General features: G+C 45.8%; 4 protein-coding genes across 14 annotated transcripts; 2 read left to right on the top strand and 2 right to left on the bottom strand.

The window, feature by feature from the left end:
• Positions 1-9,943: 9,943 nt before the first annotated feature.
• On the bottom strand, positions 9,944-38,824 carry ATG9A (autophagy related 9A). Of its 8 annotated transcripts, none has more exons than XM_073545477.1 (17): positions 38,694-38,824; positions 29,514-29,595; positions 23,103-23,193; positions 22,617-22,768; positions 20,272-20,315; positions 19,863-19,927; positions 19,504-19,659; positions 19,184-19,325; positions 17,470-18,218; positions 16,559-16,712; positions 16,184-16,363; positions 15,420-15,665; positions 15,154-15,320; positions 14,805-14,922; positions 12,875-13,082; positions 12,616-12,758; positions 9,944-11,274 (listed from the first exon to the last, which is right to left on the bottom strand). In XM_073545477.1, exons 4-17 carry the CDS (start codon positions 22,717-22,719, stop codon positions 11,269-11,271), a joined length of 2,481 nt encoding a protein of 826 aa, XP_073401578.1. In that variant the 5' UTR covers positions 22,720-22,768; positions 23,103-23,193; positions 29,514-29,595; positions 38,694-38,824; the 3' UTR covers positions 9,944-11,268. The 8 variants fall into 8 exon arrangements, with proteins under 8 accessions (XP_073401578.1, XP_073401575.1, XP_073401576.1 ...); XM_073545474.1 differs by having other exon boundaries at positions 29,518-29,595; XM_073545475.1 differs by having other exon boundaries at positions 38,670-38,791.
• On the top strand, positions 38,780-53,773 carry ANKZF1 (ankyrin repeat and zinc finger peptidyl tRNA hydrolase 1). Of its 2 annotated transcripts, none has more exons than XM_073545482.1 (16): positions 38,780-38,811; positions 40,667-40,791; positions 41,097-41,197; positions 45,531-45,633; positions 45,792-45,979; positions 46,055-46,173; positions 46,317-46,470; positions 46,569-46,788; positions 48,242-48,337; positions 48,501-48,644; positions 48,878-48,991; positions 50,847-51,111; positions 51,206-51,317; positions 51,691-51,858; positions 52,291-52,364; positions 52,687-53,773. In XM_073545482.1, exons 1-16 carry the CDS (start codon positions 38,795-38,797, stop codon positions 52,811-52,813), a joined length of 2,127 nt encoding a protein of 708 aa, XP_073401583.1. In that variant the 5' UTR covers positions 38,780-38,794; the 3' UTR covers positions 52,814-53,773. The 2 variants fall into 2 exon arrangements, with proteins under 2 accessions (XP_073401583.1, XP_073401585.1); XM_073545484.1 differs by lacking the exon at positions 38,780-38,811 and adding an exon at positions 38,855-38,997.
• A 910-nt stretch (positions 53,774-54,683) lies between these two features.
• GLB1L (galactosidase beta 1 like) lies at positions 54,684-96,417 on the bottom strand. Its single transcript, XM_073545485.1, has 16 exons — positions 96,213-96,417; positions 95,194-95,363; positions 93,423-93,573; positions 92,197-92,257; positions 86,371-86,465; positions 79,259-79,439; positions 77,253-77,311; positions 64,955-65,076; positions 64,833-64,873; positions 63,529-63,647; positions 61,985-62,059; positions 61,818-61,907; positions 61,629-61,742; positions 60,339-60,470; positions 60,031-60,255; positions 54,684-55,189 (listed from the first exon to the last, which is right to left on the bottom strand). Exons 1-16 carry the CDS (start codon positions 96,264-96,266, stop codon positions 54,986-54,988), a joined length of 1,893 nt encoding a protein of 630 aa, XP_073401586.1. The 5' UTR covers positions 96,267-96,417; the 3' UTR covers positions 54,684-54,985.
• Positions 96,418-102,274: 5,857 nt separating this feature from the next.
• On the top strand, positions 102,275-113,844 carry STK16 (serine/threonine kinase 16). Of its 3 annotated transcripts, none has more exons than XM_073545495.1 (8): positions 102,275-102,479; positions 102,967-103,076; positions 107,750-107,963; positions 108,973-109,106; positions 112,397-112,517; positions 112,713-112,808; positions 112,883-113,004; positions 113,282-113,844. In XM_073545495.1, the coding sequence occupies exons 2-8, from the start codon at positions 102,991-102,993 to the stop codon at positions 113,418-113,420; spliced, it is 912 nt and encodes a 303-aa protein (XP_073401596.1). In that variant the 5' UTR covers positions 102,275-102,479; positions 102,967-102,990; the 3' UTR covers positions 113,421-113,844. The 3 variants fall into 3 exon arrangements, with proteins under 3 accessions (XP_073401596.1, XP_073401595.1, XP_073401594.1); XM_073545494.1 differs by having other exon boundaries at positions 102,277-102,479; positions 102,906-103,076; positions 107,750-107,969; XM_073545493.1 differs by having other exon boundaries at positions 102,278-102,479; positions 107,750-107,969.
• Positions 113,845-115,255: the final 1,411 nt, after the last annotated feature.

Raw genomic sequence — 115,255 nt, 5'->3', positions numbered from 1 at the left:
ACCAAATGTTACATTTATATTTTTAGATCTTATCACTGTTTTTGAAGAAGGGGAAACTGGGAACTATTATACATAACTTTAATATTTTTTTATTTTGTATGTATATATTTAAATGCTGCTATCACGACTGCCTGCGCTGTCTGAGCGGTGAAGCTGCAGTCAGGGCTCGCTCTGATCGCTGCAGGATGGGTGACAGCCGTACAGAACAGCTCCTGCAGGTCACATCTGCTGTAACTGTACAGTGGATGCTGCTAATAACCTACAGAATGGACCCCAGGTGCACCGAGACCCGCAGCTGTCCGAGTTCACCTAGTGATGGCAAAATAGGATAACAAAAGGTAGAGGGAAGATGGGGTGCAGCATCTATCTAAATGAGGCCCGCTGGTCGCATTTAATTTTCATTCTAAGTCTGAACCCCCCCCCCTCCCCCCAGAAATATAGAGGGCATTTTTATTTCTAGAGGACAATAATCTTAAGCAGTTGACAAATATCCCTGCCTCTGCTTATTCAAGTATAAAAGTAGCAATAAACCTTAGATTCCTCCTGGAACCATGAAATATACACACAATCACAGTTCAATGGAACATGAATTTATTCTCAAGTGGGAGAGTGGAAAAAGCTGCTGTCAAACAACTCTGACTTTTCTCCCATAATAGCAAAGGATTGGGCATATTATAATCTAACATGCTAATGTATTGTATCCTTAACATGTAAGGAAAGGCTATATTACTGGGAGAGGCACATGGAGCTCACATCCAGCCTATAATACTGGGAGAGACACACAGAGCTCACATCCAGCCTATATTACTGGGAGAGAGACACACACCTCACATCCAACCTATATTACTGCGAGAGACACCCAGACCTCACATCCAGCTTATATTACTGGGTGAGGCACACGGACCTCACATCCAGCCTACGTGACTGGGAGAGGCACAAGGAACTCACATCCAGCCTACGTGACTGGGAGAGGCACACGGACCTAACATCCAGCCTACGTGACTGAGAGAGGCACACGGACCTCACATCCAGCCTACGTGACTGGGAGAGGCACACGGACCTAACATCCAGCTTATATTACTGGGAGAGACACCCAGACCTCACATCCAGCTTATATTACTGGGTGAGGCACACGGACCTGACATCCAGCCTACGTGACTGGGAGAGGCACACGGACCTAACATCCAGCCTACGTTACTGGGAGAGACACCCAGACCTCACATCCAGCTTATATTACTGGGTGAGGCACACGGACCTCACATCCAGCCTACGTGACTGGGAGAGGCACACGGACCTCACATCCAGCCTACGTGACTGGGAGAGGCACACGGACCTCACATCCAGCCTACGTGACTGGGAGAGGCACACGGACCTCACATCTAGCCTACGTGACTGGGAGAGGCACACGGACCTAACATCTAGCCTACGTGACTGGGAGAGGCACACGGACCTAACATCCAGCCTACGTTACTGGGAGAGACACCCAGACCTCACATCCAGCCTACGTGACTGGGAGAGGCACACGGACCTCACATCCAGCCTACGTGACTGGGAGACACCCAGACCTCACATCCAGCCTACGTTACTGGGAGAGACACCCAGACCTCACATCCAGCCTACGTTACTGGGAGAGGCACACAGACCTCACATCCAGCCTATATTACATGGAGGGGAACTCCCATAAGATAACAAATCTAAAACTTGGATCAGACTGTAAATTGTATAACAGGGAATCTGAAAATGTATGAAGGAGCGAAGATTGCATTGTCACTTACGACAATGATATTCTACCTATAAAGTCTGTAGTTGAGGCCGTGTGTTGTGATATTACTGCTTTAGGTACATACAGAACATCCACTCATCTGCAGCTGGTGACAATAAGGCAGTTCTACATCTGGACATAATCCACCTAGCAAATTTTATTTCAATGCCAGAGTGTGAGTATCTTTGTTTTGGGTCATGTGCTCATTTGAGTGAAGAGACATGATCTTTTATTTTTCAGTTTTAGATTTAAACACCAAGGACAGCGGTGAAGTGCATATTTTACTTTTCTGTCTGGGATGGATCTGTGTCATGATGATCCTGTGCTGTAAAATGCAATGTGATCATGTGTATTGTTACTTAAAGTGCTGAAAAAGGAAGAAGTAAAAGCAGCACTTCACACAAAAGTAGCGTTTCAAAGTATAATGTGCCACTCCCATTTACACATGAAAGAGACCTGTCAATCACTTAGATCGGCGCAGGGAAGAGCCGGACTAGTCTCATCTCCGGCTGACTCTTCCCAGCGTCACTCTAGGTGATTGAGAGGTCTCTGTTTCATGTGTCCCTAGGGTTAGACCTGTAAATCACCTAAAGTGGCGCTGAAAAGATATTGAAACTATATTTTTTCTGAAACACAGGAACATTTATGAGAATAATGTATCTGGCTACAATTGTGCAGCCAGGCTCAGATTCATGAGGTCAGTGGTTAAGGCAGCATTAATCGCCTGACAGCTTCTCTTTAATACCTGGACATTGTACAGAGAATTAATGAAGGCCTTATTTCTCCATATTTTGCATCCTTTATTTTCTTAGACAGTTACAGCGCTGCCTAGATTTCATGTCCGAATAGTATTAAGTTACGTACTGGTAACGGTATTTTTCGGAAGCCCATGACAGCACCACGAGAGAGGGGATCCGCCCTTCGGGAACAGGAAACCTACAGATACAAAAGGGCGGCACCTCTCCCACGCATCAGTTGGATTACAGAGCTTGAGAGGCTACCATGGTTAGTACACTGCATATACACAATATATACAACCTATCTATCCTATTTACAATTCTTTAAAACCATCTCCCACATAAGGTGAACTCGCGAAAACAATCCTCTAAAGGGGTGCACCCTTATACGTGAACAAGGGAGGGAACTAAGGGTGCTGTCATGGGCTTCCAAAAAATACCGTTACCGGTACGTAACTTAATACTATATTCGGACTCCCATGACAGCACCACGAGAGAATTACAGAGATGTAAACTAATTTAGGGAGGGACTACAGCCTGCAGCACCCTTAGCCCGAAGGTGAGATCTGAGGAGGCACCCATGTCTAACCGATAGTGGTTAAAAAAGGTGGAAGGAGATGACCAGGTGGCCGCCTTACATATCTGGTCAATTGATACTCCCGAACTCTCTGCCCAGGATGATGCCATGGCACGAGTGGAATGCGCCCTCAGGTTCTGTGGAGCCAGACCGCCACCTGCTGTGTAGGCAAGAGAGATAGCCTCCCTAATCCACCTCGCTAACGTGCGCTTTGACACTCTATACCCTTTCCTGGGACCTTGGAAGGATAAAAATAATGCGTTCTCCTTCCTCCAAGGATCTGTGGCTGCTAAATATTTAAGTAGGCATCTCTTAACATCTAGAGCCTGAAGTTTTTGTTCTTTAGGATTGGTTGGATTAGGGAGGAAGGAAGGCAGAAAATGAGATGCTACCTTGGGAAGGTATGCTTGATCTGGCCTTAGGATTACTCTATCCTGTAAGAATTCTGTGTAAGGGGGCAATCTGGAAAGTGCCTGTATGTCGCCTATTCTACGTGTAGATGTTATTGCTACCAAAAAGGCTGTCTTAAGTGATATCATTTTTTAGTGAAGCAGAATCCAGAGTTTCAAACGGTTTTTCTGTCATGGCTGTCAGGACTAAATTTAAGTCCCAAGGTATACACCTATCTTTGAGTATGGGTCTCGATCTGGTAACTGCCTTAATGAATCTCGCCACCCAATGGTTACCGGCAATGTCGCATGCAAATAGGGCCCCTAAAGCTGAAACCTGTACTTTCAATGTACTAGTGGAGAGGCCCAACTCGAGACCCCTCTGGAGGAATTCTAGAATCTGTTTTACGGGTATTCCATCCCTGATATTAAACTCAAAGGTGGACAGGAATCGCCTCCAGGTTCTAGCATAGATACCTGTGGTGGTTTGTTTCCTACTTTTTAGGAGTGTATCGATTACCTTTTTTGAGAAATCTCTATCCCTCAATAGTGTCCTCTCAAACACCATGCTGTCAAACGGAGTCCCGCTACTTGTGGGTGGTTGACTGGCCCCTGGTAGAGGAGATCTGGAAGGTTCGGCAGTACCCAGGGATCGCTTACTGACATGGTCCTCAACCATGCAAACCAGGTCCTTCTGGGCCAGAAGGGGGCAATCAATATGACTCTTGCCCCGTCTTCCCTGATTTCCTCACTACCAGAGGTAGAAGGTTCAAAGGCGGAAAAGCATAAGCCAGCGAGAAGTCCCATTTTATTAGGAGGGCGTCCACGGCCAGTGGATTTTCCCTGGGATTTAGGGAACAGAAAGTTTTTTCCTTCCTGTTTTCTTTGGTGGCAAAGAGGTCCACCTCCGGTTGACCCCATTTGCGGACAATCTGGTTGTAGATGTCTGAGTTTAAAGCCCATTCTCCCTGCTTTAGGGCCCTGCGGCTTAGAAAGTCTGCCTTCATGTTGTCTTTTCCACTGATGTGGAGCGCGGTTAAAGATAGAAAATTTTTCTCTGCTATCTGAAAGAGACGTTCCGTTATCCGCATCAGGGCGTTGGAGCGGGTTCCACCTTGGTGGTTGACATAGGCTACCGCTACCTGGTTGTACGAGAGTATCCTCACATGATGGCCCTGTAGATACATAATGAGTTTTTTAATGGCCAATTCAATCGCCAGCAGCTCCCTCTGGTTAGATGAGGTCTCAGCATCGGAGTCCCACTGTCCCTGTACCACTATGTCCCCCATATGGGCCCCCAACCCCAAGGACTAGCGTCTGTGGTTATTACGCAGGTTATCTGTATCACCCAGGGCACCCCCGAGGCTAAATTTCCGACATCGAGCCACCACCTAAGAGATGTAATAGTTGAGGGGCTTAGCAATACTTGACCCTGCAAGAAGCCCTCTAAGGTTCTGCTATTAACCAGGACGTCTTTCTGAAGGGCCCTAGTGTGGAATTGTGCCCACTTGACCGCTGGGATACATGAGGTTAGGGAGCCTAACAGGGACATGGCCTGCCTGAGGGTCATGGAGGGTCTATCGATTGCCCGAAGAACCTGCTGCTGTAATTTATTTACGGGTAACAGACACTGCTGAGCTTCTGAATTTAACAGCAAGCCTAGAAACTTCTGGACCTTTAAGGGCTGAAATCGGGACTTCTCGTAACTTATTATCCATCCGAGGTTCTCTAATCTGGACTTAGCTTTTTTTTTTCTGAGATAGACAATGGTCCACTGAATTTCCCACAATCAAAAAATCATCTAAGTATGGGATAATTAAGATGTCAACTTCCCGTAAATGAGCCATAACTTCGGCCACTATTTTTGTAAATACCCGGGGCACTGCTGAGAGACCAAAGGGAAGGGCTCTATATTGATAATGACGGATTATACCATCTATTGATACCGCCACTCTCAGGAACTGCTGGAAATCTGCGTGGATGGGCACATGATAGTATGCGTCTTTCAAGTCCACGACCGCCATAAAACACCCTTCAAACAGCATCTTTATTGTAGAACTAATGGACTCCATTTTAAAGGTGCGTTTAACCAAAAATTAATTAAGGAAACGTAAATTAATAATCATTCTGAATGTTTTATCCGGCTTTTGGATTAGGAATAAGGGAGAGTAGAACCCTCTTCCTCTCTCAGACTCTGGAACCTCTATCAGAACGTTTTTCAGACACAGGTTCAAGACCTCTGCTTCTAAAGCCGCTTGCTCGAGGGGTGAAGACCTTAAGGGTGTTGGTTTAAAGGTATCCCTCGGGACTTGAGTGAACTCCAACCTGAGTCCGGTGGATATCACATTCCGCACCCAGTCACTATTGGTGACCTGTAGCCATGCTGGGAGGAAGGATGACAGTCTACCCCCCATGGGAATTGCTAGTCATTGGTTCTGTCTTTTTCTCTCTCTCGTCGAGCGTCTGAACATGAAGCCCGTACCTCTTCTCCTTCTATCCTCCCATCTGGGACGGTCTCTATTAGGTGAAGGGTTACGCCTTCTCCCTTGACCAAATCTCCTTCTTTTAAACGGACGTCGGTAAGATGCGGACCAAAGATTTGGGAATTTTTTCTTATCATCCCCGACCACCTCCAGCATTTCGTCCAGGACTGCTCCGAATAAATATTCCCCCTCACACGGGATAGTACAGAGTTTCGCCCTGGACTGAATATCTCCCGGCCAGCACTTTAGCCACAGGGCTCTCCGAGCCGCATTAGAGAGACCTGCTGCTCTGGAGGCCATTCTGACTGCATCAGCTGAGGCATCTGCTAGGAAGGCTGCGCCATCCTGGATTATTGGTAGGGCCCCAAGGATTGCCTGTCTAGATGTTCCTTGTTTTAAGTGCGACTCTAACTGGTCCAACCAGACCATCATGGACCTGGCCGTGCAAGTTGATGCTACTGCTGGTCTTAAGGAACCGGCTGCCATCTCCCAGGTATTTTTAAGGAAGGTATCTGCCTTCCTGTCCAGAGGATCTTTAAGGGACCCCATGTCCTCAAAGGGTAGTGAGGATCTTTTCGATGCTTTCGCAATAGCTGCATCTAATTTTGGGGCCTTGTCCCAACTATTCATTGCTGAATCATCAAAGGGATATCTCCGCTTGAGGGCTGGTGGTAGCGGCCCTCTTTTATCTTGCTTTTTCCACTCTCTGCTGATCAGATCCTAAATCTTTTCGTTTAGTGGGAAGACTCTACGCTTCCTCTGCTCCAGCCCCCCGAACATCACATCCTGCATGGATAATTGAGGCTTCGGCTCCTCCACCTCCATTGTCCCTCTGACTGCTTTTACCAATTTGTCTACTCGGTCGAGCGGCAGGCAAAACCGACCAGAGTCCTCTTCTTCTGAGGAGGACGAGGGAGATGAAATATGGGAGTCCTTACTTCTCCTCCACTCTGTCGAGGAATCCGACTCCACTGGGTCCTCACCCCTTAAACTCTCTGGTTGGGACAGGGATTTTAGGGTTTCCTTCATCTCTGCCCTTACTATATCCCTTAAACACGCCGCTACTGCGGGCGACTCCTCCGCCACTGTCTGCTGGATACAGGGGGGACACAACTTTTTGGGGCATGAGTCTGGTAACGGGCATGCACAGAGAGCGCATTCCCTGTGTTTGGTTTTACTCGTAGCTTTCTTCCCCTAGAATAAAACACAGAAGGAGGCCCCGTCACTGAGTGAACATTCACGAAGATCACTTACCAGTGCCACAATCAAGTACCGGAGAATGAGGGGGATTTTTCTCAGTCGATGCTCCTGTCCGCCTAGAGGAGCTTTTATGACTGGATTGGTCACTTCGTCCCGGACGCTCCTTACTGTCACGGGCCTCTTTCTTCTTCTGTTTGACCTGCCTAAGGTCATCCAGGGGCGGCAGTGAAGATTGTCGCTGTTGCCGCCGTTGCTGCTGCTGCTGCTCCTGATCGCTTCTCCATTACTGCTCGCAATAATGTGGCCAAGGCAAGGCACCCATCTAGGGTCCTGCCTATATACCCCTCCTCCGGACAGCAGATTTCCTCCTGCCGCGCCCTCCCCGCTAATAGGGCCCCCCCCCAGCTGGCGCCGCTTTGAGCAGGGGAACCGGCGTCCTCCCGATGGGCGCCGCCATCTTGGGTCCCCGCGCCTGTGCAGTGGCGCCGCCGACCCGGAAGCGCCCCCAGGCTCCGCCCCCTGACATCACATCCGACGTGAGCGGAAGTCACGCGGGACGCCCGGGCGCTCCACTATGGAGCGCTCCCCGGCCCCAGCGCCCTGCAGCTGCGCCGGCCCCCCCCAACCTCCGCGATCGCGCCGCCGGAGCTGGGAGCCCCCGGGGGGCATACTTACCGGCGGCGGCCCACATATGGAGACGGACCTCCTCCGGACACCGCTCCCTGCTGTATCCATCACCGCCGTGCCACCCATCCTGGGCCACCGTGGCGTCCTCCAGGAGCTCCGCACCAGGCCGAGGTAGGAGACCCCCTCGCTACCTATACCGGCCGACCGGCCTGGGATCCGGTCTGTAGGATCCCGTCCCCTCAGGAACAGGAAACCAACTGATGCGTGGGAGAGGTGCTGCCCTTTTGTATCTGTAGGTTTCCTGTTCCCGAAGGGCGGATCCCCTCTCTCGTGGTGCTGTCATGGGAGTCCGAATAAATATCGTTACAGAGCTGCGGTCATTATGCTCCAGTGTGACATGTAATAACGAAGATATTTTTGTAATGAAAGGTCTTCATAATCAGATGTAATAAAAAGTTCTGCAAGTTACTAACAGACTTTTGTGTTTCAATACCAAAACATTTTCAAGCTCTCGGTTTACGGTCGGTGACTTAGAGAACCGGTCATCAGGATCAGGCATTATAATCAGGTATAGAGGTGCGGTGCTGTGGATTTCATAGGTTCTTTCCCTGTAGAAATCCGCACCCTGGTTATTCTCTAATCACCATTAGAAGTCTTGGTGCAATAAGCTGTTCGTGCATCGGGCTGTGCCTGTGGGGTGGGCCTGTAGGTGGGGGGTCTTCATCTTGGCCTCTCGGTTGCCTCTGGCGTAAGTATCTTCATACTGTTTAAAATTCCTCGCTGGTTCTGTCCTAGCAGCGGGCAGCTTTGCCCAAGTCAATCTGCTTGCAGGCTTAAGTATAATGGCGCCAGTGTAGGCGCATGCACAGATTGAGATCTAGGCTCAATGACTAACGGATCTCAATCTGCGCATGTGCAGCCACCATGTTACCAAATATGAAGACACTGGCAAAGACAGATGGCCGTATTTCTAGAATCGCAATCCTCGCACTGACCGTCTGCTCTACTGACCTGAGCGTGACAGCGACATAGTAATACTTCACGCTGTCACACTCAGGTCAGGAGAGCCTACAGTCAGTCCGTGCACTGTGATGAGGTCCTTGCACGAGAAATATGTCCGTCTATCTGCACCCTATGTAATCCAACAGACTGTACCAGTCTTATGTTTTATTAAATGCTGTCAAACAGCAGCGATCAGAGCCAGCACCGATTGCTGCTGCTATTAGAGGGAGGCGCTGGATATGCTCCATACAGCTGAAACACATAATGGCACAAATGGAGCCAGAATTATTTTTTGTATTTAAAAGGGGGAATGCCATTTTAATTTAGTTGAGGACATAAAAGTTAGATATGCCTCACCTCTCTGATTCAGTGGTGGTCTGACCTTTAGTGGTAGTCTCACCTGAGAATGAGGTGACCACAGTAATGTTGTAGCTCCTGATCTTTTTCACCATTTTTCTTTGCACAGCTGCGTTCCCGACCACCAATGAGGAACTACAGCAAAACATTCACTACAGTTTTTTGCACAAAGTTGCAGTCACTTCTTTTTTAGTATCACTTCGAGTCCCAGATGTTGGACCCCTATGGATCATAAAGTGAGGTAGTACCCTAGAGGATGTGTACAGAAATGGAAATGCCCCTTTTACTTCTGACTGAACCAACCCGCTGCTATTTTTTTTGGGACACTATAGTTAGAAACATCATTAGCTCCTACTGCAAGACATCGATCATGGCCATGAAAATGACCCCAGGCGACTATCAGTATAGCACACGCCATGCTGCGTGATCAGTACTAGGCTATTTGTAGCTACAGTGACCTGAAGATATTTAAAGAGCTAAATCGAAAAAATTAAATGAGAATCCCTCTACTCTGCTGTGGAAATAGGACAAGTTTCTTTATGGGAATGTAACAGCTTGTCATATGTCCATCATTTATTACTTTCTGCTGCATAGGGGTCTTCCACAGCCTGGTTCAGACGCTCATATTGAAAAATCAGGGCAGTCACAATTGCAAATGCAGACATGACTGGCAACTTACTTAGGTAATATCCCCCCCAACATTAGACCTGATGAGGGGGCGATGAAAAGGAACCGAAAGATTGTTGCTGATTTCTTTTTTGCCGTTTTTCGCCTCCTGCTCTGGAATAAACATGATGGCACAAAAGACGTTTGACGTTACAGATAATCCTTTTTAATTAGAATTATACAATGGTACAAAAGATGCAATATGCATTTCTATACAAAACATTGCAGGCGTGTTAGTGGTGCACAATGAACCTATGTAAACACACTGATCCTGTCCTATGTAATATACTCAATGAGGTGACGTATAAGGGTATGTGCACACGTTGCAGATTAGTCTGCGGATTTTTCTGCAGAGAATCCGCATCTCTTGGCAGAAAACGCATGCTGGTTTCCAGTGGAACTGATGCGGATTCCTTGCGTTTTTCCAGCGGATTTAAGTGCGTTTTGGCTGGAGGATTTGTTGCAAACTTTCTCCCTTGTACATCTGGGAGAAGGAGAGAGATTTTTGAATGTGCCAAAATGGAAATTGCAGCTGCGGATCCGCAAAAAGAATTGACATGCTGCGGAAAATAAACCGCTGCGATTCCGCACGGAATTTTTCGCAGCATGTGCACAGCGTTTTTGCATTTCCCATTCATTCACATTGTGTGCACAACGCTCTGCGGATTTGAGGCAATTCCGCGCGTCCAAAAACGCTGCGGAAACGCATCAAAACCCGTAACGTGTACACATACCCTAAACCTCTGCAACCGATCTTATCACCCCACAGCATCCAACATAAAAAATGTAGTAACTTTGTAAATGTTCTGGATGTTAAAGATTGTACCATTTTGTGTATACAGATCCTGTGCAGACCTGTGTTTCTCCATGTTTCTCCATGGTTAAAGGGTACAAGCAAACCCTGTGTAGTTTGATCCTGCAGTCTTGCGTTTCTCCACAGCTTCTAGACTGGTAAGAAATGGAGACAGCAAGATGAGACTATACGCTTGATTTCTGAGATACATAGCTCTGTATAGAAGCTGCTTGAAAAAAAAAAAAAAAAACCCTTTACAATTTTTTTTATCATGACTGTTTGCAAAGTTGCTTGATTTTTTAATTGTTAATGTATTGGAGCAATAGAAAAAATGGTTGCAAAAGTCTACATACCCATTAAAGTCTTATCATACAGAAGATGGTAAAATAAAGTTTCTCCAGTGTCAAGATCCATTATATTCTCTGATGATAGATACGGAAGAGATGATTAACGATCCAGCCGATTCTTCATGGTGTGCCATCTGGACACATTGCTGCTTTCCAAGTCCTTGGCAACCCACAAAATATCTGATCGTCCAGTGCAAATCCAGGAGCGAGCAAAACCATAGTATAATATATACATCAGTATTTACAGACACTGAAGGGCATACGGAGCCAGACTCACTTACACGTGATCTATGGACGGATACACGACCCGCTTAGAGGAGAATAAAGCTTACACCTAAAAGGAAATGAAAAAGAATTTATAAAACACACAGATAAGAGTACGTCTCCTAATAATACATAAGAAAACCCCCCCCCAAAGATTATTCCCATTTAAACAGAAAGAAAAAACCGAGTCGTGATGTGAGAAAAAAGCAAGGATAGATGAATATGTGTATATAAAGAGCTTAATAAAAACCAAAATAAATAAAATATAAAATAAGCCTTTATTGTAAATTGTGGCCAGACAACAAACAACAATATCAATTAAGAAATATTATAAAAATATATAAGAAAATTTGGTAAAGAAACCGCACAATATCTTAATAATCTAGTATCATGCTAATGATAATATCACCACTGTACAAGAGATTGTGCAAATTAGATATATATATATATAATTAGCAGTCCCCAAGTGAAGCAACAAAAAACATAAATATATAAGTGCATAAAAAATAAGTGATCAAAAAATAAAAAATATATATAAAAAATATAATTATCAAATCCAAATCACTAACCAAAGAAATATAATATAACCAAATATGTATGTGTAACACAAGTGTATGTGAAGACCTCAATAAAAACCCACAGATTTCCTAATGACTGGTTAGTAGGGTTTACATTATTTTCATGCACCAGGTGGCCCTGGCAGAGCAATCCTACAAGTCATTTATTTGCTGCTGGTGTGCTTTGGATTTTGTGTGGGTCCAGGGGTATCATTAGGGGTTTGCACAGGCTTAAGGAAGAGTTAGATGGTTGTATAACTCGGGCGAGTATCGCAATGCAATGCCCGGACTGGCCTGCGGCTACCCCGACCTGGGCTTGACATCTACATAGAAATATGTGCAGTCACGCTCAGTTGGGTCTGGAGAGCTGCCGGCCAGTCCGAGTATTGCATTGTGTTCCGCGTTTGAGTGATATGGCTGTCTTCCTGCACCCCAAGAAAAACATGGGTGCTTTCTTCTAATATGAAGAGAGAAGGAAGATCCGGCACTGGAGACTTGATAAAATCCACGATAAGTTTTATTCACATAAAAAATGTTTGCAACACATGGTGGTCAGCCATTTGATCCCTAGGCACGACCGGCTTACAGGACTATTTTGGTGAGCACAAATTTCCCTTTCCCCTTCCTAATTTTCTAAATATGCTTTCTTCTAATACCAGTACCCCACCTGTGCACAGGTTGCAAGGCATATCACAGCCCAGTGCCATTCCCTTTCATACATACCAGACACCACCTCATGACAGGTGTGGCGCTTTGTGAAAGAAAGCAGCCACGTGTTTCCTATAGATGTGGTCGTTGTGAGAGGAGGTGACGAGATGACGCACAGAAGTCATGCGAGTGTAGGACGCACAAACCTTCTGCGTCTGCGGCGGGAGCTCGTCTTCAGAGCCTTCCTCCGGCACGGTCTCTGGATGACAGCTGCTTTGAGTATCTTCGCTCCATCCACCCATGGGCTGGCGTGCCACGTTAGATGGCGCTCTCTGCATTGATCCAAAGTCTGTAAAAAGTTTAGAAAAAAAAAAAAAAAGACAAATCAACAATGTAAAGTGCCAGTGTCCTGAAACACGTTAGCTGAAGATCCAATTGCAAGACTTGTTTCTACACAATCCATACCTGTGCTGGCACTGAACCTATGGGCACTGATAGGTGGCATCCTATCCTCCCGCAGCATTGCAGATGGTGAGGGGCAGCTGGCAGAGGTGGGCAAGTTTGATGTAGTGTTAATCGGTCCGTCCCCCGACACACTGTCTCCGCTCTCATCGCTCTCCTGCCTGTGCCAGATGTGTCGGCCCGGTGCCATACGAGTGTGCTGCTGGTGTAACTAGCAGACAGAACGAGAGACTTCAGGAGTCTTATTTGCACGGAGGGTATCATGCAGCAGTATGGGGGGGGTGCAGGATTATAGCAGTCATAGTATAGGACTATACAGGGCCAGACGGGGACCAACATTCAGCCCTCGCAGTGAACTCAAACAGGCCCACTTGTTGCAAGTTTTCATCTTTTTATTGCACAATTTTCCATTTTTATGCAGCCAGGCCCTTTAGTGTTGGTTGGTTGTACTGGGATGTCTGTCCTCGTGGGCTGCACTTATATAGTACTGGGCAGTTCCGCCTGATCTAATACTATGGGTGTCATCAATAGGCTTTAGACACTGTGCATCACACGTACCTGTGTGACCGGCATCCTATGCAAGCCTCATCTGGGTGCAATTACGGTAGGGGTGTGAGTGATTGCTTCATCAGTATTTTGCACCTTTGCTGCCCCTGCCTTTATCATGGGGGTCTGCTGCATGCTGCTAGTGCATTAGTAATCTGACCTGGTGCTGGTAAGGCTGTTTCTTTTTAGTATTATTCTTACCAGCCGCCATCTTCAGCCCTTTCCGATGCCGCTCTAACTGCAGCGCCATCTTGTGACCACAACTTCTAACTGACAGTCAAAGGAAACGGTCACAAGCGCTCAATGCACGTCAATGAGAGCCATGTAATTTTGCAGACAATCTTATAAATCAGACAAGAGCTATAGGCAGTTTTGACAACTAGCACTCATCCCCACATTATTCTATGGTGCTGTGCACATGCACGATTTGCCTCCGAAAATCCGATGGCACTCGCCCATTTAGGTCTATGGGTCCATGAAAAATAAAATAAATATCGGACAGATGACATCAGACTGCGGCACGATTTTCACAGACTGACATAATAGAGAATGTGGAAAATCGCATCCCACTCCGATAAGTGGGATTGGCATAATTGGATCGATTTTCACAGGTGGTGAGAAAAAGGAGATTTTTGTGTACTCACCGTAAAATCTCTTTCTCTTAGCCTCTGGCAAACCGGAGAGATCGAGGAGGACTGCGAAGGAGTGTACGAACTCCCAGCTATGGTTCTGTGTCCCCCAATGAGGCGACAGAATAATGGTGGTGTGACCCCGGCCTTACATTGAGAAGTGGCTTTAGGCTCACCTGGCAAACACTGGAGTAATCCGGCAAGTCACAAGTAGCAGAAGACCGACCAGAGAGGCAGTTAGCTAGTGAGTGTATTACTAGGGGTGATTAACTTACATTAGTGGCACCATTCCATAGGTAAAAAAACAAAACAAAACCGTATTTACCCAATGAATGAGCCAAAAGCACTATTGCAAACTCCGCTCTATTAACATTGCTTTCATGAAATCCTGCTGAACTCGTCTTGTCATTGGTTGTGAACACCAGAGGCGAGTTACCAGAGTGAGCGGCCCACCTGGAAAACTCCAGAATTGCCAAATGGCCAGTTAGGCCCTGGTAAGGTAGAATAGTAGTGTAGGTACACAATCATAGCAGTGCAATCAGTAATGCAGATAGAATTAGGTTAGTGGTAGCAGTGCAACAGTAACATAAGAAAATAATAGTGTAGAAACAGTAGTAATAGAAGTGCAATAGTAAGTTGTGCATTAATAATAATAGTCTACTAGTAGTAGTGTAGAAGTAGTGGAAATATGGTTGTGTAGCAGTAGCACTAATATTGCTAATACTGTACTAAATCTAATAAGTTATAAAACCACTTACTTCGTGCATGTACAGCGCGTGCAGACTCATCTCCATTGAGGCGTATTCAGACAGGGGCCCGCTGGTCATAGGGCCCTCCCATAAACTGCTTCCGAAGCTGCCATTCCTAAGATCAAGGCTACAAGGACATAACAATGGAACACAAAAACTTTCCGATCAGATAAATGACCCCTTTATGGCTAAATTATTTGCTGATTTTAGGACTAAGGCCAATTTAACAAGCCATATTTAAGTGACCCCAACGGGTGTGTATCATGCAAGTGCATAGATGGGTCCAACACAGTGTACTTATGGGGGTCACTATAACCCAACGTCACCAGCTTGAGACTTCTATACCCAGTTTGCTCACCCGCTCTGGTTTTGAGCCATGTGACAGGACTGCTGCGGTGACAAGGAAAGCAGAGCTGACGCCACCTCTGACACAGCAGAGACGTGTGGAGAGCAGAGGACATCTGTGTGTGGAGGTATCCCTGCTGGGGACATGCCGTGGAACATGTTCGCCTTCAGACTGTGGGGCTGCAACACAGATCAGAAGAGGAGTGGATGCAGTGACATAGGATTCACTCAGCTCCAAATACTGGCATTTGCCCTTATATAAAAAAGGGATCCCTGCACCTCAGACTCAGACTGCAGAGACACCCCGGAGCCGTGCAGGGGGTATCCAAGTCCGGGGGGGTTTTTTGGTGTCGCTCCTCCGCTGTCTTTCTGAACTCGCTCTCGCAGGTGTGTCAGGAACGCGGAACATTCCCGCGGAGGCTGCCAGCGAGGATTGGTGATGGCAAAGTGCATGAGGGACAGCTCGGTCTTCCCATCCTCCGCCTGCTGGTAAACTGAAGCCTCGGTCTTGCCAGCAGACATCCACTATAACACAGGACACACCCGCGGATTAGGTATACGTGGTTAGGTGACAGAACGAGGCTGACTTCACGAGTTGCTTCTGCTGTGCATTTTTGCTACAGTTTTGCGATCTTTCATTTATAACGTCACTATATTTTTCACAAAATATGAAGCAACTTTGCTATTAGTCATGATTCAAACTCTACAGTTTTGGGCATGCAGCACCCGCACAGACCTCTACATCAGGATTAGTGGTAAGTTTCCAAGAGCAAGTTGCTCTGCAAACCTCCTCCTACCTGCCAGCATCCCTTCTTCTAATCAGCAGGCCCAGTGCATGTCGTCATTGTGCTGCACTTGTCATGGACTTACTAATCAGAAGAAGCGTTGGGGAATCCATCAGGTAGGAGAAGGGATTCAGGGATCAGGTTTGACGGCCATGGATTACCAATGTGCATGCTGGACAAGTCTTTTTGTTCAGCTCTAGCAGTAATTTCTGTATATTAGCCGTTGACTTGCAAGAAGATATCCATCTGTGTACTTACCGCAGGATTGCCGTGCTGACGGACATCCATTTGTGCAAAAGAACATGTGTCTCCGACTCCCACGACTTCGACTGTGAAGTTTCGGAAAAAGTCGATGATTTCCAAGGACTTTGGACGCAGTCGAAATATCAGTACGAGAGGCGTCAGCAGCGGACTCAGGAGCTCCTCCAGAATAAAGACCTGCACATAGGAAGGAATAGAAGAATTGGGGTTCACTAGATATGACCGGAGTATAAGTTTAAGTAATTATGTGTGTGCAATATTCCCTTGGAGTCTAATATATGACCCTGGACGACCTTTGCGATCAGAATATGCAGGTATATAGGACACTCATGTAGATCTGTATTGGCAAAAGTCTGCCTATGTAAAACTCACCGCTTTGTACTGGAAAAGTTGTGCAAACTCTCCGCGAGTTTCCGCCCGGTGAGCGCTGCGCTGCCAGTGGTCGGGCATGTAATGGATATGAGCCAGAATAACTTTTAGAAGCTGCTCTGGACAGAAAACCAAGTGCTGATCAGGAATGAATGACCTGAGGAACAGAGAGGACAGCGCTGATGATTCATTATAGAGATTGCATCATTTACAGCTTGCACATCTGCCATGCACATGTAGAGGAGGATGCATTCCTTTCTAAAAACTGTCAGACCACGAATAAATGATTTTAACAAATCAATATTATGTACAGAAGTATGGAAAAGGAGTGCATGCTTTTGCAACCATGTACACTGCAATTTATACAAACCCTTTGCACAAATCTACCATTTTTGTGAATACAGCTCTTATGAAGACCTATGTGACACCCAGGTTACAGACTATAAACAAACCCTGATAGTGGTCCTCTCTGTCCACAATGTGTCACTCTCTTCCTCTTCTACTGTTTAAGAAAAAGAATGGAGACAGAGGGAATGGAGCAACACAAGACTGTAGGAACTGACCACACTCTGGGTTTGCACATAGCATTTAACCATGACAATGCATAGCTCTGCAGGGTAGCTATGTGTGCACAATACGTTTTCAAATTTGCTTCCATTTGTTATATTCTAGATTTATTGTTGCAAAAAAAAAAAAAACAGTTGCAGAAGAGAAGCATGCACACCTTTAAAAAAGAAAAAGGGAAGGTGAATCTAAAAAATCCTGGCTGTTTTTTTTTTTTTTTTTTTTAAAGTGTATGGTAACATTAGTGGGGCTGCAATACCAGACAGAACCACTGGGCAGGAGTGGTGCCTGTTTTTATAATCTTGGACAACCACTTTAATTAAATGGCCGTCTATGATGTTAGTACTGACCTGCTGACTGTCACCACCACTCCCAGGAGCGTAACAGTGCTCAGCACGTGCTCCACCGCCAGCACATCCTCATCGTACACCGTGAGCGCTATTAGTACTGCCAAGATGGATCCCGCCAAGAATCCTAAGTGTTTGGCAGCCACAGCCAGGAGCGGTGAGAGGAAGCAGTTCATGTACTTGCAAGCCGGCTTGTACGCTCGGCTCAGCCTCGCCTGCAGCTGATGATCAAGCTCATTGAAGTGGCGGAGATAACAGCGTCCATACAGGGACCAGCATCGGGCTCCGAGGCTCCCAGGTTCTCTGCGCAAGACCTCTGTGTAGCTGAAGAAGGCATAGAGAATCTGCCAGACAAGGACAAGTGGGCACAGAACCAGGTTGGCGAGCCCTATCCAGAGAATGCGCTGAGATAGCTTCTCCGCCAGCTCCAGACGCGCTCCTGCTCGCTTGTACTCGGGCTTTAAATTCCACTCGTTCTGGAAGAGGCAGCCAGGACCCCAAAAGAAAATTAGCTGAAAGTTGTATTTGAGCCCTCGAGTGTAGAAGATCGTATCGCCCAGCAGAGGGAGCCGATGCTGGAGGGGCAGGAGGTTCTTATTGACCATGGCGACCATGTAATTCTTAAAGCGCAGAATTCGATGGGACACATCCAACTCTGACAACTCCTTCTTGTGGATGCAAATCTGATGCTCCTTCTGGATCTGGACGATTCGGCTCTGGATTTCTTCCCAGGTGTAATAAGGGAGATCTGCCTACAAATGTTGCAAATAAATTATATTTTTTCAAGTTCATGTTTCACAGCAAATAACTTCATAAATGAGTCCGTCTTGTTATTACACTCATGTAGACACAAATTACCATATGTTTCAGACCAAGATGCACTATTTTTGATCCAAATTTGGGAGGAAAATGGAGCCACGTTTTATCGTCCGAATGTAGTGTGTTTACGTGTGTTCGCTGCTGCATGAAACCAGCGGTAGCATAAATGGATATGCTGTGGGCCCTGGGCTGGGAGAAGGAGGTATCCCGGAGGCGGGGGGGGGGGGCAACCTTACGGTCTCAAGCAAAATGGCGCAACTGCATACACAGATCGGAATCTTGGCTTTTGGTGGAGAATACAGGGATGTAAATGTGCGCAAGTGCTGCCCGATACATAAGAGGCGCTAATGCAAAATTCAAAAAAGGAGATTCATACAACAGCTTAGGGGCCACTGCACAGAAAAAGACCCTACCCACAGTCCCGCACTGATGCACGAAAATGGCCATTGCACCAAAACTTCTCCAGCTATCCATTAAATCAGTATTTAATTTTTTCTCTCTTTTCCTCCTCTAAAACCTAGGTACGTCTTATGGTCTGAAAAAAATGGCAAGTTACAAGCAACGGACTAGGAGAGAAGAAAAAAAAAAAAAAAAAAATCGGACCAGATTGGCACATACTGCAGTATTTTCCCACATGGTCCATGTGCACTGCCACAAAGTGCTAACACGGGCAGCACACGAACCAAATATACATTCATGTGAACATAACCAAAAGATGGATGTTAAAAAAGCAAGGATTGGATGCTCTTCCCCATCTTGGCTGTGACTTGGCAGTTGAGCACCAGCTCCAGTGTAGCACGGGAAGCAGTGCGGTAAAACCAGGGCACTCTACAATAAATCTCATTAATGACCATTGTAAGAAGCACATTCTCGTTCATTACTGGTGCCTAGTACGCACCATAGGGATACGCAGAGCTTGAATGTAGAAGTTGTAGATCTCCCAGTAGCAGCAGACGTTGTAAATAAACTTAATGAGCCTGTGGATCCAGAAAACGCCAGCGATGACCAGAAGAACTACGAGGAACCAGTTCCCTTCAATGCTGGAAAATAAAACATAAATAAGCAGATTTGTGTATTGATGGGGGGGGGGCATCCTGCACCTTAGGATTTTTAGGCCCAATAGACAAAAGACTGTGATATTAAAAGTTCTGAAACTTTTTAACAAACTTTACGGACGGTCACTAATAGACCACGGAGTGGAAAGAATAATATACACACCGGTCCCTGCAGACTCCAGGGGGCAGGAAGGCATCCGGCAGGGTCACCTTGTTGTTTTCACTCTGACTGTGATTCACCATCTTGTTTGCAAAAAGGATGTCATAATCCACACAGCTCACCAGGAAGGTGGTGAAACTGACAACGAAGATGAACTGCCTGCAAAGCAATTGGGAATGGGAGTTATAAGAGGCCAAAGAGCAAAATCTAATAAAATCCCCCCAGAATAGAAAATGCATAAAACTGCCGAGAAACACGAGACATCATTGTGCTTGCGTGGTCAAAGAGGGAATGAGATGACCTCCACTTTTTGGAAGGTTTCAGCCCATTTTTCCAGGGAAGTATGGGTTAAGTGAACTCACAATAACTCGAAGATCTCCCCGATCAACATGCAGGTGAATCCGTTCTTCTGGTGCAGGTTGTATACCTGAAGTGTCAGCGATAAGGAACACACATACAGATGATTAGGGGCACAGCCCGTTTACCTGAGCAAAAGAATACAGGGTGCTGGTACATTGTAACACATTGCAGCTGTGCAACAGTAGAACTAAGCTAGAATATGTCTTTATCTGGGCTCATCCTCTGTCACCAAAACACTGAAGAAGCACAAGTCCATTCCCAGCTCTGGGCTGATACACTGTAACAAACCGGAGAGGGAGAAGATTTCGGCATCCAAATGCAAGAAGTTCTCTACTTGTTGGAGCAATCAGAGGAACTGAAACAAAGTGTATAAAGAAGTCACATCGTGAACTGATGCATGGAAAAGGATACTCTAGAGAAGAAGAGATCCAGGTTCTCAATGTGATTCCACGGAGCTGAAGAGAGAAGAAGAGACAGGTCATACGGTATAACATGGGTATTATCAAGTCATCCTGGGGCCAGAATTAAATCATTTTAAGACCTTCATGTTGTCAGACACATCACACATACTGGACAGGGGCAAGTAGTTATTCCGAATCAGATGACTGTACAGAGCGTGTGTGAAGACGGCACACAAGCTCTGTAGAAACACCACTGAACAAGCAAGGAATGCGGAGAGATGTCAGCACTGAAACCTGCAGAAAAGCGAGTTCAGCTCTGGAGTATTATACAGAAGTAGAGATCTGCGAACCAGAACAGAAAAGTTCAGCGTCCGTACCAAACATCTTCTGTTCGGGAAGGGAACGGACATGGACTTCACTAGGAAGTCCATACTACTGTTCGGGTTCAGCCCCCCGAATGCCTGGTGTTTTTCGCGTTGTCATGCACATGATGGCGCAGCAAATACTGCTTCTGGTCAGCAGTTTTACTTTTTTATTTCAAATAAAAGACTTTATTGTAGCTGTGTCTTTATTTACTATATAACTATAGGATTAGTAATGGATAGGTGTCTTATAGACGCCTCTCCATTACCAAGCTGTGGACTTGATGTCACTTGACAATACAAAGGTGACATCAACAGCACTTGTCACCACTACAGGGCAATTGGGAAGAGTTGGGCAAAGCGCCAGAATTTTCTGGGAAGCTGTGGGCTATTTTTAGGCTGGGTAGGGGCAATATCCATGGCTCCTTACCAGCCTGAGAACACCAGCCCCCAGCTGTCTGCTTTAGCTTGGCTGGCTGGCAAATGTGGGGGACCCACAACTTTTTTTTTTTTTTTTTTTTAATTATTTAAATAATTAAAAAATATGGCATGGGGACCATTCTATTCTTAATAACCAGCCTGGCTGAAATTGACAGCTGAGGATTGGAGCCCCCAGCTGTGAGTTTTGCTAGGCTGGTCATCAAAAACACAGGGAAACCCACACCGTTTTGTTTTTTTTTAAATTTATTTACAGCACAGCAGCAGGCGTCGGCTGATGAGAGCAGTAGTCTCATCAGCTAACACCAGTGACCAGAGGTAAACTTTATACCACCAATCACAGCTGCAGGCTCACGCTGTCTTGACAGCATGGGAACCGCTGCTGCTTGACCTGCGGTGAGGATTTTACTGCCGATCAGAAGCACGGTTTGCTGTGCTGTCATTCACATGACAGCGTGGCAAACACTGGATGTTCGGGACCCCATTCAAGTGAATGGGGTACAAGTACTGTTCTGGTACCCGAGCCCAAGTTTTTTGTAACTGTTCGGCCAAACCCGCCGGATCTGGACATCCAGATCTACGCCCATCTCTATACAGGAGATTACATTACTGATTCAGAATTATGTCTGTACACAGTGACTGCACCAGCAGAATATTGAGTGCAGCTCTGGGGTATAATACAGGATGTAACTCAGGATCTGTAATGTAATGTATGTACACAGTGACTGCACCAGCAGAATAGTGAGTGCAGCTCTGGAGTATAATACAGGATGTAACTCAGGATCAGTAATGTAATGTATGTACACAGTGACTGCACCAGCAGAATAGTGAGTGCACCTCTGGGGTATACTACAGGATGTAACTCAGGATCAGTAATGTATGTACACAGTGACTGCACCAGCAGAATAGTGAGTGCAGCTCTGGGGTATAATACAGGATACGTAATGTCAGTGTAATTCTTATAGAGCTGCATTCTTCCATGTGACTTTGGTCTGTGGGTCCATGGAGGGAAGTAGCTGCCAAGAATCTGGCACATTTAGTAGCCCTGATACCACATCCTATCAATGGTTGGTTGAGGACTTCCCTCTATATGAGTTTTATTAGTTCAGCCATTTCGTGCAAGTCTACTGTGATATAACACAGGCATTAAAGGAAAAGGACTTAAGTTTATAAAACCGTGCTTGCAAATCAAGACATGTAATGTAAGGAGTTCATGGGTTATGTTGCACAACAACATTGAGAAATCACAGTTCTCGTAGATAAATGTTGATATGTTTAAGAAGTTACTAGAAACTAGTAACTTGGCTGGGTCCTTCCCTGGAGGAAGATCTGGCTAGTCCCGTGTTTGAGACTCTTAAATGAGGCTCCACGGACTTTATTTGCATATTCGTATTTCCCAGGGAGCAATGCACCCAGGATTTCACTGATTGAGCGCCTTTGCCGGCTGCCGCAGTGTTTTCTTTGACTGGTCTCCCTGAGGTCAGTGATTGTTTTGTGATGTTAGAAACTAGTATAAACAGATGGATGGTGCAATCTATGACACTGGAGTACTCACATTTACTTCCCTCGGGTACATGCACCAGGAGGTCATCCTCCCCCAGAGGCGAGTCCGTGTAGGAGGCCTCCAGCCTCTGGTAGGGTGTGTCCAGGACCGCCATGTCCCCACAACTTCACATCAAGAGGTCAGCCTTCAAAACGGAGGACGTGCTGAACATAGAAGAACAAGAGGAGAAACTGTTATATCACATGCACTAGTGATTACGGGGTGACACTGAGTCAGCAGCAATAATATCAGAGGTGAATGCCGCATCAAGACGGACATAATCACTGCCAAGTCAATACACAATGAGGAGACGGATGATCCTGGAGCAAACTGGCAGCGGAGATAGACAAGCCGTGTATCCAGTGGTTTCACCAGACTGTGCTTTCCTAGCACTACGGCCTTGTTCTAGTGATTATTCGGGATCACAACAACGACAAATACCAGCTGTGGGTGTAATACAGAGAAATACAGACCGAGAGCCCAAACATGGTGACTTACACACAGACACTGCTTCCAGGACCCACAAAATGGTCATCTTTTCCACTATCATCTCCTTGGATTCACAAATCTCAACAGTACTTGAAATTTACTTCTCAGCACGGAAGAATGTGGAACATAAAATAAGGAAGAAACAGTAATCACAATCACTATATAATACTGCCCCCAAAGTGCAAGAAAATAACTACTATAATACTGCTCCTATGTACAAGAATATAACTACTATAATACTGCTCCCTATGTACAAGAATATAACTACTATAATACTGCCCCCTATGTACAAGAATATAACTACTATAATACTGCCCCCTATGTACAAGAATATAACTACTATAATACTGCCCCCTATGTACAAGAATATAACTACTATAATACTGCCCCCTATGTACAAGAATATAACTACTATAATACTGCTCCAATGTACAAGAATATAACTACTATAATACTGCTCCCTATGTACAAGAATATAACTACTATAATACTGCCCCTATGTACAAGAATATAACTACTATAATACTGCCCCTATGTACAAGAATATAACTACTATAATACTGCCCTCTATGTACAAGAATATAACTACTATAATACTGCTCCTATGTACAAGAATATAACTACTATAATACTGCCCTCTATGTACAAGAATATAACTACTATAATACTGCTCCTATGTACAAGAATATAACTACTATAATACTGCCCCCAAAGTGCAAGAAAATAACTACTTTAATACTGCCCCTATGTACAATAATATAACTACTATTATACTGCTCCTATGTATAATATAACTACTATAATACTGCTCCTATGTGCAAGAATATAACTACTATAATACTGCCCCCTATGTGCAAGAATATAACTACTATAATACTGCCCCCTATGTACAAGAATATAACTACAATAATACTGCCCCTATGTACAAGAATATAACTACTATAATACTGCCCCCAAAGTGCAAGAAAATAACTACTTTAATACTGCCCCTATGTACAAGAATATAACTACTATAATACTGCCCCCTATGTACAAGAATATAACTACTATAATACTGCCCCCTATGTACAAGAATATAACTACTATAATACTGCCCCCAAAGTGCAAGAAAATAACTACTTTAATACTGCCCCTATGTACAATAATATAACTACTATAATACTGCTCCTATGTACAATATAACTACTATAATACTGCTCCTATGTACAAGAATATAACTACTATAATACTGCCCCCTATGTACAAGAATATAACTACTATAATACTGCCCCTATGTACAAGAATATAACTACTATAATACTGCTCCTATGTACAAGAATATAACTACTATAATACTGCCCCCAAAGTGCAAGAAAATAACTACTTTAATACTGCCCCTATGTACAATAATATAACTACTATAATACTGCTCCTATGTACAATATAACTACTATAATACTGCACCTATGTACAATAATATAACTACTATAATACTGCCCCTATATACAAGAATATAACTACTATAATACTACCCCCTATGTACAGGAATATAACTACTATAATACTGCCCCTATGTACAAGAATATACCTACTATAATACTGCTCCTATGTACAAGAATATAACTACTATATCACTGCCCCCTATGTACAAGAATATAACTACTATATCACTGCCCCCTATGTACAAGAATATAACTACTATAATACTGCCCCTATGTATAAGAATATAACTACTATAATACTGCTCCCTATGTACAAGAATATAACTACTATAATACTGCCCCCTATGTACAAGAATATAACTACTATAATACTGCCCCTATATACAAGAATATAACTACTATAATACTGCCCTCTATGTACAAGAATGTAACTACTATAATACTGCCCTCTATGTACAAGAATATAACTACTATAATACTGCCCCTATGTATAAGAATATAACTACTATAATACTGCTCCCTATGTACAATAATATAACTACTATAATACTGCCCCTATATACAAGAATATAACTACTATAATACTACCCCCTATGTACAGGAATATAACTACTATAATACTACCCCCTATGTACAGGAATATAACTACTATAATACTGCCCCTATGTACAAGAATATACCTACTATAATACTGCTCCTATGTACAAGAATATAACTACTATATCACTTCCCCCTATGTACAAGAATATAACTACTATATCACTGCCCCTATGTACAAGAATATAACTACTATAATACTGCCCCTATGTATAAGAATATAACTACTATAATACTGCTCCCTATGTACAAGAATATAACTACTATAATACTGCTCCCTATGTACAAGAATATAACTACTATAATACTGCCCCCTATGTACAAGAATATAACTACTATAATACTGCCCCTATATACAAGAATATAACTACTATAATACTGCCCCCAAAGTGCAAGAAAATAACTACTTTAATACTGCCCCTATGTACAATAATATAACTACTATTATACTGCTCCTATGTATAATATAACTACTATAATACTGCTCCTATGTGCAAGAATATAACTACTATAATACTGCCCCCTATGTGCAAGAATATAACTACTATAATACTGCCCCCTATGTACAAGAATATAACTACAATAATACTGCTCCCTATGTACAAGAATATAACTACTATAATACTGCCCCCAAAGTGCAAGAAAATAACTACTTTAATACTGCCCCTATGTACAAGAATATAACTACTATAATACTGCCCCCTATGTACAAGAATATAACTACTATAATACTGCCCCCTATGTACAAGAATATAACTACTATAATACTGCCCCCAAAGTGCAAGAAAATAACTACTTTAATACTGCCCCTATGTACAATAATATAACTACTATAATACTGCTCCTATGTACAATATAACTACTATAATACTGCTCCTATGTACAAGAATATAACTACTATAATACTGCCCCCTATGTACAAGAATATAACTACTATAATACTGCCCCTATGTACAAGAATATAACTACTATAATACTGCTCCTATGTACAAGAATATAACTACTATAATACTGCCCCTATGTATAAGAATATAACTACTATAATACTGCCCCCTATGTACAAGAATATAACTACTATAATACTGCCCCTATATACAAGAATATAACTACTATAATACTGCCCTCTATGTACAAGAATGTAACTACTATAATACTGCCCTCTATGTACAAGAATATAACTACTATAATACTGCCCCTATGTATAAGAATATAACTACTATAATACTGCTCCCTATGTACAATAATATAACTACTATAATACTGCCCCTATATACAAGAATATAACTACTATAATACTACCCCCTATGTACAGGAATATAACTACTATAATACTGCCCCTATGTACAAGAATATACCTACTATAATACTGCTCCTATGTACAAGAATATAACTACTATATCACTGCCCCCTATGTACAAGAATATAACTACTATATCACTGCCCCCTATGTACAAGAATATAACTACTATAATACTGCCCCTATGTATAAGAATATAACTACTATAATACTGCTCCCTATGTACAAGAATATAACTACTATAATACTGCTCCCTATGTACAAGAATATAACTACTATAATACTGCCCCCTATGTACAAGAATATAACTACTATAATACTGCCCCCTATGTACAAGAATATAACTACTATAATACTGCCCTCTATGTACAAGAATATAACTACTATAATACTGCCCCTATGTATAAGAATATAACTACTATAATACTGCCACCTATGTACAAGAATATAACTACTATAATACTGCCCCTATATACAAGAATATAACTACTATAATACTGCCCCTATATACAAGAATATAACTACTATAATACTACCCCCTATGTACAGGAATATAACTACTATAATACTGCCCCTATGTACAAGAATATACCTACTATAATACTGCTCCTATGTACAAGAATATAACTACTATATCACTGCCCCCTATGTACAAGAATATAACTACTATATCACTGCCCCCTATGTACAAGAATATAACTACTATAATACTGCCCCTATGTATAAGAATATAACTACTATAATACTGCTCCCTATGTACAAGAATATAACTACTATAATACTGCCCCCTATGTACAAGAATATAACTACTATAATACTGCCCCTATATACAAGAATATAACTACTATAATACTGCCCTCTATGTACAAGAATGTAACTACTATAATACTGCCCTCTATGTACAAGAATATAACTACTATAATACTGCCCCTATGTATAAGAATATAACTACTATAATACTGCTCCCTATGTACAATAATATAACTACTATAATACTGCCCCTATATACAAGAATATAACTACTATAATACTACCCCCTATGTACAGGAATATAACTACTATAATACTACCCCCTATGTACAGGAATATAACTACTATAATACTGCCCCTATGTACAAGAATATACCTACTATAATACTGCTCCTATGTACAAGAATATAACTACTATATCACTTCCCCCTATGTACAAGAATATAACTACTATATCACTGCCCCTATGTACAAGAATATAACTACTATAATACTGCTCCCTATGTATAAGAATATAACTACTATAATACTGCTCCCTATGTACAAGAATATAACTACTATAATACTGCTCCCTATGTACAAGAATATAACTACTATAATACTGCCCCCTATGTACAAGAATATAACTACTATAATACTGCCCCTATATACAAGAATATAACTACTATAATACTGCCCCCAAAGTGCAAGAAAATAACTACTTTAATACTGCCCCTATGTACAATAATATAACTACTATTATACTGCTCCTATGTATAATATAACTACTATAATACTGCTCCTATGTGCAAGAATATAACTACTATAATACTGCCCCCTATGTGCAAGAATATAACTACTATAATACTGCCCCCTATGTACAAGAATATAACTACAATAATACTGCTCCCTATGTACAAGAATATAACTACTATAATACTGCCCCCAAAGTGCAAGAAAATAACTACTTTAATACTGCCCCTATGTACAAGAATATAACTACTATAATACTGCCCCCTATGTACAAGAATATAACTACTATAATACTGCCCCCTATGTACAAGAATATAACTACTATAATACTGCCCCCAAAGTGCAAGAAAATAACTACTTTAATACTGCCCCTATGTACAATAATATAACTACTATAATACTGCTCCTATGTACAATATAACTACTATAATACTGCTCCTATGTACAAGAATATAACTACTATAATACTGCCCCCTATGTACAAGAATATAACTACTATAATACTGCCCCTATGTACAAGAATATAACTACTATAATACTGCTCCTATGTACAAGAATATAACTACTATAATACTGCCCCTATGTATAAGAATATAACTACTATAATACTGCCCCCTATGTACAAGAATATAACTACTATAATACTGCCCCTATATACAAGAATATAACTACTATAATACTGCCCTCTATGTACAAGAATGTAACTACTATAATACTGCCCTCTATGTACAAGAATATAACTACTATAATACTGCCCCTATGTATAAGAATATAACTACTATAATACTGCTCCCTATGTACAATAATATAACTACTATAATACTGCCCCTATATACAAGAATATAACTACTATAATACTACCCCCTATGTACAGGAATATAACTACTATAATACTGCCCCTATGTACAAGAATATACCTACTATAATACTGCTCCTATGTACAAGAATATAACTACTATATCACTGCCCCCTATGTACAAGAATATAACTACTATATCACTGCCCCCTATGTACAAGAATATAACTACTATAATACTGCCCCTATGTATAAGAATATAACTACTATAATACTGCTCCCTATGTACAAGAATATAACTACTATAATACTGCTCCCTATGTACAAGAATATAACTACTATAATACTGCCCCCTATGTACAAGAATATAACTACTATAATACTGCCCCCTATGTACAAGAATATAACTACTATAATACTGCCCTCTATGTACAAGAATATAACTACTATAATACTGCCCCTATGTATAAGAATATAACTACTATAATACTGCCACCTATGTACAAGAATATAACTACTATAATACTGCCCCTATATACAAGAATATAACTACTATAATACTGCTCCCTATGTACAAGAATATAACTACTATAATACTGCCCCTATGTATAAGAATATAACTACTATAATACTGCCACCTATGTACAAGAATATAACTACTATAATACTGCCCCTATATACAAGAATATAACTACTATAATACTGCCCCTATATACAAGAATATAACTACTATAATACTGCTCCCTATGTACAAGAATATAACTACTATAATACTACCCCTATGTACAGGAATTATTAGAGATTTATAAGGGTATCAGCAGACATACTCACTGTGTCTGGCCCCCAGGGGTCTTCCGGAGTCTTTATCTATGTGACCTCTCCATTTTCATGGTCAATGACATATCAGAGCTGCAGGGAAAATGAAACTAATCTTTAACCCCGCATGAGTCATATGCAGCTGCACCCATCTTATGTCAAGTATTTCCAGGGCAGTTTTAAAGGGCCAGAAACATTTTTCTTAGAACAGAACAGGAACGTTATAAGAGAAGCAGCTCATATCAATAGAAATGTATTTGTGGGTTTCTTGGAACTAAAGATAAATTGTAACAAGGCAGGACATGGTGGTACAATCCGAATGTTTCCATTCAGTGACAGCAAGCAGTGTGCTTAAATATGATGAGGAACTTTAAAAAAAACAAAACAAAAATAAAAGTATATTGGAAAGTGGAAAACTTATAAATTATATTTGATTAGGACGCTGCTTCATTATAAAAACATTATTCATTATTACATGGAAAACTGGCGTATAATAACCGCACCCATGTAACGATACACATTATTACAGCACATTTCACTCACAGAGTGGGATCATCCTGACACGGACGATGCCCTCACAGACGGACACAACGCACACTTCTCCGCTGTCCATGGTGATGAATTAATCACTAATTGCTGATACAGGACGTCTCTTTCCTCAACGTAAACTAGAATATTCCCGTCATAGCATAAAACAGAGAAGAGTGAATAGCACGGCGCGGCACACACAAATCCAAGACGGATGGTAAATGCACCATGTAAACGCATGGCGGTATTATGCCGATAAAAAAAAAAATGGTGCAATCAGTCCACATTTACAGTCATGGCCAAAAGGTGTCGGCACCCTTGAAATTGTTCCAGAAAGTGAATTATTTCTCTCAGAAAATTATTGCAATTACACCTTTATTTTCTTTGTGTGTATTGGAACATGTCCAGTTTGCTTCTTTTTTTTTGTCATGATTTCACACAAAACTCCAAAAAGGGGCAGATCAAAACTGTTTTCAGCTTTCCAAAATTTTGGCTAAACAACTTTGTTTCTTTATCACCTTATTGGCGGACACAGATTACCATGGGTGTATGCTGCTGCTGCTAGGAGGCTGACACTATGCAAAAAAACAAGAAAATTGACTCCTCCCCGGCAGTATACACCCACCGACAGATACCAAGTACCTCAGTTTGTGCTTAGTGTCTGTAGGAGGTGGACCGGGATCTCCCCAGATCCGCATCTAACCATTTTCTTTTAGGTTTTTGTGTGTGTGTGTATATTAATCTTTTCCCATTTATTTTCCAGATTCTACACCGGGAAACAGGGGGTAAATGTTCACCCTGCTTTCCCATATCAGGCGGCTGAGCGAGCAGTGTGGTGTCGCCCACATCGCATCTCTCAGTACCGCAGGCAGGACTTTTTCCATATCACCATTCGGTGCTATGGGCGGACGACAGGTGGCCGGTCCTTGCCAAAACAATTCCTCACCCCTATCCCGGGACAGGGCTGAGAGGAAGACGGTGGTCGCCATCGCTCCCAACAAACGGACGCCGTCTTCTACGTGACACGGGTAAGAGGACCTCTCCCAGCAGGGTAGCGCAGGCTCACCTTAATTAGCGGCGCCGCGGGTGTCAGTGTAGAAGCTCGGGCGGGGAGACTGCTTTCACTTTCAGCCGCGCTTTCCTTTTCCCCGCTCTGAGCGCACTCCCTGTTACTCTGGGCGCGCTTTCTTCTTCTGCGCACGCGTTTTCTCACGCCCTTTCCACCCTATCACAGCTTGTCTTTCTTTTTAGGGGATGTCACTCCCCCTTTTTACCGCGCACCCCCTCTGCTATTGCTCAATCTCCTCTGGGCGCCAAATCCCGCCCTCCGGGCTCACAGCCAGTTTCCTCCTGCAATTTTCTCTGCTTCCTGCGCTGCTTGGGGGACACGTCAGGGTCCGGCTGCTCGTCAGATTCTTGGTAGGCTCGGCGCTTAATGGCAAATTGGCTCCCCTCTGCAGTACTTTTCGGTGTAGTGCAGCCATAAGGTGTATCTTTCCCATGCTCAACCCTGCAACGGCTCTGTCTTTCAAGCCCACCGTTACCCATTACGCCTGTGCACGCTGTAAAAAGAAGTGGGCTTCAGGTCAGTCGTCACCTCTCTGTCCGTCCTGCAGTCCTTCGGTTATGTCGGCCTCTCAGGAGCACACAGATTCCCGGGATGAGGGTACTTCCCACCTCCCAGAGTGGGCCGTTGCAATGTCGCAGTCGGTCTCCGATCTGACTAAAGTCTCTCAGTCCCTGGTCCAGGTCTTAGAACGTTTGCCTCAGTTATCTACAGCCACCTGTGCACCGACCACCTCTCAGGGTGGGTCGTCCGCACCTGACCGCGACTTTCAGAGGGACAGGCCGAGTAGGATTTCTAGGAAGCATGTTCTGTCTGGCTCGTCTTCCAGTTCGCTAGGCCCGTCGGCTTCTCCCAGGTGTTCTTCTCCGTCTTCAGAGGACGACAATAGGTCTGACGACGATCCCCAATCGGGATCTAGTTCAGAAGCAGATAACATATCTAAAATGCGGAATATGGTCGATAGTCTTCTTTCTGCCATCTTCCAAACCTTGGAAATGAAGCAGGACAAACCTCCTCCTCCTCAGGAATGTTCTGTTCCATTTAAACGAGCGAGGCCTCCATCCCGAACCTTTCCAAACCACAAGGAGTTCAATACTACTCTAACCAAACATTGGGAGCACCCTGAACAACGCTTTTCAGGCCGCAGGTACTTAGATGTCCTGTATCCCTTTGATGTAGATCTTCTCACAAAATGGACCAAAGCCCCCGAGGTGGATCCTCCCGTCTCTCGTATAGCCTCTAAGATGGTTCTATCCCGGACGGGGCATCGCTTAAGGATCCAACAGACAAGCAGATAGAATCTCTGGCTAAGTCTATTTTTGAGGCATCCGGCGCCTCTCTCTGTCCTATTTTCGCTTCCTCCTGGGTGGCAAAAGTCATTTCAGTTTGGGCAAAAACTCTTCGCAGAGGCATCTTAGCGGCAGCTCTCCAGGACGAGCTGGCAGATCTAGCAGATCAAATTAATCATGCGGGTAAATACCTCTTAACCGCCTCCTTGGATGGGGCTGGGTGCGTAGCAAGGGCTAACAGCCACACAGTAGCCGTACGCCGAGTCCTTTGGCTAAAGTCATGGAATGCAGATACCACCTCTAAAAAGTCACTTACCAATCTGCCTTTCCTTGGTTCTCGGCTCTTTGGAGCCAAGCTAGATCAAATAATTTTGGATACCACTGGTGGTAAGAGCATTTCTCTCCCTCAGTCTCGGCCAAAACGCTTTAACAGAAAGGGTTTCCGGCCGTTTAGGCCCTTTCCTGCCTTCTCGTCCACAGAAAAATCTACCCAGCAAGGTTCTCCTCCAAGTGACGGGTCACCCCCACCTGGAAGTTTTTCCAGGGTGGGAGGCAGACTTTCCTTTTTCGCGGACGCTTGGCTGTCTGTTGTCGACGATGCTTGGGTCAGGGAAATCATCGCATCCGGATACAAGATCGAATTTGCTTCCCAGCCAAACAGATGTTTTTTCCTGTCTTGACCTCCAAGACAGCGGTCCCACATTCCAGGATTCTTTCAAGCCGTCTCCTCCCTTCTTTCCGCCGGAGTGATTGTTCCCGTTCCCTCAGACGAACGGTTTTCAGGGTTCTACTCAAATCTTTTCGTAGTCCCGAAAAAAGACGGGACCCTTCGACCAATCCTGGACCTCAAGTTGCTCAATCGCCATGTGAAGATTCTCCACTTCAAAATGGAGTCTCTTCGATCAGTGATAGCCTCAATGGAACCCGGAGAATTCCTCTGCTCTGTGGACATACGGGATGCTTATCTTCACATCCCTGTTTGTTTGCAACATCAGAAATATCTTCGGTTTGCGATTCAGGAAAATCACTATCAATTCACGGCTCCTCCCTTCGGCCTAGCCTCTGCTCCCCGTGTTTACACGAAGGTGATGGCGACGGTCTTGGCCATCCTTCGATCCAGGGGGATTCTCATCATCCCTTATCTGGACGATCTCTTGATCAAAGGCTCGTCCCGTCAAGACTGTCTCCTGAGTCTTCACATAACCCTGGATACCCTCGGCCGTCTCGGATGGTTAGTCAACAAAGAAAAGTCCATTCTCAGACCCACTCAGCGTCTGACCTTCCTAGGCATGGAATTCGACACGAATCTGGCCCGGGTGTTTCTTCCGAGGGAAAAATTTGCGTCTCTGTCCAAAGAAATTCGAGCTCTCAAACGGCCGAAGCCCATTCCCCTTCGGCTCTGCATGAAAGTTCTGGGGAAGATGGTGGCTTCCATGGAGGCAGTGCCTTTTGCACAGTTTCATCTTCGCCCCCTTCAGCTGTCCCTCCTCTCAGCTTGGGACAAGACGACGTTGTCCTTAGACCGCCCCATTCTCCTCCCTCTCAGAGTGAGGTATTCCCTGACTTGGTGGGCAATGCCTACGTCAGTCCTCCAGGGGAGGTCCTTCCTCCCGCTCCAGTGGCAAGTCATTACCACCGATGCCAGCCTTCTAGGTTGGGGAGTGGTTTTCCATCAGAGGACGGCCCAAGGACGCTGGAATCCACAGGAAGCTCTGCTCCCTATCAATCTTCTCGAAATCAGAGCAATCTTCCTGGCCCTTCTTCGCTGGCAACCTCTTCTCGTCGGCAAGCCGGTCCGCATTCAGTCGGACAACGCCATGGCTGTGGCGTACATAAACCATCATGGCGGCACGCGCAGCAACCAAGTGATGTCAGAAGTGGCCAAGATACTGCGCTGGGCAGAATGGTACGTTCCAGCAATCTCCGCTGTTCACATTCCAGGGGTGGAAAACTGGGCAGCCGACTTTCTGAGTCGTCAAGGCCTAGCGTCAGGCGAATGGTCTCTCCATTCCACAGTCTTCGATCAGATATGCCAGCGCTGGGGTTATCCGGATGTCGACCTCATGGCATCTCGGATGAACCACAAGGTTCTGCGTTTCGTAGCCAGGTCCAGGGACCCTCTAGCCGTCGCTTGCGACGCCCTAGTAATTCCATGGTCCCAGTTCCAACTCCCTTATCTGTTTCCACCTCTTGCCTTGATCCCAAGAGTGGTCAAGAAGATAAAATCGGAAGGCGTACCAGTGATTCTTGTGGCTCCAGACTGGCCAAGAAGGCCTTGGTATGCGGAACTGGTGAACATGCTCGCGGACGTCCCCTGGAGGCTTCCAGACCGTCCGGATCTTCTCTCACAAGGCCCCCTTTACCACGAGAATTCTCGGTCTCTGAATTTAACGGCATGGCAGTTGTGGCCGCAATCTTAAGAGAATCAGGTTTTTCCAACCAGGTGATTCAGACGATGATCAAAGCCAGGAAACCAGCCTCTTCCCGCATCTACCATAGGCATTGGAGGGCCTTTTTCCGTTGGTGCGACGATAAAAAAAGTCTTTCCAATGTCCTTTTCCATTCCGTCCATACTGGGTTTCTCCAGCCTGGCTTAGATTCGAGTCTGTCTCTCAGTACCCTCAAGGGCCAGGTTTCCGCTTTGTCTATCCTTTTTCAAAGGGAGCTCGCTTCTTTACCGCAGGTTAAGACATTCCTCCAAGGAGTCGCTCATGTGGCTCCTCCTCATTATTCACCGATAGAACAGTGGGATCTCAATCTCGTTCTTAGCGCTCTCTAAAAAGCGCCGTTTTAGCCCATCCAGGACATTCCTTTGTCTTTTCTGTCATGGAAGGTAACCTTTCTGATTGCCATAACATCCATCAGAAGAGTTTCTGAATTATCGGCCCTGTCATGTCATTCTCCTTATCTGGTACTCCATCAGGATAAAGTCGTCCTCAGGCCCGTTCCTTCTTTTCTCCCAAAGGTGGTATCCTCCTTCCACATCAACGAGTATATCGTTCTTCCATCATTTTGTCCTGCTCCTTCTCACCCTCTTGAGAAGTCACTCCACAAACTGGACGTTGTTAGAGCCTTGCGTGTTTATCTCACTAGGACTGCTTCATTTCGTCAATCCGATTCATTGCTGGTCATCTCTGGTCACCGGATAGGGCTTCCGGCATCCAAATCCACGATCGCTCGCTGGATTCGTTCTACTATTCTGGAAGCATACCGTCTTCAGGAAAAACGGCCGCCTCCGGGAGTGAGAGCTCACTCCACCGGGCGGTGGCAGCTTCGTGGGCCGTTCGACACCAGGCTTCGGCTCTGCAAATTTGCAGGGCCACGACCTGGTCGTCTTTGCATACGTTTGCGAGGTTCTACAGGGTTCATACCCAGGCTTCGTCTGATGCAGTCGTTGGTAGGAAGGTCCTGCAGGTGGCGGTGGCGCATCGGCCGACCTAAGCCCTTCCTGTTCTTTCGTTCCTTATTGCTGTTCCCGCCCTTGGGACTGCTTTGGAACGTCCCATGGTAATCTGTGTCCCCCAATAAGGCGATAAAGAAAGATGGATTTTTGGTTCTTACCGTAAAATCTCTTTCTTGGAGCCTTCATTGGAGGACACAGCACCCTCCCTGTTTAAGTTGTACCGTGTTGGGTCCTTGAGTCCCTTGTTGGGTTGGTACATATGTTTATAGTTCCGTGGCTTCTCCTACTGCTTTCTCACCAACTGAGGTACTTGGTATCTGTCGGTGGATGTATACTGCCGGGGAGGAGTCAATTTTCTTGTTTTTTGCATAGTGTCAGCCTCCTAGCAGCAGCATACACCCATGGTAATCTGTGTCCCCCAATGAAGGCTCCAAGAAAGAGATTTTACGGTAAGAACCAAAAATCCATCTTTCAAGCATGCGATGCTCTTTCAGACTCACCTGTGGCAAGTAACAGGTGTGGGCAATATGAAAATCACACCTGAAACCAGATACAGAGGGGGGAAGTTGACTTTGCGTTGTGTGTGTGCCATACTAAGCATGGAGAACAGAAAGAGTAGAAGAGAACTGTCTGAGGACCTGAGAAAGTCCTGCAAACTGATTTGCAAAAATTCATTGGTGTTTGGCCACATTCACACATTCAGTATTTGTAAGCCAAAAGTGGGTGATAAATACAGAAGTGGTGACGAGTTTCTATTACACTTTTCCTCTGTTCCTCTCCTGATTTCAGCTACCAAACACTGATGTAAAATACTGACCAAATCCTGAACGTGGCCTTTGTATTTAGCCAAAACCAGAAGTGTTTCCAGAACAATTAACAGGCGTCAGTCTTTCAGTTAAAGTTTTGCTCTGTAAATTCCACACCTGCTTTTGGCTTACAGAGACACTTGTGCAAAATACCAATGTGTGAATGACGCCTTATGTAGTGCAAGAGATCAAATGATCGCAGGGGTCAGGTCAACATACTAAAAAAAAAAAAAACCTGTATCTCTGCATCCATTGATGTCAAATCTATGAAAGCATAACATTATTTAGCCGTATAAGGTAAAGATCACCAAGTAGAAGAAAATACTAATTTTTTTTTGTACTTGAAACCTCACAACAAACAGGCCCCGACGCCGCTGCAGAACGATAAAAAAGGAAAAATAAACTTAAAAAGAAAAAAAAAAAAATATCACAAATTCAGTATCGCCGTGACCGTCCTGACCTTGAGAATAAAATTTACTGCACAATAAAGGCTGTAAAACGAGATAAAGTGCAAAAAAATAACAGCTGAATTGCATTTTTATTCACCGTTTCACCGCACTGGGATTATTATTATTATTTTCTTGCTACATCATACGGTAAAATAAATGGCACCATTCAAAATTCCCAAGTCGTCGCCTTCATCCGGCTGCGTGGAAGGAAGAGTAACACAGTTATGGCGCTTGGACGCACGTGAGGAAAACCAAAGGAGTGAAAAAAAAATGAAAATAGGCTGAGCCAGGAAGGGGTTAAGGGGTGCGGCCCGGTGGATGATAAATGGCGCAAAAGTGATGAGTGAGTGCAGTAATGCGAGGTAAAAATGGTGAAAATGGCAGCGCCGCGACAGAGAATGGCGGCGAAGCTGACAGCGGTGCCAAACAATGGCGCCATAGGCGACAGCGGTGCCAAACATTGGCGCCATAGGCGACAGCGGTACCAAACAATGGCGCCATAGGCGACAGCGGTACCAAACAATGGCGCCATAGGCGACAGCAGTGCCAAATAACGGCGCTATAGGCGACAGCGGTGCCAAATAACGGCGCTATAGGCGACAGCTATGCCACATATTGGCGCTATAGGCGACAGCAGTGCCAAATAATGGAGCTATAGGCGACATCAGAGCCAAATATTGGCGCTATAGGCGACAGCGGTGCCAAATATTGGTGCTATAGGCGACAGCAATGCTACATATTGGCGCTATAGGTGACAGCCGTGGCAAATAATGGCGCTATAGGCGACATCGGTGCCAAATATTGGCGCTATAGGCGACATCGGTGCCAAGTATTGGGGCTATAGGCGACAGCGGTGCCAAATATTGGCTCTATAGGCGACAGCGGTGTCACATAATGGTGCTATGGGTGACAGCGGTGCCACATAATGGCACTATGGGTGACAGCGGTGCCACATAATGGCGCTATAGGCGACATCGGTGCCAAATATTGGCGCTATAGGCGACAGCGGTGCCAAATATTGGCGCTATAGGCGACAGCGGTGCCACATAATGGCGCTATGGGCGACAGCGGTGCCACATAATGGCGCTATAGGTGACAGCGGTGCCAAACAATGGCGCTATAGGCGACAGCGGTACCAAACAATGTCGCTATAGGCGACAGCGGTGCCAAATATTGGCGCTATAGGCGACAGCGGTGCCACATAATGGCGCTATGGGCGACAGCGGTGCCACATAATGGCGCTATGGGTGACAGCGGTGCCACATAATGGCGCTATAGGCGACAGCGGTGCCAAATATTGGCGCTATAGGTGACAGCGGTGCCAAACAATGACGCTATAGGTGACAGCGGTGCCACATAATGGCGCTATAGGTGACAGCGGTGCCAAACAGTGGCGCTATAGGCGACAGCGGTGCCAAATATTGGCGCTATAGGTGACAGCGGTGCCACATAATGGCGCTATAGGCGACAGCGGTGCCAAATATTGGCGCTATAGGTGACAGCGGTGCCACATAATGGCGCTATAGGTGAATGTGCCCCAAACATACAGGAACCCATATTGACCCGGGTAGTGACAGGCCTGTGACGTCACAGGGACACACACACCGCCCCAGCTGCTCCCGTTACCCGTCATTAAGGCTCCTCTCTCACCCCAGGCGCTCACAGACTGTCTCCTCCGACCGCTCCTACACCTCAAGCAGCCTGGCCTGGCCTGTCACTCTAATCAGCTGACAGGAGCAAGAGCCAATCACATGGGATTACTCAAGAAGTAGGTGTTTTAGCGACCAATGGCAAGGGATGACACTCAGCTCACTAACCAATAGCTACGCAGGTGGGCGTGTCTGAGGTTTGTTTTGGGTCAGCGTGAGAGAAAGGGTTGTGGCGAAGGCGGAAGTGACGTAACATGAGGAAGTGAAGTGACAGCTGGTGGGACCCGTGTGAGCAGCATGGAGGGGTGAGGAAGAGTTCATGTGTTACTGTCCGGTCTGTCTGTCTGTGTGTGTGGTTACTGTGAACATTCTGGGAGGCGCCTAATGGTTGAGTTTCAGAATGCTCTCCATAGGTGGGGAGTGATGAGGGCTGCTGGGAATTGTAGTTCAATACCTGTGATAGAAAGGTGCAAGGGCACGCAGAGCATCACAGCTATGATAGAAAAGTGCCAGGGCACGCAGAGCATCGCAGCTATGATAGAAAGGTGCCAGGGCACGCAGAGCATCACAGCTATGATAGAAAAGTGCCAGGGCACGCAGAGCATCGCAGCTATGATAGAAAGGTGCCAGGGCACGCAGAGCATCGCAGCTATGATAGAAAAGTGCCAGGGCACGCAGAGCATCGCAGCTATGATAGAAAGGTGCCAGGGCACGCAGAGCATCGCAGCTATGATAGGTGCTAGGGCACGCAGAGCATCGCAGCTATGATAGAAAAGTGCCAGGGCACGCAGAGCATCGCAGCTATGATAGAAAGGTGCCAGGACACGCAGAGCATCGCAGCTATGATAAAGGTGCCAGGACACGCAGAGCATCGCAGCTATGATAAAGGTGCCAGGACACGCAGAGCATCACAGCTATGATAGAAAGGTGCCAGGACACGCAGAGCATCGCAGCTATGATAGAAAGGTGTCAGGGCACGCAGAGCATCGCAGCTATGATAGAAAGGTGCCAGGACACGCAGAGCATCGCAGCTATGATAAAGGTGCCAGGACACGCAGAGCATCGCAGCTATGATAAAGGTGCCAGGACACGCAGAGCATCACAGCTATGATAGAAAGGTGCCAGGACACGCAGAGCATCGCAGCTATGATAGAAAGGTGCCAGGGCACGCAGAGCATCGCAGCTATGATAGAAAGGTGCCAGGGCACGCAGAGCATCACAGCTATGATAGAAAGGTGCCAGGGCACGCAGAGCATCGCAGCTATGATAGGTGCTAGGGCACGCAGAGCATCGCAGCTATGATAGAAAAGTGCCAGGGCACGCAGAGCATCGCAGCTATGATAGAAAGGTGCCAGGACACGCAGAGCATCGCAGCTATGATAGAAAGGTGCCAGGACACGCAGAGCATCGCAGCTATGATAGAAAGGTGCCAGGACACGCAGAGCATCGCAGCTATGATAGAAAGTTGCCAGGACACGCAGAGCATCGCAGCTATGATAGAAAGGTGCCAGGACACACAGAGCATCGCAGCTATGATAGAAAGGTGCCAGGACACGCAGAGCATCGCAGCTATGATAGAAAGGTGCCAGGACACGCAGAGCATCGCAGCTATGATAGAAAGGTGCCAGGACACGCCGAGCACCGCAGCTATGATAGAAAGGTGCCAGGACACGCCGAGCATCGCAGCTATGATAGAAAGGTGCCAGGACACGCCGAGCATCGCAGCTATGATAGAAAGGTGCCAGGACACACAGAGCATCGCAGCTATGATAGAAAGGTGCCAGGACACACAGAGCATCGCAGCTATGATAGAAAGTTGCCAGGACACACAGAGAATTGTAGCTCTGATAGGAAGGTGTCAGGTATATGGGTATAGAGGAGATCCCTGCCAGTCACACACTTCTTGTAACACAACAGTTGGCTCTTCTGCCAGTGCCCAATATCTTCTAATCCTTTTGTCCTTTACCCTCTCAGGTCTCCTGGGATACAAGTTGTCAGTCTGTTTGATCTGAGTCCGTCCAGTCCAGAGTTGTCAGGCCTGTCCATCTATAATAACACTCATGGAAAAGACAATTCTTTGGAGAATGTGAAGCCTCCAGGTATAAAATCACAATCAGCAATGAGGCAATTGCTCGGGTTTGGTTTTGAACATCGATAAGGGGCAATGAGCCACAAATCAATTAAAAGGCTCATGCTAGAACTCTGCTGCTGATTTGGGAAAAAAAGTGGAAACCATCGACAAGCAGGTTAGCTGTATTTGTGGGATCTTGTAGAAAAATGCCGAGGATATGTCATTTGGGAATGACACTAAGGGACCTCTTATCCTTATATGAGGGGGGTGAGGGATGTAGATGCCGCATTGCAGGGGCACATTAATCTGTCATATATGATTGTTTCTCCCTAGAAATAAATTTCAGAGAAGCAAAAGCGGCAAATATTCTGGAGATTTCTGATCGTATGAGCTGTTTGACGTGTCAGTGCAAATTTGACAGCAGAGAGGAACAGGTAATTTGTCTACAATACTTAGGAGATGTTCCAGCAACTTCGACCAAAGGATGGTTAAAATCAAAAGACTTTATTCCAAAAAAATGATTAAAAACAGAATAGATGCATAAAAAACATATGGTTCACCAATGTGACAGACGCTTACGCGTTTCGGACTAGAGGGTCCTTACTCATAGCTTAACATCTTACAAATAAACATGTACCTATATACACTTGCTGGCTAAAGTAAAGTGGGAGGGAAATAAAATGGGCCGAGGTCCACAATAGCAGGAAGGGAGGATTTTCTCCACCATACTCATTGTATCTGAACATGGAGGAAATCACCACATCATCTTAATCATATATATATATATATATATATATATATATGATCAGATTTTAAATTCATGCCTGCAGGATATCGTGTTTTTAACTTAAAAATCCACATTGCTTCTTTACGCTGCAATTCCTTTTTTCTATCACCTCCCCTCTTAGGGTTTGGGACAGTTTCTATTATATTAACCCTACAAGTTCTGACATCTCCTCCATGTACAGAAATAAAATGCTGGGAGGCTCCCGAGGGACTCCTTGTAGTTTTATTACATGAATCATAAAGATGTTCAGAAATCCTTTTGCGAAGAGAACGTGTGGTGTTGCCCACATATTGAATGCAGCATGTTTCACATGTTATTAAATAAATAACATATGTGGAACTACAGTTGGCAAACATATTTATGACATTCATTTTTTGTAACTGTGGATTTAAATGTAGACGTATTATACATGTATTTACATAAACCGCATGATCTTATTCCACAACGATAGCTACCAGAGACAGATAACCAGCTTGAATTATTTTCTGATGAAAAACGCAAAGTGTGATCACTGGGGGACAAAATATTCGCAATTGTAGTTCCTTTTTTAGGAATAAAATTGCAGCCTTTATCCAATATAGTTCTCAAAGTTGGATCCACCCGTAAAATAGGTAGATTTGATTTAATAATTTCCGTTATTTGATTAAATTGATCACTATATTTAGTAATAAAAACTGGTTTCTCCTGAAAATCACTAAATTTTGATTTTATTTCCAAATAATCATCTCTTGTTTTTCTTTCTGCTACAATTTTACCCCTATTAATTTGATGCTTGCGATAACCTCTAGTCTTTAATCGTTCATCAATTACTTCACATTCCTGTCTGTAAAATGAATCAGTTGTGCAGCACCTCTTGGCACGCACAAATTCACCTACTGGGAGATTATTAATGACATGTTTGGGATGGTTGCTGCTAGCATGCAGCAAAGAATTACCTGATTGCGGTTTTCTATATAAACATACTTCAACCCTAAAATCTGCTTCATTTCCAATCAACATCATGTCAAGAAAAGCAATTCGTTCCTTATTCATATGATATGTAAATCTTAAATTATGATTATTAGTATTAAGGAATTTTATGAATTCTTTTATATTATCTGGATCACCCTTCCATATTATTATCAGATCATCAATAAATCTTCCAATAAATTCTATATGAGCCATAAAAATATTTTCCTGACCATAAATTTTTTCTTCCTCCCACCAAGTAACAAATATATTTGCAAGCGATGGGGAAAATTTCGCCCCCATCGCACATCCTTGTAATTGAAGGAACAAATTGCTTTTCCTTTTAAACATAAAATAGTTGTTTTTTAACAAAAATTCAGTTACAGATAAAATAAATTGCTGCAATTCCACACTGTATTTAGTATATTTAAGCAACTGATCCTGAAGTGCACGAATAGCTAGATGATGAGGTATAGATGAATACAGTGTAGCAATATCTGCAGTAACCCATGTATAATTACTATTCCACTTAATGTTCTTCATTACACGTAACACATGTTTACTGTCCTTGATATAGCTGGGTGATCTCAATACTAGTGGTTGAAGTCGTGCATCCAACCAATCCCCCAAATTCTCCAATAATGACCCTATTCCAGATACAATAGGCCGCATAGGTGGGGGAAATACCCCCCTTATGAACCTTGGGCAAGGCATGAAAAAGAGGAATTTTGGGGAAAGGTGGATTCATAAATTCCAATTGCTGACTAGTAAGAAAACCCATCAAACGTCCTTCTTCCAAAATTTTCATTAAAAGAACTCTTATCTCCTCTGTAGGATCTTTTATTAACAGCTTGTACACAACACTGTCTTGAAGCAGCTTGTGCACTTCTTGTTCATAAAGACCAGTATCCAGTATAGTAGTAGATCCACCTTTATCTGAATTTTTTATAACAATGTTTGAATTTTTCTTCAATTCCTCCAATGCATTTTTTTGTTTTTTTGTTAATTTTTTTTATTGTTCTGATTTTTATTTTCCGATGCAAATTTGGTAAGTTCACTTTCCACCACTATTTGAAATTCCTCCATCACTGTGCTACGTGACTGCACTGGGTAATAAGTAGGATTGGGAACCCTGTTTCCAAACAGACGGTCATTTATGTCCCAAAAATTTTTTTTCTTCTTCTGACATTTCATACAAATTTTTTAAAATAATCTGGTCTGAAAAAGATTTTTCTGAATATTCATTCACAGGCGGAATCTCATCTTGGACAGTATGAATAGAGTCTTGTTCATCAGAAAAATGTTTCTTTATTGTTAAACCTCTGATAAATTTATTCATGTCCAGAATTGTGTCAAAAAGATTAAACTGTTTATTTGGGACAAAACCCAGTCCTTTCTCCAGAACTTCCACCTGTGCATCTGATAAAATTGTGGCTGACAGGTTTAGAACTGTTTGTTCCTCTTTTGGTAGTGCCTGGTGTAGTAATTTCGTCTTACGATATTTTCGCCCTGCCCGCCTCCGTTTTTTCTTGATGACAATCCTTTGTTCTGTGAATCCAAGTTTTATGTCAGGATAGAACTAGTAGCCGCTGCCTGTTCTTCTATGTCTACATCAGACTGATCAGTACACCCATCTGTATTATCAGTAGACGAAAAACTCACATGTCTTTGCGATTTATACCGCTTTCGAAAACTACTGTTCGGGGTATTATTTCTATTGAATGTTTTCCAACTGTACACCACATCTTCATCATAATCTCTAATGTCTCTTTTAAATTTTTCTTGTTTCCTTTTTACAATGTCCCCTTCCAGCATATTCAGATTATCAAAGATCTTTTTAGATTTGATATAGTAATCCGTTTTCTCAAATTGTATTAATTCAGTTTCAATATCTTTGATTTTTTGATCCAAAACGGAAACTTTTTCTTCCTCATACTGGATAATAAAGGACATTAATTTTATGGAACAATCAGACAGAATGTTATTCCACTTGTCAGAAAATGAGACATCAAATAGAACTGTGGAGCGTTTATTCAATCTTAAACCTCTAGGGATCATTTCATGACCTATATAATTTTGCAAAGTGGTCAGATCCCACCACGTTTTTAATCTAATGATCATTTGTTTTTCCAGTTCTGATATAGATTTTTCAATATTATCATGATCTTTCAAATCCACTCTATTTGTTCTAGAAAAAACAGCAGCGGCCTTGTTAAGTCTATCCACGTTTTTTATAGAAAAAAATTCTGAGTCTTTAAAGGACACTTCACCTTCAGCCATATTATATAAATAGTCTTTATCTTTAGAAAATGAACTATTCACTCCAGAGAAAATTATTATTATAGATCAAATTCAGCTACTGGTTTATAGTAGCAAGACATAAACCGGCAAGTACACAAAGGAAAAAAAAATTTTGTCAGCTCACCAAACCGTAGCAAATGCGAAGTCTGGAGGAATGCAATCAATCCTGGGCGGTGCAGGGAACTTGGATTCCGGAAAATCTTGTAGGCACAATACTCAGGAGGTGTTCCAGCAACTTCGACCAAAGGATGGTTAAAATCAAAAGACTTTATTCCAAAAAAATGATTGAAAACAGAATAGATGCATAAAAAACATATGGTTCACCAATGTGACAGACGCTTACGCGTTTCGGACTAGAGGGTCCTTACTCATAGCTTAACATCTTACAAATAAACATGTACCTATATACACTTGCTGGCTGAAGTAAAGTGGGAGGGAAATAAAATGGGCGGAGGTCCACAATAGCAGGAAGGGAGGATTTTCTCCACCATACTCATTGTATCTGAACATGGAGGAAATCACCACATCATCTTGATTTGGTGAGCTGACAAAAAATTTTTTTCCTTTGTGAATTTATGTCTACAGTATCTACACATGACCGTCAGTCTGATCGAGAATAGCTGCAGTGTAAAGTATGGCGGAAGTCAGAACTTCTACAAAGTCTGTAGATTTTAATAAATGAAAATTGATTTATGGCTTCAGAAGATTGAACTTTGATTTCCGTGTTACAGAGAGAACATTACACCTTGGACTGGCATCGATTTAACCTGAAAAGGAGAATCCGAGGAGCAGAAGTGTTAAGTGAAGAGGACTTCCAGGAGAAGACACGGGCGGGTGAGGAAAGAGAAATAAGGCATGGGCAGGTGAAGGGGTCCTGAACAGGACAAGACATGGAGGAAAGGGACGAGGCATGGGTTGCGGAGAGGTCAGGGGATGAGGCATGGGCTGGTGAGGGCTTCCACATTTCAAGAATCTTTTTCCATCTCCTCCAGGGGACGTATCCAGCATCTCTGGCTCAGACTCGGAGAGCTCGGATGAATTGGAGCCCGTGATGACCTCGGAGCCCGGAGATGGTTCATCTCCCAACATCGCTCAGTCCGTCCGGGCACAGAGAGTCCTATTTCTGAACGGAAAGCAGCAGCTTCTCTATGTTTACCGCTGTGTTTTGGGGGCAGCGAAGGTAAGAGGACCATAAATGCACCATATAACCAAATGTGAGGACCCTGTAATACAACATTACTGTATCCTGCTCCAGGACCTGGAGGTGACGCCGCAGCAGCTGCTCAGTTGTGTTAAGCGTCTGCAGGACCAGCCGCCTGTGGTGGTGATTCTCATGGCTGGTGGGGGACATTTTGCTGGAGCCGTTTACCAGGGGTACTTTTTTATTTTATATGAATTTATATATTTTTTTTTCTGTCCCCTCCTCACCAGTATTACACTAGCTGGGCTATACGAGACGTTATCTTTAGGATCTTGTCCTCCATCGTCATTTGTACTTTTCTGTGTCTTCTCTGCAGAAAGCAGGTGATAAAGCACAAGACCTTCCATCGTTACACTGAGAGAGCCAAAAGGGGGACCGCACAATCCGTCCATGATGCCCAGAATCGTGGACACCTGACTAGGTCTGCTGGGGCGGCTCTGAGGAGACACAACCAGGCGGCTCTGATGGCGGTGAGGCATCTACATCTTATTACTGCGGCACCTATTAAACAACTTCATACAATCTCCAAGTATTACTATTACTGATCTTGTTTTTCTTTTACTTCCAGGACATCAATCAGTTATTACAGAGCTGGACAGAGCACATTAAAGATGCTCAGGGGATCTTTCTCCGAGCCCCTCGTTCTGATAAAACTCTGTTCTTAGGACGTAATTCCCCCATTACAAGGAAAGATCCGCGAGTTTTTGGAATTCCATTCTGCACAAGGAGAGCCACTTACAGAGAGGTCCATCGGGTGCACACTCATCTCTTCACCCTGCAGCTCTATGGTAAGATGGCACTGATGTCACTGTGTACATTTCTTTTACTGATCATGAGTTACATCCTGCATTACAATCCAGAGCTGCACTCACTATTCTGCTGGTGCAATCACTGTGTACATACATTACTGATCCTGAGTTACATCCTGTATTATACTCCAGAGCTGCACTCACTATTCTGCTGGTGCAGTCACTGTGTACATACATTACTGATCCTGAGTTACATCCTGTATTATACCCCAGAGCTGTACTCACTATTCTGCTGGTGCAGTCACTGTGTACATAAATTACATTACTGATCCTGAGTTACATCCTGTATTATACTCCAGAGCTGCACTCACTATTCTGCTGGTGCAATCACTGTGTACATACATTACTGATCCTGAGTTACATCCTGTATTATACCCCAGAGCTGCACTCACTATTCTGCTGGTGCAGTCACTGTGTACATACATTACATTACTGATCCTGAGTTACATCCTGTATTATACTCCAGAGCTGCACTCACTATTCTGCTGGTGCAGTCACTGTGTACATACATTACATTACTGATCCTGAGTTACATCCTGTATTATACTCCAGAGCTGCACTCACTATTCTGCTGGTGCAATCACTGTGCACATACATTACATTACTGATCCTGAGTTACATCCTGTATTATACTCCAGAGCTGCATTCACTATTCTGCTGGTGCAGTCACTGTGTACATACATTACATTACTGATCCTGAGTTACATCCTGTATTATACCCCAGAGTTGCACTCACTATTCTGCTGGTGTTGTCACTGTGTACATACATTACTGGTCCTGAGTTACCTCCTGTATTATACCCCAGAGCTGCACTCACTATTCTGCTGGTGCGGTCACTGTGCACATACATTACTGATCCTGAGTTACATCCTGTATTATACCCCAGAGCTGCACTCACTATTCTGCTGGTGCAGTCACTGTGTACATACATTACATTACTGATCGGGAGTTACATCCTGTATTATACTCCAGAGCTGCACTCACTATTCTGTGAATTAAAATCTTGCTTTCAAAGTTTATTCTGAATATTTGAAGTCTGGGAAACTTCATATTTACACCAAACACAGCGCAGCCACCCATTGTAGGAAAAATGTAATGCCTTCTCCATTATAGGAATTCAGCTGTGAGGGCGTGTGTGATGTCCCTCTTGCTGACTGTTTTCTATAACAGCAGTACAATTCAGCCTCTTTTTCTGACTTTTTCCTTTGTCTTTTTAGTTGGGGGCGTTATCTCTTTCAAGCATTTGGTGATTATAATAATAATCTTTATTTTTATATAGTGCTAACATATTACGCAGCACTTTACAGTTTGCACACATTATCATCACTGTCCTCGATGGGGCTCACAATCATAATTCCCTATCAGTATGTCTTTTTATTATGATTTATTGCACAGAATAATGTAGAAATTAAAGTGGGTTTTCTTTTTACAGAGATGTCGGCGGCTTCCTCACTGCTCAGTAGAACACAAGTGAAAACCTTAAAGCCTAGAAAGCCAGGACGGATGGAAGTGAAAGAAGAGAGGACGGGTAAATATATACATGTCCGGGGTGTGATAGAGACCGTGGTGGTCCGCAGCTTCACCAGATACAGATCGTTACCCCTCCCCATTGTATTATTGAGGATCATTCACGGCCTTTTATCCAGAATGTATCTATAGAATACACCGCAGATTTTTGTGTCTTGTGTCAGATGCCGCTGATGTGTCAGAAGAGGAGTCTCCCGCACCTGAAGAGTTTGTTGAAGAAGAGCTGACAATCAGCACATTGGATCTGAGGGAGCACGAAGTGGAGCCAAAGAGGAGGAGAAAAAAGAGAAAGAAACGGGAAGGAACGAGTGCGTATTATATCACGTTGTGTATTATATATCTGTTTATGACCGCGGGGCTTTGCCGCAGCCCTCTGGCATTGAGCGCTACAGAGAACAGAGCTATGGTCACGTTCTCTGCCATATTGGGGTGAAGAGGACATTTTGATCCCATTTCAGTTTTTGGGGGGCCATTACCCACACTGTTCAGAGGTCTCCATGGTGGTAGGACGTCTGCTGTGAGTGTTGTCTGGGTTTTCTAGGTGCGACTGGGTCCAGTGTCACATCTCGGAGGACCGAACAGGACCATGAGGATGAAGATTCAGCCACCGAGGAAACCGAGAATTATACAGATCCGCCATCATCTGCACTGGAAGGTAAAGCACTGACGCCGGAGGACGGGGTCACCCTTTATATGTCATATCATACACAGATCAGCCAGGAATTTAGAGGTGCCGGTCTGATACTGTATAGTTCTCCTCCCTCTGGCAGCAGGACGTTATTAGCCGGTCCTGTGCAACGCTCGGTGCAGCCACAGATGATGGATCGGACTGGGATTTGGGAAATTGGAGACAAGTCATCTCCTTGATCTTGATCATGTTGGTCAGACCATTACTGATCGGCTATTGTCAGAAGAGCTGCCATTAGGGAATCCCAAAACCATGAAGGAGGTACCTGTTATGGATGAGTCACCGAAGGAGGAAAAAACAAAAATAATAGCTAAGTCCAGAAAACCAGAGAGGTTGGCAGCTATCGGATTGCAGACCCCTGAACCTATCCACAACAACTAGCAGTAGCCTTCGGGGGTTCCTACGGTGCCCTAGACCCCTCGATCACAGCCGGAGAACTAAATTAGCCTAAAGACAGAAAGGGGAAATCTAAACTGCCCCAGAGCAGACCCCAAAGCAATAGGCAGCCCCCAACATATAATGACTGTGAAGCAAGATGAAAAACACTAACACAGATAGAAAGATAGGTTGAGGAAATGATGGGGCCCAGCTAACTAAATAGGACAGGGTAGAAAGCTGCTGTCTGCAATCCGCAAAAAACCCTATCCAAAAATGTACCAACAGACTGATAGGAAAAACAGGCCCTGAAGTCGCTAGGCTTCAAAAAGACTATATCAGCACTCAGGTATATTCTGAAGACAGAGCCAGAGATCAACAGATCAGAGACAAAAATGGAATTCAGCTCACCCCCGGCGGGGATGGCAGAACTCCAAAAAACAAGGCAAACAAAACCAGAACTAAAGTGTACAAAAAGCAGAGCAAAACTTAGCTTTGAGAAGCAGAAGTCAGACTGGTCTCCAAGAATCCAGCAGGAAAATCACCAGCAAGGCAGCAGGGCGTCGGCTGCCTTATATCCAGTCATCAGTTCCTGTGACCCAGTCATCATCTACCTGTTCAGCTGTTTGGTAATCAGCCTCACTACCTTCCTTCGCCAGAAGAGGGAGTTCATCAGACCTCACTGGTGAAGGGAAAAATGAACTCACAACAGGTACCGAGTCTGTACCATATTAAGTCAGGGCCATGTATCACAGGACCCGAGGCTTCCAGCAGAGCATCACTTATTCTGCCGGCTCCTGCTTACTATCCTGGCATTCTCTCTTCCCTGGTGAGTAACGCACCGGCCGTCCACGTGAACTGTCATTCATCGCACCGGATGCCTTCTTCCATCGTTCTGTGGTCGAGTTCTGCTGCTTATGCGCCCATTATAGGGTTTTTCAGTCTTGTACAGGGACAAGAAGAGACACTCGGAGCAGTCATCAGGTATACAGCCCCATACACAGTGCTCTGCTTGTTCTGCATACACAGCAAGGATCAATGCTCTGCGTGTTCTGCATGCACAGCAAGGCGCAATACTCAGCGTGTTCTGCATGCACAGCAAGGATCAATGCTCAGCGTGTTCTGCATGCACAGCAAGGATCAATGCTCAGCGTGTTCTGCATGCACAGCAAGGATCAATGCTCGATCTATATAATGTAGCTCATTTTTCTTCATTATTCGTTTGCTTTCTTGTCTGTTTCTGTTCTCATCCAGAGTTGTGCTGATTTCACATGATCCATTGCCTCCTGATACTTCAGTGTCAGCTCAAAGCATGAGCCAGAATAGAGCGACGCTCGTCCAGGGGACTCTGTGTATTACCCCATGTGTCCGGCTGTGCCCCTGCAGCAGAATATGTGACTGCCTATATGTTTGCTGATATGTGACAAATCCTTTGCTTCCTGATTAGGTGATGAACTCTCCAGGACACGTAACATCTTATTCACGTGCTGCAAGACCGGAGCTGCTGAGACCGCTAAGCAGATGCTGCAAGATGGACTTTTCGGCTCTGACGAGTCCTCCGACCCCAGACTTTGCTCTCCAGGGGTTGTACCGAGGCTGGTGAATGAGCACCTGCCGGTAGAGGGGCGCACGCTGCTCCACATGGCGGCTGCTGCTGGACACGGGGAGGTGGCCTGTCTGCTGATGGACGCTGGCTGGGACCCTGCGCTCAGGTCGGTGGATGCGATTGAGGTCTAGATTAGTAGTTGCCAAAATTAATTTATTTTTAAAGAACCGCTAAATTATACAATTCTTCACCTCATTCAGGGACTCCAACGCCCAGACGCCATATTCTGTGTCTGCAGACAAACGTACCCGGCTTCTCTTCCGCAAGTACAGAGAGGAAAACCCTGACAAATACAACTACAGCAAGTCTCAGGTGTGTAGCTGCCGCCGCCAAGGTGTCTGACCTCAATATTCAAGTTCTAGACAATCCCTTTAAGCCCGTGACGACCTATTGACGTGCATTTTCATCAGGGTCACATCCAGGGTGTATGGAGCCAGCTCAGCTGTGCTGCACAGCCGGCATCTGTCTCTTAACAGCAGTGACCAGAGCCTAGCCCTGACTGCTGTGGTTTAACCATTTAAATGCTGATGCTAATCTGACAGTGGCATTTAATTCACCCCCTCGCCCCACTGTCTCACTTACCAAAGTTTGGTATTGCCACATCGTACTCACCTGGAGGGATCCGCTATATCTTTCCATTACATTCATACCGGAACACTGATAAATCCTCTTGTACTGAATTTAGATCCCTGGACCAATATCGGAGGAGGTGGAGGCTCGCAAGGCGGAGAAGAAGCGCGTCCAGAGGGCGCAAAGGAAGCAGAAGGAGAAAGATGACAAAGAAGAGAAGCTGAGAAGGGAGGCCGAGGAGGCAGAGAAGAAGAGATTTGCAGCTCTGAGTGAGCGTGAGAAGGTGAGGTCTTCCCGTGTCAGTACACACCACTGACCCCATTAAACCCTGAATATCATTTATGTTTGAAGCCTTATCCATCAGGCCTCGTTTAGCTGTTGTCTCTGCTACAAGCCATTGGCAAAAGGGGAGGAAAGTTCAGTTTGCTTGTAGGTGGACCACACGGTCCTGTATGCTGAGAAGACTTCTAGCCTAAGAAGATGACCATGAACCGCATAGTCTTGTAGGCTGAGAAGACGACTATGAACTACAGAGTCTTGTAGGATATGAAGACCATGAGTTTGACACAGATTCTGATCTTCTAAACAGAGACAAGAGCGAATGTTTGTAGCAAAAACAAATCCACTTTATAAACTAATTTTTAAACATTAATTTTTGTTTCCCCCATATTTGTCTCTAAATTGTGAATATATTTTCCCTGTATTTCTCATGCAGAGAGCGATCGCAGCAGAGCGAAGACTGGCCGCACAGTTCAACCTCACCACAGAGACGGCTGGGACTAACGTCAGGTACGGAGGACCTGCTCCCCTGGATACATTTCGCTCTCTTTGAGTTACATGTGTTCTTCTCCATTCATGACTGAAGCTACAGTACATTCATCTCCAGACAGCAGAGTATTGCAGCTGCCAGGGGTTAACTAAACTCTTAGGACACGTGACTGACAACCGCGGGGAGATAAAACGCCATCTGTAGCCAAAGGCAACCGGCATAGAGCTGCATAAATGGGGAAAAACACATGAAATAACTCAAAATCTGCACTAAGGTGGTGAAAAGGCTTTTTCTAAAGATCCTTACATTTAAGTAAGTTTGGCATTGTGCTTTGTGTTGCAGGCGCTGCTGGCAGTGTGGAGAATCGCTTTTAGGGAAAATACCATTTGAATACCTCGAGTTCTCCTTTTGTAGCACACGCTGTTTACAAGAACATCGACGTAGCCAAGTCGCCAAATCTCAGAAGTAGCCGCTGTGGCCGAGTCCGTGCAGTGCTACAAAGCCAATGCTCCAGCCGCCGCTCGCCTCTCTGGGACAATCTGATCGTCCCTGATTGGGGTCGATTGTACCGAACATGGGAGATCCCGTCCTCAGTTCCGTGGACTTTAATCAGCCTGGGGTATGCACAGAGGAACTAGAGCTATATATATTTGTTAATCCTGTACAACCCCTTTAATGATACCCTAGCTGACCAGTTTTGGAAGTTGACCATTACATCATGTAACAATCTGCCATCACTTATGTTGTGTCTGAGCTTTTCATGGGTCGGACCTAATGGGAAGACTGCAAGCCTTGATCTAGGCCCACCATGGCAGATGATGCCCATAGGGTTCTATTGGGAAAAGAAAACTAAAAACTTTATGCCATGTGATATTTGGGGACTTTTCGATGGCCTCCTGTTTTGGAAAGTGCAGTTTAACAGATGCCCCAAAATAACCCAAACATTACATCCACGTTAATGGAAAACAAAAATCTGCACCAAATCCACACAAGGATTTTGTTGCAGATTTTGCTGGAGATTCGCAGGACGCAAAGGGTAAAAATCTGCTGCATAACTTGACATGTTACAGATTTAAAATGTGACATATCCTCCATGCATGGGTATAGGTCTCCTAGAAGGGAGCCGCCTGTCCCTCCACAGCGCTTAGTACATTTTCTCTTGTCCAGTGGATAGGGAATCACTTTGAGGTTTGAGATCGCCCCCTTCAATGTTTACTCCAGATGCTTTTCCCGGCGTATATACTGGAAGTAGGGCTCACGGACACAGAACATGAACCCTTCCATCGTTAGTACAGGAAACGCGTATGTCACTTTTTAATGTTTGACCAAACTGAGATTGTAATTGCCATCGGCCAATAATGAGGATGTCACATTATTATTACTATTGCCTTAATGATTTTCCATAATGAATAAATATCCTTATGTATAAGTGCTGGTGATATCTTCAGTATAACTGGACACAGATATAACCAATCCTTCTTTTATACGGAGCTGTCCACAGAGCGATTTCTTCTGGTTTCTCCCTCCCCGGCTGCCATAAGTCAGCAGAGACGATGTATTTCTGTGCAGTCCAGGTGACATAAAGGACACTGACCCCAGTCGGTGTCCTGTAGCAGAAGGACTATTACTTCCGGGACTACAGACTGGGTGGATTGAGGTCTGTGAGCAGGATAATTCCATATATAACATTGTTGCAGCAGAAGAACAGACCTGTCACTTCTTTTAGTTTCTTTACAGCTACTAAAGCACAAAACATTTAAAAGAAGTTACAAAAGTTGGAACATGTGCTCAGCAAGTTGGTTTTTACATTGTGGCGCAGAAGTTCTTTCTTTTTTGTTTTGTTTTTTTTTTTTAAGGATGGTTCCAGGCAAAATCATCTTGAAAAAAAAAAAAAAAAACATTGAACACACACCCTAAGATGGATTTCAAAGGATTTTTTTTCGCTTCTCACTTCCGCATCAGATGGTGCCGATGTTGCATACACCTGCTTGGATGCAGGAGTGATCAGCGGTAAACGGAACATTCAAGGGGATTTTTTTTTGCAATTCGCTTTTTTTCCCATTGCGGTCCTTAGTCTGCAATCCTATGGATTTGGTAGGACTCACGGTAGTCCTTATTATATAACTCTCCATTTGGATTTTTTTTAAAAATTATTTTCTGAAGATATTTGGGTATTAAAGATTGTCGTCTTAATTATTTTTGCGGTGATGGATTTCGTACCTTCTGTTCTGATTAAAAACATATCCACTAACATCAACTTGATGATGGTTTCCAATTAGCTACAGGGAGGTATTTTCTACAGAGCAAAAACAATGTGAAAAAGTAACAAAGGACAGAGCTGACAGGTGAGCATTTCCCTTTAATGACCTTGGTCTGTATACATTGGGGGGGGGGGTGCGATGTGATCCCATAAAGACCAATTACAAGTCAGAAGAAGAGTGATTCACATTCATGTAATATAAATGTCGCTGCCGCCAGGGATTATCTTGCCCCCAACTCAGACAGTTTGGGGTTTCATCCTTGAGAAGCTGGCAGCGGCTTAATTATAAGGCTCCTCTTCCGCTGCTGCTGTCATTTCACAGAACTCAGGTCTTATTCTGTCCAATCAGGAAACTTGCAGGATGGTCCACAATGTCACCACTCATTTGCCCACATGAGTCCCATTTAATATGGGCCTGTCCAGGAACATGACAATAAGCTGCTGCGGCGCCTCTTCCAGCTCCAGCACCGTGATGTTATTCACCTGGGAAGTGCTTAGAATACTGCCTGGTACATAAAGGGTTACTTGTGGCCCTCGTACGGGCCAGTATCGTCCAAGATTGAAGCCGTTTATCCACACCTGTCCCTGCAGAAGAAAATAAATGCTATGTTACATTACATGTCCTGTATTATACCTCAGAGCTGCACTCACTATTCTGCTGGTGCAGTCACTGTGTACATACATTACATTACTGATCCTGAGTTACATCCTGTATTATACTCCAGAGCTGCACTCACTATTCTGCTGGTGCATTCACTGTGTACATACATTACTGATCCTGAGTTACATCCTGTATTATACCCCAGAGCTGCACTCACTATTCTGCTGGTGCAGTCACTGTGTACATACATTACATTACTGATCCTGAGTTACATCCTGTATTATACTCCAGAGCTGCACTCACTATTCTGCTGGTGCATTCACTGTGTACATACATTACTGATCCTGAGTTACATCCTGTATTATACCCCAGAGCTGCACTCACTATTCTGCTTGTGCAGTCACTGTGTACATACATTACTGATCCTGAGTTACATCCTGTATTATACTCCAGAGCTGCACTCACTATTCTGCTGGCGCAGTCACTGTGTACATACATTACTGATCCTGAGTTACATCCTGTATTATACCCCAGAGCTGCACTCACTATTCTGCTGGTGCAGTCACTGTGTACATACATTACATTACTGATCCTGAGTTACATCCTGTATTATACTCCAGAGCTGCACTCACTATTCTGCTGGTGCAGTCACTGTGTACATACATTACTGATCCTGAGTTACATCCTGTATTATACTCCAGAGCTGCACTCACTATTCTGCTGGTGCAGTCACTGTGTACATACATTACATTACTGATCCTTAGTTACATCCTGTATTATACTCCAGAGCTGCACTCACTATTCTGCTGGTGCATTCACTGTGTACATACATTACATTGCTGATCCTGTATTATACTCCAGAGCTGCACTCACTATTCTGCTGGTGCAGTCACTGTGTACATACATTACATTACTGATCCTTAGTTACATCCTGTATTATACTCCAGAGCTGCACTCAATATTCTGCTGGTGCAGTCGCTGTGTACATACATTACATTGCTGATCCTGTATTATACTCCAGAGCTGCACTCACTATTCTGCTGGTGCAGTCACTGTGTACATACATTACATTACTGATCCTGAGTTACATCCTGTATTATACTCCAGAGCTGCACTCACTATTCTGCTGGTGCATTCACTGTGTACATACATTACTGATCCTGAGTTACATCCTGTATTATACCCCAGAGCTGCACTCACTATTCTGCTTGTGCAGTCACTGTGTACATACATTACTGATCCTGAGTTACATCCTGTATTATACTCCAGAGCTGCACTCACTATTCTGCTGGCGCAGTCACTGTGTACATACATTACTGATCCTGAGTTACATCCTGTATTATACCCCAGAGCTGCACTCACTATTCTGCTGGTGCAGTCACTGTGTACATACATTACATTACTGATCCTGAGTTACATCCTGTATTATACTCCAGAGCTGCACTCACTATTCTGCTGGTGCAGTCACTGTGTACATACATTACATTACTGATCCTGAGTCACATCCTGTATTATACTCCAGAGCTGCACTCACTATTCTGGTGCAGTCGCTGTGTACATACATTACTGATCCTGAGTTACATCCTGTATTATACCCCAGAGCTGCACTCACTATTCTGCTGGTGCAGTCACTGTGTACATACATTACATTACTGATCCTGAGTTACATCCTGTATTATACTCCAGAGCTGCACTCACTATTCTGCTGGTGCAGTCACTGTGTACATACATTACTGATCCTGAGTCACATCCTGTATTATACTCCAGAGCTGCACTCACTATTCTGCTGGTGCAGTCACTGTGTACATACATTACATTACTGATCCTGAGTCACATCCTGTATTATACTCCAGAGCTGCACTCACTATTCTGCTGGTGCAGTCACTGTGTACATACATTACATTACTGATCCTTAGTTACATCCTGTATTATACCCCAGAGCTGCACTCACTATTCTGCTGGTGCAGTCACTGTGTACATACATTACATTACTGATCCTGAGTTACATCCTGTATTATACTCCAGAGCTGCCCTCACTATTCTGCTGGTGCAGTCACTGTGTACATACATTACATTACTGATCCTGAGTTACATCCTGTATTATACTCCAGAGCTGCACTCACTATTCTGCTGGTGCAGTCACTGTGTACATACATTACTGATCCTGAGTTACATCCTGTATTATACCCCAGAGCTGCACTCACTATTCTGCTGGTGCAGTCACTGTGTACATACATTACATTACTGATCCTGAGTTACATCCTGTATTATAATCCAGAGCTGCACTCACTATTCTGCTGGTGCAGTCACTGTGTACATACATTACATTACTGATCCTGAGTTACATCCTGTATTATACTCCAGAGCTGCACTCACTATTCTGCTGGTGCAGTCACTGTGTACATACATTACATTACTGATCCTGAGTTACATCCTGTATTATACTCCAGAGCTGCACTCACTATTCTGCTGGTGCAGTCACTGTGTACATACATTACATTACTGATCCTGAGTCACATCCTGTATTATACTCCAGAGCTGCACTCACTATTCTGCTGGTGCAGTCGCTGTGTACATACATTACATTACTGATCCTGTATTATACTCCAGAGCTGCACTCACTATTCTGCTGGTGCAGTCACTGTGTACATACATTACTGATCCTTAGTTACATCCTGTATTATACCCCAGAGCTGCACTCACTATTCTTATTCTGCTGGTGCAGTCACTGTGTACAAACATTACATTACTGATCCTGAGTCACATCCTGTATTATACTCCAGAGCTGCACTCACTATTCTGCTGGTGCAGTCACTGTGTACATACATTACATTACTGATCCTGTTATATCCTGTATTATACTCCAGAGCTGCACTCACTATTCTGCTGGTGCAGTCACTGTGTACATACATTACATTACTGATCCTGAGTTACATCCTGTATTATACCCCAGAGCTGCACTCACTATTCTGCTGGTGCAGTCACTGTGTACATACAGTGGGGCAAAAAAGTATTTAGTCAGTCAGCAATAATGCAAGTTCCACCACTTAAAAAGATGAGAGGCGTCTGTAATTTACATCATAGGTAGACCTCAACTATGGGAGACAAACTGAGAAAAAAAAATCCAGAAAATCACATTGTCTGTTTATTTTTCATTTTATTTGCATATTATGGTGGAAAAGTATTTGGTCAGAAACAAGCAATCAAGATTTCTGGCTCTCACAGACCTGTAACTTCTTCTTTAAGAGTCTCCTCTTTCCTCCACTCATTACCTGTAGTAATGGCACCTGTTTAAACTTGTTATCAGTATAAAAAGACACCTGTGCACACCCTCAAACAGTCTGACTCCAAACTCCACTATGGTGAAGACCAAAGAGCTGTCAAAGGACACCAGAAACAAAATTGTAGCCCTGCACCAGGCTGGGAAGACTGAATCTGCAATAGCCAACCAGCTTGGAGTGAAGAAATCAACTGTGGGAGCAATAATTAGAAAATGGAAGACATACAAGACCACTGATAATCTCCCTCGATCTGGTGCTCCACGCAAAATCCCACCCCGTGGGGTCAGAATGATCACAAGAACGGTGAGCAAAAATCCCAGAACCACGCGGGGGGGACCTAGTGAATGAACTGCAGAGAGCTGGGACCAATGTAACAAGGCCTACCATAAGTAACACACTACGCCACCATGGACTCAGATCCTGCAGTGCCAGACGTGTCCCACTGCTTAAGCCTGTACATGTCCGGGCCCGTCTGAAGTTTGCTAGAGAGCATTTGGATGATCCAGAGGAGTTTTGGGAGAATGTCCTATGGTCTGATGAAACCAAACTGGAACTGTTTGGTAGAAACACAACTTGTCGTGTTTGGAGGAAAAAGAATACTGAGTTGCATCCATCAAACACCATACCTACTGTAAAGCATGGTGGTGGAAACATCATGCTTTGGGGCTGTTTCTCTGCAAAGGGGCCAGGACGACTGATCCGGGTACATGAAAGAATGAATGGGGCCATGTATCGTGAGATTTTGAGTGCAAACCTCCTTCCATCAGCAAGGGCATTGAAGATGAAACGTGGCTGGGTCTTTCAACATGACAATGATGCAAAGCACACCGCCAGGGCAACAAAGGAGTGGCTTCGTAAGAAGCATTTCAAGGTCCTGGAGTGGCCTAGCCAGTCTCCAGATCTCAACCCTATAGAAAACCTTTGGAGGGAGTTGAAAGTCCGTGTTGCCAAGCGAAAAGCCAAAAACATCACTGCTCTAGAGGAGATCTGCATGGAGGAATGGGCCAACTTACCAACAACAGTGTGTGGCAACCTTGTGAAGACTTACAGAAAACGTTTGACCTCTGTCATTGCCAACAAAGGATAGATCACAAAGTATTGAGATGAAATTTTGTTTCTGACCAAATACTTATTTTCCACCATAATATGCAAATAAAATGAAAAAAAAACAGACAATGTGATTTTCTGGATTTCTTTTTCTCAGTTTGTCTCCCATAGTTGAGGTCTACCTATGATGTAAATTACAGACGCCTCTCATCTTTTTAAGTGGTGGAACTTGCACTATTGCTGACTGACTAAATACTTTTTTGCCCCACTGTACATTACATTACTGATCCTGAGTTACATCCTGTATTATACTCCAGAGCTGTACTCACTATTCTGCTGGTGCACTCACTGCGCTCATTTTGTTGGAGGCAGTTACCTGTCCACATGTGATAATAGTGAGGACTGAGGGTCACATAATGGAGGGCGCAGGGTCCCAGCAGCACAGAGTATTTCAGGGGAGGATGGTGCAGGGACTTGATTTACTGCCTATTTCTCACCTTGGTCCATTTGGGCAGTTTCAGGTACGTGTCTCCGATGTCGGTGATTGTCAAGGTCCCGCTGTAGATGGCTGGACCCGTCCTGCCCTCGGTCTGTGCCGTCTTCAGCATGTGATCGGCCATGATGTGAGGCCACCCCTGGGAAATTGGTCCGTCCAGGTTTAGGGGATAGACCGCCCAGTTTTCCAGCAGGTCGTCCCCCAGCGTCAGGTTCCCTATTAACCCCTGAGGGAGCGAGATCACATATGAACCTCCCTGTGATTACTTGGCGGGGCGATTATCTCGCTCCGCTCTGTCGCTAACTTTACCTTGAAGTCTTTCAGATCGCTGCCATAATTTATTCTTCCCATATTTTCAACCAAAACATCCAACCATTGTCCCTCCTTCCCCGTCACATTCACATTGTTTGGGCTTTCCCTTTCCAGCACGCCGTAAAAGTGCTGCAAAATAAACACAGTAAAGTGTAAACAGGACAGCGGCGACATTATTCCTCTTATTCAACGTGTGAACAAGGCCCGAGTAGCTGGTGTAACCGACCGTCCCCGACAGATGATGTCCGAGGAGAGAAGGATCCGGCGAGCTGAATCTCAAGGCACAACTCTGAGCTACTGCTCCTCTCCCTTCCTCCTGATTTACTGCAAAACAACCGAAATCCATCTTGCTCAATACAAGACAGAACGTCATCTCCCTGAGGGATCAGACTACAGCTGCCTATTAAAGTCTATGGAGAGGAAGGAGGAGCAAAGTGAAACAACGAAGTAAAGAGATCAGACACACAGGCAAATCTTGCAGCTTTCTAGTACTTGTTTTATCTCACAACGTTGCTGAATTCACAGCTACACTGCTCTATAATGTGCTCCATGCTGCTGTTTCTAAGTAAGTGTAGGATTGTATCCAAAAGCTACAATGGTCAATCCAGTAATGTGTTCCATGCTGCGGTTTTCTAGTGTTTCTTACACCTAGCGTTGGATTCACAGCTACACCGCTCAATACTGTTATATAAATGTTTATCATGCTGTTGTTCTAGTAAGCATTTCTCACTCCCAGAAGTGGATTCACAGCTACCCTGCTATATCATATCCTCCTTGCTGCTGCTTCTGAACATGTGCGACATAGAAACAGAAGAACAACGGGAATCCACCTTTCCTGTGTGTGCTGTGTATGGGAGACATCATAGCAACTTGGACCAGCATCTCCTGAGCTGTGTCACTTCCTAGTCACCCCCCATAATGACATGAGAAGTCTAGTGACTAGGCCTCACACAACATCATGGGGCTTAGGAAGATCGAGAGGTGTTCAGGAGATGCTGGATAAAGTACATTATAGAGGTGAAATCCATCTGAATCAGAGGTTGGTACAAACGCGCAAACCCCTAAAATACATGGGTGGGTCTGGACTCTTCTCTGACAGCTGATGTCATGGGTGAAGAAGGATTGGGCATCTTGGATTTCAACATGGTCAATCCTTTGTTCCTAATGGAGAGTTTGCAGCAGCCATTTCCCCATTTTTCTATTGAACACACATGGATGCTCAGTAAATCTGAGCGTGCTCGTGAATATAGATAATAGAACATCGGGAATCAAGTAAACAGCTCTTACCCCGCCGACTGAAACATAACCCCGGTCATGGACGACATTTACTACTGATGAAAGAGGAGTTTGGTCAGGGACATCTCTGGTCAGACTGGACCGGTACAGCAGAAATCCAAAATACTAAAGGAAAAATAATAATGTCACAGTCCTGATAAATAACGATAACTACGGATATACGACTTGTACAGAAGTCACCTGCTTCACATCCTCAAAGGTGATTGGGTAATGAGTGATGAACGGGTCCGAGGGTGACAGAATATCCAGTAGATCCACGAGATCTCCAACCTGAACCGGAAGACGACATCAGTGATCTCATGTTGCTGTGTGCGGCCATCTGTACCAGACATGTTCCAGGTACTCACCTTACTGAGCGTGACTAAACCGTATGAGAACTTTAGAGTTGGTGGTGGGACGGGTCCTTCCGGCACAGACTTGAACTTAAAAAAAAAAAAAGAAAAAAAAGTTTTAGGCTTTATACTGAAATTAAAAGCATATAGAAAATCACGGCAGCACGATGCAAAAAAAAATGAACATGTTCTCACTGGCTACTAAACAGACAAAACCTAAGAAAATCAAATTGAGCTTTTCACAACATTGCTGGATTCACAGCTACACTGCTGCATAATGTGCTCCATGCTGCTGCTTTCTAGTTAGTGTTTCTCACTCTCAGAGCTGGATTCACAGCTGAACTGCTGTATAATGTGCACCATACCACTTTCTAGTATGTGTATCTGACAGAGTTGGATTCACAGCTACACTGCTCAATACCCCTGTATAATGTGCTCCATGCCGCTTTCTAGTATGTGTTTCTCAGAGTTGGATTCACAGTTACACTGCTCAATACCGCTGTATAATGTGCTCCATGCCGCTTTCTAGTATGTGTTTCTCAGAGTTGGATTCACAGCTACACTGCTCAATACTGCTGTATAATGTGCTCCATGCCGCTTTGTAGTATGTGTATCTCACAGAGTTGGATTCACAGCTACAATGCTCAATGCTGCTGTATAATGTGCTCCATGCTGCTGCTTTCTAGTGTTTCTCACTCTCAGAGCTGGATTCACAGTTACATTGCTCAAAAATAAAATTTAAAGGGGGTTTTGTCTAACAAGAATTAAATGTTCTTTAGTTTCTCAGTTTAGTTTGTGCTTCAATTCCCGTTTTCAAGATTTCTCCTTGCGGTCAGAGAATGGAAGCATTAATTGTAAGGTCTCGTTCATCCGTACCAGCATTGCTGTGAATTTTCAAGTCTAGATTTTTGGATGGGAAATTTGCGGCATTTGACAGGAGCAAAGTGGTTGCGAAAATTGACTCGCATTGCACATTCTTTACATCCACAGCACGTCAATGTATGCTGTGCAAAAGATGAAGTTTTTTTTTTTTTTTTAAAATTCAGAGTTCAGCGTGGAAAAGTAAATATGTATAGTAAAGCCAATTTCTTTTTGGGTCTACAGCTAAATGCGCACGTCCAGAAAAAAAAATCCAGGAAAAAAAAAAAACCATTGCGTACCTTTTTATCCCAGTCTTGGCTCCAAGCAGTGGTGACATTTCATCCCATGTAACCAGATGCTACAGCGGACACACGGGATGAAAGATCATCACAGAGAGCCGGGGATGCATCGTGTGCGGCATCCAAAAACTGCAAAGGGCCCCTGACAAGGTGAGAGGTCTGCATGACAAGTTTTGTATTCACTGGTAGCAGAGATCTTGCAAACTTTAGTAAATTGATGCACGATGTCTGTTAGGAAGGTGAAGCTTTTCTTAATAAATTCTTTGTAAGTTACCGACAGCAGATCTTGTGGTTTTTTTTAATCATATTGAGCAATTAGTAGTTGTGGAGAATACAGCTGGATGGCGGCAACACACACAGAAGGCTCCATATCTGCTACTACACGACCAGAGCACTTACCTTACTAATGACTGTACGGATCGCCATCAATTTATCTGTAGGGTCCCCGGCCTCGGACAGAGGGGCATCGTAGTCGTAGCTGGTTGTGATGGGCTGGTAGACCTTGTGGAAATCAGCTCCTAAGGATACGAAACGGTGGCAATCATTAATTTTCAGCAATGTACGGCCGGTGCGTAACTAGGGAAGAGTTGGCACTGCCGGGACACTCTACGGGAAGAAGAGAAGATCTGCTGGGGCCGGAGTGATGGGGCGACGTTCTGCTGGGAAACGTTGTGTTCTGCCATCATGTGGATGTTTTATGTGCCCCCGACCTAGTACCCACTACATGACCACAACGGCAGTACCTGCAATAATGACCAGTCAGGAACAGCGCAAGGGACATGAGGAGGAGATCAAGGTGAAGACTTGTTTCTCCAGCAGATCTCACAGGTGACCAGTGAGATTGAGATCTGGGGAATGCAGAGACAAGTCTGATCCATGGAAGCCGAACATCACCCGGGGGTTGCACGAGCGCATGTTCTCTGATGGGAGGGAATCGGGGCTGATTACACGACACAAGAGACTACCAGAGTCTGATCCGAGAGTCACTGCTCTGTGACCCGATTCCGTCAGATGTGGTGCAGAAGGAGACATAATTTCTCCATCTCCTCCATTGTCGGCGGCTGTGGTAATCAGACTGCACTGGGATGACATCCGAGTGCAGTCCGATGTTTTGCACGCACCCACAGACTTTTTTGGGGGGCGTTATTCATTTCTTGGATGCACTCGCAGCATGCTGTTGATTCAGCATGAGAAATATTTTCCTGCACTGCCACGTAGTATAATCCTGGGCCGAATACTATCCGGTAAAACATCGTGTGGCACTCAGCCATGTTGTATGCTCACGTGAGCGAGCCCTAAAAGGGGTTTTCCAGCGCGGTCCAAAACCACTTACTTTCACATCAGGAGTGAGTGGTTCCGATGACAACGTGACCCCTCACACCCGATGTGAACGATACCTGCCGACCATATTCACATCTCCGTAGGTGCGTGGGGTCATAACATTATCGGCATGAGAATGGAGCGGCTCTGGATGACGCCAGATTACCCCCTTTAAGGTCTTAAGGCACGTCAGGAATCTTGTGGGTCCATGTTTCCATGGAGCAGAGTGGATATAGCAGCACGAGTGGAAGCTCCATGAGGTCAGGCTGGGCTGATCGGTTTGGTTCATCTGATTAACCTTGCGCTTTCCGCACTGGGATCCTTACAGCATTTGTAGAAAAGCATCGAGTAATATACAGACAAATATGTTCTCTTTTTCTCACCATTCCAGTAGCCAAAGTTGGTGCCGCCCTCAAACATGTACCTGAAAGAAAACACCATGTTACTGTGAGCCATAGAAAGGCCGACATCTAATCCACAGATCGCAGGCCACACAAGTTCTCACATATTCACACTGGCTCCGCTCTCCAGGATGGCCTGCAGACCCCCGCTCACTCTGTCCGATGGCGTCACCGCATGCTTCTCCCCCCAGTAATCCAGCCAGCCGGTGTAATACTCAGAGTTCACCTGCGGCAGAGGCAAGAATGAGGAGAATCACCACGAGACCCCAGCGATGCCGTCACATTCAACAGCTCTTCCTCCTGAACTCACATATATGCACGCTGACATCTGATGAGCGTGCATGTGTTCATGATGGGAAAAGATGGATTTTTGGTTCTTACCGTAAAATTTCTCTTTCTTGGAGCCTTCATTGGGGGACACAGAATACCATGGGTGTATGCTGCTGCTGCTAGGAGGTTGACACTATGCAAAACAAGAAAATTAGCTCCTCCCCAGCAATATACACCCACCGACAGGCACTAGGCACCTCAGTTGGTGAAAAAGCAGTAGAAGCAACGGAACACTCTAAACATATGTACCAACCCAACAAGGGACTCAAAGACCCAACACGGTACAATTTTAAACAGGGAGGGTGCTGTGTCCCCCAATGAAGGATCCAAGAAAGAGATTTTACGGTAAGAACCAAAAATCCATCTTTCTTTATCGCCTTATTGGGGGACACAGATTACCATGGGACGTTCCAAAGCAGTCCCAAGGGTGGGAACATCAATAAGGAACGAGAGAACAGGAAGGGCTTAGGTCGACCGGTGCACCACCGCCGCCTGCAGAACCTTCCTACCAACAACTGCATCAGACGAGGCCTGGGTATGAACCCTGTAGAACCTCGCAAAAGTGTGCAAAGACGACCAGGTCGCGGCCCTGCAAAGTTGCAGAGCCGAAGCCTGGTGTCGAACGGCCCACGAAGCTGCCACAGCCCGGGTGGTGTGAGCTCTCACTCCCGGAGGGGGCCGTTTTTCCTGAAGTCGGTATGCTTCCTGAATGGTAGAATGAATCCAGCGAGCGATCGTGGATTTGGATGCCGGAAGCCCTTTCCTCCGACCTTCAGAAATGACCAGCAATGAATCGGATTGACGAAATGAAGCAGTCCTAGCGAGATAAACACGCAAGGCTCTAACAACATCCAGTTTGTGGAGTGACTTCTCAAGAGGGTGAGAAGGAGCCGGACAAAACGATGGAAGAACGATATCCTCGTTGATGTGAAAGGAGGAAACCACCTTTGGTAGGAAGGAAGGAACGGGCCTGAGGACGACTTCATCCTGATGGAGCACCAGATAAGGAGAACGATATGACAGGGCCGCTAACGCCGAAACTCTTCTAATGGACGTAATGGCGATCAAAAGGGCTACCTTCCATGACAGAAGTGACAAAGGAATGTCCTGGATGGGCTCAAACGGCGCCTTTTGGAGAGCGCCAAGAACGAGATTGAGATCCCACGGTTCTATTGGTGAATGATGAGGAGGAGCCACATGAGCGACCCCTTGGAGGAACGTCTTAACCTGCGGTAAGGAAGCAAGCTCTCTTTGAAAGAGGATAGACAAGGCTACGAAGCGCAGAACTTTGTGGTTCATCCGAATTGCCATGAGGTCGACGTCCAGATAACCCCAGCGCTTGCATATCTGATCAAAGACTGAGGGATGGAGAGACCATTCGCCTGACGCTAGGCCTTGACGACTCAGAAAGTCGGCTGCCCAGTTTTCCACCCCTGGAATGTGAACGGCGGAGATTTCTGGGACGTAATGTTCCGCCCAGCGCAGAATCCTGGCCACTTCTGACATGACTTGGTGGCTGCGCGTGCCGCCCTGATGGTTTATGTACGCCACAGCCGTGGCGTTGTCCGACTGAATGCGGATCGGCTTGCCTAGAAGAAGGGGCTGCCAGCGCAGAAGGGCCAGAAAGATTGCTCTGATCTCGAGCAGATTGATAGGAAGAGCTTCCTGTGGGCTCCAGTGTCCTTGGGCCGTCTTCTGATGAAAAACCGCTCCCCAACCCATGAGGCTGGCGTCGGTGGTGATGACTTGCCACCGAAGCGGGAGGAAGGACCTTCCTAGGAGGACTGACGAAGACATCGTCCACCAAGTGAGGGATTGCCTCACTTTGAGAGGAAGGAGAATGGGCCGGTCCAAGGACCTCGTCGTCTTGTCCCAGACTGAAAGGAGGGACAGCTGAAGGGGACGAAGGTGAAACTGTGCAAAGGGCACTGCTTCCAAAGCAGCTACCATCTTCCCCAGAACTTTCATGCAGAATCGAAGGGGGATGGGCGTTGGCTGTTTGAGGGCTCGAATCCCTTTGGACAGAGCCGCAAATTTTTCCCTCGGAAGAAACACCCGGGCCAGGTTCGTGTCGAACTCCATGCCTAAAAAGGTCAGGCGCTGAGTGGGGCTGAGAACGGACTTCTCTTTGTTGACTAACCAACCGAGACGGTTGAGAGTATCCAGGGTTATCTGAAGGCTTAGGAGACAGTCTTGACGGGACGAGCCCTTGATTAAGAGATCGTCCAGATAAGGAATGATGAGAATCCCTCTGGATCGAAGGATGGCCATGACCGTTGCCATCACTTTCGTGAACACACGGGGGGCGGAGGCTAGGCCGAAGGGAAGAGCAGTGAACTGGTAATGGTTTTCCTGAATCGCAAACCTGAGATATTTCGAATGCTGCAAGCAAACAGGGATGTGAAGAGAGGCATCCCGTATGTCCACAGAACAGAGAAATTCTCCGGGCTCCATTGAGGCTATCACCGATCGAAGAGACTCCATTTTGAAGTGAAGAATCTTCACGTGGCGATTGAGCAATTTGAGGTCCAGGATTGGTCGCAGGGAGCAGTCTTTCTTCGGGACTACGAAGAGATTTGAGTAGAACCCTGAAAATCGTTCGTCTGAGGGAACGGGAACAATCACTCCGGCGGAAAGAAGGGAGGAGACGGCCTGAAAGAATCCTGGAATGTGGGACCGTTGTCTTGGAGGCCGAGACAGGAAAAAACGCCTGTCTGGTGGGGAAGAAAATTCGATCTTGTAACCGGAAGCGATGATTTCCCTGACCAAAGCGTCGTCGACAACCGACAGCCAAGCGTCCACGAAAAAGGAAAGTCTGCCTCCCATCCTGGAAAAACTTCCAGGTGGGGGTGCCCCGTCACTTGGGAGCAAACCTACCGAAACGGGCAACTGACAACCTGGAGTATTGTCCTCTAGATCTCCAGCGGGGAGCGGGCTTGTAAGAAGGTTTCTTCTGCTCACGCTCCCTAGATGCGGATGGACGCTCTTGCTGGACAGAGCTCTCTGTGGACGAGAACGGAAGAAAAGGCCTAAAGGGCCGAAAACCCTTTCTAATAAAAAAAAAAAAAAAAAAAAAAACACACATCTTGGTCGAGACTTGGGGAGGGAAGTACTTTTACCCCAGTGGCATCAGAAATTATTTGATCCAGTTTGGCTCCAAAGAGCCTAGAACCATGGAAGGGCAGATTGGTGAGCGACTTTTTAGAGGTGGTATCCGCATTCCAAGATTTTAACCAAAGAACTCGGCGTACAGCCACTATATTGCTGTTAGCCCTTGCTACGCAACCGGCCGCATCTAAGGAGGCGGCTAAAAGGTATTTACCCGCATGATTAATTTGATCTGCTAGGTCTGCCAGCTTGTCCTGGGGAGCTGTGGCTAAAATGCCCCTGCAAAGAATTTTTGCCCAAGCTGAAATGACTGTAGCCACCCAGGAGGAGGCGAAAATTGGGCAGAGGGAGGCGCCGGAGGCCTCAAAGATAGACTTCGCCAAAGATTCTAACTGCTTGTCTGTTGGGTCCTTAAGCGATGCCCCGTCTGGAAGGGACAGAACCGTCTTAGAGGCTATACGAGAAACGGGAGGGTCCACCTCAGGGGCTTTGGTCCATTTTGAAAGCAAACCAGCCTGAAATGGGTACAGAACATCCAAATACCTGCGGCCCGAAAAGCGTTGCTCAGGGTGCTCCCAATGTTTGGCTAGAGTCGTATCAAACTCCTTGTGGTTTGAAAAAGTTTTGGATGGCGGCCTTGGTCGTTTAAATGGTATAGAACATTCCTGAGGAATGGGCTTGTCCTGCTTAATCTCCAGGGTTTGGAAAATAGCTGAAAGGAGACTATCGACCATATTTCGTGTTTTAGACATGTCGTCTGCTTCTGAACTAGATCCTGAATGTGGATCGTCATCTGACCTAACGTCATCCTCTGAAGGAGACGGACACCTGGGTGAAGCAGACGGACCTAACGAACTGGAAGACGAGCCCGATAGGAGGCGCTTCCTAGAAATCCTACTCGGCCTGTCCCTCTGAAGGTCGCGGTCAGGATCGGACGACTCACCTTGAGAGGCGGTCGGCGCAGCGGTGGCTGTAGATAGCTGAGGCAAACGTTCTAGGACCTGGACCAGGGACTGAGAGACTTTGGTCAGATCGGAGACCGACTGAGACATAGCCACGGCCCAGTCTGGGAGAGGGGACGTACCCTCATCACGGGAATCTGTGTGCTCCTGAGAGGCCGACATAGCTGAAGGACTGCAGGACGGACAGAAAGGAGATGGCTGACCCGAAGCCCACTTGTTTTTACAGCGCGCACAGGCGTAATGAATAGCGGTGGGCCTGAAACAGAGCTCCCCTGCAGGGTTGGGCATAAGGAAAAACTGCGCTGAATGGCAGCGGAGATTGGGGAATAACTGCGGAGGAGAGCTAATATTTCTGCATAGAGCAGATCCTACCTAGATCCGGCGAGCAGCAGAAACGCTGAAGTGTCCCCCCAAGCAGCGCAGAAAGTCAGGACCGAAAAACCAGAAAATGCCTGATGAGGTGAGCGGTGGGCGGAGCTTAGCAGCTGAGCCGCAATTGGAGCCGACATACAAGAAGGGAAAAAGGAGCCCTGTGATGGGCTAAAAAAGGCGCGAGGACAGCGCGCTTAGGCCTCTTTCACACATCAGGTTTTCGCCGTCAGGCGCGATCCGGCGCTTTTGACAGAAACCGGATCCGGCGAAATGCAATGCCGGATCCGGTTTCCCCCCCATTGACTTGAATTTGCGCCGGATGGCCATGCGTTTCATCCGGTTTTTGCCGGATCCGGCAATGTGTCGCGATCCGGCGTCTGGAAAAAACGGCTACTGTAACGTTTTTTGTCTCCGGCGAAAAAGCCGGACACGCCGGATCCGGCGCGTCCGGCTTTTTCACACAATGAAAGCCTATGAGCGCCGCAATGCGCCGGATCCGGCGAAAGCCGGATCCGGCGGCCGGATCCGGTTTTTTGGTCTGAGCATGCTCAGTAGCTCTGCCCACAGGAGATATATAAAAGCAAGACAATGGGACCCTCAGCCACACCCAACATGCCACCCAAGCCAAGAACCAGGAGCAGGAGAAGGCAGCAGACATCTGCAGCAGCAGCACCATCAGCACCACCCCAAATGGAGCAGCAAATGGAACATGCTGAGGAGGGGAGTCCAGCAGCAGATGAGAGACGGTAATTATCAAATCCCCCATTCCTCCAAACTAGGGCCATGGAATATCAAGATATTCATTGGCCCTTTGTTTCTCTTTATTCAACAGCCGCCAAAGAGATGCAGCAGCAGCAGCAGCAGCAGCAATACCCACAGCCATGGAGTCTGGTCATCAACAGGACAGCACATCTTCTTCTGGGAGCCCTCCCTCGCATCGTCAGCGTTTGACGGTAAGTTTTTATTTCCAAAATCCATCATCTCTGTAATATATGTCTATTCATTGCCTTTTATTTCAAAACAGGAATCACAAGATGAAGAGGAGCTCCCAGAAGAAGAAGGAAGGGGTGGACAGACACTTGGAGTGGGCTCACAATTGGTAAGTTTTTTGCATCAAACGCAGAAACACAACATCACACTACACACAACACATAGAAAACAATGTTCTGCAGACCACACACAGCAAACAAATGCCTACATCCAAAGACATAACATTTTTTGTTTTCTTCTCTAGTCTTCCCAATCTGGTGCTCGGCCAAGAGGTCCTCGCAGTGCCTCCCAGGGTCGTCGGCGACAGCAACGCGGCGGTCACCAGCGTGTAAGTATAAATATTTTTGCTTTGTTTTTTTGCACTTTTTATTTCATTTCTTTTGTGGAGGCTAATTATGTTATTTTTGTCTTTTTCTTTAACAGCCTTCACAGCGTGCTCCCGACTCTGACGGTGAGGATGGAGGGATTGATGTGGACCGCCTCATCGATCTCGTCAGAGAAAGGGAGCCGCTCTGGAATATGGCTGACCGCCGCCACGCTGACCTTATCGTTACCCGACGACTCTGGGAGGAAATCTGTTCGCTCCTTGTGGGCCGCTGGGAGGACCTCGATGTTCGGGCCCAGATTAAAGAGCGTAAGTATATACAGTACCGGTTGCTTGATGTAAACCAGTGTTTCCCGAACTCCAGTCCTCGTGGTCCCCATGGATCATGTGTTCAGGATTTCCATTTACTATGGAAATCCTGAAAACATGACCCCTGGGGACCATGAGGACTGGAGTTTGTGAAACACTGATGTTGTATACTAACCACTCCTTTCTCGTTTCAGGGAACAGAATTGTGAATCGGTGGCGGTCTGTGAGAGATCGTTTCAAGAAGGAGTTCAATAAAGAGATGCGGGCCCCGAGTGGATCTGGAGGACGCAGGAGCAAGTACAAGTACGCACGAGCCCTGTCGTTCCTCCGGGAAACAATGCTCACCAGAAGGTAAATATTACACACCACATGTGAAAAAAATGTTAGATGTAACTTTTTTTTTCAGCCAGGGCCATACCATGTCAGTATTTTAATTGTTTTTTTTTCTCTTTATTCCACAGCACGGTGAGCAGCACTCGGGAGCCTGCACGATTGGACCCTTCTGAGGCGATCCCTGAGGAGACCGGCACCGAGGGACACTTCGACCGCCCCGGTACATCTGCACCTTCCCACACATTCGACCCATCTGTCCCATCCACCAGCACAGGAGCATCGTGGCCGCCTACATTACATGAAGCTGCTGGTGAGGAGATCGCTTTCCCTTTACCCCACCCTTCTGCCCCTGCCACCTCTAGTACACCTGCGGGTACTGGGCGACAGCGGCAGAGGGGTCAGGAAAAGACTTATGCGCAAGAGTTCTTGCATCTGAATGCATCTTTCCAGAACTGTCTAAAAGTCTTGTCAGAGCAAATCTCCGCAGGCTTTCAGCAGATCAACTACGGCATTCTGGAGGTGAAGACACTTCTGCAAACCATGCATTCAGAAGCAAGATCTTCGCCAAACCACACCTTTTTCAGGTCTGTTGTGGAGCGCATGGCAACACTATCTCCTAGCCAGCAGATGCATGTAATGCATTCGTGCCACGGTGCTCTCCAGCACGTTACCTCCCAACCTCCACCTCCCACCACTGTAGTTCCTCCACCTGCACCCCCTCCAGCCACTTTCCATCCTCCCCCTCCTATTACATACCAGCAACCTCACCAGTACCAGCAACCTCCCCAGTACCAGCAACCTCCCCAGTACCAGACATCTCCCCACTTCCAGCAACCTGCCCCGTACCAAACTCCTTCCCCGTACCAAACTCCTTCCCCGTACCAAACTCCTTCCCCATACAACTTTCCATCAACATCATCTGCTCCTACAGTCCCTGCCCAACCCTCCACTCCACCGCCCACCACCTCTTCTGCCTCCCACATGTCCACCCATTCTGTAGCTTTTTCCACACCTTCACCTCTAACTGTTCCTTCCCCACCACGATCCCAGTCCTCTCTCCACACACCCAGTGTCGAAGTGTCCCGCAGCCCCTCCAGCAGTATTTCCACCCCACACTACACAGATTTGTAATGTGTGTTTTTTGTAATAAAAATGCCCATTGGGTTTAAAACCTTTATTAAAAAAGTTTTTTGCACTTTAAAAACATTTTACAAAAAAAAAAAAAATTTTAAATAAAAGTTAAATTATCGTTTCACAATGGTTGTCTGTCATTTCTTTCTGCGGCGAACTATGTTTAAAAAAAAGGTTAAATACAGGGTATTTCAAAGGTAAAAAGGTATTCAAAACCAGGTATATAACTGTGGGTAAATTTTAGCTTTTTGCCACAGTTGTGTTCCTGGTTGTGTTTGAAGCAAAGTATTTCACCGAAAAAGTTGTGTTTATTGTTGGTGATTTCCTACCAATGTACACAACTTTTGTTAAAAGGTGAAATACTTTGCATAAAACACAACCAGGTACACACCTGTGGCCTAAAGGTAAAAATAGTAAGACCATGACAAGATAGCCAACTTTGGTTGGCAAAGGTATATACTGTTGGTCCAGAAGGTACACAAGTTTAGGGCACAAATCTCTCACACTCTGTCATCCCAGTGTACTCTGCCTTGAGGTGACATAAAGTATAGTGGAAAATTGTCCCTGAAACCGTCACAGAACTTCTAGTGGTAATATTTCCAATGACAACATCCATCTTCGCCAGTAACTTGCTCTTCTCTCCAACCTGCACTTTCTCCTCTACAACCTGTCAAAGAAGGGCTGTAGGAACACTCTATATATAGTTTTCCAGTAGCCAATCCCCTTCGGAAGGCCACAAGGGTCAATTTTAAAAACCGGATCCGGCGTAATCCGTCGAAAAACGGATAGAAAAACGGATAGAAAAACGGATGAACCGGATGAGACGGATCCGGTTTTGTCTGTCAAGAAAAAGACGGATCCGGCAGAAAACCGGATCCGGCACATCAGGTTTTACAAAACATTTGCCGGATCCGGCGCTCCGGCACGACGCCGGATCGCGCCTGACGCCGAAAACCTGATGTGTGAAAGTAGCCTTAGAAAGAGAGGAGGCGCTCTGAAAGCGAGGGCCGAAAACGAAAGTGAAAGTGAAAAAAAAAAAAAAAACCAGCACCGCCGCCCCGTGATGGAATTGCCCAGGAAAGTGAAGAGAAGTTCTGTAAGGAGGTACTGTGCGCAGAAACGCTATGGAAAGCCCTGTCCCTGTGAGAACGGGGAGAGAACACCATGTCTACAGCCCTTGAATATATATGGAGAGGCGCGCGGCTGATGAGAGCGGCGCCCGTCAGGCAGGGAGGGAGGGCGGGAGATTCAAATAGCCAGATGAGTTCAGCTGTCCAGCTCCATCGATGTGCTTCTGGCAATGCTGCGGGCTGGAGGGGTCATACAGGCACTTACCTGCCGTCCCTGAAGAATGATCACAGGGGCCCCACAAGGGTAGTGGCAAGCCGCTGGCCGCTGTCCTCTGTACCCGCATCCTGCAGAAGACGGCATTAACCTCTTGATGGCGAGGGGAATCTTGCTATCGCCGTCTTCCTCTCAGCCCTGTCCCGAGAGAGGGGTGAGGAGGGGGATTTTGGCAAGGACCAGCCACCTGTCCACATCCCATAGCACCAGGAGGTGATATGGGAAAAAGTCCTGCCAGCGTACTGAGAGTTGCGATGTGGGATCACCACACTGCTCGCTCAGCCGCCTAATATAGGAAAGCAGGGTGAACTTCCACCCTGTTTCCCAACTTGAATCTGCAAAAACAAAAGACAAAAAAATTAAAAGGTTCCATTAGAACACCTAAAGGAAAGAAAGGTTAATTGCGGATCTGGGAAGATCCCGGTCCGCCTCCTACAGACACTAAGCACAAACTGAGGTGCCTAGTGCCTGTCGGTGGGTGTATACTGCCGGGGAGGAGCTAATTTTCTTGTTTTGCATAGTGTCAGCCTCCTAGCAGCAGCAGCATACACCCATGGTCATCTGTGACCCCCAATAAGGCGATAAAGAAAGGGGAACAATCTGCTGCCAGACACTTCAGGCAGTGGGTTATCTCCCATGGGTCGTGGATGTAATTCAACATCCCTAGTTTTTTATTCTGTTGTCAGGAGAAGAGTCACATTAGATGGTGTGTACGGACACCTTACCCTTCATTATATTATAAGCGAGAAGTGAGGGTCCGTATACAGCTGTAAGGGAAGCGAGGGTCCATATACAGCTGTAAGGGAAGCAAGGGCCCGTACACAGCTGTAAGGGAAGCAAAAGGCCCGTATACAGCCGTAAGGGAAGCGAGGGTCCGTACACAGCTGTAAGGGAAGCAAAAGGCCCGTATACAGCCGTAAGGGAAGCGAGGGGCCCGTATACAGCTGTAAGGGAAGCGAGGGGTCCGTATACAGCTGTAAGGGAAGCAAGGGTCCATATACAGCTGTAAGGGAAGCAAAGGGCCTGTACACAGCTGTAAGGGAAGCAAAGGGCCCGTACACAGCCGTAAGGGAAGCAAGGGTCCATATACAGCTGTAAGGGAAGCGAAGGGCCCGTATACAGCTGTAAGGGAAGCGAGGGGTCCGTACACAGCTGTAAGGGAAGCAAGGGTCCATATACAGCTGTAAGGGAAGCAAAGGGCCTGTACACAGCTGTAAGGGAAGCAAAGGGCCCGTACACAGCTGTAAGAGAAGCGAGGGTCCCGTATACAGGTGTAAGGGAAGCGAGGGTCCATATACAGCTGTAAGGGAAGCAAAGGGCCCTTATACAGCTGTAAGGGAAGCAAAGGGCCCGTACACAGCCGTAAGGGAAGCAAGGGTCCATATACAGCTGTAAGGGAAGCGAAGGGCCCGTATACAGCTGTAAGGGAAGCGAGGGGTCCGTACACAGCTGTAAGGGAAGCAAGGGTCCATATACAGCTGTAAGGGAAGCAAAGGGCCTGTACACAGCTGTAAGGGAAGCAAAGGGCCCGTACACAGCTGTAAGAGAAGCGAGGGTCCCGTATACAGGTGTAAGGGAAGCGAGGGTCCATATACAGCTGTAAGGGAAGCAAAGGGCCCTTATACAGCTGTAAGGGAAGCAAAGGGCCCGTACACAGCCGTAAGGGAAGCAAGGGTCCATATACAGCTGTAAGGGAAGCGAGGGCCCGTACACAGCTGTAAGGGAAGCGAAGGGCCCGTACACAGCTGTAAGGGAAGCGAAGGGCCCGTACACAGCTGTAAGGGAAGCAAGGGGCCCAGACACAGCTGTAAGGGAAGCAAGGGGCCCAGACACAGCTGTAAGAGAAGTGAGGGGCCTGTACACAGCTGTAAGGGAAGTGAGGGGCCTGTACACAGCTGTAAGGGAAGCGAGGGGCCCGTATACAGCTGTAAGAGAAGTGAGGGTCCTGTATACAGCTATAAGAGAAGTGAGGGGCCTGTACACAGCTGTAAGGGAAGTGAGGGGCCCGTACACAGTTGTAAGAGAAGCGAGGTTCCGTATACAACTGTAAGGGAAGCGAAGGGCCCGTACACAGCTGTAAGGGAAGTGAGGTTCCGTATACAGCTGTAAGGGAAGCGAAGGGCCCGTATACAGCTGTAAGGGAAGTGAGGGGCCCGTACACAGCTGTAAGGGAAGTGAGGGGCCCGTACACAGCTGTAAGAGAAGCGAGGTTCCGTATACAGCTGTAAGGGAAGCGAAGGGCCCGTATACAGCTGTAAGGGAAGTGAGGGGCCCGTACACAGCTGTAAGAGAAGCGAGGTTCCGTATACAGCTGTAAGGGAAGTGAGGGGCCTGTACACAGCTGTAAGAGAAGCGAGGTTCCGTATACAGCTGTAAGGGAAGCGAAGGGCCCGTATACAGCTGTAAGGGAAGTGAGGGGCCCGTACACAGCTGTAAGAGAAGTGAGGGGCCCGTACACAGCTGTAAGAGAAGCGAGGTTCCGTATACAGCTGTAAGGGAGCTGTAAGAGAAGCGAGGTTCCGTATACAGGTGTAAGAGAAGCGAGGTTCCGTATACAGCTGTAAGGGAAGCGAAGGGCCCGTATACAGCTGTAAGGGAAGTGAGGGGCCCGTACACAGCTGTAAGAGAAGCGAGGTTCCGTATACAGCTGTAAGGGAGCTGTAAGAGAAGCGAGGTTCCGTATACAGCTGTAAGGGAAGCGAAGGGCCCGTATACAGCTGTAAGGGAAGTGAGGGGCCCGTACACAGCTGTAAGAGAAGCGAGGTTCCGTATACAGCTGTAAGGGAAGCGAAGGGCCCGTATACAGCTGTAAGGGAAGTGAGGGGCCCGTACACAGCTGTAAGAGAAGCGAGGTTCCGTATACAGCTGTAAGGGAAGCGAAGGGCCCGTATACAGCTGTAAGGGAAGTGAGGGGCCCGTACACAGCTGTAAGAGAAGCGAGGTTCCGTATACAGCTGTAAGGGAAGTGAGGGGCCTGTACACAGCTGTAAGGGAAGTGAGGGGCCCGTACACAGATGTAAGAGAAGCGAGGTTCCGTATACAGCTGTACCCCCTATCAGCTGTCCGTACGATCTGGTCCATGATACGACTGATGACCTCCATCATCCTCCTGTGCAGTCACTGAGGATAGTGGGGGGCGTCACTAATGCACAACAATTATCACATCATTGCTGGGGTACAAAGTAGTGACGACCTTACCAGGGGTCCTCGGGGCTGATATCTGCGCATGGCTTCAAAGGCTTTAGTGACATTATCCACTGAAAGATAAAACGAGAGACACAAATAACGATTCATAAACCTCCATCCAGTACACATTCTATAAATCCACCAGAAGATGCAGTTACCAGCCATAGGACCAGCGTCTTTCCCAAGATGGAGGCCTCACCTGGTGCCGCCGGTGATGGAGCGGAACTCTGATAAAAGTTAATCGGAGAAATCAGGGGTGAACATATCATTGGTGCAAACTCTGCAGCTGCACAGGGGCCCGAAAGGTCAGGGGGCCACGGCCGCATCCAAAGCAGGTGGAAGTCTGCACAGGGGTCTTCTGTCTGTGTCATCACTGGGGAGAGAGGCGTAAGCGCGACCCCCTCTACAATCAAAGTGGAGCAGGGCCTTGAGAAAAGTGAAGCTCCCAGAAGCGAGACCCCCATATATCAGAGGGACAACATGCTGAATGTTTCTATAGGCTCCTATGCACCCAGCAGATGTCTGCGGCGTCCTATCCACACACCCAGTGGACACGGCACTGCACCCCGTGGATATGACATTGCACCCAGTGGACGCGGCATTGCACCCAGTGGATGTGGCATTGCACCCAGTGGACGCGGCATTGCACCCAGTGGATATGACATTGCACCCAGTGGATATGACATTGCACCCAGTGGATATGACATTGCACCCAGTGGACGCGGCATTGCACCCCGTGGATATGACATTGCACCCAGTGGACGCGGCATTGCACCCCGTGGATATGACATTGCACCCAGTGGACGCGGCATTGCACCCCGTGGATACGGCTTTACTTGCTTTTGTCTCTTGTATAGGAAAGCTGAGACAGTGGTGAAAAGTTAAAGGGGCCATGCTTAGCCCGCCGAGCTCTTTCCCACCAGTCTTCCATACACATGCATGCTCTGGAGGAGCGTCCATGTGTTATCAATGCAGAGAGAGGAACAAGATGTGATTAGACACCTCCAGGAGAAATCGGACATGGTTAAATTCAACACACCCGACTCTTCTTTCTGCCAATATTTGCTGTCAGGGAAGTGAAGAGACACCCCCATAGCTAAAACTGGTGGTCTGTTCCCACCGAAAACTTCATTCATCTGATGTATATGGACATCTCCAGTTTTGTACGAGCTTTAGCCTCTGGATGTAAATATGAAAGTTCCTTCCCATTCACTGACAGCAATCAGAGATCTTGAAGTTCTGAGAAATAGACAGGCATAGCTTTTCAGAATACGATAATTAAAGGGGTGTCCATGATTAGATGTAGATGGCCTGTCCTTAGAGTAGGTCACCAATATCATAATGGTGGAAGGTTGGACACCCAGCACCTATCAGCTGTGCGTAGCTCTGAGAGGATGGGAAGTACAGAGTCAGAACAGCACAGCTCCGTATACTGTACTGCAGCTCAGGTCACATTGACTTCAATAGGAGCTGAGCTGCAGTACTGAGAACGATCAGTACATAGTGTATGGCGCTGTGCCGTTCTTGAGCTGCAGTACTGAGAACGACCACTACATACTGTATGGGGCTGTGCTGTTCTTGACCTGCAGTATTGAGAACAACCACTACATAGTGTATGGCGCTGTGCTGTTCTTGAGCTGCAGTACTGAGAACGACCACTACATAGTGTATGGCGCTGTGCTGTTGCTGCTCTGGATACTGTTCACATTCAGCCACTGTGGGAGCTGCAAACTGCTGATAGGTGGAGGCGTCGTCTTTCGAACCCCCATCAATCTGATACGGAGGACCTAACCTAAGTTTAGGTAATCGATACCCCAATACTGGACGACCTCTTTATAAGGAGCCAGAAACAATTTATTATTATGACTCTCAATATCACAGGCTCGCCATAATAAACTGCAGGTGAGAAACCAAACTTAGTACAGCCTGTGGGGTCTGGAGACATGGAAGAATGGTCTGTGGGGCCCACCACAAAAAACAAACAAACAAAAAAAAAAAAACAGATATTGATTACTGACCTGGACCGAAGTCCACAGTGGCGTACAGGTCCTGTAAGGTGCCGCACTTCAGAAAGTAGTCGGCATTCCCGTCCGTGGTGAAGAGCACAACGTCATCCCCCAGGTACAGGCGGAACATGGCATGAAGGTGGCGCATGTACCCGAAATCACAGGCCGCGAAGCTCCCGTACTCGTTCTCTACCTATAAGATGATGGGGTCAGAATTATGAAAACTGCAAACTTACACAAGGTCTCTTAAAGGTCACCAAATAAATCAAACTGGCTCATGGTGAAGATTGTTTGGGGGCATTTTTTTTAGGCTCTGTTCACATGAAGGTTTTTTTTGAGTCGCTCAAAAAATTTAAAAAAAGCATTTTTTTCAAGTGGAAACTAATTCAGAAAATGCCTTTTTTATTGGGGGAAGTTTTCCTTTTCCTGATGCGTGTTCCAAACTGTTTTTTCCTACAGTTTTCTTTGCAGCCTGTTGCTTGTACAGCGCAAATCCAAAGCAGATTCCATCGGCAGCCGCTTACAAAAAACTAATATGGACTTTATTTTCTCCAACATGAGTTTTTCAAAATCTAAAACTGTAACAGAAAAAAAAAAAAAAAAAAAAAAAAAGCTCAAGACTAAAAAAAAAAATAAAAAAAAAACAAAACAAAAAATTAAAAACAGGAAAGCAGATTACCTATAGAAATTAATTGGGAGAGTTTTCCAGGCATTTTTATGTAGTTTTTGGACAGGATCTGTTAAAAAATAAAACAGAAAAAATAAAACAGAAAAAAAAAAACCCTCTGTGTGAACACAACCCAAGGCTGTATAATCTAAGTTTGTGCCATGATTTTATGAATTCTCTGGATGAGATGAGCGTCAGAGCGAGGACTTGGGATCGCGAGGTGAGAAAGTGGCTAATGGGACTTATTGGATCAAAATGTCCTAAATCTGACGGGCCAAGTGGCTGAGCGAACACTTGCGAGGCCTCTAATGTGCCCACAAGTGCGGCGTCAATTTCACAAGAAACATGTGACGTGTCGGGAAGAGTGCGGAGGAATTTAGAAAAGAAATATGAGACAAGGCGACGACCGCAGAGGCTGAAAATAATAATAATAATCATAAGTATATCATATTATCTCCCCTTAAGGACTTTACTTTTAGAGGTCGACATCCCCATGAGCTTTTTTTTTTTTTTTTTTTTTGGCAACACAAGTTGTAGTTTTGAATGACACCTTTCGCTTTACTGAAAAAAAAAAAAAATTGAGAAAACGGATTGAAAAAAAAAAAAAAAAAAGGAATGCTATTCCAACAAATTGAGTTTTCTTTTCATAGTTCTGTTTTTATATGACGTTCGTCAAGCAGTAAAACATGATTATCTCGGTCAGTTTTATAAGAGTGCTCCCAAATGTATATAAAAAAGAAAAAAAAATTACTTTTTGTTGCCATTTTTTGATACACATCCCTTTTTTCCCCCTTTATAGGAATAGAGCTTTGTGGGTTTTTGTTCTGTAGTTTTTATTGTTACCATTTACCCTTCGCCAGCGCCCACTGGAGAGAGGGATCCAACCATAGGAACAGGAAACCTACAGAGATGGAAGAGGGCGGTCCGCCTCTCCTCCTCAGTTGGTTTCCTGTTCCTGACGGAAACAGCAGGATTCTTCTACAGACCTACCTGGGCCAAGGAACCGCCTGTGCAGTCTCTGTGGGAACGGCAGGGGTTCCGGTCCAGAAGCAGCGACGGTGCAGTGCTGTGATCCGGCCCCCTCCTCGTCTGAACAGCCGCAGCAGCGATGGCAGAAACAACGTGACCGGGTGAGGCCGCCCGGGGTTCTCCTGCATATACACGCCACCGGGGTCCGGAGATGGCCGTCCCGGTCCGTGTGGGAGCGCGGAACCGGAGGGAACAGATGCAGCCTCCGTTTCCCATGGCTTCAGCGCCCAGAGGGAGGACGCACATGCAGCGCCGATACCGGAAGTGGTAAGGGGGAACTTCCGGGTCACCGGAGGATCCCCAGCGGCAGGGTGCATGCGAGGTCTCAGGAGCATCGTGAGACTGCGCATAAGCATGTAAAGCGCTCCCCGCCCCCTCCCTGCAGACGCTGCAAGGGAAAAAAAAAAAGGGAATATATTCAGTGGCGCAGCTCGGCGGCTGTATACCAGGCCGAACACGTGCAAATTAGCCGCGTCAACCCTGAGGAGGCGCTCCCGGGGGGGGGGGGGGGGGGTTGAGGTACCGGCAAAATGGTGGAGCAAAAAAAAAAATAAAAAATTCCCGCATCAGAGGGTTCAGCGTGCAAGCATGTCTTCCCCAGGACAGAGCACGCATCCCCCGGCAGGTGACACGGTGGCATCCAAGGACCACTCTGGCAGAGGTTCCTCGGACAGAAGCCACGCCAACAAGCCCCCATCTCAGCCTCCTGATCCGGTACCTACAGCTTCTCTGGGTGAGTGAACGACTCTCTGCCTATCAAGATGACAAATACCTCTCTCTGTCTTCTCCTCGTCGCTACGTCTCCTCCTCAGGCTAAAAAAGAAAAATAAAAAAAGGCTATGTAAAAAATACATTAATGAGACTGCGAAATCTGCGTCAGCCACAGAAGTTACGGGCCCTAACCCAGTCTAGTAGTACTCCTACACATACTAAGAAACCGACTGTGGCTAGCTCAGACTCTGACGAGGCTGTGATCTCTGATAGCTCTTACGCATCCACATCGTCATCCTCCTCAGATATGGAGGGGCGTTCGTGTTTCCCCTTAGAGAACATGGACAACTTAGTTAAGTCCGTGAGAAACACCATGGGGTGCACAGAAACAAGGGAGCCGCAAACAACGCAAGAAATAATGTTTGCAGGACTAACTGATAGGAAGAGGAGCGCCTTCCCTGTTACACCAGCCAATAAAGCCCTGGTTAAGAAAGAATGGGGGAAACAGGACCAGAGAGGTAATCTCCCTCGGCCTCAAAGAGAAGGTACCCCTTCAGTGACGAGGAGTTGGTAACATGGTCTAAAGTCCCGAAAGTGGACGCTGCGGTCGCCTCTACCTCAAAACAATCAGCCTTACCGGTAGAGGACGCAGACGTACTAAAAGATCTACTCGACCGTAAAGCCGATGCCTCACTGGAAAGGGCATGGGAGGCAGCTACCGGCACGTTTAATAGCCAGCACTTGCATGGCCCGTTCTATGCTGGTCTGGATTGATCAACTAGACTAGCAAATAGACCAAAAGGCCTCCAGAGACAGATTACGAGCCGCTGTTCCCATGATCCGTGGTGCGGCTGCGTTTATAGCGGACACTTCTGCTGACTCGTTACGCTTGGCAGCCAGGACAGCAGGCTTACTTAATAACGCCAGGCGTAGTCTATGGCTTAAAAGCCGGAGAGGCGATACCAATCCAAGGCAAAGCTTTGCGCCATCCCTTGTGAGGACAAGTTTCTGTTCGGGAAAACCTTAGATGAGATCCTCACCAAGGCGAAAAAAAGGAAAAAGGGCTTCCCTAACCCCTCTATCCCATTTTATAGAAGGGCGTTTAGGAGACGGCCATTTGGCAGAGGAAGGCCAATGGAAAACCAGAATCGTTGGGCCACAAAGGAGGACAAGAACAAAGGTGTCATATTTAAGGGATCCTCCTCCCGTAGAGACAGAAACTAAAGGGCTAGTCCCTCCAGTAGGAGGAAGACTAAAATTTTTCCTCCGAGAATGGGAAAAAAAATAAATAAATAATAATCACAGCCAGTTCTTGGGTCCTGGACATTGTTAGAAATGGGCTAAAGATAGAGTTCCATCATGTCCCCCATAACTCGGTTATTATAACATCTCTCAACTCACCAATCCAACAGCAGGCCCTGGAAGTTGAGATTCTAAGCTTGGTGGAAAGAAAAGTATTGGTCCATGTGCCCAAAGGGCAGGAAGGGAGAGGATTTTACTCCCCTCTTTTTCTGGTACCTAAGCCAGATGGCTCTTTCAGGACAATCATCAACCTGAAGAAGCTAAATACATTTGTCAAAAATCAACGATTTAAGATGGAGTCTATTAGATCTACAATTAAACTTCTCTTCCCCAATTGTATGATGGCGGTGTCCCTCGATGGCACCATACGCCAGTCCACAGCCATGCCATTCGGCCTTTCCATCGCACCACAGGTCTTTACAAAGGTGATGCTGGAAGTAATGGCCTTCCTACGCCAGAAAGACACCTTGATGATACCCTATCTGGACGACTTCTTAATAATAGGGAACTCGACAATGTAATAGACGAGTTGCTGACACAATCTTATCCCTACAGGCTCTAGATTGGATAACAAACTTCAAGAAGTCCAGAGTCGAGCCACAATCCATCCAGTCCTCCCTAGGTCTCCAACTAGACTCCATAAAGCCAAAATGTCTGCTACCACAGGTAAAGATTGCAATGATCAAAACAAAGATCACATTAGCAATGGACAAACCATGCATGTCCTTGAGGGAAGCAATGTCCCTCTTAGGGTCCCTTACCTCCGGCATCCCAGCGGTTCAGTGGGCCCAGTTCCACACCAGGGAACTGCAACACCAGATTCTCCTAGGGAAGGCTTGTGTCTGAGGGAATTTGGCAAAGAAAATCACCTTATCCCAAACAGTCCTAACTTCCCTAGCATGGTGGTTAGAGGACAATGATCTATCGGGAGGAGTGCCATGGGTAATAACACCTTCCTGTATAGTTACTACTGATGCCAGCCCTACATGATGGGGGGCTCATATAGGAGGGACCTTCTCCCAAGACCAGTGGGATATAAGCGAGAGACAAGATTCCTCAAACTTAAAAGAGCTGAATGCGGTTAGTCATGCGTTATATCACTTCTTTCCACAGCTACAAGGGGAACACGTGAGAATCCTTTCAGACAACACCACAGTGGTAGCATACCTGAACAGGCAAGGCGGAACTCGATCAAACAGCCTGATGTCTTCCACAAGAAAAATCTTATCCTTAGCCGAAAAGCTATTTTTGTCTCTCTCAGCTCTCCACATAAGAGGAAGAGACAATTCGGAAGCAGACTTCCCAAGTCGCCACACGTTGCGGCAATGAGAATGGTGCCTGAGCCGGCAAATATTCCAACACATCGTGTCACTGTGGGGTCTTCCCTCAGATAGATCTCGTCGCCACCAAACTAAACAGACAGGGGCGAAGGTTCGCCTCCCTGAACGTGACAGACTGTCTGGAAATTCTGGATGCCCTCCAAGCCCCGTGGCAGGTCAGATTGGCATATGCCTTTCCCCCAATCATAATACTGCCACAGGTTATCAGGAAGATCAAGGCAGAAAAGGCGAGAATAATCTTAATAGCGCTATTTGGACCAGGAGGCCATGGTTTTCGTGCCTACAAGCAATGTCAGTGACAGACCCTTGGGTGCTCCCCTCAACCCACAAGCTCCTCTCTCAGGGGCCATTCTTCCATCCTCAAGTGGACAATCTCCTCTTGACGGCCTGGAACTTGGAAGGGAAATGTTGAGAGCAAGAGGGTTCATGGAGGGACTAGTCAATACCCTCCTACAGAGTTGAAAATTGGCTACTACAAAGATTTATACCAGGGTATGGGGGAAGTTCCTAGAGCTCCACACAGCTCCCGACTCTAGAGAAATCCCGATAACACCCATTCTAGAATTTCTACAAAAAGGGAAAGATCTAGGGCTATCCGTCAACACACTAAAAGTGCAAGTGTCTGCTTCAGGGGCCTTCTGTAGTTATAACGTGGCAGGCAATAGAGGGATAACCAGATTCATCTCTGCCTGTGAACGGAGCGAACCAGTACACAAACCCAGAGTGCCTCCCTGGGACTTGAATCTGGTACTAGAGGCCCTAACACTCTCTCCCTTTGAACCGTTAGACTCAATATCCCTTAAGCACTTATCTTTTAAGACAGTACTGCTAATGGCACTAACTTCAGCCAGAAGAGTTGGAGCGACATACAAGCACTTTCAATAGAACCTCCGTTCCTGTTAACATTCCAGGATCAGTTGATATTAAAACCAGACCCCTCATATCTGCCAAAAGTAGCGGGGAAATTTCATAGGCGCAAGAGATCCACCTCCCTTCATTTTACAGTAACCATTCTACTCCAGAAGAAAAATTCCATACACTAGACGTTAGAAGGGCAGTATTACAATACATCGAGGTCTAGCAGCTGGAGGAAGAGTAGGGCTGTGTTTATTTCCTTCCAGGGCCAAAAGAAGGGACATGAAGTCACAAAGGGGGGTACCCTGTCTCGGTGGATCAGGGACGCGATCTGTCCGGCATACTCCGCGAGAAATGAAGATCCTCCGGAAGGTATCAGGGCACACTCCGCCAGAGCTATGGCATCCTCGTGGGCCGAGAGGGGAGACGTCGCAATCGAGTCTGTATGTAAGGCCGCAACTTGGTTGAAGCCCTCTACTTTTTATAACCACTATAGACTTGATTTATCATGCTCATCCGACCTAGCCTTTGGTAGAGCGGTCCTCAGTACGGTGGTCCCCCCCAGGTGAAGGTCTCTGAAAGTCTCTCCAGTGGGTGCTGTCGTGGCGAAGGGTAAAAAGCCGGATTACTTACCGGTAATGCTCCCGCTCACTACCCTCCCTAGAAGTTAACATAATGTATATACACCTTCTTAGATATAACATTGATAAATTTAGAATATTGAATAATATAATGGCCTAATAATTGGCGGTCCTCCTGGTACTCTGAAATCCAACTGAGGAGGAGAGGCGGACCGCCCTCTTTTATCTCTGTACGTTTCCTGTTCCTATGGGCAGATCCCTCTCTCCAATGGGTGCTGTCGTGGACTCATTAAAAGAGCATTACCGGTAAGAAATCCGGCTTTTTTGTGGTACAGATGACATGTTGATTGTTTTTTGCTGCTGTTTTTGGAGTTGCAATGACAAAAAATTTGGCGAAAACACCCGTGGCCGCCATGTTGATGGTACGCTGCCATGTTGGTGGTACTCCACCCACAGGCCAGGCTTCAAAGGAGACAATGATTTTCAGCTAAATACTGCAACACTGTGCGGTGTACAGAACAAGGGATCGGACAATCACGGGTTTAAAAAAAAAAAAGAGGACAAAAAAAAAAAAAAAAAAATTTTTAAACTTTTTTCAAAACTAAAGTTATAATTAGAGAAGAAGAGAAGAGCCTCTACCTGGACCATGATTATATTTCCACCATTGTTGTACAGACGTGGCAGTAACATGGGGAGCAGGACAGAGAGCCAGGAGTCCACGGCATTCAGGTAATCTGGAAATGGAAGCAAAGTCATCGATTTAGAGTCTGTTCCTGAGACGGGAGGATAAACAATGAATCCTGTGAGCTTTAGTGATGGAAAGCTAAGAAAACCTGCAAAATCCAAGCCGTCCATTCTCAAACTTCAGACCGCTGACATTTTACTGGCATTGGAAAAAAAAGTTATGATATGACTTGAGAAAATTTTGGAAATTATACTCCTACCTCTTGAGATCAATAAGCCGGATTACTTACCGGTAATGCTCTTTTAATGAGTCCACGACAGCACCCACTGGAGGTATCGGATCCGCCCATTTGGAACAGGAAACCCTACAGGAAAGATAAAAGGGGCGGTCCGCCTTTCCTCCTCAGTTTTACGTTTCAGAGTACCAGAAGGACCGCCAAGGATTAGGCAATGTTCTCTTATTTTAACATCTTTCTTATCCATTATTTGGTTGATATACTTTAACTATTGATATCTTTAGGGGGGGAAGTGAGCGGGTGCTGTCGTGGACTCATTAAAAGAGCATTACCGGTAAGTAATCCGGCTTTTTACTCTTCGCCACGACAGCACCCACTGGAGAGATTCCAGAGACCATCACCTGGGTGGGACCACCGTGCCAAGGACAGTCCGGCCAAAGCTTAAGTCAGAGGTTGATGAAAGATCGAGTCTATAGTGGTTATAGAAGGTAGAAGGGGATGACCAAACTGCCGCCTTACATATAGTTTCAATCGGAACATCTCCCTTTTCCGCCCAAGAGGTTGCCATTGCCCTGGTGGAATGCGCCCTGATGTTCCCTGGAGGATCTTCGTTTTTTGCGGAGTAGGCTAAACGAATGGCTTCTCTGATCCACCGGGAAATGGTGCTCTTCGTGACTCCATACCCCTTCTTACAGCCCTGAAATGAAACAAATAGGGCCCTACTCTGCCTCCAACTGTTGGACCTCTCAATACATTTTAGGACAGTTCTTTTGACGTCCAGAGTATGGAACTTCTGCTCTTCCGGAGTAGAGGGATTTTTATAGAAGGTTGGGAGGAGTATCTCCTGAGATCTATGGTATTTTGTTGCCACTTTTGGCAGGTAGGCAGGGTCTGGTTTTAATACCAATCTGTCTTGGTATTCTTGGAAAAAAGGTGGATCTATTGACAAGGCCTGGATATCACCCACTCTTCTAGCTGAGGTCAGTGCTACTAAGAGGGCCATTTTAAGTGCTAAGTATTTGAAGGGTATTGTGTCGATCGGCTCAAAGGGGTCTACCGTTAGGGCGTTTAAGACCAGATTTAGATCCCATGTAGGGACGGAGGTATGTGGATTGGAGCTATTCGTTCATATGCTGTAATGAATCGAGTTATCCACTTGTTGCCTGCTATATTATGGCCATATAGTGCTCCTAATGCCAATATTTGTACTCTTAGCGTATTTACTGCTAAGCCTAAGTCTTTCCCTTTCTGCAGAAATTCCAAGATTGGGATTATCGGAACTTCTGCTGTATAAGGTACTGTATGGAATTGAAGAAATTTTTTCCATACTCTAGTGTAAATTTGGGTTGTGGACTGTTTTCTACTTTGTAGTAGTGTAGTAATTAAAGACTCAGAGAATCCTCTTGTCCTCAGTAACTGCCTCTCAAATTCCACGCCGTCAAGTGCAAGCTGACCACTTGAGGGTGGAAAAAGGGGCCTTGGGAGAGTAGATTGGGAGTCGTAGGAAGGACCCAAGGATCTGTTATTGACATAATCTGCAGCCACGAAAACCACGGTCTTTTTGGCCAGAACGGTGCTATTAAGATTATCCTTGCTTTGTCGTCTCTGATCTTCCGAATTACTTGAGGTAGGAGGATCAATGGAGGGAACGCATATGCCAGGTTGAAATTCCATGGAGCTAGAAAGGCGTCTAGTATGTCTGGGTGATCTGACGGAGATAGGGAGGCAAATGTTTTTATCTGCCTGTTCTCCTTTGTGGCGAAAAGGTCCACCTCGGGTTGTCCCCATAGGGCTACTATGTCCCTGAAGACGTTCTGATTGAGGCACCACTCTCCTTGTCGTAGAGTGTCGGCTTAGGAAGTCTGCCTTTTGATTGCTCTCGCCTCTGATATGAAGGGCCGAGAGAGACAAAAAATAGTTTTCTGCTAAGTTTAAAATTCTTGCCGCTGAAGACATCAGAGTCTCTGATCGAGTTCCTCCTTGTCTGTTTATATAGGCCACTGTGGTGGTGTTGTCCGATAGGATCCTGACATGCTTCTGTTGGAGCTGCGGAAGGAAGTTGTATAGAGCATAGAACACTGCAGTCAGTTCTTTTAAATTAGTTGAGTACTCGCATTTCTCTCTACTCCATCTTCCCTGATGTAACCCATTCTCCATGTGGGCTCCCCAGCCCTGGGGACTGGCATCGGTGGTTACGATACAGGATGGAACTATAACCCATGGAACTCCTGAACATAAATGGTCATCATCTAACCACCACTCTAGAGAAGTCAAGACTTCTTGTGACAGGGTTATTTTGCTCTGTAAATGCCCACTATGTCACTTATCCTCCTGGAGGATCTGGTGTTGTAGCGTACGGACATGGTACTGGGCCCACCGGACTGCCGGGGTGCAAGAATTTAGTGATCCTAATAGTGACATTGCTCCTCTCAAGGATACACGTGGTTTATCTATAGCTGCTCGTATTTTTTGTTTTGTGAGGGTGATTTTTACCTGAGGTAGTAGACATCTCTGGGTCAAGGAATCTAGTTGAAATCCTAGAAATGCCTGGAGAGATTGTGGATCGAGTCTGGACTTTTGGATATTGATGATCCAGCCAAGGCTCTGAAAAGACGAGATTGCGTCAGTCACGCGTTCAGTACATTGTTTGACTGAATTCCCAATTATTAGGAAGTCGTCTAAATATGGCACGATCAGTGTGTCCTTTTGGCGAAGGTAGGCCATCACTTCTGCCATCACCTTGGTAAATATTCTTGGTGCCGTGGAAAGCCCGAAGGGCATTGCCGCGTATTGGAAATGACGAATCCTGCCCTCGACTTCCACTGCGACTCTTAGGTATTTCTGGAATCTATTGTGAATAGGGAGATGATAATAAGCGTCTTTTAAATCAATCCCTGCCATTACGCAATTTGGGAACAGAAGCTTTATAGTGGATCTAATTGATTCCATTTTGAAGTTATAATTTTTTATAAATGAATTTAGCTTCTTTAAATTAATAATGGTTCTAAACGTACCATCTGGTTTAGAAACCAAAAACAGGGGAGAGTAAAAGCCTCTACCCTCTTGTCCCTCAGGGACGTCAACTAAAACTTTTTTAGCTAGTAGGACTCGAATCTCGTCTTCGAGAGCCTTTTGCTGGACTGAGGAATTAAGGCGAGTTATAACAAAGAATTCATAAGGGATCTGAAGGAATTCAATCTTTATTCCTTCCTTGATTATGTTCAAAATCCATGGGCTTAACGTAATTTGTTCCCATTTGGTAAAAAAAAAATGTTTAATCTACCCCCAACTGGTGGGTCTAAACTCTTAATTTTTATCTCTCCTATATGTTGGCCCTCTGAAGATGGTACCCTTCTGCTTTTCGTCTTTCGTGGCCCATCTATTCGTTCTGTCCGATTGTCTTCTTCTCTCGAATGGCCGTCTCTTAAAGGTTTTCCTATAAAACGGAATGGGAGAATCACTGAAGGCCTTTTTCCTCTCTTTTGCCTTGGCGAGAATTTCGTCTAAGGCTTTCCCGAAGAGGAACTCACCCTCGCATGGGGTTGCACCAATTTTGGATTTTGATTGTGCGTCCCCTTTCCAGCTTTTTATCCACAGCGCGCGTCTGGCGTTATTCACCAGGGCTGCCGACCTCGCTGCCAGTCTTAGGGTGTCCGCTGAAGCATCTGCCATAAAGGCAGCTGCACCTCTTATCAACGGGATGGCTGCACGCAGTTTCTCCCTTGACACTCTTTGCTCAATCTGCTGATCTAACTGATCTAGCCATACCAGCATTGATCTAGCAGTACATGTGCTGGCTATTGCAGGTTTGAATACCCCGGTGGTGGATTCCCAGGACCTTTTGAGCGAAGATTCTGCCTTTCGGTCTAATGGGTCTGCTAACAATCCTGCGTCCTCGACCGGGATCGAGGTCTGTTTGGAAGTGGAGGCTATGACGGCATCCACCTTTGGTATTTTAGTCCATTTTAATAGGTCTTCATCAGTGAACGGATACTTCCGTTTTGAGGCTGATGGGAGAAAACCTCTCTGGTCGTGTTTTTCCCCACTCTCTTTTGATGAGATCTTTAACTGCCGGTATCACCGGAAATGATCTCCTCTTTTTTTCTGCCAATCCCGCAAACATTATGTCCTGCGCGGTCTGGGCTCCCCTTTCCTCTTCACACCCCATAGTATTTCTAACCGCTTTTACTAGGTTATCTACGCTGTCCAGTGGAAAACATGCGCGTCCTTCCATCTCCGAGGATGACGATGAGGACGTGGATGCGGAGCCTGAGTTTAACTCCTGTTCTTCCTCTGACTCTGAAGTAACAATAACCTGTTTTCTATGACTGGACTCTGAGGGAGTGCTGGCGCGGTTGATGGCTTGTATTTCCTCCCTAATTATGGCTCGGATATCTTTAGAAGATATCGTCGACCCCTGCCTGGTCTCCTTCATGCATTGTTTGCAGAGTTTTTTGGGGTAGGAGTCAGGGAGAGGCTCTGAACATATGTTTAGCTTTTTCTTTTTTCTTTGACTGAAGTGGGAGGTCAAAAGGAAAGGAGAGAGGGGGGAGGGGGGGGGGGGGAGAGGTTTAGCTTAATAGGTAGAGTATATACTTTGCACACTCACCCAGTGAAGCTTAATACCGGGTCGGATGGCTGAGACGGTTTGGATCGGGTTTCTGCTGCCTCGCTCCTGCGGGCAGTCTCTGTCCTGGAGCTGCGGTCCCTGGTGGAATTGCCCCCAGCTGAATCCCCTGCTGGGGTCTGCGACTCTGCGGGGGACGACATGGTTCCATCGTTGCAGCGCTGTTTTATCTTTACTCCTGTCGTGCCCCCGGAAGTCGCCCTGTGTCAGGGCGCATGCGCCGCGTCATCGCCATCCTACCCTGGAAGTTCAACCATTACTTCCGGGGTATAGGAGCGTCGGGCGCCGGCCGGCTCCTGCGCCACCGCTACTCACACGCGCGGTTCGCGCGCTCATGGCCTCACCTCCCACGCTGTATCACCACCGAAGGGGGGGGGGGGATTCCGCCTCCGGATGCCGGACCGGCCCGCTCCCTGGTAAGACCGGGCGGCCATACCCGGACCCGGTCATCACCATTATGCCACCAGACGAGGGGGGAGCCGTCGAACGGAATCTCCCCCGACGCTGCTTCCGGACCGCAGCCCCTGCCGTTCCCGAGGAGACCGCACAGGCGGATGCATTTCCCAGGTAAGATCCTGCAGGATCCTGCTCCATTTGGAACAGGAAACCAAAAACTGAGGAGGAAAGGCGGACCGCCCCTTTTATCTTTCCTGTAGGGTTTCCTGTTCCAAATGGGCGGATCCGATACCTCCAGTGGGTGCTGTCGTGGCGAAGAGTAAAATATCATTTATTAAATCTAGAAACCTTTTTTTTCCCCTCTCTGCTCAATCTGGGGTTAAGAGTCCAGTGGGCGGTGCAGAAAAATGACTGTCTATCACTAAAAAAAAAAGGACCGCCCACTGGACTACTTGTAGAAAAAAAATATAAAGTCATATTGGAGCAATCATCTCCTCTGAATCTCCAGCTATTGCGCCTTACCTGGATCGGAGGCGCGCAGACGGATGTCCTTCTTATTCAGAAGCCAGGCAGGGAGTCCGCCCTAAAACGAAAAGCACATGAAGCCTCAGACACGGCTGCCCTGAGTTACGATCCTCGCCAATGGCGAAGCTTCATCGCTAGCACGACCCCCGGCCCCTACAAGTAGCTGACTGGAGGGGGCTGTTGGCCTGTCCCATCCCCTTTAATTTTCACAGAACTGAAAAAAAAAAATCATCTGAAATTCATCTGCTGCTCCGTCCCTCCCACCGTGCTTTACACTGCAGCTTTGCTTGTTCATATTAACTACTGCATATAAGCTGAACGTCGGCGCGTAAAGAGCTCGTTTCCATTAAAAGACACAATGACGCCTCTGAACAGAATCACACTTCCCCTTTTATTTAATATCTTGGAAAGTCCCGACATTAAACAGCGCCATAATAAAACTAGCAGCTGACGGGACGGTCATCACTGTGAAAACTACTCAATGCATGGCGCTCAGGATACAGGGGGCTTCATAGTTATACTGAACATTTAAAGGGACAGTCTCCACATTTACAGTTATGATAGGACTTTTATTAAAAAGTGCCAAATTTATCAACAAGATGGGAGATCATCATTGGTTTTACACCTATTGAACCTATTTGTAGACAAGCAGAGCCCCACAGCAGCACAGAGGATATCAGGAAATTAATCTGCTGGATTTACTAGTCTAATAATCCAGGGGGGGCTCTGAAATGTTCATCTCCATCTTATTGGGACATTTCATAGCCCTGATTTCTAGGTCGTTAGGGGTCCCAGACTTAATAAAATCAGCAGATGAATTTCCATATGTTCTGTGCTGCTGTGGGAAAAAAAAAAACATGTCTCTGTGCAGGGCTGCAGTGTAAAGCATGGTGGAATGTACGAGTCTGATACAACAGGAGATGAATTTCAGATTTCTCTGCCAGACAGAGAATCCGAGCTGAAACCACTCGTTATAGACAAATCTGATGGGACACAATTAAAGGGGTTGTCAATAGCCAAATAATCCATTATTAATGGGCCAGGGGAGGTGAAGGGAAAAAAAAAAAAAAAAAAAAGATACAGGCGCTGCTCCTCTGTACTTAGAGGGAGCCTTTTCTGTTGTTCTCTTTCCCCCCTAATCTTGTAGTTGACAGCAGATGTAAAAATCAGCCAGATGAGCGGTCACAGACCCCCAAAACAGCAGCAGCTGCACAGGTCCTTACCATGTCCCACTCCGCACAGATATAGGGCCCCGGTCTCATGATGACCAGAAGTCCCAGCTCCATGGTCAGGTTCAGGAAACGTTCCAGATCGCGGTCTCCTCTGAAGTTAAATACCCCGGGCTGCGGCTCATGGAAGTTCCAGGGCACGTACCTAGAGAGCGAGGGCTGCACATTAATACGGGGGGACGATAGCTGGAAGGAACCCAATGGCCCATCAGAGACTCCACGATCTATGGCAGCTGGGAAGACTTTCCCAACACACGGATCAACGACCACATGTTTTGCAGATTTGTCTATGGAGGTAGCGACACTCAGAAAGCGATTTACAGGATCCTGGTCCAACACCCACATTGGTAGACAGATGCCACCAGAGCAGAGCCCTGCGAGCCTCCCTGGGACCTCTGCTGAATGGTAGGTCCAGTGTCATTAATGCAGAGCGACGCTCACAAGGCATCGTACTGGGCCCACTAATCAGAGGAGGCGGCAGGGGAGGGCAGCGGGAGGAGGGCAGCGGGAGGAGGGCAGCTCAGGAGGAGGTCAACATGGGAGGGGAGAGGAGGAGGTCAACATGGGAGGGGAGAGGAGGAGGGCAGCAGAGGAGGGCAGCGGAGGAGGGCAGCAGGAGAGGGCAGCGGAGGAGGGCAGCAGGAGAGGGCAGCGGAGGAGGGCAGCAGAGGAGGAGGGCAGCAGGGGAGAGGAGAGGAGGAGGGCAGCAGGAGAGGGCAGCGGAGGAGGGCAGCAGGAGAGGGCAGCGGAGGAGGGCAGCAGAGGAGGAGGGCAGCAGGGGAGAGGAGAGGAGGAGGGCAGCAGGAGAGGGCAGCGGAGGAGGGCAGCAGGAGAGGGCAGCGGAGGAGGGCAGCAGGAGAGGGCAGCGGAGGAGGGCAGCAGGAGAGGGCAGCGGAGGAGGGCAGCAGAGGAGGGCAGCAGGAGAGGGCAGCGGAGGAGGGCAGCAGAGGAGGAGGGCAGCAGGGGAGAGGAGAGGAGGAGGGCAGCAGGAGAGGGCAGCGGAGGAGGGCAGCAGGAGAGGGCAGCGGAGGAGGGCAGCAGGAGAGGGCAGCGAAGGAGGGCAGCAGGAGAGGGCAGCGGAGGAGGGCAGCAGGAGAGGGCAGCAGAGGAGGGCAGCAGGAGAGGGCAGCGGAGGAGGGCAGCAGGAGAGGGCAGCAGAGGAGGGCAGCAGGAGAGGGCAGCAGAGGAGGGCAGCAGGAGAGGGCAGCGGAGGAGGGCAGCAGGAGAGGGCAGCGGAGGAGGGCAGCAGGAGAGGGCAGCGGAGGAGGTCAGCAGGAGAGGGCAGCAGGGGAGAGGGCAGCAGGGCTCAGGTCCACATATGACCAACATGGCCGCTGGTCTAGGATCCAGAGGAACTTTTGCTCAACTCCAAAAAAAACTTGTGGGCTTCCCTTCAGTAATGGGTCCAGCTGGACAGGATGGCCAGGAGTGCCATGTGCAGAGTACAGTGGCCCCTTTAGTCTCAGCTTCGGTTGGGGGGTCCCAGAGGTCAGGTCCCCACCAATATTCCATCACCATTTAGTGCACATTTTTTTTCACGTTGCTAATACGGACACAAACAACCAGAAACGCCCCACAGATCGATTAGAAATGGACGTCTCCTGTGTGATATGGAGACACCGAACAGGGTGAGCACTGAAGACGTCACCGACACAAGGGTCCGGTAATGATCGTGGGGTCAGCTCCATCTCTGGTTCCGGGTATGAAGAATCGCCTGGCGCGTGCACGGAGAGTGGCGAGTCCTATTGGGGGGGGACGAGCTTACACTTGGACCGCGTTCAGCCCGGTCATGTACATCTTCAGCAGCCGGTCCTTCCAGTAGCTGGCGGGGATCCGGGAATAGTGGATACTGCCCGAGATGTAGCGGAAACATTCCCCGTCCTTCAGGAAACAGTCCCGGCTGTAGTCTATGGTGAAGGACTGTTCTCCCCAGACCTGCAGGAAGAGATATTGATAGGATTGGTAATCAGTGTTAGATAAATGGGGGGGTCCGACACCCCCTGGAGCATCCACCAATCATCGGCTACCAGGTCTGAATCGGTGTAGTGGCCGTTGCTTAGTACTGCAGCTCAGATCACGTGACTGCTGCAGCTCATCACCAGCCACAGCCTTGGTCATGTCCGTACGGACTGGACAGGACGGGCTCAGTATAGCTTGTTCTGGCTAGACAGACATGTGACCGACGCTTCACTGCTGTGGCTAGTGATTGGCTGCAGCGGTCACACGCCTGTCTTAGTTAGAAGAGGAATTCTGGAGATCGGCAGGGAACCCAGGCAGCGCTGTGCAGGAGCGATGAGGGACCCATAGGCGAAAAATGCCTTTTTTCAACAAATAAGAAGCTCTGCACGGCCCCATTAATGGCTATTTTTTCTTCATTTTAAGCGCAGTGGGATACACTCCATTGTTCCCTGTTATCAGCCATAAACATACACTATTAGTTTACAAGCAATAAGCCGCCTCCGCCTCTTTAAGTTAACCCTACGTGTCCTAGGTGTGATGAAGAAATACAGAAGTGATTCTCCTGAGTGGTCCCTGGGGCCCGGGATTTCCTGTCCTGATCACATCCTGCATTATTATACTCAGACACTGACACACTGTAACGACACCGGCCGGAGATGCTCAGGACAGTTCTGATTGTTCTCTGTCTCTGGATGAAAATAAGAAAGTTTCCATTCACTGACAGCAGCAGAGACTGAACACAGCGAGAAAGGGACACAAAGTTTATCACAAAGTTGCAGAACTTTCTATTATAGAATATATTAGAGGTAACAGAAGTGTACTCACCAGTGGGCACAGAGAGACCCCCACCAGCATCGCCCACAGCGCCCCCACAGCCATGATGTCTCCTCCGAAACTGCTCTGGGGTCTCACGGGGAATTCAGCCTCATTCCCAGGACTGAAATCTGACTCCTGTCTCCACTACACCATCATCATCATCATGTGATCATCCACTTCCTACTTTCAGAGACTGCAGGGCCCCAAAGACTGAATGTATCATTACTGCCAGAGTCCACAGGGTCCTAAAGACTGAATGTATCATTACTGCCAGAGACTGCAGGGTCCTAAAGACTGAATGTATCATTACTGCCAGAGTCCACAGGGTCCTAAAGACTGAATGTATCATTACTGCCAGAGACCGCAGGGTCCTAAAGACTGAATGTATCATTACTGCCAGAGACCGCAGGGTCCTAAAGACTGAATGTATCATTACTGCCAGAGACCGCAGGGTCCTAAAGACTGAATGTATCATTACTGCCAGAGACCGCAGGGTCCTAAAGACTGAATGTATCATTACTGCCAGAGACCGCAGGGTCCTAAAGACTGAATGTATCATTACTGCCAGAGACCGCAGGGTCCTAAAGACTGAATGTATCATTACTGCCAGAGACCGCAGGGTCCTAAAGACTGAATGTATCATTACTGCCAGAGACCGCAGGGTCCTAAAGACTGAATGTATCATTACTGCCAGAGACCGCAGGGCCCCAAAGACTGAATGTATCATTACTGCCAGAGACCGCAGGGTCCTAAAGACTGAATGTATCATTGCTGCCAGAGTCCACAGGGTCCTAAAGACTGAATGTATCATTACTGCCAGAGACCGCAGGGTCCTAAAGACTGAATGTATCATTGCTGCCAGAGTCCACAGGGTCCTAAAGACTGAATGTATCATTACTGCCAGAGACCGCAGGGTCCTAAAGACTGAATGTATCATTACTGCCAGAGACCGCAGGGTCCTAAAGACTGAATGTATCATTACTGCCAGAGACCGCAGGGTCCTAAAGACTGAATGTATCATTACTGCCAGAGACCGCAGGGTCCTAAAGACTGAATGTATCATTACTGCCAGAGACTGCAGGATCCTAAAGACTGAATGTATCATTACTGCCAGAGACCGCAGGGTCCTAAAGACTGAATGTATCATTACTGCCAGAGACCGCAGGGTCCTAAAGACTGAATGTATCATTACTGCCAGAGACCGCAGGGTCCTAAAGACTGAATGTATCATTACTGCCAGAGTCCGCAGGGTCCTAAAGACTGAATGTATCATTACTGCCAGAGACTGCAGGATCCTAAAGACTGAATGTATCATTACTGCCAGAGACCGCAGGGTCCTAAAGACTGAATGTATCATTACTGCCAGAGTCCGCAGGGTCCTAAAGACTGAATGTATCATTACTGCCAGAGACTGCAGGGTCCTAAAGACTGAATGTATCATTACTGCCAGAGACTGCAGGATCCTAAAGACTGAATGTATCATTACTGCCAGAGTCCACAGGGTCCTAAGGACTGAATGTATCATTACTGCCAGAGACCGCAGGGTCCTAAAGACTGAATGTATCATTACTGCCAGAGACTGCAGGATCCTAAAGACTGAATGTATCATTACTGCCAGAGACCGCAGGGTCCTAAAGACTGAATGTATCATTGCTGCCAGAGTCCACAGGGTCCTAAAGACTGAATGTATCATTACTGCCAGAGACTGCAGGGTCCTAAAGACTGAATGTATCATTACTGCCAGAGACTGCAGGATCCTAAAGACTGAATGTATCATTATTGCCAGAGACCGCAGGGTCCTAAAGACTGAATGTATCATTGCTGCCAGAGACCGCAGGGTCCTAAAGACTGAATGTATCATTACTGCCAGAGTCCGCAGGGTCCTAAAGACTGAATGTATCATTACTGCCAGAGTCCACAGGGTCCTAAAGACTGAATGTATCATTACTGCCAGAGACTGCAGGATCCTAAAGACTGAATGTATCATTACTGCCAGAGTCCACAGGGTCCTAAGGACTGAATGTATCATTACTGCCAGAGACCGCAGGGTCCTAAAGACTGAATGTATCATTACTGCCAGAGACTGCAGGATCCTAAAGACTGAATGTATCATTACTGCCAGAGACCGCAGGGTCCTAAAGACTGAATGTATCATTGCTGCCAGAGTCCACAGGGTCCTAAAGACTGAATGTATCATTACTGCCAGAGACTGCAGGGTCCTAAAGACTGAATGTATCATTACTGCCAGAGACTGCAGGATCCTAAAGACTGAATGTATCATTATTGCCAGAGACCGCAGGGTCCTAAAGACTGAATGTATCATTGCTGCCAGAGTCCACAGGGTCCTAAAGACTGAATGTATCATTACTGCCAGAGACTGCAGGGTCCTAAAGACTGAATGTATCATTACTGCCAGAGACTGCAGGATCCTAAAGACTGAATGTATCATTGCTGCCAGAGACCGCAGGGTCCTAAAGACTGAATGTATCATTATTGCCAGAGACCGCAGGGTCCTAAAGACTGAATGTATCATTGCTGCCAGAGTCCACAGGGTCCTAAAGACTGAATGTATCATTACTGCCAGAGACTGCAGGGTCCTAAAGACTGAATGTATCATTACTGCCAGAGACTGCAGGATCCTAAAGACTGAATGTATCATTGCTGCCAGAGACCGCAGGGTCCTAAAGACTGAATGTATCATTATTGCCAGAGACCGCAGGGTCCTAAAGACTGAATGTATCATTGCTGCCAGAGTCCACAGGGTCCTAAAGACTGAATGTATCATTACTGCCAGAGACTGCAGGGTCCTAAAGACTGAATGTATCATTGCTGCCAGAGACTGCAGGGTCCTAAAGACTGAATGTATCTTAACTGGCAGAGACTGCAGGGTCCTAAAGACTGAATGTATCATTGCTGCCAGAGTCCACAGGGTCCTAAAGACTGAATGTATCATTACTGCCAGAGACCGCAGGGTCCTAAAGACTGAATGTATCATTACTGCTAGAGACCGCAGGGTCCTAAAGACTGAATGTATCATTACTGCCAGAGACCGCAGGGTCCTAAAGACTGAATGTATCATTACTGCCAGAGTCCGCAGGGTCCTAAAGACTGAATGTATCATTACTGCCAGAGACTGCAGGGTCCTAAGGACTGAATGTATCATTACTGCCAGAGACCGCAGGGTCCTAAAGACTGAATGTATCATTACTGCCAGAGACTGCAGGATCCTAAAGACTGAATGTATCATTACTGCCAGAGTCCACAGGGTCCTAAAGACTGAATGTATCATTACTGCCAGAGACTGCAGGGTCCTAAGGACTGAATGTATCATTACTGCCAGAGACCGCAGGATCCTAAAGACTGAATGTATCATTACTGCCAGAGACTGCAGGATCCTAAAGGCTGAATGTATCATTGCTGCCAGAGACCGCAGGGTCCTAAAGACTGAATGTATCATTATTGCCAGAGACCGCAGGGTCCTAAAGACTGAATGTATCATTGCTGCCAGAGTCCACAGGGTCCTAAAGACTGAATGTATCATTACTGCCAGAGACTGCAGGGTCCTAAAGACTGAATGTATCATTGCTGCCAGAGTCCACAGGGTCCTAAAGACTGAATGTATCATTACTGCCAGAGACTGCAGGGTCCTAAAGACTGAATGTATCATTACTGCCAGAGACTGCAGGATCCTAAAGACTGAATGTATCATTACTGCCAGAGTCCACAGGGTCCTAAAGACTGAATGTATCATTACTGCCAGAGACCGCAGGGTCCTAAAGACTGAATACATCAGCCTTAGAACAATAGTGTCCACTTTCCCAGTAAACAGATAGTAAAACAGGGGCAGGGGTGTAACCATGAGAAGATGCATCATGGTATGTGGAATCGTATAGGGATAAGCAGGGATCATGATAATGGATGTTTAAATCTTTGCTATAACTAGGGGACAAATTAAGTATTGAGCGGACACTGTTTTGACATCAAATATATGAAGAAAGTAACAAAGTAGCAAAAGAGGAAGTCACATAACTGTAAACATGGCTGCACGTCCAATAATCTATAACAAAATATCTCTACTTTATTATCATCCAAACACAAAAAAGCAAAGATCCCTGATGAGGCCACAGATCATCCCACATGGCCTGAAAAGAAAACACACACACTCACAGCATGAGCATGAATATCACATGCTGACAATAATGTTATAGTATGTGCACAAAACACAAACAAGACATCCAAAGAAAGAGAACGCAGCTTCAATCGCATTTATAAAAAAAACAGGCGTCCGTGGGGGCAATATTCATGGAAACAGAACTATTTGTGTGGACAAAAGGGTTCTAGATGGTCCCAAATGACTCATCCTGTTGTGCTCATATTGGAATAGCAGCAATTATGTCACCAGGTGTCGGGTGCTGCCACCGTGTGATTGCTGACGGGATGGCTACTTTGACTTATTGTTCGCATAGTGAGGTGGATTCTCTAAGGCCTCTTTCACACTTCAGTCTTTTAGAATCAGTCACAATCCGTCAGTGTTGAATAAACGGATCCTGTGCAGATTGTAAAAAACTGATGCACCGCATCCGAGAAAGAGAGAAAATTTTTATGTGCCAGAAAGGCTGTAGGGGTTAAATTCAATGAAGAGAAATTGTTCCGGGCATGCTCAGTTTGAAAAAACGGAATCCAGAGACAGATTCCGTTTTTTGACGGACAGCGACGGATCCTGCTCCCATAGGCTTCCATTATAGCCAACGACGGACGGCGTTGGATCCGTCGCTGTCCTACGTACACAAAAAACGTTACTTTGTTGTTTCCGGTCGACGGACAGAGAATTTATGATGGATCCGTCAAATGACGGATGAAACGGACGGCCATCCGTCACAGCACCTCAAAAACATCTTTAGAATTCGACCTTTTCTTACTTTTGACTCTGCAAAAACTCTTACAGTTTCTCTTATTCATTCTCATCTGGACTATTGTAACTCTCTTCTAAACGGTCTCCCTCTTACCAAACTCTCCCCTCTCCAATCTGTCCTGAATGCTGCAGCCAGGATCATATTCCTCACCAACCGTTACATTGATGCCTTCACCATGTGCCAGTCATTACACTGGCTACCCCTCCACTCCAGAATTCAGTATAAACTTATTACCCTCACCCACAAAGCCCTCCATGGCTCAGCACCACCCTACATCTCCTCCCTCTTCTCAGTATACCACCCTACCTGTGCCCTCCATTTTGCTAATGACCTGAGGTTAGCATCCTCAATAATCAGAACCTCCCACTGTTGTCTCCACGATTTCTCACATGCTGCACCAATTCTATGGAATGCATTACCCAGAACTATTTGACTATTCTCCAATACCCACAGCTTTAAATGTGGCTTAAAAACCAATTTCTTCAGACCAGCCTACCGCCTCACCTCACTTATCTAACTATCCCCGTTTCGCCCTAACAAAATGTCCTTCAGAACCAGGACCCTCCCATCATCTGTTCTCACCCTCCATGCACTTAATCGCCCTCTGGGTCTGTACTGTACACACACTGGCTGGTGACCGTTCATGCAGCGTTATGTGCAGACTCTAGTCAGCAGTATATTATGGCTGCATTGTACAGCACAAGCCCTCTTTACCATCCACCTTGTGTGCCTCCCTATGTCCTCATAGAATGTAGCTTGTGACCCTCACTGCTTTTCGTGTCGGAGTTACGCTTATCCTGTAATGTCTTTATTGTCTGTACAAGTCCTCTCTAAAATGTAAAGCGCTACGGAATATGTTGGCGCTACTGCAGCTTTCATTTCTCCAACCAATCAGACCGCCGCTTTCAATTGCTTAAACAACCAGGGGCAGGAGCTTATTTGTCCAATCAGATAGCAGCTCTCTTTTCACCAACCAACCAGATTGCAGTTTTTAATAGCTCAGCCAATCAGATTACAACTTTCATTTTTTTTTCACAATCCTTTTGAAAACTGAAAGCGATTGGTTCTTTTACCCCACCGCTCCTCTCATTGATACCGATAAGATGCACTTCGCGTGACGTCACACAGACATCCCGCTAAGCCCGAACACAGTCTCCAATCAGGAAGCTAGGCTTGGGTATCCTAGCAACGCCCGTGTCACATGACCGTCTGTGGACGCAGGCGCTTTTCCATGACGTCATCACCGGCGCCTCCAGCTGATTGTTTCCACTTTCCAGCTATGGTTCCGGGCTGAGTGAGGAGCTGCTGTGTTGGCATCACCGGGCTGCTCCGGGGGAGAGGAGCCGCCGCCGTCGTCCTAGCGGTGTGTACACATGCAGCGGCGTCTTCTCGGCGTATTGTGTGCGGGGGCAGAATATGTGACTAGTTTTAGCTTATGGTTGGAGGGGGATTGTGGTCATGTGACCCCAGTGCCAAAAAAATGGGAAAAACTGCAGATTTCACACTTTTAATTTTTCTAATTTCATGTTTTGTCTTCACTTTAACCCTTGCTGCACAGTCCGGTCTATGAAGCCGACGGGACGGAGACGGGGTTTGTGCTGCAGGAATTTTTTTATCTTTTTGCCTTTGCTGTCAAAGAGCCGTAACTATTCCTGCTGCCGGCAGCATCGAGTTATGTGTGTGTATATATAATATTGGCGGATAGAAAGAAACGCAAAAAGTATTCTTGGTATTTTTGTTATGTTTTTCTGTTTACTGCTCAGTTAATTGTATGTTTCCAACTCACAAGTTTCCGGCAGGACAAGCGTCTCATCTCTGCATGATAACTCCCGTCATCTCTTCCTCTGCAGTGGGTGCAGCATGTGTGAGCCACGATGGGGTCTTCTCTCTGTATCTGCTCTCGAGGGGTGATAACTATTGAAAATAAGCGATACCTCTTTATACAGAAGCTGGGGGAGGGGTAAGTAATGTCTCCGGTCGTGTCTGCTTTAAAGGATATGGCTTTTTTTATTTATTTAGATTCAGGTATTTTTGGCAGAGAAACATTTTTGTAATAGGTTTTTATTAAAATTGTTGTATGGTTTGTGAAAGTCTAAAGGTACTGTCATACTTAGTGATGCACCAGCGATCCCGACCAGCGATATGACGCGGTCAGGATCGCTAAGTGGTCGCTAGTGAGCTGCCACACAGGCAGATCTCACCAGCGACATCGCAGGGGTCGGGGGTCGCTACTTACCTGTCACACTAGGCGATCCTGCGTCCTCCCGCCCGGCTCGTCGCTCGTCTCTCCACAGGAAGCTGACGACGAGAAACAGTCCAGCCTGTTCTCGCGCGGTCAGCGATAACCAGCGGGGGAGCCGGTCGGAGGTATCAGACACAGCGATATCGCTATAACGTCACAAGTTATAGCGATATTGCTAGAGATATCGCTTAGTTTGACAGGCCCTTAAGTGCCCACGATCCGGAATAGCAGTGTTTTGGATGCCGCTCACCTGCGTTGCGTCCATAACGCTGCGTTCTAGGTTACAAGCACAGTGGATGGGATTTCTATAAATGCCCACTGTGCTTCTATTTGACGCTGTGTAAACTCACCAGCGGTGCGGGTTTATGAGCCGCAGCATGTCAGTTATTTGCAGCGGAGACACTAGTCTCTCCCATAATCAGTCATTACATGCAGGGGTTCAATGAAAACATGCGGATTTACCTGCGTTATTAGAATGCAGCGAAAATATGCTGCGTCCAAAACACTGCTATATCCTGATTGTGGGCACATAGCCTTATACATCCTCTACGTATCACTCTACATACAGAGCGAGTTATCAGTGATGGGAAGCACTGTGGTTCATTGGTTAGGTCCTTCTTTTAAAAGGTTTTTCCCATCTTCATAACTAGATATTGTTTGATAGAGTTTGGAAATGAGCTTGTTTGAATTCACTTTTTTTTTTTTATTTTTTTTTTTAAATTTGCAGCCGTTTTTAAAATACTAACACTTTTTTCTTTTGTTTGCAGCATGTTGCCTTGGGAACTGACCACCACTGTAGTCTAGCTTGTAAGCACTGCACTGCACATAGTCTGCTGTCTAGCAGCAGTGGTCGGTTTCCAAGGCAACGAGCTGTAAACAAATGAAAGTCTTATTATCTCAAGAACAGATGAACATTTTAATAACCAGTAAATTGTAAAATGTTGTGTATTTACAAGCACTGTCCGATGGTATCCGTTCTATGAAGATGGGAATAAGCCTTCAAATAAAAAAACTGTCCCTTTTCCTTTAATATGTAATTTTGGGGGCCCATTGATTATTAAGATATAAGATGTGAACAGAAGTGGAGCCCCCTTACATCATACAGTCATGGACAAAAGTGTTGGCACCTGTGAAATTGTTCCAGAAGATGAAGTAATTCTCCCACAAAATTATTGCAGTTATGCACATGTCTATTTCCATGTTTACAGTTTTGGCAAAAGTATTGACACCCCTGCAATTCTGTCAGATAATACTCAGTTTCTTCCTGAAAATGATTGCAAACACAATTTCTTTGGTATTATTATCTTCATTTAATTTGTCTTAAATGAAAAAACACAAAAAGAATTGTCCTAAAGCCAAATTGGATATAATTCCGCACCAAACATAAAAAATAGGGTGGACGAAAGTATTGGCACTGTTCGAAAAATCATGTGATGCTTCTCTAATTTGTGTAATTAACAGCACCTGTAACTTACCTGTGGCACCTAACAGGTGTTGGCAATAACTAAATAACACTTGCAGCCAGTTGACATGGATTAAAGTTGACTCAACCTCTGTCCTGTGCCCTTGTGTGTACCACATTGAGCATGGAGAAAAGAAAGAAGACCAAAGAACTGTCTGAGGACTTGAGAAACCAAATTGTGAGGAAGCATGAGCAATCTCAACGCTACAAGTCCATCTCCAAAGACCTGAATGTTCCTGTGTCTACAGTGCGCAGTGTCATCAAGAAGTTTAATGCCCATGGCACTGTGGCTAACCTCCCTAGATGTGGACGAAAAAGAAAAATTGACAAGAGATTTCAACGCAAGATTGTGCGGATGTTGGATAAAGAACCTCGACTAACATCCAAACATGTTCAAGCTGCCCTGCAGTCCGAGGGTACAACAGTGTCAACCCGTACTATCCGTCGGCGTCTGAATGAAAAGGGACTGTATGGTAGGAGACCCAGGAAGACCCCACTTCTTACCCCGAGACATAAAAAAGCCAGGCTGGAGTTTGCCAAAACTTACCTGAAAAAGCCTAAAACGTTTTGAAAGAATGTTCTCTGGTCAGATGAGTCAAAAGTAGAGCTTTTTGGGCAAAGGCATCAACATAGAGTTTACAGGAGAAAAAAAGGCATTCAAAGAAAAAAAACACGGTCCCTACAGTCAAACATGGTGGAGGTTCCCTGATGTTTTGGGGTTGCTTTGCTGCCTCTGGCACTGGACTGCTTGACCGTGTGCATGGCATTATGAAGTCTGAAGACTACCAACAAATTTTGCTGCATATTGTAGGGCCCAGTGTGAGAAAGCTGGGTCTCCCTCAGAGGTCATGGGTCTTCCAGCAGGACAATGACCCAAAGCACACTTCAAAAAGCACTAGAAAATGGTTTGAGAGAAAGCACTGGAGACTTCTAAGGTGGCCAGCAATGAGTCCAGACCTGAATCCCATAGAACACCTGTGGAGAGATCTAAAAATGGCAGTTTGGAGAAGGCACCCTTCAAATATCAGGGACCTGGAGCAGTTTGCCAGAGAAGAATGGTCTAAAATTCCAGCAGAGCATTGTAAGAAACTCATTGATGGTTACCGGAAGCGGTTGGTCGCAGTTATTTTGGCTAAAGGTTGTGCAACCAAGTATTAGGCTGAGGGCGCCAATACTTTTGTCTGGCCCATTTTTGAAGTTTTGTGTGAAATGATCAATGTTTTGCTTTTTGCTTCATTCTCTTTTTTTTTTTTTTTTTTTTTTTTTTTTTTTTCCATTTAAGACAAATTAAATGAAGATAATACCACCAAAGAATTTGTGTTTGCAATCATTTTCAGGAAGAAACTGAGTATTATCTGTCAGAATTGCAGGGGTGTCAATACTTTTGGCCACAACTGTATATTTGAACAACACAAAAGAAAAACCACAGAAAACAAGAAAAACTGGACATAATTTCACACAAATCCCCAAAATGGGCAAGACAAAATTGTTGGCACCCTCAACTTAATATTTGGTTGCACCCCCTGTGGAATAAAGAACTGCGATCAAATCAATCTCTTCCTATAACCATCAACAAGCTTCTTACACCTCTCAGCTATATTTTTGGACGACTTATTTTGTAAACTGCTCCAGGTCTCTTATATGTGAAGGCGTCTTCTCCCAGCACCAATTGTAAGATCTCTCCACAGGTGATCAGTGGGATTTAGATCCAGACTCATTGTGTTTTTAGTAACCAGTAGAATGATGTGCTTTACCAAAAAGCTCTATCTTGGTTTCAAGACACTTTCCCAGAAAGATTTTGGCTTACTAACATACATTTTGGCAAACTGCGGTCCAGCTTTTTACTGTCTGTGTCAGCAGTGGGGTCCTCCTGTGTCTCCTACCATAGTGTTTCAATTTTTTCACATGTCGAAGGATAGTCCATGCTGACACTGATGCACCCTGAGCCTGCACGACAGCTTGAATTTCTTTGGACCCTGATTGGGGCTGCTTATTCACCATCCAGACTTTCCTGTGCTGCAACCTTTCATCAATTTTTCTCTGCCGTCCACGTCCAAGGAGATTAGCTACAGTGTCATGGGTTGTAAACTTCTTGATTATGATGCACTCCATGGACAAATGAAGATAACTGAAGATGGACTTGTAACCTTGAGATTGTTGATATTTTTCAACAATTTTGGTTCTGAAGTCCTCAGACAGTTCTCTTCTCTTTCTGTTCTCCATGCTTAGTGTGGCACACACAGACACCCAATACAAAGATTGCGTCAACTTCTCCGCTTTTTTATTTGGTTTCAGGTGTGAAGTTCATATTGCCCACACCAGTTACTTGCCGCGGGTTAGTGTGAGCGAGCATCGCATGCTGGAAATAAAGTTGTTTACCCACAATTTTGGAAAGGTGCCAACAATTTTGTCCAGACCATATTTGGGATTTTGTTTGAAATGCTGTCCAATTTGCCTTTTTTCTGTGTTTTCTTTTGTGTTGTTCCAATACACATAAAGGAAATAAACGCGTGTAGCAAAATATTTAATTTCAATAATTTTTTTCTGAGAAATACTTAATTTTCTGGAACAATTTGAAGGGTGCCAACACTTTTGGCCATGACTGTAGATGACTACCGTTGTGCTGTGCCTCAGCCCTTCCTGCAGCAGTCAAGCATTTGCAGTGCATTTCCCTCCAGAGATGGGGGATCCAAATATTAAATATACACAGTGGTATAAGAATGCAAAGTTTTCTCAAGGCAAACTTTATCATTTCTCCAGGCCCTAACTCTCAGGAATTCTGACTTCCGTAACTAGCGTGGTGACATTTTACTTTTGCATCACTAGGGGGCAGCCTTGTGCTAATAACCTGGTCACTTTTCTGTTTCTCCTCCTTTTTAACCACCTCTGACTGCACAGGGTGTCCTTCCATTTCTGATTTATTTTTCAGGGGATTCAGCTACGTGGATCTGGTTGAAGGGGTGAGCGACGGGCGATTTTACGCTCTGAAGCGTATTTTATGCCATGACCGGGAAGATCGGAAAGAAGCTATGCACGAGGTGGAGATGCATCGATTGTTCAGTCACCCCAATATTCTGCGGCTGGAGGCGTTCTGCATGATGGAGAAAGGACCCAAGTGGGAGGCCTGGCTCCTCCTCCCCTTTGTGAGGGTAACACTGAAGCGATGTTTTGTGTTTGCGGTTTTCCCATGGCAGGGTGTGGCGGCGTTATGTGTTTATTTAGCCACGTGTAGTTTTCACGGTGGTTTGTAATAACCTGGAAGCGATCACATGACCATATTTTATAACACTTAGGTGCACAAAAGCTCTAAGCGGTCGTGTAACCCTTCGCTTGTAAAAAGCGTCACAGAGGAACTTGCAGATGATTTTGATTTGTTTCACGTTTTTGCTCCATTCACAACCAAAGCTGCCTTCAAAACACTGATGGTTACTTTTTGGAAACAAAGAGCAGTTTTGCTTTACACCTTTGTCAGAAATGCGACATTACAGCTTAACTGACATCTATAATCTGAACGCCCACAATGCACTGCTCACCGATAACAGGAAACCAGGAGAATCCTGAATGCAGCTCTGGATGTGGCTGAAGGATAAGACTGTGCACAAAGGGGCCTTTACACAAGGTAATTTGTGACCGAGTATCATTAAAAACGCTCCTTTCACAATAATCTTTCTGTGTAAACAGGCTGACGATCATCTGATGGAAAACACTAGTTCCTTGGGTGAAATATATTGTGCAGCACAGGAATAAAAAAAATCTCGGCAGCACATCGTCCTGTGTAATCAGGAGGCACACTGTCAATAACTATGGCAGCCTGTGTGCACTGAGGCATCCAGTATTGATAACTCGGTTCGCGTATTTTATTCTTGTGTAAATGGACATTTAAACAACCCCAGTTCTGCAAAAGTGTACTAATCGGCTGTCGTCTGGTGCTGGCTGCCAGTCGTCTGGTGCTGGCTGCCAGTTGTCGGGTGCTGCCAATCGGCCTAACTAGTAAATGGACCATAACCCAAATCAATACAAGATAAGGAAAGTACAGGTGCATGATACCTGCCGGCCGTGAGCTGGCAATCTCCTGATGCGAGATGGGGATTACTCAGATAACCTCTTTAAGGGAGATAGAAAAATATGTACAGTAATAATATTTTTTTTCAGAGGGGGACATTGTGGAATGAGGTGGAAGCGCTACGAGATAAGAACGCATTCCTGTCTGAAGAGAAGATTCTGTATATTCTACATGGGATCTGTCTGGGACTAAAAGCCGTTCATGACCAGGGCTATGCTCACAGGTAACGACCTACATGTACAGTGCCTTGCAAAAGTTTTCGGCCCCCAGGAACTTTTCAACCTTTTCCCACATCATATGCTTCAAACATAAAGATACCAACTGTAAATTTTTGGTGAAGAATCAACAGCAAGAGGGACACAGTTGTGAAGTTGAATGAAATTTCTTGGTTATTTTAAGTTTTTGTGGAAATTCAAAAACTGAAAAGTGGGGCGTGCAATATTATTCAGCCCCTTTACTTTCAGTGCAGCAAACTCACTCCAGAAGTTCATTGTGGATCTCTGAATGATCCAATGTTGTCCTAAATGACTAATGATAAATATAATCCACCTGTGTGTAATCAAGTCTCCGTATAAATGCACCTGCTCTGTGATAGTCTCAGGGTTCTGTTTGAAGCACAGAGAGCACCATGAAGACCAAGGAACACAACAGGCAGGTGCGTGATACTGTTGTGGAGAAGTTTAAAGCTGGATTTGGATACAAACTGATTTCCAAAACTTTAAACATCCCAAGGAGCACTGTGCAAGCGATCATATTGAAATGGAAGGAGTATCATACCACTGCAAATCTACCAAGACCCGGCCGTCCCTCTAAACTTTAATCTCAAACAAGGAGAAGACTTATCAGAGATGCAACAAGTCACCTGGGAGACACACCAAACATGTGGAAGAAGGTGCTCTGGTCAGATGAAACCAAAATTGAACTTTTTGGCAACAATGCCAAACGATATTTTTGGCGTAAAGGCAACACAGCTCATCACCCTGAACACACTATCCCCACTGTCAAACATGGTGGTGGCAGCATCATGGTTTGGGCCTGCTTTTCTTCGGCAGGGACAGGGAAGATGGTTAAAATTGATGGGAAGATGGATGGAGCCAAATACAGGACCATTCTTAAAGAAACCCTGTTGGAGTCTGCAAAAGACCTGAGAGCAAAATCTACAATGTAATGGTTCACAAATAAACGTATCCAGGTGTTAGAATGGCCAAGTCAAAGTCCAGACCTGAATCCAATCGAGAATCTGTGGAAAGAGCTGAAAACTGCTGTTCACAAACGATCTCCATCAAACCTCACTGAGCTCGAGCTGTTTGCCAAGGAAGAATGGGCGAGAATTTCAGTCTCTCGATGTACAAAACTGCTAGAGACATACCCCAAGTAACTTGCAGCTGTAATCGCAGCAAAAGGTGGCGCAACAAAGTATTAAGTTAAAGAGGCCAAATAATATTGCACGCCCCACTTTTCAGTTTTTGAATTTCCACAAAAATGTAAAATAACCAATAAATTTTGTTCAACTTCACAATTGTGTCCCACTTGTTGTTGATTCTTCACCAAAAATTTACATTTGGTATCTTTGTTTGAAGCATGAAATGTGGGAAAAGGTTGAAAAGTTCCAGGGGGCCAGGCACTATATATGCCATTCATGACCAGGGCTATGCTCACAGGTAAAGACCTACAGTTGAAACCAGAAGTTTCCATCCACTAGATAGACACATCTGCATGTTTTCCTCTGACATGAAATCAGAATAAACCTTTCCCGTTTTAGGTCAATTAGGATTACCATAATTATTATATTTGCCAAATGCTATAATATTGAGAGAGACTGTTTGACCTAATTGACCTAAAAAGGGAAAGGTTTATTCTGATTTCATGTCAGATATTGAGAAAAACATGTCGATGTGTCTTTTTATATAGTATATGTAAACTTCCGGTTTCAACTGTATCTGTACACCCAAGGTACATGGTATAATTTGGTAACATAGTTAGGCCGAAAAAAGACATTAGTCCATCCAGTTCAGCCTATAAAATTCTGTCAGAATATATCCCCAGATCTACGTCCTTCTAAAGATCCTAACAATAACTGTAAGATACAATATTGTTACGCTCCAGGAAGACATCCAGGCCTCTCTTGAACCCCTCGACTGAATTCGCCATCACAACCTCCTCAGGCAGGGAATACCAGATTCTCACTGCCCTAACTATAAAGACTCCTCTTCTATGTTGGTGGAAAAACCTTTTCTCCTCCAGACGCAGAGAATGCCCCCTTGTGACCGTCACCTTCTTTGGTATAAACAGATTCTCGGAGAGATATTTGTATTGTCCCCTTATGTACTTATACAGGGTTATTAGATCGCCCCTCAGTCGTCTTTTTTCTAGACTAAATAATCCTTATTTTGCTAATCTCTCTGGGTATTGTAGTTCCCCCATCCCCTTTATTAATTTTATTGCCCTCCTTTGTACCCACTCTAGTTCCATTATATCCTTCCTGAGCACCAGTTCACAAAACTGTACACAGTACTCCATGTGCGGTCTAACCAGAGATTTGTACAGAGGCAGTATAATGCTCTCATCATGTGTATCCAGACCTCTTTTAATGCACCCCATGATCCTGTTTGCCTTGGCAGCCGCTGCCTGGCACTGGCTGCTCCAGGTAAGTTTATCATTAACTAGGATCCCCAAGTCCTTCTCTATGTCAGATTTACCCAGTGGTTTCCCGTTCAGTGTGTAATGGTGATATTGATTCCTTCTTCCCATGTGTATAACCTTACCTTTATCATTGTTAAACTGCATCTGCCACCTTTCGGCCCAAGTTCCCAACTCCCAAGTAACCACTCACCTGTGGGCACTTCCTCCATACTGATTATACATCAATGTAAATGATGCTGCAGTGTACAGTAACCCTCCGAGCACTCGTGAGGGCAGCAGCCAGAATTATTTCATCTGTTCTCAGCATAAGGTAGTGACAGAGACCCTGATTCCATGGTGTCCCTTACTAGAGGTGTTGCAATGTTTTTCAGAAAATATATTCTTATACACCAATAATTAAAGTCACGAGACCTGCAGCACATAGTACAAACGAGAAAGGAACGCCACAATGGCCTCCCTCCCCTTTATCTGATGCAGCTGGAGCATTTAGCTGTCGTGTGGTCATTGCAGTGCGTGCGCTTAGTAATCTGCGGCTCCCTCTTACTCCCACCACTAGCTGAACGTATTAAAGCTGTGAATCAGTCGTAGGATTCTCTTTAACACATTGGTTGTGCAGAAGATGAACGCAGCCAGAACACCACAGCTGTGTACACAGTGTAATGGATGTTCTGCAGCTCAGCTCCAAGGCACTTCAATAGGAACAGGGCTGTAGAACCAGGCAGCACATACTGTATATCTGGCCACCTCAGGAGCTGCTAATAGGCAGGGTGCCAGGTCAAACCCCTTCCAGACTGATATTGATGACCTATTCTGTGAACCTGTGAACAACCCCCTTAATTTTATTTCTTTGGGGTTTTTTTTTTTTTTTAGAGACCTGAAACCCACAAATGTGTTACTAACAGATGATGATCGACCTCTTCTGATGGATCTGGGATCAATGAATCATGCTCGTATTGAGGTGAATGGAAGCAGACAAGCCATGGCCGTGCAGGTAAGGAATGGTTTACACTTCACAATTCATGTACGCAGTCTGATGCGGAGCGGACCTCATGCTTTATGCTCCGGTCACATACAGAGCTGCATCGAAAGTCTCCTGGGCTCTCGATCTGCATATATCCCTTCAGGGGGTTCAGTGTAGAGAGCATTGAGGGATCAGTCAGTAATTTGCCCCTTTTGTATCTCCCAGGACTGGGCCGCCCAGCGATGCACTATTTCCTACCGGGCCCCGGAGCTCTTCAGTGTGAGCAGTAGCTGTGTGATTGATGAGCGAACCGATATCTGGGTAGGAAGTCGTCCTCTCTCTGTTCTTTGTTTGCTCGGGACAGACTGTAATTGTATGATCACACTTGTGTCCAGTCTTTAGGTTGTGTTCTGTACTCCATGATGTTCGGGGAGGGCCCCTACGACATGATTTTCCAGAAGGGAGACAGTGTAGCTCTGGCCGTCCAGAACAGCATCTCGATACCTGACAATAACAGGTAATGTTACTTATCGTACAATAATTACACATTGAAAAGTAAGTGCACCCCTGTATATTTGTATATTTTCTGAGGGCGGACCACTTAGTGATTGCAGTTGACATGCCGTAGACAGCCATGTCGGCAGCAAAAAGTATTTGACCTCAGTTCTGGGGAAAACTTTTCTATGCTTCTTTTAAAGGGGTTTTCCGGGACTTTTATAGTTCTGCCAAAAATTATACAAGTTGTTACAGGATTATTTTATTTTTTCTTTTATTTGCGTTCTTTTTCGATCCAGATACTCCCAAGGATTGCAGTCACTTCTCACCTCCATGATGGTGGTTGATCATCTGGAACGGCCGCACATCTCCACGATCCTCACCCAACTTGAGGCGCTGCACCCCATTGTTGATGGGCAAGCCACCACGAGGATATGATATCATAGGTAGTGATCTCACGCAAGTGCTGCTTCAGTCGGACCACCGGTCTCGTACTGTAGGACCATTCTATATGGCGGCTGTCTGATCACGAGACTCCGGTCTGTGCTGTCTCTCAATACCGAACCTCTTGCCACTTTTTGGGAATTTTGGTTTTATTTCTGACAGTCTTTTTTTATGAACTCAAGGCTCATTCCGAGTGGTGGTACATCGACGACGTCTCCTCACCTTCTATACCTGAAGGTTACTTCCAGACTGTGCAAGTGTTGAGTCCTCGGTTCTGTCCCCCAGAGGCTGCTAATCTCAGGCCAGTGATCCGTGTCTGACCTCTGGAGCATGTTGTCATTGTGCTGTGTAAGGTGTTACGTGTTTCATCTCTTCTGTGCAGGACATTCATTATTAAACATGAGGATTGGGATGGAGAGTGCCTGCTTGATGTAAGTACTTGTCCTGTCTGGTCGCACACATCGTGGCCTCGTGTATATTGCTGTTACTTTGGGCTCGCATGCTGATAATGTGGGGCACGACTTCAGATGTTTATGTGATGGTCTTGTAAGACAAGTGCCACCGCCTAATGGCACTATAATGGCAGCTGCCACCGGTGACCTGGAAATCCTGTCATCTGCTCCACCAATATTGAGACATTAGGATATATGAGATATTTCCACTCCTCAACATTGAAACTGCAGCGCCAAGAAGGAGTCTTGGATAATAAAAATTACTGGGTGGAGAAGTCACTTATCTGCAAATGAAGAAAAGATGGAAACAACATTTTCAAAACATCTGGATTTATGCAGTATCTAGTATTGTGATTTCCATAAATCCACAACTTTTTTCCTTCCTCGTGTTTGCAATGTCAATATTGAGAATTGTTTAGGAGAAGTCCCATAGACACTAAATGGAGAAAAGTATTGGGCCTCACGTCTTAATTATTGAATCCCATGGGCTCATTCAGGCCCATTTTCCCCATTATATAATATCCGGCCCTGTTGCCCCCCCCCGGTATAACCCCTCCTACACTTCGCCTATTATTGAGAAGTGGAAGGAGCCGCAGCAGCTGAGCCTCAAGGTGGAGACCCCTGAAACGTTACAGGGCGGGGGCCGAGTGCTAAGGAGCAGAGGGCAAAAAAGTCACCACCGCTCTGGTAACCCCATAACTGCAGAGTCCCGACCCCCTCTGGTGTTAACATCAGCACAAACCCCGCCAAGAGCTTCATGGCCGAGCAGCTGCATGCTGCCTTACATCACCACGCACAATGCAGAGTGTCGGATGGAGTGGTGTAAAGCCGCCACCACTGGACTCTGGAGGAGACGTGTTCTGTGCAGTGACGGATCACACTTCTCTATCTGCGTCTGATGGAGGAGTCTGGGTTTGGTGATTCCAGGAGGATGTTACCCCCTGACTGCATTGTGCCCCCTGTACAGATGGTGGAGGAGGATAATGCTATGTGCTGTTATCAGGGGGCGGCCACGGACCCTCAGCTCCAGTGATGGGAAATCTCTAACTTCAGCTCAAGACACTGTAGACCATTATAGATTCAGCTTTTTGGGAACAGTTTGGTTGAAAACCCTTATCTGCCCCCCATGACTGTGCCCAGTGCACAAAGTCCATACATTCATGGAGGTGTACGACATGAGCGGCCACACAGAGCTCGGAGCTCGGCCTCATCCAGCACCTTTTGGGTTTAACTAGATTGGAGCAAATATGGGCAAAATCTTGTAGAAATCCTTCCCTGAAAAGTGCGAGCCAATACATCTGCAGAGGGGCCGACTCCATATTAATGTCTATGGAGGTACAACAGGAGTTCAGAAATCTCGAGTAGGAGTAAGGTGGA

This window comes from Dendrobates tinctorius, unplaced genomic scaffold (genome assembly GCF_039654945.1).
Source record: "Dendrobates tinctorius isolate UK_male_01 unplaced genomic scaffold, ASM3965494v1 ptg000143l, whole genome shotgun sequence".
NCBI classification, from domain to species: domain Eukaryota; kingdom Metazoa; phylum Chordata; class Amphibia; order Anura; family Dendrobatidae; genus Dendrobates; species Dendrobates tinctorius.
The sequence above is the reverse complement of the archived record's forward strand: the minus strand, read 5'-3'. Positions and strand labels throughout refer to the sequence as shown.

Coding starts and splice junctions, on each gene's coding strand:
- ANKZF1 (XM_073545482.1), top strand. Junction 46,471..46,568: donor ACCAGGCGGCTCTGATGGCG/GTGAGGCATCTA, acceptor TTTTACTTCCAG/GACATCAATCAGTTATTACA. Junction 52,365..52,686: donor ACGGCTGGGACTAACGTCAG/GTACGGAGGACC, acceptor TTTGTGTTGCAG/GCGCTGCTGGCAGTGTGGAG.
- STK16 (XM_073545494.1), top strand. CDS start 102,991: ATGGGGTCTTCTCTCTGTATCTGCTCTCGAGGGGTGATAACTATTGAA. Junction 107,970..108,972: donor TCCTCCTCCCCTTTGTGAGG/GTAACACTGAAG, acceptor ATTTTTTTTCAG/AGGGGGACATTGTGGAATGA. Junction 112,518..112,712: donor GACAAGCCATGGCCGTGCAG/GTAAGGAATGGT, acceptor TGTATCTCCCAG/GACTGGGCCGCCCAGCGATG.
- GLB1L (XM_073545485.1), bottom strand. CDS start 96,266: ATGGCTGTGGGGGCGCTGTGGGCGATGCTGGTGGGGGTCTCTCTGTGC. Junction 95,364..96,212: donor GGGTCTCTCTGTGCCCACTG/GTGAGTACACTT, acceptor CTCTTCCTGCAG/GTCTGGGGAGAACAGTCCTT. Junction 61,743..61,817: donor CCTTTGAGGATGTGAAGCAG/GTGACTTCTGTA, acceptor TTTTTCCTTTAG/TATTTTGGATTTCTGCTGTA.
- ATG9A (XM_073545477.1), bottom strand. CDS start 22,719: ATGGCGGTCCTGGACACACCCTACCAGAGGCTGGAGGCCTCCTACACG. Junction 19,660..19,862: donor GGGGAGATCTTCGAGTTATT/GTGAGTTCACTT, acceptor ATTGCTTTGCAG/GCAGTTCATCTTCGTTGTCA. Junction 19,326..19,503: donor CCTGGAGTCTGCAGGGACCG/GTGTGTATATTA, acceptor TTTATTTTCCAG/CATTGAAGGGAACTGGTTCC.